Source organism: Podarcis bocagei (assembly GCF_964188305.1).
Source record: "Podarcis bocagei genome assembly, chromosome: 2".
Classification (NCBI taxonomy): domain Eukaryota; kingdom Metazoa; phylum Chordata; class Lepidosauria; order Squamata; family Lacertidae; genus Podarcis; species Podarcis bocagei.
This window is the reverse complement of record NC_138126.1, coordinates 62252006-62370356: the sequence shown is the minus strand read 5'-3', so window position 1 is coordinate 62370356 and position 118351 is coordinate 62252006. Positions and strand designations below refer to the sequence as shown.

Genomic DNA, 118351 nt, shown 5'->3' with positions numbered 1-118351 from the left:
AGAAAGAAGAGATCCCAGCAGACTTCAGAGATGCAAAATAATCTATTTTTTTAAAAGATGATAGAACGGATTGTGGAAACTATTGAGGCATCTCTTTATTAGCTGTGGCTGGAAAAATTATTGCAAAGATCTTGGCAAACTATCTCCTAGCTATATCCAAGGATATTCTTCCTGAATCCCAAAATGGTTTTCGACATTCTAGGGGGACAGTGGATATGATTTTCACTGCTTGGCAAGGAAAATGCAGAGAGCAAAACCAATCCCTGTATGTGGCATTTATTGACCTGATTAAGGCCACCCGGGATGCGGGTGGCGCTGTGGGTAAAACCTCAGTGCCTAGGGCTTGCCGATCGCATGGTTGGTGGTTCGAATCCCCGCAGCGGGGTGAGCTCCCGTCTTTCGGTCCCAGCTCCTACCCACCTAGCAGTTCGAAAGCACCCTTAAGTGCAAGTAGATAAATAGGTATCACTTTACAGCGGGAAGGTAAACGGCGCTTCCGTGTGCTGCGCTGGTGCTGTCTCGCCAGAGCAGCTTCGTCACGCTGGCCACGTGACCCGGAAGTGTCTCCGGACAGCGCTGGCCCCCGGCCTCTTAAGCGAAATGGGAGCGCAACCCCAGAGTCGGTCACGACTGGCCCGTACGGGCAGGGGTACCTTTACCTTTACTAAGGCCTTCAACACTGTAAATTGCACTGTCCTGTGGACTGTCCTTCTGAAAATTGGCTGCCCAGATAAATTTGTGAACATCCTCCATGATAATATGACTGCAACAATTGTGGATAACAATGGCTCTCAAAATGAACCATTCACAGTGGGATCAGGCATTAAACAAGGATGAGTTATCACTCCAAGTCTATTATCTTCATCGCCATGATCCAACACATTGTCTAAGGGAAACTCCCCACCGGAGTAGAAATCATACAACAGATGAAAAATCTTTAAACTGAGTAGGATGAAAGGAAAGAGTAAGGTTACCATAACTTCCATCATAGAGCTTCAGTATGCTGATGACAATGTAGTTTGTGCACACTCAGAGGATGACCTCCAAACAATCTTAAATAGCTTCACATCTTATGGAAAGCTTGGCCTATTGCTCAGTATCCAAAAAACCAAAGTGCTGCACCACAGGCACACAAAAAACCCTATGCAGTGCCACAAATCCAACTTAATGGTGCAGTGTTAGAAAATGTTGACCACTTTTCTTACCTTGACAGTTATCTTTCCACAAGGGCCAACATCGATGCTGAAATCGAGCATCGCCTGAGCTCTGCAAGTGCAGTTTCCTCCTGATTGAAGCACCGAGTGTTTGAGGACCAGGACATTTGCAGGGAAACCAAAATGCTTGTTTACAAAGAGCAACCATTTTGACTCCTAAATTGACCTCAAATGTTTCTCTGCAAGGAGGAAGGAAATGGGAAAGCCTCTCCATTGTCTTTTGCTTACTTGTCTTAAGGCCATATTTGTGTATGAATAGGGTGCGCCTGTGACCAGGATTCAGGCATTGAAGTACTTACCATCACAAAAGAATGAAGTAAGAATTCCCTAAACACACATGCATGTTGAGGAAATCATACACAACTTTAGTAATAATAATAATAATAATAATAATAATAATAATAATAATAATAATTTATTATTTATACCCCGCCCATCTGGCTGGGTTTCCCCAGCCACTCTGGGCGGCTTCCAAAAGAATATTAAAATGCTGTGATACATCAAACATTAAAAGCTTCCCTAAACAGGGCTGCCTTCAGATGTCTTCTAAAAGTCTGGTAGTTGTTGTTCTCTTTGACATCTGGTGGGAGGGCGTTCCACAGGGAGGGCGCCACTACCGAGAAGGCCCTCTGCCTGGTTCCCTGTAACTTGGCTTCTCGCAGTGAGGGAACCGCCAGAAGGCCCTCGGTGCTGGACCTTTAGCTGGTGAAAGCTCCCTCCCGCACTGTGAGTGCGGGCTGAGACCTCGTCAGTACAGTAATATGACTCATAACACCCGAAGAGGGCAGTCCTTCTTGTACCTCAGGTCAACCAAGGCACGGCAGGTGGCCATTCCACTTTCCCCATCAGGTGTGATGTGCCTTGTGGGGCGGGGGGAGGAGGCTTTAAGGTTCTGTGCTGCATGTATCGGGGCCTATGAAATGAGTCCCCTGCAGCGCCCCCTACAGGCAAAACCGAACAACAGGCACCTAGGACAAGAGCGCGACGACTGCGGTGCATGCCGGGAGCGGAGGAGTAAATAAATAAGGGCGCGCGCAGGGCACGCTGGGAACTCGAATCAGGGGCGGGGCCTGCTGGCTGGCCGGCGCGGGGCACGCCGGGATTGGAACGGAGGTTCTGGCGCGGGGCACGCCGGGATCAGGGCGGGCTGGTGTTCGGGGGGCCCAGCGCAGGGCCGTCGCTCACTCGGTGTCTCCGGCGGCGGCTGTTGGGCTCGGAGGCGCGACGGAGGCTGCTTCTGCCCGGCGGGGATGGCGGACACGGCGGCCTCCCCGGTGGGGAAGCGACTTCTGCTGCTGCTGGTCGCGGGGCCGGGCGAGGGCGAGGCGGCGGCGGTGGCGGGGCCGGAGCCTGGGCCTGCACTGCCCTCTCGAGCCTGGAGGAGCGGGACCGTGCGGGCCATGAGCGGGGCCGTGCCTCAGGACTTAGCGGTGAGCGCCTTCCTCGGGGGCGGGGAGCTGGGGTCCGTGTGCAAATGCATGTCCTGCGTACGTGTGTTTATGTATATCTCTCTCTGTGCCTGGGTGGGGGTGGGGTGTGTTGCTGAGCTTCTGCTTGGACTCCGGAGGGGAGGGGGAGGGGTTTATCCGCTTTCCTTCTTCGGCCGAGGTAGCTCAGCCTCCCTGCTCCGCCTCTTCCTTATCTGGTGGCAGCTGCCGCTGCCGCTGAAGGATCTCTTGTTACGCTTGGATCTCGGGTTTCGGTTGCCGCATCTATGGCCGTCCTTGGTGTTTCCCCCCGTCGTGAGACACTGCGCGGTGCTGCACCCGAGCCCATTTACCTCGGGGGTGGGATGTACTGAAGTGGCGGGTGGGAGAAGGAAGTATGCTGTGCGTTCCTGCTAAGGAATGTTTGTTCATGGTAGTTAGGATTAGATCCCTTAACGGTGGGTATCCTGGTCTCTCTCTAGCTGCAGCGCATTTGAAGTCTTGGAGCTTTAAACGTTTCGTGTTTTCCAGCTTGGATCCCGTACTTTCCTTAGTTGTTGGGATCGCTGCTTATGTTTACTTCAGTGCAGTGTTGTGTTTTCCGTATGCCTTGCAGTTTTATTAGGTAGAAAGGATAATCTAAACTTCGAAGATGCTTCCACAAAAGTACAAGGTCGAGGGCTGCCAAGTGTTCCAAATAGGGAAGGTTGAGGCTTGTGCGTTCATTTCTTAATGGCATGCAGCCTTCTGTGGTGTATATATATATATGTGTCACTGGTCAAAAGCCAGCACTGATAATGGGTACCAGTTCAGTGCTGTTGCTATTACGATTATGCTGTTATTGTCTGTGAAGGATAGCTGCCAATGTGATTATTTTTGAAAACCCCATATCCACAGCACTTAGCTCTTGATTTCCAAGATTCAAAGTACTTCAGCTAAAGTACCTGAGGAAGTTGTGTTCCAAACAACTGTGAAGCAACTACTTTTTTGTACCACTTTGTGCTATGCTAGTACTATTGCCTTTTTTACATCTGCCATCATACCTTGGTTGCCTATTCTGGCACTGTAAAATAAAGATAGGATGTTTGGAGAATCCCTTTAGGCCATAAAAGCAGAGTTATTTTTCAGATTACCCCAATTTTTAAAATTTAAGGTGACTTAATTATTCAGAAACGAAGTACATTGAAGACCCGGAGAAGGCTCTTTCCCATCTGGATGATAGAATCAAATTGATTTGTCGTTCTGTTGCTCTCTTATTAAGCAGGGTGCAATACAATTTGGAATAAATTATCCTACAAGTATGAAAACATTGAATTAGTTGCAAATAATTGCCTAGGAAAGAGATCTTGGGAGTTTCTAAAAACCCCTGAAAATATCAGCTGAAACTGTTTAAATAATCGACAAATCATGTGGGCTGTGTTCATATATGAAAATAAGAACTCTGCTGGAACAGATCAAACACTAACCTACGACTCAGCTATACAGCTGCAAATAAAACTATTTAAGTCTGTTTTAAGTACAATATACCATGTGACACTAGATGGCAATGGTGAGCCTTATGGAAAATTCAGTGTATTTTTTAAAATGCTTTTTTAAAAAGCATTTTCAGAACGGTTTTTATATATGTATAGATTCCACCCTTGACTAGCACCCTATGTCTGTAGTGCCCATTACTTATGAGACACCCACAAGCAGGGCATGAGAGCAAAACCCTTATGTTGTGGCTCTTCCCAGCAACAGGTATTCAGAGGTATACTGCCTCTTATTCTGTAGTTGTATATAGCCGCTGATAGCCTTTTTCTCCCATGAATTAGTCTAATCCCCCTTTCAACCCAAATTGGTGACCCATCAACATCTTGTGGAAGTAAATGTTGTAGTTTAACTGTTTGAAGAAGTCTGATTCTTTTTTCTGATCTTATTCTCCCACAGTTCCACTTAGCTGGATTCCCTGGGTTCTAATATTTTAAGAAGGGGGAGAGAAACATTCCCCTCTCTGCTCTATGTCATGCAAATTTTATTCACTTCTGTAATCTGCTCCCTTGCTCAACTTTTTCAAAAACTGAATAGCCCAAATCTTGTTATCTCGTAGGTAATATTCCAGTCTCCTGATATATTTTTCCCTTTTCTGTACTTTTCCCAAGCTCTACAATAACTGGGCTCCTGAGCCCCACAGGGGTGCTGCAGAAAGAAGATAGTTTGTCAAGGGAGCCGTGAGCTCACAGAGCCTCTGCCTTACGAGTACTTTTAATTTAGAGATAAGGCGATTAATTGGTGACATGAAAGAAGTTGATAAAATTAGGCATGGCATGGCAGTTTTTATCCTTTCATAACACAAGAACTCATGGACATCCAGTGAAGCTGAATGTGGGAAGATTCAGGGCATACGTGGTGCCATTTGGTGATTAGCTTATATATTTTGAGCTTATAACACTGCATAGAATCCTCATTAAAAGTCCCAGTATAACTGACTAGATTTTCCACGAAAGGCATGGTCAAATACAGATATGATTGACCTCCCCCTTTCAAGATTTCTGTCCACATTTTTACACTGAACAAACAGGGACATCTGTACATGCTGAAAAAGAAGTAGCAGTAGATCCCTGTAGCAGTTTCTGCCCATATTGGAGCGTTGAACAGGGAATGGCCATAGTTGGTTGTGCACATGCTTAGCATGCAGAAGAACCTAGAGGTTTATTCCCCTTGCTGGGAAAGAAGGAAAGTCAATGTAGACAATATAGGGCTGCTAGATGGACTATACAGATTTCTGTGTTGGCAAGAACTAGGCCCCTGTATGATTTTTATGTGCAAACATGCTATGAGTGATGTTTTGCACTGTGTTTTGCGGATTTGTTTCAGTGGACCTCTGAGGGTTCCTCTTCCTGAGGCGTTCCCAAACTGTGGTTCATGGACCATCAAGCTTCAATCAGGTGGCCTGTGGTGTATCTATGAATTTTTGGTTGAAGACACAAGATGGCAGAACCCTTGCATTAAATATTCATATTGATTTTATTATTGCTGCTTTTATTATATTGCATTTTAATGTATTACAATTTTAATTCTATGGAATTAAAATTGTAATGCAAGGAAATTGAATATAAAAGAAATAAAAGCAGCAATTAAAATGCAATTAAAATCGTATAGCATCTAGCATGTCATAATTGCTGTAACAAATTGAAACATAATTTAAGTGTTGCACCAAACCCTCGGTAATTTTCAAGAGGTCTGTTTTATCATTCTTTCTTAACACTTTTCAGAGTTGTGTTGGCGGGAGTGATAGTCTGAGACAATTGGAACCAGGATGAGAAATTAAGACTTAGATATGTTCAAGTTTTCAGAATACCACGATTTATAATGGGGTGTTGTCTAGGTATTGTTACATAGGGCAAGTTACTTTAGTAAAAATGCTTTCAAAGAGACTTCACATGCTTAGCATGCCTTGTCATTATTTAGTGATAGTGAAAGGCTTACTTAATATGCAGTTGGCAAACAATTTGTTTAATTTCTGTGCATGGTATGTTATAATCTAAAAGAGGATATGTCCCTTTCCAGGGTAACGGTGTGCAATGCAGTTACAGTGTGGAAGATCTGCTGGGGAGACTCTTTTTGTCCCATCAGCAGCTGAAGTGCAAGTGAGGCTGTGGAAGGGTTCAGCTTAGACTGAGGAGCTCCCTACCTAGGGAAGTCAGTCTTGCCTGCTCTCTTTCTGTTTTCTGTCATCTGGTTTTTTGCTGATGCCCTGACTTTGTGTATCTTATCTTCAAATTTTTAAAACTCTTGTTAGGATTACCAGTAGCTGTTTGGCTATTTTGAAGATGCTACCAAGTGCCTTGATTTTTTTCAAGGTGGGATATAAATACATTTAATTATTAAGCAATACTAAATATATAATATAATCAGTATTAAACAGTTAAAAGCCAAAACTTTGCAAACTTTTCATCAAAACTCAGATAATATAGTAATTTAATAACAGCTCAATATAGAGCAGGGCAATATTTTTAAAATAATGTAACATTTGCATTAACAATCCATTACAGACACTTCATGAAATAAAGCTAAACATCAGGAAACTAACCACTAAGGAATCTAAATATAAAAATCCAAGCAGAAAAATAAAATGAAACAAGATTGGGAAATGGCAATATATAAGCAGAAAATGTGAAATTTGAATTACCCTCAAAAGCATTCTGATTAGCCCCAGAGATCATTATTGTACTAAAAACAATAACAAAGTACCCAACTGGCTCCTTATTTGTGTGTTCAACATACACCTATTAATCCCTGCTGTCTTCCGGGGGCAAAAATAGAAGTAAATAATGCTTTATCTCTCACTAGACGTAGCAGGTATTAGAGCACCTCTCCCATTTTTGCTTCTACCAGCTTCTCATTTACTGAAGGCAGAAAATCTTAACCCACCCAACAGAGAGAGGTGAAGACCTTCCAGCTCCCCTTCATCCAAAAATCATAGTATTTGCTGGTGACAATTTGTTGAGATGTGACATGACTCCCAAAGGGGCCGAGTTAATTTTATTTTTATGTTGTGAACTGCCCTGAGATCTGTGGATGAAGGGTGGTATACAAATTTAATAAATCAAATATAATAAATACAAAGTGGAATATCTCTCCTGGTACATCCTGGAGAACAGAATTTCTCCTGGGTGATTGTTTCCCTTCCAGCTTTAATACAACAGGACTGTTATATAGCAGCTCTGGATAAGAGAGGGGTTGGACCAGAGCAGCTGCAAGCCTGCACACAGGTTCAGACACAGATAAAGACGTGGTCAGGAGTGGCCATGGTAGTGTCCAGGGAGGTCTATCAAGAGCTGGAGATGAAAGGCAGCTGAGTAAGAGGAATTATCAACTTGAGTTTTAAAATCACCAGGAAGAAGCATGGAGATGATGTTAGAGAGGAAGAAGGTATGCCAGGCATCAAGTAGACTCTCTTCCAGAGTGAACTTCAAACAGTGTGACAGTGGGCAAACGTTAATGTAGCTTGAGGAACTAAATTACAAATAAATATATGGCATTAAGTTATTGTAATCTAAGATTGGACGGATGAGGTTTCGTTCCTGTGATCACATCAGGTAGATCACATCTGGAATGTTGTGTACAAACATTATTCTTCAAGTGGTTTTGTTTCAGAATTGGGCGTCAACAGTGTCCCTTAACCCCTTGGTCGAAAATGGCACCTCCTTGGTGGAGCAGTTTTGATAAGAAATGATAGGCATCACTGTTTCTGTCTTCTCTTAAGCTTCTTGCAAGTAAAACAAGTGCCTGTCTTCCATAGCACAGAGAGATGGAGCCGAAGATGGGGACTTTTTTTATTTACAGGACGCTTTGGAGAAGGATGAAGACTGTGGGTGCACAGTCAAAGACTTCGCCAGACCCCATCTATATCTTCTTCCAACTCTCCACATTTGCTAGAGGGTTTGATGGAAGAGGGAAAGTATTTACTGTTTTTCAGGAAGCTTTGTTGAAGACAGGCTGTGTTTCCCCCACTTTTTCTGTCCTCCTCCAAAGTTTTCTGCAAGTCAGATATTGGTTGCTTCTCCCTCCAGCCCTTTTAAGAATTACAGGAGTCTGAAGTGAGGTGTAATTTTACTTGCACTGGTATTTGTTTGCATAAGAAAGCCATGCACTTCCCTCACTGTTTCCTACCATGCATACCTCCATGCATGTAGACAAGACTCTGCCTCTCTCCCGAGCCCTGTATGGGAAAGGGGTGAAATCTTGTCACCCTTGCAGCAGAAGAAGAAATGGGTGGGGTGCAGAGGAACCTCTTCTTTTTTCTTCTCTGCACTGCAGCCCAAATTGAAGAGACCCTGACCTCTTCCAAAAGCCCCCTTTGCTTGCGTCAGAGGTTTTACTGGGGATAAGATAAAATTTGTAGTGAGGACACGTAGAGGTTTATCTGGTAAGCCAAGCTGATATTTGTAGACCCCTATTCATGACAAGCATTTTGCTGACTGATTGTTGTGACTTTGCCCACATGTGTTTGAAAGAACCCATTCTGGGATCTGTTGCAGATATTTGTGGAATTTGACCGGTGCAATTGGAAGCAACACGCCTGGGTGAAAGTTCATGCTGAAGAAGTGATCGTTTTGATGCTGGAAGGGTCTCTCGTTTGGGCCCCTCGAAATGACCCAGTTCTGCTTCAGGGAACTAGAGTGTCAGTTGGGCACTGGCCTGCGTTGGTGAGTATCTTCATTTAGCTTGTTGCCCTTGATAAAAAACATCCCTTATGTCAAAGTCTGAATGGTGGATTGTTTTGTTATGTGTCTCAAGGCCTATTTTGTCCAAGTTTCTTTGTTTCTTGTAATTCTTATCTAGGCCATTGTGAAAATGTATTCTAATAAACTGAAACATGTAAGATTAAACCTTAGCTGAGGATTTTTATCCAGCTGAATGAAACGGTTTTGGAAACTTTTTAACTTGAAGAGTTACTTGGTGTGCTGTTGTATCTATAGTAACACCCAAGTTATGAAATAAACTCGAGTTTTTCTAGATAGTTGATTGATTCCTTTCAGCAGATGATGGAGTAAGACTTTTTCTCGGAAGCATCTAAGGAGGGTAAAAAGAGTGAGGAAATACCAGTTATAATAAGCACTTGTCAGGGGTTTAGGAGCAGAGGCAAGGGCAAGGGAGGAAACAGAGAGCGAAGGGGAGGAGGCAGAAGAAAAGATGAGTGATGACGACGACCCGAGATCTCCGAGTCTTTCCAGTGAATCAGAGGATTCACAGAAAGGAGCACCAGTGGCCAGGGCAAGGGGGGAGTTTAGGGGGGCACCCCAGGAAGATAGAGCCAGAGGGGAATCAGAGGAGAGCAGTTGGAAATCGGGACCAGCGTCACTGCTAGGGAGCAGGGAGGAGGAAGGGAGCCAGGGGGCAAGCGCTGGCAGCTCACCACAGGAGGGAGGGCATGAGTCAGGAGTGGCCACACCTCCATCGGGGAGCGAAGAAACGGTTAAGCGGAAAGTGGAAGGTTGGGCGCGCGCGCCAAGTTCAAATGCAGAGGAAGGCGGCGCAGTAAGCAGCCCGGAAAGGGAGCCAGGTCCTAAAGCCCGGCGCAAGGAGGCAGGAGGGTCCGGGTCAGCGTCAGAAGAATCCCGGAAGGAAGAAACCCCGGGGGGCAGAGGGACCCAGAGGAGAACAGTCAGGCGGAAAAGGTGGAGCAGGGCTAGGATATTAAGTTGGTGCACAAGGGGCGGAGAATCAGACGGAGCTTCGCCGATCTAGCTTCTAGACGTAGAGTTGCACGCAGCAGCTGGAAAATGGAGACTGTAACTCAATAAAGACTTTTACTTAATGATCGCTGGCTAGCGTGATCCTCTGTGAGCTAGGATCTTCGAGCAGCTCTGACAGCACTTTTAAGAAATAAGTATGCTACCTTCTGTTTTCATGCAGTCGTGTTTTTTATATTCTCATTCACAGACTTTCACTCCTTTGGTCGATAAGCTTGGCTTAGGTTCTGTGGTTCCAGTAGAGTCTCTTGTAGACCGAGACTTGAGATTCCTGTCTGATGCCACTGGACTACATCTCTTCCAGGTATATTGTTTGTTTGTTTGTTTAGTTATTTTAGTTATTTAAATTTATTACCTGCCCTTCACCCTAAGGTCCAGGGTGGGTTACAACAATTAGCAGTGTTAGAGGTACATGTGGTAGAGGTATCATGACTTCAGCAATATGGTCCTGGAATTCTCTCGCTTTTAGCATTCTCTTCCATGCCAGTTAAGCAGGCAAAAAGGGAAGCAAGGCAATAAGCAGGCAGAACACTTACACAGCTAATTCCATTAGACCAAGAGGACTAAGATCCGACAAAGGTCCGTATAGTTAAAGCTATGGTTTTCCCAGTAGTGATGTGTGGAAGTGAGAGTTGGACTATAAAGAAGGCTGATTGCCGAAGAATTGATGCTTTTGAATTATGGTGCTGGAGGAGACTCTTGGACCCATGGACTGCAAGAAGATCAAACCTATCCACTCTTAAGGAAATCAGCCCTGAGTGCTCACTGGAAGGACAGATCCTGAAGCTGAGGCTCCAATACTTTGGCCATCTCATGAGAAGAGAAGACTCCCTGGAAAAGACCCTGGTGTTGGGAAAGATTGAGGGCACACGGAGAAGGGGACGACAGAGGATGAGATGGTTGGACGGTGTTCTCGAAGCTACAAACATGAGTTTGACCAAGCTGCGGGAGGCAGTGGAATACAGGAGTGTCTGGCATGCTCTGGTCCATGGGGTCACGAAGAGTCACACACGACTAAACGACAACAACAACACATGGTCAATGGCTTTTGATTTCAAAAAGTGGCTTGCAATATGGCACGAGGATCTGCAATGAAAACAAAGGCATGGGAAAATCCCACCTTGTTGTGCCTAAAATAGTTCTTTAGATTACGAATTTAATTTAAAGCACTTTAGTGCTAATGAAATGAAAAACAATTACATGTACCAAGCTTAGCTTTGTAGGCTTTCATAGTTTTTGATGAGGTAACTGACACTCAGGACTACTTCTCACATTATTTTGTGCTGGAAAAGTCTATTATGTGTGATGTGAATTTGAGCAAGTTGCTTTTCTCTGTGATAGGCAAAGTACTTCCAAGATATTTAGTATATGTAAGACAATCTGGCTTTAAAATCTTGCATTATGGAATGTAGTAGTTTTGGGATTTGCACTGGCTGGGGTATAAATAATAAAAATTATAAAATTATAATGCAGTGGTGTGTGCTGTAGAAAAGTAGCCTGAGTACACTATGTTTCCTTAGAATTTAAATGCAGGATAAACATTAAGAAATAAATCCGTACATTTCTGTCACTATGGGGAAGGAACATCAAGAAACGGGGGAAATAAATCATAACAATCTAGGCCATATAAATTATGCTTTTACCCCGTTCTTGAACAGCTATTACATATTTTAAAAAATTGTTTGCAGATGGCAACTGAAAGTCAGAACCAAATTCTCCAACAACAGCCAATATTGAGGGAAGCTGTCAATTCATTGGTCAGTGATCAGAAGCTTCAGGAGATATTTAGCAGAGGTAAGACCAGCTGGTTTTAGTTTTTTAAGGAACCTAATTGGTTCTCCTGGAAATTATATTCAGCTTACAGCTGCTTCTTAAGATCCTAAGACCTGTTCCAGCTTTTTCATAGGTCTGTTACATATGAAGTTTCAAGCTCTTGAAACTGAGGAATTAATTGAGCTTTGCTGTGAAGGAGAAAGCTCAATTTTCCCTAAAATTTCATTTCCTTAACACTGTTTTCTTGTTGGAATCAGTTTTGTTGTTTGAGTATGAACTTTAGCTACCCTTTCCAGGAGAAAAAAATGTTTATAGTCCTTATTGTAATAGTACTCTGGCATGCTAGAGGAATGCAAGAAATCAGTAGGGTAGAACAACTATATTAATCTTAAGTCAAGAGAGAAGAAGAGAATCAGCCATGGAGAACCACTATCATTAGTCAAAAATTAATGGCTAAGACAGTTATTATTAATCAAAGGTTAATAAAGAAAGACATTGAAGAACGACTATATTTAATTATATATTATTAAAATAAGAGTTGGAGAGAGCTATTCAGAGGAGCTTAAAGGTTCCTGACTGGCTTAGATTTGAAGGAGTTGATTTCAATGACTATCAAATGTCATATTGGAGCTATACGATTGACGACTAGTATTACATGTTTGGCACAGAAGGGATCCAGAATACGCTGGCCAGAATATTGACAAGGGGTACTGATCAGAAGTATGTGATCCTCTTGTTGGAGCACCTCTACTAGATTCCAGGTTGTTTTTGGGCACAGTTCAAGGTATTGGTAATGAATTTGAAAGGCTTTGAATACCAGTGCAAAAAGATCTGAAGGAGAGATCCTTCCGGCAACACTGGATTTGTGTTTGGTGGGGATACAAGAGAGTACCTTGCACCAAGGTGGCTGCACCAAGGCCCTGGAACTGCTTTCCTTTCTAGGAACAGCTATCCAGCCTGCTCTCTGGCCATTTTCTGACAGCTGGAGTCCTTGTTCAGACAGACCTGTAGGTTATTGAACTGAGGGTATTTTGCTGTTGCTAGTTTTTAATTTAACTGACTACTCTTACTCGCTTTGCTTCTATTTTTATCTGCTCGTATGTTTGTAACTGTAGATTTACAATGTTAGCCTGCTACATTGGGCCACTTACTGTGGCAAAGGAGGGCTTTCTCCAAGCATTCATGGAGTAGTCACAGATATCAAGCAGCTATTGTGTTTGCACAAATGGTTTGTTAACCTGTAGGTGCAAAAACAAAAGCAAGAAGAATTCATTAAGAAGTTAGCTCTTGAGTTATATGTTTCCAATATGACGTAACTAAATTCAGAATAAACATGTCCACCCTTTACTGGAATTTTAGAAACAGACATGTAAATGAAGACACAGAACTCCACAGTATTGTGGTGATTACTTTTGTTATCCCTTCTCCCAAAACAAATCCTAATAAAGCTTTATTTGTGTGTTACATTAAGAAACCAATGCTTTAAGTCCATGCTCACTTTTAATTCTTGGTGCAGTGGCACTGGTTTGGCTGATAGCATTCTCGCTTGGGGCTCTTTCCCAGGTCCTTGCAGCATCCAAGGTCAAAGAGTGAAGGTGTACCAGCCAGAGGAGGAAAACAGCTGGGTCTCTGCTGTTGTGAGCTGTCAAGATCCTATCACCTGTCTGATGGAGGTGGTTTTGACTGAGGTGTGAAGCTTTTCTTGCGGTTTCTTGATGCCTGATTTCCTTTCTTCATTTAGCTACCAACAGTTATTTACATGGTCTTAGTTATGTTGTGTGGACTGTGACATTTAATACAAGCACACTCAGCATAAGCAGAACTCTGACAGTTTTCAGCATTTAAGCAAATTCTAGTCTTTTATAGTTGCAGCCAAGAAAAGCAGTCGGAGTGGAATATTCTAATGGTTAGGGAATGCATCATTTTCAAAGTACAAACATCACCTCCTGCCTTTCTACCCTCTTACATTTATTTCCAGTCCCCTAAGCTTATAGAGCGAGGCTCTTTTACAAGTCCTCCTTAAAGAAAAGATTGCGTTCCATATTTTGCCAAAATCATTTTTGCAACCATGAAAATGTATGTACTATTAAAATAGAATAAGTTATGTAAAATTACTTCAGTTACATTTATAAGATTGAAGATGATAAGGGATATCGAATGGGAGCACAGCTTGCAGGGAAAAGCCAGGTGAAGAGGGACATTGGGGAAGCTGCTTTTATGATCAGTATCTTGCCAGTCTTTATGATTGACTTTGTCTTCTCTCCCTCTCCCCCTTTGTTGACCACAAAAATCAGACTGGTGAAATCAGGTCAGTGGATCCCCGACTGATTCATGTAGTGATGGACACCTCTGCACTGAACGAGGTACACATACTGTGTTGCACCAGGTCATTATATTAGCAATAATGTTTTAAAGATCTGATCTCAAAAACATATTATGACAGCTGTCTGAAATGTATCTATATTTTCATAGAGCTATTAGTTTGACTTCCCAGTTAAGGCTTCAGTCGTGTTACAGACTTAAGCTGAGTAAATTCCATTGAATTCAAGGGACTTATGAATGCGTAGATATGCATACTATCATGCTATAAATCTTTTAAGTATCCTGGTCCCAAGCTGTATAGGGTTTTGCACACTAGTACCGTCACCTTGCTCCTTGCCTAGTAGCTAATTGGCAACTAGTGCCAATTCAGCCCCAGTGAGCAGTCAAGTCACTGCATTCTGCAGTAGCTGCAGCTTCTGGGCCAACCTTAGGAGCAGCCCTACCCAGAGTGCATAGCAGTACAGCGGTACCTCGGATTACAGACGCTTCAGGTTACAGACTCCGCTAACCCAGAAATAGTACCTCGGGTTAAGAACTTTGCTTCAGGATGAGAACAGAAATCGCACAGCAGTGGCGCGGTGACAGTGGGAGGCCCCATTAGCTAAAGTGGTGCTTCAGGTTAAGAACAGTTTCAGGTTAAGAACGGACCTCCAGAACGAATTAAGTTCATAACCCGAGGTACCACTGTAATAGAGGATAGCACTGTGTGGACAACAGTGATCATCGTATCCTGGTCCAGAAACAGCCATAGCTGTCTTACCAGCCAAAGCTGGTAAAAGGCATTCCTACTCAGTGAGGTCACCTGACTCTCTAGTGACAGAGATGGATCCAGGAGCACCCCAAGACTATGAACCTTCCTCTTAGAGTATACAGCTCCATCCAAAGCAGGCAGCTGTCTTGCTTTGATTCAGCTCATTTTGTTGGCCCTCATCCAGCCCACAACAAAGTCCAGGCAGTGGTCCAGAGCTCTTGCACAGCCTCTGCTGTTTCAGATGTTACAGAGAAATAGAACTATGTGTCATTAACGTACTAGTGACACCTGACCCCTAAGCCCCTGATGTTTAAAGCAATGTATTAATTGTTTCATGGCCAGGCTTATTTAAAACCTTTGGCACTGGATAGATGAAGTTAATTATTTTGGCTTCCTCTTTGTAGTGATATGTGCTTTTATTTGTTATAGGGAGCTTCTCTAAAGGCGAAATCATCAAAAGGAAAAAAGAAGAGAGAAAGTGTGGAAGGGAAAGATGGACGAAGGAGAAAAAATTCTTCCGATACTGTGTGTGATCATGCTACGAAGAAGCTAAAGGAGAGGGGTGAAGTGGATAGCAATGGGAATGATGGAGGTGAGGCAAATAGGGGAGCTTGGAAAGGATGCAGCAGCAGCGACGTGACTCTGGATCCAAGGGCCAAGCAACTTCCTCCATTTGTCCCTCAAGTTAATCGCAGTATTCGTTTTGCCACATACACCAAGGAGAATGGCCGAACTCTTGTGGTTCAGGATGAACCAGTGGGTGGTGAACCACCTATGCCCTTTACTTCCTTGTCTTCAACTGCTTCCCAGGCACTGCTGAGTGGCAGTGGTAACCAAGAAATGGCAAAATCATTAGAGCAGGTCAGCCAAGTCCAGGTGCCTGCCCCTGCCATTATTGCTGCAGCTGGGCCAACGCCAGCTACTGTGCGGATTCCAGAGGCTGGCTTGTCAGCAGCTACTGGACAAGAAAAACAGAAGGCAGGCCATTTGCCTGTTCAGGGAGAGGTAAGCCGTTTACAGTCAGCATAGTAGTGATAATACGTAACACACATATATATAGCACTTTGCATACCTTGTCTTGCTGTAACTCTTAGAATAGCTGTGTTAAGGATATGTACAGTTGGAGCATTATAGTGGACTTGAGATCCTTCCCTGTTACGATAGATGCAGCCATCTAGCAGGATGTGGAATACTACGACTGCAGACTTGTGATCCGGTAGGGTCTTACGTTTTGCTCAGTGTACAGTGTGTTCCTCTCCAAATTTATACATTAGGGAAAGGGTGCTGGGTTTCACAGTAAAGAAAACTTGAATTCATAGCCTCTGGTTTAGTATCTTTATTGTCCATACAAACATCCCCCCCCCCCCAAAAAAAGTGATTTCTATAACTACGGGGGGGAAGCTCATGGGGAAAATATGGGAACTACACTTACAAGAGAGATCAGTGTGTTTATATTTTAATCTTCTATAGATAGGCAAAACAATCCTACTTGGTCAAGGGAGAGAGACTCAAAGGCAAACAAAGCACCAAATCCAAAGCCCTGCTGGGCTTTGTAGGAAAGGGGAAAGTGTCATTCCTCTTTTTTTCCTCTTCCACTAGAGGCTTTTTTAAAAAATGATTTTTCCTGCTATTTGGACCATTGGGAGGCAAAATAACTCCGCTAGCCCCAGGGGTAATGTACTTTCGTCCTGTTTCAGGGGCATGTCGGGATCCAGAGCCTCCCCCAGTCCACCTGCAACACACTCCTCGAATACCCCCTTTTTGCTTTCTCTGCCATCAGAGCAAAAGCAAATGAATGACAGCCATGGAATTTTCGACACTTGCAAGGCAGCCCCACCCATAGCTCTCCCTCTTCCTCACATAAAGGGAGACCTGCAAAGTCCTGGGACACCTAGGGACCATAAGATGGTAGCCTAGAGCAGTGTTTCCCAACCGGTGTTCCGCGGCACACTACTGTGCCGTGAGACATCGGCTGGTGTGCCGTGGGAGGGAGGCGGGTGAGTCGGGCGGCGAGAGGCGGCGGCGGCGAGGATCCGCGTCGAGCCGGGGGCGGCTCCGCGGTGGCGGTGCCGAGCGGCGGGGCAGCGCGCGCAAAAGGGAGGAGCGTGAGACAGCGGAGGAGGAGGAGGCCGGCATGTCCGGGCAGCAACAGCAGCAGCAGCAACTCCCGCCGCCGCCCCCTCCTCCGCCCGCTATCGCCGCCACCACCACAACAGCCGCCGCCGCCTCAGCTGCCGCCGTCCCTCAGTCCCTCGCTCTGCTGCCTCCTCCCACCCCGGCAAGGGGGAGGGAAAAAACTTTCACTTTTGTGCGTCCCTCCCGGCGTGACGCTGCGCGCTGACGTCACGGGGCGGGGCTTTAATGGTGGTGTGCCGCGAGATTTTTTTCCGGTAAACAGGTGTGCCGTTGCCCAAAAACGTTTGGGAAACACTGGCCTAGAGGGAGCAGTCAATAATTTTGGAATGGTTGTTTTGATACACATGTTGCCATTTTAGAGTAACATTTTTGAAATTGAATTAAAAATATTGAATTTCATTTGTTTTTCTTTTCCATTATACCCATTCTTGTTAGCATTTTGAAGCAAGGTTTGCAGAGATACAATAAACTCATTTAAAATTTTGAAAGTTTTAAATTAATTTGGGCAGCCTGCAGAATCTGGGCATTTTGTCTCATGCCTCGACTGTTGTTGTGCAACATGTAGATTTCTGATAAAGAACAAGCTGCCAAGAGATACTGCAAAGGCAGTATATTGGGGGAAATAAAGCAGCCTTCGGGAAAGTGTTTTGTCCTCTCTTGGGAGAGGAGAACAACTGACTGGTTTCCTGTTTTGTTTCAGATTTCCCCCAATTCAATGTTGGCTTCATCAGGGTTTGGAGTGGCACACTCAGCTGGTTCCCAACCTGTGGTGTTTGACAGCGGGCGAAGCCAGTCCAATGGAGTAATAGCTCCAGAGAAGAAGCCTGTTGGATTTCCATTTGGTAGTAGCACTGGTCATGAGGTCCAGAAAGACTCTGATTTATCAAATAACTTGTTTTTTCAGTGCATGTCCCAGAATCTTCCCTCCAGCAACTACTTCACAGCCTTGTCAGAGAACCTGGCTGAAGAGCCCGCTAGTCAGGACTCGTTAAAAAAAAATTCAGAGAGCCTGAGTGCAGGCATCTGCAAAGGTAAAGCTCTTGCAGGAGAAGCTAAAGCTGGGACTCAATTGGGCAGTTCTGTGGACCGGAAACTGCCAGCAGAATCTATGCCCACGCTTACTCCAGCTTTCCCCCGAAACATTATGAGTACTCGACCTCCAGAAAATCACGAGAATCTCTTTTTGCAACCCCCAAAACTCTCACGAGAGGAGCCCTCAAACCCTTTCTTGGCATTTTCAGAAAAATCAGAACTCAGTCCTTTCAGCAGCTTCGCCTCTTCATCTCAGCCAGGAGCAACTGCTACTCCTTCCTCAGTTCTTGGTTCCAAGGCAGCTTCTGGCTGGCCAGATTTGCACACTGGAGCAGACTCTTTAGCTAAAAAGAAAAGCTTGTTTATAACGACTGATTCTTCCAAGATCCTGTCCAGTGCACCTACTTCAACTCGCTTTCCCGGTGTTCAGAGTTCATCTACTGTGGGGAATGGCCGTTCCACCTCACCTATCGGAAGCTTGACACAACCCATTGAAATGCCCACGCTCTCCTCCAGCCCAACAGAAGAAAAGCCATCTGTTGGGCCTGGGCAGCAGGACAATCCTCTTATGAAAACCTTTTCTAATGTGTTTGGCAGACATCCGGCTGGCTTTTTCTCTTCACAGGCAGAGCTGGCACTGGAGAACAAAAACCCCTTTGAAACTGTGAAAAGGTTCTCTCTAGATGAGCGGAGCATGCCGTCTAAGCAGGATTCTGATTCCAGTACCAATAGCGACCTCTCGGATATGAGTGATTCTGAGGAGCAGCTGCACACCAAAGCTTGTCTGAAGGGAATCCCAGAGCATCTGATTGGGAAACTGGGTCCTAATGGCGAGCGGAATGCGGAACTACTAATGGGCAAAGGAAAAGGGAAACAAACCCCTAAGGGCAGGCCTCGCACAGCGCCCCTGAAAGGTGACAGCTTTAAAGGAAGGGTTATTTGAGGAAGGCTGAAGGAGGGCTGCTTTTTGTTCTGTATTATCTGTGTGGTCAGCCGTGTGGTGTGTGACCTTCTGTCAAATATGTCCTCTGTGCATGTAGCCAGAAGCAAGGCATCAGAGGAACACACCACCAACCTGAGAGCCTTACATCTGTCTGCATGTACTTGCAGTTCATTTTTTGGGTGAAAGCATTATCTTGCACTCTTCACAGTATAGAAAAACATTTACTCCCCTATTTTCAGGAAATTATAAATGGATACAATCTGGTTGCTGGCAGAAGTATATGTATGGACTGAATGTTAGAAGGACTGCTTAGGGAGCACAGCAATGTATGTTACTGTACAACTGTGACTAGATGTTTCTGCGTCTTGAAACCCCTAATGAATATTGATACTTTAGAGCAAGTTTAGGAACCCTTGGTATGAATAATTAATTCCCATGCAGACTTTTTTTTATTATGGGAAACGCCTAAATGCAAAGTGGGAGTGGAACCATGCCTGCTCCTGCTTTTGCCTGGCTGAAATTAGGAGTGATAGCCATCTTTACTCAGTTCAAATAGAGCCATTCAAAAATGTGGACAGAGTAGTCGCATTGAATCAATGGATAAGTTACTTGAATTTCACTTAACTGATTACCTTATGTTTGCTGAAAGGCATGTAAATATGTAGGCCTGATTGAAGCACTGTCTTTGATATGTAGAGATTATCTGTATCAGGCTTGCATGCTCAGGCCCCTATGCCGATGCCCAGGTCACAAATGTCAAGTACAGACAAGTCCAGTCCTGCTCTCTATCAAACCTAACATCGGTACAGTGCTACATTCTACAGGAGTCAGCATTAAATAAATACTACTTGGGATTTCTCATCCTTTCCCTCTGTTGTTCTGTTGAATGCCTCTAATTGTTAACTTTGCTTCATAGTTGGCCAGTCTGTACTGAAAGACATGAGTAAGGTGAGGAAGCTGAAGCAGTCAGGGGAAGCATTCCTCCAAGATGGCTCCTGTATCAACGTAGCCCCTCATCTGCACAAGTGCCGGGAGTGTCGGTTGGAACGCTACCGGAAGTTCAAGGAGCAGGAGCAGGACGACTCCACTGTAGCCTGTCGCTTCTTCCACTTCCGCAGGTAATAAAGCTCCCTGAGCATGTCTTGTTGGTATACTATGCTTGTTGCTGGTTAATGTGTCACTTGGCTTTTAAATATTTTAATGGCAAGATAATGCTAAGTAATTTCATCTCTTCGAAATTGTACATCCTTGTTGCGATGACAGTTGCAATTCCTGCTGTAGCTTCTGAGGGCTCATTGCACTCATAGAACTTTCCATTGAGCAGTGATCTCTGAACCCACTGGCACTTCTGTCCACCTGGCGCTTTTTCTTAGGATCATAGAATTGTAGAATTCAATCCCTTCAATGCAGGAATCACAGCTAAATAATCCCCGACAGACCTCTGTTTAAAAACCTCCAGTGGAGAATCCACCACCTTCCAGGTTACTCACTTCCACACATCATCTGGAAACTGGCCTGTAAAATTGCACCAGAATAACAGGATGGCCATTTAAAGCAAGATTTTAAGATTTAAATGCAAAAACAAAGATGGATTTTTAATTTTAATATTGTTTTTTATATTTTTAAAAAACATTTCAGGTACATTGCACTTTAAAAAACACCTTTCATTCATATTTTACTATAAAATCATTTAAACAAACTTGTTGAATTTTACACTTAAAACCCAATCTAATACTCTTGTCAGGCATACTGAATTAAAACCTGCTTTTCTATATCATAGAACAAACCATGAGATGAAATATTGTATTTTTGAGGCAAGCAAGCATTATACTATAGGTACTGCAGTATATTAAAAAATACTGAGTTATTATCTGCTAATGTGAACATTTACTTTCCCTGTTACAGAGAGAGATGGTGTTCTTACAGTGGTGTTAGTGGTATCTAATAGGCCTCCACTGATAGGAGACTCTTTGATCTCATGTAGGTGTCCATCAAGGAACAAGGAGGGGGGTGATTTTTTATTATCCCCCCCCCCGCACTAGCTCTCCTGCACCACCCCCAATCTGTTCTGGAGGATGGGAGGGTGCAGGAGAAAGGGGAAATTGCCTCCCTTCCCTTTCCCCTGGTAGAAGTTCTTGTTGGATCAGAGAGACTCTAGTAGTGATGGGATACTAACTGGATACAATCCATAGTAATTACCCCCCTTACTTTTAAAATGTTCTGAGGAATTGGTCCATGGACCATACCCAGCTGTATTGGATTGTGTCTCTTGTGTTAACAGTTTTGCTTGCATGTGAGCAGAAAACCAAACAGAAACCTATTATTGACAAAATATACCCTCTTCTCTAAACTGAAATAATTGTATGATACCAAAGGCATGTTGGTTGCATGACCAGAGACTTTGAATTATTCTCATAGATAGTACTAAGTACTGTAGTGTTTGAGCTACAAAACAAGATGTGTTGATTATTATAGCAAATAATAGGTGTGTACTCTTATTCTGGAAATGCTTGTATTTAGTTGGGTTGTATCCAGCTAAATTATTGCACACAGAAGCTTCCCCCAACCTGCTGGAGCAGATCTGGGTGTGGTGCAGGAAAGAGGAAAGCTCTGTTGTGGTTGAGGAAGCTGTTCCAGACATGCAATTATTTAGTTGAATGCAGCACCATGATCTACATCCATATTTTTTTCTTGGTGATTTAAGCTGCATATTAAAATCACCTTAATTTAAGAAATCCATTCTGAAAAATAGACATCTGTTTCATAAGAGGGTGGTTATATGCATGCATTTTGGAAACTGTATGAGTCTGGCCTCACAGAGCTTTAGATTTTAGTGTGCATTCATGAAGGATGTTAATTGTATAAGACACTAATATATATAAAGGACTAAGTTGCTTGGCAGGATGTCAATGTTACAGAAATGTGGTTAAACTGGGTTGGAACTAGTTGAAGTGGCAAAAGATCATGAATTCATAAAACCCACAGTGATGCATACCCTCCTTTAAACCATACTTCTCTGTACGTGTGAGTGCATGTTGTGCTGTTGAGTATCTGTTAACTCATTTGTGATCTAATGAAGAAAAGCGTGGGAAAAATAGTTATTATTATTACGAATTTTGCCTTCTAAAAATGGCGGTGTGCAAAATAAAGAAAATAGCTGATTATAATGTTTGTACATCCTAAATAATATTGCCTCTTTTTGTTTTGTTTTTAAGAATCCCTCTGAGGCAGGGGGAAAGCATTGCTCAATAGCAGGACATCAGCTGTACATGCAGAAAGTCCCACGTTAAATTTCCAGTTAAGACTAGCCTAGATTTTGGGGGTAGGAGCTGTTTATGCAGAGCGAGTGAGGTGTTGACCAAGGGCTAACCATTTTAAGGTAGTTTATATGTTCTCTTAAAGAAATAGTGACAATTTGACAATTTGTTTTAAAATTCAGAGTTCCCCACTTTGTAAGGAGTACTTGCTTCCAAGCCCACTGTCCATTTATTCCCTGCTCTTTAACCAGTTACTGGACCATAATACGATCTGTCATTTTAATCCCATTATTGCTTTGGTTCTCAATAGTTGGTGTAGGGCTTTATCAAAAGTTTCTTGAAAGTGAGTGGACACATCCAGCCCCATGTGCTTATTGGCACTGTCAGATAACTCTAAAAGGTTAGTTTGCAGAAGCCATGCTTGTTATTCAGGAAGTCTTGCTCTTTTATATTTTTGGTAATTTTTATCTTTTAGAAATGCTATCTACCAGTTTTTTTCAGAACAGATGTTAAGCCTACCAGCCTCTAATGATAGTTTCTAACAAAGGTTTCTACAGCACCATGTCTTCAGGAACAAATCTATCAATTGTACTAGTTCTAAAGAATAGCCATGGAGGAAACCTCCATTTCATTTGTGTTTTGAAGAGATTGTAGCTAATGTGCTCTTTTAACTAGCTCATAGTTTTGTTTCAGACTGATATTTACTCGGAAGGGTATACTACGAGTGGAGGGATTCTTGAACCCCCAACAGAGTGACACTGACGCTTTGAGCTTGTGGATCCCGTCTACTGCCCCTGCAGAGGGAATTGACCTGGAAACTTCCAAATACATCCTGGCCAATGTTGGAGACCAGTTTTGTCAGTTAGTTATGTCTGAGAAGGAGGCAATGATGATGGTGGAACCACACCGTAAGTTGGTGTTTTCTTTTTAATCCGTGTGTGTAACTGGAACTCGATTATTGAAGAAAAGATACCCAACCCATTACTCTATGGTTTACTCTGCAAGTATAAGTGGATGGTGGCCTCTTTCTCACATATTAGTTTTGTCCAGCCAATGATCTAAAGCAGTGGTTTTCAACCAGTGTGCCCTGGCCCCCTGGGGTGCCGCGGGCAACACTGGCCTCTATCCCTCTTTCCTTCCATCTCTACTCTGATGCCGTCTCGCGTCTCTGCTTCCCAAAGGCTTGCTCAGTTGTTTGTTGCAGCTGTCCTGGCTACAGGCTCTGCAGGTGAATGGTGCCTCTGGGGCTAGTCAGGGGGTGCTGGTTGCCAGAAGTTGAGGTGGCCTTGGAGTAAGCAAGCCAGCCAGTCCACCAGCCCTTACTGTTGGGAATGGACAGACAAGTTCTAGGCCCTTGTGGGGCATTGTGAGGCGGCGCGCCTCTTTCGGGCAGGGGAGGCAGCTCAGACACCAGGGGCAGCAGCTGCTCAGAGGACTCCCAGTGAGAAGGGAGAGGGAAGGAGACTGAGGGAACACTCCACAAGGGAGGGTGTTCAAAAAAGGGTGAGAGGCTGACAGCTCTGCAGGCAATGGATGACATAACTGGGCTCCGGAGCCCCACAGGGCAGGAAGAATGTCAAGGGAGCCGTGCACTGAAAAAGCTTTAAAACCTCTGATCTAAGGGATAGTGATATTCATTTTTCTTTTACATATCACTTCTCTGGAACACATTTATGAAAATGTCTTAATAAAGCAAACCTTGGCCTACTAATCTGTTAGAGGACCAATTTTCTTAAGTCCCATTTTTGCATTATATGCTGTTATGTAACTAGGTGTGAGTAATTTCCTTAAGTCTTCAAAGGAATCTCTTAAAAATTGGCAATAAGAGTATAGGAAGAGCCCTGCAGGATTGGGCCAAAGGTCCATCTAGTCCAGCATCTTGTTCTTACATTAGCTAAACAGATGCCTGTTGGAAGCCCTCAAACCGTACCTGAGTAAAACAACACTTTCTCCACTTGTATGCAATTGGTATTCAGGGATATGTTGTCTCCAACGGTGGAGGTGGAACATAGCCTTTATAACTAGTAGCCGCAGCTAGGCTTACCCTCCATGAATTTGACTAGTCATTTAAAAATATCCAAGTTGGTGGCCATCGCTGCATCTTGGAAACACCTCCCCCCCCAATGTCTCCAGAATTATTGCATGAATTACCGTATCCTGAATCCAGTACTGTAGATGTGTGATCCATGCATTCAAAGAGGCTTTTTCTTGAGTTTCTCAAACTCTTGTCTCTCAATACCACCATCACTTCTTTCTCTCAAACACATGTTTTCATTTTGAATTTGAACAACTTTTAATAAATTATTGTCAAACCAGGAAATTGTTGTAAACCAACATTACAGCATAGTTCTAATGTATAATCTGTTAACATGTGCCTTTTTGATTTTATTTATTTTAATAGAGAAAGTAGCCTGGAAGAGAGCTGTACGCGGAGTGAGGGAGATGTGTGATGTATGTGAAACAACACTGTTCAATATTCACTGGGTTTGTCGCAAATGTGGCTTTGGGGTGTGTCTGGACTGTTACCGTCTCAGAAAAAGCCGTCCACGCAGTGGTGAGTACTTGATATTTGTCCAAGAATGCTGTAAAGTTTAGATGGGCATTCTGCTTTTGGTGGTAGGATTGGGGAGGAATTGTTCTGTGTGAAGGCTAAGTGATCAGTTTGCTGTGTTGCTAGATAAGATAAAGGATGATATGGATTGAGAGTATTGACCTAATTTCCTCGGTGGCTGCTTCATCCTCCTGCTTCCTCATGGCAGCATAATACAGAATTACCTTCTATGTTGAGCTTAGCCATGCCTTCAAGAACAGGGATGGCATGTATAGGATCATCATGTAGGATGAGGACAGTTGGAATAAGGAAGAACATAGGGAATCGCAGGTAAAATTCCTGATCTTGCACTAGGGATAGCTTAAATAATTCACCAATGCGTTCTTAAGGAACTTTCAATGTGACACAGTTCACCTTTGGAGTAAAGCATGTCATCTAATTGCTAAAGTAGGCCTTTAGTTATTTTCCAAGTGTCAGGTATTACCATTAAAAAAAACCAAGGTTTGGGATATTACAGACCCATCAACCAGGAGCTAAGAAGGTCTTGTATTGAAATAACTTTGGGTTCTTCCATTTCATGTTTCTTTAGCGGGTGGGGGAGCAAGGGGGAGGTGTGTGAGTCTCTCTCACCCAACCTCCCTGGAGACAGTTCTGAAGGAAAATAACTTCTGAATAGGTTACAAAAGGCTTTATGGTTGTGATTCATATAACAATCCTTGGCCATGCATAATTTTGCAATACTCTAGGTGTGCTTTTGCTAGTAAAATTGAAGCCCTTGGTGGGGTAGTTTTTACTTCATTAGAGAATGCAAGCCCTTTCAATACTTTGAAACTAAAACAGGAACTGTGTGCTGACTTAGGACAGATGGGAACAAGGGTTTCTGTCTGATTTTTCTATTTTATTCTGTGAACTGTCCCAACCTATCATGTCTTTTGTAAAAAGGAAAATGAATATAATGTTTGAGGCAGGATGTTCCATCTTTAAGAGGTAATGTGATAATCTAGTGGAAAAGCAAGCACAAGGCTGCACAAATACACGTTATTGATACACATATAGATTATTGATGCACAAACACATTACTGAAAGGAGTTGTGGAGAGTTTCAACAGAGCTTGAAAAAACATCTTCCAGTGTGGAAATAGGACAGAATATTGATTCTAGGTTTGTGTGTTCATGTTTTAATCTTGCATACCCAACGGTTGTTGTATTGACACACGTTCCATTAGCACAGCCTTCATTAGCCCTCCAGCTGTTTTGGACTGAAACTCCCATCCAGCTGCGACTGTCTCTGAAGGGTTTTAGTAGCACATTAAGCACCACAACAGACGGCTGTTGCATGTTTTGTTTGACTATGAAGAGAGTGCTCAGCAAAACCTGCCACCTATGAATTTATTAGTTTGAAGCTGTTGTAGTACTGGAACATGCAAGCAAGCATTTGGAAAGTTAAACGATCTAATTGTCTTTCTATTTCAGAGACAGAGGAGATTGGTGATGAAGAGGTTTTTTCATGGTTGAAGTGTGCAAAGGGACAGTCGCATGAACCAGAGAATCTCATGCCAACACAGATAATCCCTGGCACAGGTGAATCTATTTTCCATGTCCTGTCATGTCTCTCTTCTTTGACAGATTTTATCCCACTTTTCAGCCACAAAGGTTCCCAGATCAGCTTGCAAATACCAATAATAAGATGGCCTCTGCTCTCAGGCTTACAATCTAAAAGACAAGGAGAAAGGGTTGGAGGGAGGAGGAGAACAGCAACCTTGGGCATGAGTTCATAGTAACAAATTTCTTATCACAATCAGCAGGAATGGAGAACAGTTTGCTGACAGGAACAAAAAGTTGCTGCTCTCTTAGCTGAGCCAGTGGCATGGCTCTGCTTCCCTCATTGTCCTCCTCTCTGCTACAACAGTTGGTAGAAGCAGCGGCCTAATGGTGCTGTCTTCTCAGCTGAGCTTTATAGGATCCTGCTTCCCTTCACTCCCTCTCTTACAGCCTGAGGTAATGACTGTTGCCACGTCCTTGTTAGGTCGTGGTTCGTTTTTGCCATCAGATCCAGCCAGGTGGATTCATTATTTGAATGCATTTTTGTAACAAGAATGCATCTGCAGTTGCAGAGTTCTCATCGCTTACAAGGATGCTTAATAGGTTATTAAAGCTACTTGAGGCAGTTGTTAAAGAGAGTGTCCTAACAATTAGTGTCATTAATAGTATTGTCAAAACAAAGGTAATGATTTTTATACGGACAGAGGGTCTCCCTTCCCAGCCTAAAAGCCATACTCTTAAACATAGGTTCACGCTTATAAAAAGCTAGAAGATCTACCATTTCAGCCCGTAAGCAGGAAGATACCGGTCCTTGCATTTTAAGACTTTCAGATTTTGTTACAAAATTTGATACTAAGGTTTCTCATTTTTCAGCACTCTATAGTATTGGAGACATGGTTCATGCAGCCCGTGGCAAATGGGGAATTAAAGCCAACTGCCCATGTATTAATCGGCAGAATAAATCTGTGCTGCGACCTGCCGTCACCAATGGAATTTCACAGGTATGTGAACTTTTATTATAGCCGAAATCTGTTATGTGATCCTGATAGATATTGTCCACTTCCTCTAGGCATCCTGATCTGGGCTGTTGTTTTTAAAAAGAGTTGTTGGTGTTTTGTGTGTTCAAATATTTATTTGCTATTGCTTTGTGCAATTTGAAGTGCTATGTTAATGAAAATGCAGATTATAAAGAAAAAGCCATTACTAAAGATGTTGTATTTCATACTTATTTTGCCTTTTTACATGGCCTCAGATAGTGTGTCTACCAGTGGAATACTTATTTTTTTCTGAGTTTGGAATATACACAACCTGTTAGTGTCAAATGTTTTTTGTTTGTTTTTGAAATTTGATAGAATAATAACGTACCCTGGTCTCCTTATCCAATATATTGGCTTGTATCCAGACTAAGCTCATGTAATGGGTTCATGGAAGCTAAGTCCCCCATCCCACTATTCCCCATTGCAGCCCTCCACCCCAATGTTCTACCAAGAGTTAGGGAGACCCTTCTGATCTGGGGGGAAGATGGACTGCCTTAAAATATTTTGAGTTTGTCTCATGCTTGTGTCTAGTCTTAATATTGCTAGTTTTTTTAAAAAAACTTTACATTTGTCTCAGTTGTTTAAAGAAATACTTAAGTTTCAGTTACCACATTTTGACTTCCCCGTGTGTGATCCTCTGTTTCAGCAGCTGCCCAGTATGAATCCCAGTGTATCCACACCTGCAAATGAAAGCGCTTTCTCCAGTGGCACAGGGACAACAGAAGGAGGGCAGACGGACACTAATGTTATTCCTAAGTCTGAAGCTACGGAGGACAAAGCTGAGGAGCCTATAAAGACAGAGGCTCAAGGAATCAGTAACAGTGGGGAGACAAAACCTAATAAGTCACTATGTCCAGAAACAAGTCCCTCTTCAGCGCTGCATTGGCTTGCAGATTTAGCAACACAAAAGGCAAAAGAAGAAACAAAAGGTAAGTTATTGGGGAGCTGAAGATTTTTGCTAGAGAGCAGATTATCACCCTGGAGAGAGAGGGATGTTTTTGAAGATGAGAATTTAGAAGACTGAAAAAACCAGGGACACTCCAAGATGGCTGCTTTTTGCATGTCAAGACACATTGTTTTAATACGCTTGATGTTCATAATCCACACTGGGACTGGCAAATGGATAGTTCTGTGAAGTTTCAAGCATGCTGAGGGATTAATTTTGGGTATTTAGCTATTCAGGGATGTTTAAAAGATTACAGCACTAATAAAACAAATGCAGCATGTCACTTTCACATATGCTGCAACTGTATTGGAAAAAATACTTTTTAACAAGTGCTGACATCATTTATTTGATGTGAGGGGAGTCATATCACATGGAATTCCATGCCTGTCTGAAAATTTGGTAACTATCCAAACAGTAGTATTGCACCTGCATTTCACATAGAATGGTAGAGTTGGAAGGCACCACAAGGGTAATCTAGTTAACCCCCTGCAATGCAGGAATCTTTTGCCCAACATGGGCCCTGAACTCAAAACCTTGAGATTAAAAGTCTAGGTTATTCTGGACTAACCTATCTGTTTTGGTTTTGTAAAACTGATACATAAATACTTGTTTTTGTCCATTTCTTAGGCCATCTTAGTACATCTTAAACTGGTAAAGAACTTGTGTAAAGGTGTGGTTTGGGTTTTATTTTGCTTGGATTTCATACTGAGACCTCCTTACTGCATTTTTTCCCTCATGTGTTTAATCATCAAATGTATGAGTGGCTGGTATCTGGACAGCTACTAGGATTTTTTTGTAAATCTTCTGGAAGATTTGTGTCCTAACAAATTTAAACTGATGCCGGCTGGAGCATAGCTAAACCTTTGAAGGTCACACATAAAACACTGGCCCTTTGACATTAAGACATTCCATTCCATGCTGATTAAAAAAGCAGTCATAAAGTCTCTTGCTTACGATTACAAGAATTGTATCTACAGTTGAAGAATGTCCAAAGATACACATTAGTATTTATGCAATCTTTTATTTTCTCCTTCCTCTCATACTTGCTATCTTTTTCCAATTACAGCTGCTATTTTGGCTTTCTTGTTTTGTCCTCATAAATATTGTAGCGGTAGTTATGATAAGTTTGAAATCTCTTGTTACAATTCATAGTCTCACTTCCCTCCTCTGTGATTGTCAAAATACTTCCTTGGGGGGGGTGCGGAAATATACGTCTTCTCATGGTGCCTTTTTTGCTTTTTTACAGAAGCTGGATCACTGAGGTCAGTGCTCAATAAAGAATCTCAATCACCTTTTGGATTGGATTCCTTCAACACCAATGCAAAGGCCTCCCCTTTAACTCCAAAGCTTTTTAATAGTCTCTTATTGGGCCCAGTTGCCTCAAGCAACAAGACAGAAGGTTCCAGTCTTCGCGATTTGCTTAACTCCGGGCCTGGAAAGCTGCCTCAGGCTTCACTTGATACAGGCATCCCTTTTCCTCCTGTCTTTTCTGGAGCTTCCACTGTAAGTAATACTATTTTTGTTTAGAGGTATAGATAGTTGCTTCTTTAAAGTGGTATGATCTCTTTCTTCAGTAGGAAAACCTATACTGAACTTTTCAAAATAAGATTTATTTAGGCATATTATTGTTTGTCCACGGGCCCAAAGGTGGGTTCATAGGAGTGGTTTGGTTCAAGTATACCAAAGAAAGATTTCGAAAATGCCGGAGTGGTCAATTCTGGTACTTTATTATAAGAAGGAAATGTAGACTTACAGTGGAGCCTTTACAGACACAGTGAGAGGTTGACATGAGTAATCCGCACCCAAGCAAACATTTACGGTATACATTCTTTATTCATCAGCACTTTGGCCAAGACATCCCATAATTTCGCCTGAGCAGATGAGGGCATAAGTGGCAAATATCCAAATCTTACAGGTTGTTCCCCTTTCTGGCCCCAAGCCCACAGATGAACATGCCAATTAGCTTCTATCACAGCAAGTGAATATAAACGTATATGAGCTCATTGTTACAACAACTACCAGTTAATTGTGGTGTTATCTTGACTACCCAGATGGCGTTTGCAGAGCTTCTGGAACAGTTCCCCTTTGGTTCAACACATTGTTATTCTTTCCTTGGCATTGTTTTAGCCACTTTAGAAAGTGTTTAGTTGGTTGAAAGATCAGAATCTGTGGCACAGGCAGTATATTCTAATTCTTTACCCAAGACCTGGGTTGCTATGTGGATTTGTGTCTTCTAGGGTGCTAAGAATAAGGCCAGCTTGCCAAATTTCCTTGATCATATTATTGCCTCAGTGGTGGAAAATAAGAAGACGTCTGATGCTGCCAAGCGAGCAAGCAACGTGGCCGATACTCAGAAAGAAGTGAAAGAGATGGTAATGGGATTAAATGTGCTGGACCCACACACTTCCCATTCTTGGCTCTGTGACGGAAGGCTTTTGTGTCTCCATGACCCCAGCAATAAAAACAACTGGAAGATCTTCAGGGAGTGTTGGAAACAGGGCCAGGTAAATAAAAAGTTTGTGTGGACATCCTCTCTGCCTGTGGCAAGATTTTCATTGTACTTAAAACAAACTAGCAGCTATTTCATGATAATTATGTTGGTGCAGACTTTGTTAGTAGTTTAAGGTTGAAGGACAAAACACAGTTAATGGCACTTGTCTATGTGTGATACAAGCACAAAAATTCATTTCTGGAACAGGATGTGGTATCCTTAGAACCCTGGGATTCAGTTAAATTCCAGCAACAAGTTTTGGGCCCTTATGGTTGGGAAATTGGGCTAGATAGAATACGGATAATGCCTGGTGAACATTCAGAACTTGTCTGGGTTGACCAGGATTTCCAGCAGCCAGAAGCTTAGAATTCAGTGCTTCTGTTAAAAAGGTAAATATATTGGGTATTATCAAAAGATGGTCATCAGCCCATAGATTTCAATTTGTATAAAACTAGAATAGCTTTTCTTAGCACAGAAGTTGGACTTTGATTTTTTAATCCATATATAAATTAACGAAACCTCCCAAAATATTAGAAATACATAATCTATAATAACATATAATAGTCTTAAAATTCATCACTATAAGGTATTACCTACTTAACTTGAATTTACATTATTTAATTTTTCTTTTTTATATTGTATTTATACAAAATGATATCTTAGCAACCAGAGCATATCTGTTATTACCTCTATTTTGTTGTTTCATACAATCAGTAACTTCCATAGTTGCTTCTGTTTCTGTTGGTGCCTGTAATTATTTTTGCTGCTGTTAAAAGGTCTTCTAATTCTGAACGCTCCCTCCTTATAACTTCTTTAAGGCAGCCAAGTAAAATATACAGAGGATTAGTGGAGAATATATGTTTATTTTGTTTATCTGAGTTGCAGCCTTCCTGCAGAAATTGTTGTTGTTTTTCTTCTTAAACAAGTCCATCATTTAGGAATCCATTTTTTAAAAACAAAACGACAACAGCTTGGTCCTTTGCCAACATTTCCATCTCTTACATTTTCAGACCAGAAAATCTTTAACGAATAATACTGGAAACATAGTGGTTTCTTATTTTCATTTTGTCTGGTTATATTTTTATGAAAGATTATACATTAGTAAATAAAAAAATAAAATGCCTTCTGCGAATTGTCATTTTGGAATAATACCTCCTCTTTCTTTTCACAGCCTGTTTTAGTTTCTGGTGTTCATAAGAAGCTGAAGCCTGAGCTCTGGAAACCAGAGGCCTTTAGTCAAGAATTTGGAGATCAGGATGTAGATCTGGTCAATTGTAGGAACTGTGCCATAATCTCAGATGTGAAAGTGCGTGACTTCTGGGATGGTTTTGAGGTCATTTCTAGTAAGTGCCACCTAATTCTGTTGATACTACTTGTGAAAAGTTATCTATCACATCAGTGTAGTCTCTGCCCCAACTTATGACACTGTTAATGTCATAGCTGAACAGGAGATTTAAACCCAGATCTCTCATTATGGATTTAGGTTTCATTCTTCCCTCCTCTACTCCCAAAATATCCTGTAGATTTCATAGGAAAAGCAAACTAATAGCGATAGAACGACATACAAGCCAAGTAAAACTATTTCTTTTCAGAGCGTCTAAGATCTGATGATGGACAGCCCATGGTACTGAAGTTAAAGGACTGGCCTCCGGGAGAAGATTTTAGAGACATGATGCCGACAAGGTAAGATCCCTTGTTGCTCTGGGTCTGGGCCTCTGTGAGAATTGTTGGTGTTCTAGCAATGTATTCTTCTTGCCTTTGCCAGTGTCTAACATGGTACTTGCCCTTTTCAGGTTTGAGGACCTAATGGAGAACCTTCCTCTCCCAGAGTACACTAAGAGGGATGGAAGACTGAATCTGGCATCAAGGTTGCCAAGCTACTTTGTACGACCAGATCTGGGTCCCAAAATGTACAACGCATATGGTATGTAGACCAGGAGAGCATAATTTTGTCCCTACTAATACTTTGTGGCTTATGAAAGTATATGGACTGAGAAGTAAATGAGTGAGATGGATTATTACCCATGTTCGTCATAAAATTAATTTGTTTCCTTTAAATCTGTTTGCTTCCAATTAAAAGTATAATGTCATTAGAAGTGGAAGATAATTTGGTAATTGTAGACTAAATGGAATCAGACAATGTTGTCAGAATCAAAGAGAACTTTGTAAAATGAAATGATGCTGTTCAAATCAGGGAAGAGAACTCAAGGACCCATGCCCATCAGACTGAAGAGCAGATGAGTTTTTACACTAGTTTATGTGGCCATATTCAGTTGCATCCATGTGCTCTTAACCTGTAAAAGGACTGTATTCGTCTTCTCATCCCAACGAGAGAAGCCCCCTGAGATCAGTTTGGAAAATATTTTGCAGATAAAATCACTCACATCTGCTCCAGCTTGGATTCCAGTGTTGGTGCAGATCTGGGTATGGGATTCAGGAGCATCTGCCTGTCCAGGTTTGATGAGCAGCTTTCAACTACTATTTTCCAAACAAATGGATGTGATTCTTGGGAGAAGAATCCTCAACCCTTGCCCATCTTGGCTGTTAAATCTGCCTGGCCCAAGTTCAATAAGCTTTTGCTAGCTGTGGTAAATAGATCACAGCAGAAGGGGCTATTTCCTTAAGGGGCTAAAGGAAGCATTGATCGTCAACTCTGGAAACATGTTTTGATGCCCCCTTGTTCTGTTGGCTTGGGAAAACCTGATGTTTCGGAATAGACTTTGTTATTGGCTGAAGGTGATTGGCCTGGATTTTCCTTTCTGCTGCTGTTTCTAGGACACCTATTAAGAGCTGAGTCCTTAGTGGCTTTTCTGTCTGCATTTTATTTTTATCAGGTTGTGTACCACTTCGAGTGTGGTAGTGGCCGTGTTAAAAAATATTCAATAAAGTGCATTTGTTGATTTGAAGCAGTGGACCATAACATCTGTTTGTACTAAGTGCTGCAATTACAAAGTGATAGGGAGTTTGGACCTTAAGTCTGGCTCCTTTTATAGTTAAACGTGCATAGTAGGTGCCCTTATGATGCCCTCCAGATGTTGCTGGACTACATACCCCCTCATCCTTGACATTTGACCTTAATGTCTGGGACTGGTGGGAGTTAAGAATCCAATAACATCTGAAAGACATCATGTTGGCTACCCTTGATATCTAATCAGCAGAGATCAAGTATCTCTGCTACTGTTCACATTATCATGGCTAATAGCTGAATATTCGCTGTGTGGTGATATACTTTGAATGTAGCATAAAAAAGCATACCTATAACAAGCAGCTTCGAGCTTGCTGTCATCGTCTCTCTTCTTTGCTGCTTTTCGTAGGACTGATAACGGCAGAAGACAGAAGAGTTGGTACAACCAATCTGCATTTGGATGTGTCAGATGCCGTTAACGTCATGGTGTACGTTGGAATTCCCATCGGGGAAGGTTCTCATGATGATGGTAAACTTCTAAGATGATCTTTTTCAAGGTTTAACTTGAAAAACTTCTGAATCTCCCCCTAGATATGCAAACTATTGCTTATATTAGGCCTGCACCATTTAATTTCTTTTTGTTTTGATTTCTTCTCTGTTCTTGTGTTGCTCTTTGCACATTGGTAATACATATGAACAAAGGTAATGGGGGGGGGAGATAGTGCAGCTGCAAACTGGAATGCCTAGTCATGTGAATTTACTCATGAGTAGATGTATCAGTTTCTCTTCAAATAAGATACCTGTCTAATAATCACGCGGAACATTATAATAAGCAGAGTACTTCTTTGAGGCGCTAACTCTGCCAGGATGAAACTTGGATGTGGAGTCCTGATTGAAAGTATCACCTGTGCACAAATGCAAATGTCACCAGTTTGATGTGTTTCTTAGGTTATATATTTGTGATATATGGATAGTGCAAACATAATATATGATTTTTAGGCATACATAAGCACCCTTGCAGGTTTGAACTGATGTGCTCTTGACAAGGGGAACAAATTTAGTGCTTTTTCCAGAATTACTAAAGATAATATGATTTGGTCCTTTCGAATTTCCTAACTGTCCTGTAACATTAAGTAGGATAACTTTCTTAGATAATTTCTTATGGCTGTAGTTTTGTGCTTCCTTGAATTCATTTGATTGTTACACATTACACTAGAAAGCCATGCAACTTACTGATGTGAATTTCAGAGGTGCTGAAAACGATTGATGAGGGAGATGCTGATGATGTTACAAAACAGCGAATCCATGAAGCAAAGGAGAAGCCTGGAGCACTATGGCACATTTATGCTGCTAAGGATGCTGAGAAGATCAGGGAACTTCTTCGCAAGGTGTGATGGTTGGATGTTTCAGGAGTTTAATATTTCACACATTATTCTATACTTTCTGATAAAACTTGTGTCCCAATATTTTAATTGGACTGCCCTAAAAACCTTGTTGAAGGGTGGAGTATTAATGCCCTAAATAGTCTGGGAATGGACTAGGGCAGCTGTAATATCTGCTGTGAGATTTGGATTTTTTCCTGTCATACTTGCTTATTGCATCAAAGTCCACCTTAGCCAAAGCTAAGAATTTCATCATAAAGTAACTTGTGGTTGTTTGCTGAATACAGATTAAGAAGAAATCTGCAAGTAGGGAGCATTAAACTCTGATACATTTGTATTAGGTTGGTGAAGAACAAGGACAAGAAAATCCTCCAGATCATGACCCAATCCATGACCAAAGCTGGTACCTGGACCAGACCCTCCGTAAGCGTCTGTATGAGGAGTATGGAGTACAAGGCTGGGCAATAGTGCAGTTCCTGGGAGATGCTGTATTTATTCCTGCAGGGGCCCCTCACCAGGTGAGTGTGGAGTGCTAGGGCCTGAAAGAGCAGGGTAAAAACTTAAGGGCATAAAACAAGTTGTTCATGGAGCGTTCCAAAAAGAGCACAACTTTAGAATGTGACAGAATTTTCAGAAACACTGTACAATTGGTTAGGTTGGTTTTCCTGAGCTTTTTCTGTTGGGGGCAGGAACAAGTTTAGAGTACTGAAAACCTGCTGACTGTGCTTGGTGAAATTCTAGAAGCTGAAATAAGGAGAACTCTAGTTCTCAGAAGTGTCAAGTTTCAGAACCTTACTATAGAGTTCCATGTCTACTATTCCTGGGTCTCAAGCTCCATATGTTTTTCTCAAAAAATTATTCCAGTTCTTGAAAGGGTTGGGGGGGTCCATATTCCTTGAATACTGGAAACTTGAATAATTAAAAGTAAAATATCAGCATATGCTCTTAGCGTGTTTACTTTAGTGTAAATTCACTATCTGGGATTCTTAGGTGAAGGAATAAAATGTTTGTTGTAGATTCTGGGTGCAGCTGGTTATTTGAGTCTCGCAAGGATTCAATAACTTTGTAGTGCCTAGCACCCAGGTGTGAACCAATAATTTGTTTTCAAACTAAAACTGTTCCCTCATCCCAGCTCTGGATCTTGTCTGCTTGCTGCAGTTGTCTCTTTTTATTACTCTTATACCAGGATTGTGGTACCTATGGTGCTCTGAATATTGTTCAATCCTATCAGCTCCACCTAGCATGACCAATGGTCAGGAATTACTGGAGTTGTAGTCCACAAACGTGGAGAACTGTGGGTTCCTCATTCCTGTTTATACCACTAAACTCTTGCGTATTCTGTGAGCAGAAGAACAGGATATAAATATGTTAAATAAGAATTCAAACTTTATTTACAGTGCAATTCTCCTTGCAAATTTTATCATGCACATCATAAAGCATAGGTGTATGCTAAAGTGGTGATAATTATTTCTGCATGTTTGCCAGTTGTTTCAGGAGGCAGTTAAGCAGCAGATGTCAACTTTGTTTGGCCTAATATGCCAAGATATGCACAGGCCTTCTGCTCTCACACGTAGCCTCCTTTTTCCTTCAGTTTGCAGAACACAGCAATTAAAACTCAGAAATCCGCAGTTAACCAGAGTTTGCTGTTCATCTGAACCTGGAAACTGATTCGTGCAAAGTGGCCCCACTAAATTATTCAAGTTTTTCTATCTTTCTCTCATTCACTTGGCACCAAATCCTATGCTAGTCCAGTGAGTCTGTCCGTTTTCAGGAGCAGCTTATGGAGCAGCAGTGGGTCTTGGGGGTGGGGAGCCATAAAGCCCTGTTCCAAGAGTCCTCCTCTGGATTGAACCCTGTGCCTACCAGTTTCAGAACAGGGCAGGATTTTAAGCCACTATTTAAATATCTTTGTTTCTTCTGAAGCTGGTAACCATAGTTTCTTGGTTTGGATGAAAAAGGAAGTTGGTTAGTTGGAGACTTGCAAGTTGGAGATTGCAGAATGTCATAATGAGAGGAGTGAGGAGGAGTGCGAGCATGGGCAGAAGGTTTCTGTGCATCCTGACTTATTTAGCTGAGAGACGATTGCCTGAGCTTGGGCATCTCACCATTTGGTCACCATTCAAGGGACAGTGAGAAATTTGTTTTCCAGAGTGATCCGTCCCACTCCTAACTTTTCTTACCTAACATGGGTTTTTTATTATTCCTATCTTCATTGTGAAGAACTGTTTTTCTCCACTCTTATTTTCTCAGTTTTCTTGATCTTGGTTATTACTGTCATCTTGGTCTTCCTTTAAAAGTATTAACTTGAAGCCTCATCATTTCTTTAAATATAAAATGACCCTAGAAAAAATAATCACACATTTCCCACACAATCTGGCCTGTATTGATGAAAAACTGTTATTTGACTCACAGTGCGAAGTCATTATTTGAATGGAAGGCAGTTTGGAAAACTTACTTTGAACATCTGATCTCTTTCTACCTGTTAGATGTGGCTCATGAACACATTGAAATAGCATTTACCAATCTTATTTATACTGCAGAAAGCAATATTTTGAATATACATTGGATTGTTGTGTTTTGCTGTTTATCTAGCACCCGGTTCTGCTGCTTATTTTTTCAGGTTCATAATCTGTATAGCTGCATTAAAGTAGCAGAAGATTTTGTATCTCCAGAACATGTGAAACACTGCTTCCGCCTAACCCAGGAGTTCAGGCACCTGTCTAACACTCACACAAACCATGAAGATAAGCTGCAGGTAAGCATCTGTTTTCATGGAACAACCTCTAAAGCACATATCAGATTTGGCAGAAAGTATTTGCAAAACTGCATTGGGTTGTTGTTGTTGTTGTTTAGTCGTTTAGTCGTGTCCGACTCTTTGTGACCCCATGGACCAGAGCACGCCAGGCACGTCTTCCACATGCATTGGGTTAAATTTGACTAAAGTTATAAGCTAGCTGCTGGTCATGTTAGCTAGGGCTGCCATACATTGGAGGGGGGGGGGGATTGACGCATGGGAGGGAATTTCTGAAATGTTGTGCTTTGTCCTGGATCTTAGGCAAGTCAGTCAAAAAATCATGGGGGTTTGGGGCATTTTTTTATTTAAGAAAAGGTCAATGAACATGGGTTTTGTTTACTTTTTGAAATATGGCAACCTTGTGTTAGCTGAATGCTTATAAAGTGGGTTGAACCTAAAGAAGGGCAAGAAGAACTCCACTGGGGCTTTCCTGTTTCCTCTTCACTGTAGCCCCCTGCACCTTCAAAAGACTCCTCTGGATGCTCTGGAATGGCTTGCAGTAGGTCATAAGGAAGGCTGCCTTGTGGGGGTGCTTTTCCACTAACACACTATACTTATAGAGGCAATCCAACTTAAACCAGTATCAAAGGCTTAGCCTGTTGCTAAGAAAAGATCATCATAGTAGATGTGTACATGTTTTGCCAAAAAAGGGGGGGAGGGCAATTAAGGGGTTCTCCTGACTTTGGTTTGAGAGTAGGGAGATCAGCATTCATATTGGAATGTAATATTTTATTGGATGCTTTTCGAGTTTGATCCAGTATCCTTGTAAGAAGTATTAGCAGCTGAGACACCTTCCCATATTCATTTATGAATACAGTGAATTAATAATTGAGAAACTCTGGCATGTCTTACATAGTAGATGGAAATGACTGTTCAGAGTTTTGATTTTCAGTGTCTTCATTTTCTTCTCTTTGCAGGTGAAGAACATTATCTACCATGCAGTGAAAGATGCTGTTGGCACACTAAAGGCTCACGAGTCCAAACTGGCTAGGTCGTAGGAACTGGTGATTCCAAACACCCCCCCTCTGGAGTCATTTTTTTGCTCACAGTATAGAAGGGGAGCGCACATACCTGCCTGTGCAGGAGCCAGATGCTTCTCGCTAAGAGATGCCATGGCATTCATTACACTCTCCAGCCACCGTCTTCTATGCTGCCTCAATACTAAGGAAACTAAAGGAAGGTCACTATAACATGCAAAGTTTCCCACCTAATGAAAGGTGCTGTGTCCCTTTCCTGTGGCCTTTTGCAAATTTAAATTGTATGGAAACCATGTGGTGTTCCTGCCTATTATGAATAGAACGTGTGAACCTTTTTCATGCCTAGTTAGTCTTTCCAAGAAGTTAGAAAGAATGATGTGAAGATGGACATTCTCTTGCAGACTTGAGTAGCCAACTCTGAAAGAGTGCGATCACCAGGAGCCCAGCTGCTGAAGCAGGTCCTCCTGAGTCTGACACAGGCCAAGGAAAGAAAGATGTTCTTCATGCTCCCTTTTTAAGAGTTCGCTATACACTGTAGAAACGCAGAATCGCAGAGAGAAACCACTTTTTCCCTGATGGCTCCAGGATTTAAAAATGTGTATTTAGTGAAAAACTAGGTTTGTAGTGAAACAGTATTTCATGAAAGTAGATATTTTTAGAATTTGAAATACCACAACTGTTCCTGGGTTACAAGGAAAGGCACATTGTGTTTAGTCTTCCTTTCAGTAAAACCTTTCAAGAAATGATTCTTAGAAATAAATCCAAAATAGCACAATTGGCCAGAGGAGAGCTAAAAGAAATTGACTTCCAACACCAGTTTCCACAAATGCAAGGGGGGGGAAAGAACTTTTATGTTTTGGAGATGTTGTACATCTCTCCCTAAACTGGCAAACCAGGTAATAGTTCACCAGTTGTCAGTTCTAGATTGGGACTTATACTTCCCAGAGCTAATTTTCAATATCAGCTTTGTCCAGAAATATTTTCAGTAAAATGTTCCTGCTTGATAGAGTTGTATTCAGAATTGTCACCATTGAACTGATGGATTCCATTGTTTGACTGTACATTGGGACTATATCTACCTTCTATCCAGCTGTACTGTAGTGCCACCTGCAGGCCTGTTAATATGTTCACGGTTATTTCATTTTTTAAAAAATAAAAGTCATTTACTGTAGAATCTTCTTTAAACCTACACTGAATCTGTGCAAGAGGAATTGTGGGTGGGGCTAAAGAAGTGTCTTTGCTTCTGAGCTCCCACTCCTCTCCCATAACTCCTGAGAGCTGCATTCATGCATATTTTTCAGAGGCAACTTCCAAGGTTTGCTGCACCATTTCCCTTCAGTACCTAGTAATAATGATCTTTTTTTCAGGAGGCGGCAAAACTGCAACATGGTTTCAGCAGTGAACCAGTCAAGCAATCCCATGTGTATTTTATTTCTCTTATATGTATGATGTGGTCAAACGTGACCCATGAAACACTCTGGCATAACACAGACTCCACTCCCCAATTCAGAACAGGCTAAACCCTGTAAGAGTTACTATGGGAGAGTTGTAGTCACTTAGAAGAAACCAAGATGTAGCAAACATTGTGTTTTTCCACTTATCGATACCACTCAAACTGGGATAAAGTCTCTGTGTGTGCTTACTCTCAGCTATTTATCTGAATTACAAAGCCCCTTCAAAATGCCTTCAGTTTTCCCTTCACCCACCAGCAAAATGTTCCTCATCCATTTACATCTATACCGTAATTTCGTTGGCAATCTCATTTGAAATCTGCCTCATGCAACCAACATTGGATACCCAGGTTTGGGCAGCTGGAGCATACTTGGGCTCCCATACTTTTGGAGCTGCGTTGGTGCAAGGCCAGAATCAGTGCCATGACATGCAGCTCTGGTCACATCTCTCCACATTTGTTGGGTGACCGAGGGGTAAAATAGCCACCCCCAGAGATCTATTCCCTCATTTCTGCATGCATACTCCCCAACAATTCTAGTTCATCAGCACTGACCATAGGACAGCAGCTGAAATTTCTCAATATATATTCCAGACTGTCAACATGGTCTCATCATTAGAACATAAGAGGCCTGCTGAATCAGACCAAAGGCCTGTCTTGCCCTACATTCTGTGGCTAGCCTAGCCTATGGGAAGCCCACAAGCAGGGCATGAGCAAAACCACACACTCCGGCTCATGATCCCCAGCAGCTGGTATTCATGTCTGTGATAGCTGAAGTTAATACCGCCATCATAACTAGCAATTGGTTTGTCTCATTTGCCCAACATTACTGTACTGGTTATGGTGGGTGACATTAATAGTACTTCCTTTTCTGTATGCTCCAGTAATTCTCTCAGAGCAAGGGAATCATCTTAAGCAGGAGTTGATGCCTTCCAAACTACACATTTTATCATGGCTGCCAAGCATCTAAGCCTCAGGACAAAAAATGCTAGTGGAAATCAGCAACGATTTGAATTGCAAACCCATATTTTATTTGTAGTGGTTTCAAGCTGTCCTGGATTTTAGCTTCTCTCATCTGCGCTCCAGTGACTAAGCATTAAAAATATTGCTATGTTGCACTGTATTTCATAGGATTTTTAATGGGAAATCTCAGCTACTGCTTAGATTCTGAACATTTAGGAAATAAACTTGAGTGTGTATAGTATTTGTATCCTAAGTCATGCAATTGCTACTACTAAAAACATATAGCAGCAATACTAGAGGAGCATGTAACATGCCCTCTCCAAGTTGTAGAAGAAGCCAAAGCAATAAAATTAAGATCCCTGACCTCCTTAGCACTATGTTGAATTCCACCTGTTTGGGTGATAGTCAACCAAATTTTGCTGAGTAGACCTATTAAAATTAATGAATGTTGTTTTATAGTGTGTCTGAACCTTTTGCTGGAGTTGTAATATTTATTTATGAATATGTGTTTAGCCTTAACCTTATGCCCCAAGACGTTCACATGCAAAAGGAATAAAGAAAGATTGATTAACTTGAATATATGTGGCAAAATATATGGATGCAGCTTAAGAAAGCAGGTACAAATACAAGCTGGTTGCAAACTGTACAACACAAACATACCTTGGTCTAAAGAGCAAAGAAGGATCCCTATCAAAAGCTCAAAGAGAAATTAAGTGTGACATTTGTCACAGTACCCACACTAAAGCAAAGGGAGGGAGGGAGGGAGGGAGGAAGAATGGTGTCCTGAAGCAAAGCATAGTGTCAGGCTGGTCCTTGAGAGAGTAGTGTGAAAAGGGGTCCATGAAAGCAAACCAGCCACTGAACATCTGGAGTTTTTTTATTATTCTGAGCCAACGCTAGGCTATGGAGAGGGTCTTTGGGATTAGTGATTTGTCATAACACCTATATTCCATTGTTACATTATTTCCTATTAAGTTCCTGTCTGTTCCTCATTTTGTTTGGTACTGAAATGATGTCCCCTTACTGAGAAATTACTAAACTAGTTTTATTTGTTTCCAGAGTCTTAAGGTTTTCTCAATGTTGTGAAACCCATTCTTTTTACAGGAGATGTTAAAGTTTACTGGTAACACCAGATTACTGTGCTGAACTTTATGTAAAGTATTAGGAGCCCAGGAACATATTTCTGGGACATATTTGAGACAGTAACTCGACCAGGGTCAAGGAAGTTCATTTAGGGGTATATTTTATATCAAGTTTATGCCAACTATTCCAATGCCATGATCTAAAAAGTTCAGACTGGCACACACCATTACAACATAACTTAGTCATGTTCATTAATTCAGTGGGTCTACTCTGAGTAAAACTTAGTTGAATAGCACCCTTTGTCCTCTTTCATTGTTCTTCCTAGATGTGCTGGCCAGCAATTACAATTTTTTTGCTGAATAATCCATTCAGGAGGCATTAAGCAGGCCAGCCATGGGTAACTGTTAATCATTTCATCATGGGAGCACATCAAAATACTGTGGCTTTCAGTTCTCCTTTCACATCCTCATTCTTGTGCAGTGAAATGCTTTAGCCAGCCAACTGGCTGTTGAAATGCTTTGAAGGTTTCAGTGAACTCTCTTTCCCTTTTTGGCCTTTTGATAGGCACTTTCCAGCTCTTCCTTTCCTTCTTTCTTATGGTTTATTCAGCTACTGGGGAGCCAGTTAAAAGTAGTAAAGGTTTCAGTATCATTTTTTAGTACATGGCAAAACAGAGTAATAGACTAAGATATATCTGACACAACCTTACATCTGAGGTTGTGGTAGAACATTTGAAAAGCGCAGACTCCAGTGCGCCTTTTCCTTTTTTACGCTTTCACCACTTATCCATTAAATATATATGCTAAAAACATTTTAAGAAGAATGGCGAGGCCACTGAGAATGCATGTACATTTTAACTTTACTTTCTTGGATGTCAGAAAATTGTAAAACAAAAGAAAACGAAATAGGGTTATCTTTTAAACTTCTGGTATCTTATTCGTTGTAGTGCTTTGTTTATTAAGGGGGTTTAAAAAAGACCCACTAGAACAGTGGGACGTGTCTTAAATACTGGAAACGGAAGAACAAGCCAGTTTTAAGATAATTTGATTTAATTACATGATCTAACAAACTACAAGATGTATTCAATCTCAATTCTGATGGAAACGCTGTGGGGATTGGGTGAGAAAGATGGAGTTTTGCTTGCTTTCTGGAAGGGAACAGGGGTGCAAAAAGACCTTGAGTGCCCCTTTCCAGGGCCTTTGGTTTTGGAGAGAGCCACCTGATAAGCATGGGGTAGCTGCTGCCTGAGACACCGATGAGAGCTGTTGGCAGAGGCCCAGACTGGTGTTTCCTCCGCATCCTCTGCCCGGTCCTGAACAAAACCCCAAGGATTTTAGGGATTCCCAATGGATAACGCGGCAACTCTGTCAAATCGAACAGTACCTGCAAGAGAGCCCCCCGCCCACACCAATATCCATTGTCTACTTCTATGGCGAGGGGGCCTTTCGGTTATTTCCCGGCCTTGCCCTTTAACGGTTTCGACCAATATAATAAATCCGGAGGCTCTTCTTGCGCACGAATATCTGAAAGACGCAACTGGCTGGCTGAGGCTTGAGGCTGCCTATTCCAGGGTTGAGTTGCGGCGTCGGAAACCGGCTTGCCCACCTGAACCCCGTTTCCCCGAGAGTAAGCCGTACTGAACTCAACAGGACTTACTTCTGAGGAGGCGTGGCAAGGACAGCGCTGCGAGCCCTCTAAAGCGCTGGTCCAGAGACGAGCGCTATTGAGGGGCTGGCTCTGCCCTCTAGGGCGGGGAGCGTGTCGCTTGACGCGGGGCCTGGCGGAGGCGCCGGACCTGCTGCTCTGCCACAGAGAGATGACGCGAAGGCCCAGCAGCCGCAGCAGCAGCAACCGCCGCACTGACGCCGAACCCACCGCCACGCGCCCGCTGCTCTTTTTCCCTCCGACAGGCGCCGCTGGCTCCTCCCCTTTAAGGAGCCGGGGCGGGGCCGCGCTTGCTGCAGGAACCTGCCCTTTAACAGCGCTCTCTCCTTTCCTCGCTGGTGCCGCTGCCGAAAGCCAGCTCGCCAGTCCCCGCCGGCCCCCGGAGGAGCCTCGGCCTCGCCATGGTGTCCTGGATCATCTCCCGGCTGGTGGTGTAAGCGCGCGGCGGCGGCGGCGGCGGCGGCGGGAGGAGGGGGACGACGGCGACGGGGAGGCCCTCTTCGCCCGTTGCTAGGCAACGGGAAGAAGATGGGGACGGGGGTCGTCTGGACGGGCGGCTCTCCCGAATCCCACCCCGCCCGGTGGTGCCCGCTGCGCCCAGCCCTTTTCTCGGCTCCTCCGCTCCTCTGCCTCTCGGGGGCTCCTGAGGCGGACGCCCACCCCCCCCCCGGCCCCTGCTGCCACCCCGCCCAGCTTAGCCCTGACCCTGACAGGTGACAAGAGCGAGCCCAGGGGCGTCGCCTGGACACCGCGGTCCTCCCCCCTCCCGCTTATTAAGCTGCTGTCCGTTTAACGGCCTCTGGGCGCCACCACCTGAGGGCTGCAGGTAGGGCGCCCAGCGCCTCTGACGCTCTGCCAGCCTTGCAGCCGCTGCGCTAGGCCTGCTCTGCGCTGGCAGCGGAATGGGGGAAGAGGGTGGATGGGCGGGCTAGCAGGGACCGGGGCTTCTCCGGCCTGGAGCCGACTCTAAGCTGATTGAATAATCTCATGAGGTTTTTCTTCTTCCTTTCTCTTTTCTGTTTAAATAATAATAACAACCTCTTGTTCCAGGCTGGTTTTCGGCACCTTGTACCCAGCATACTCCTCTTACAAAGCTGTGAAGACGAAAAATGTGAAGGAATATGTAAGTGTGAGGCAATTAACCATAAGCTTGGTTTAACATCAACCCTTACTGTAGCTTGTCTCCTAGTGGTGTGAAGATACTAGCGACATAGCTTGTTCAAGCAGGAAATTGGAATTGTACTGCAAAACGATGCTACAGTCCATGTCACCCATGTTACACAACACTGAATAGTTCATCTGACCATTTTCTGCCTTATTTGAGTACCGTATTTTTCGCTCTATAAGACGCACGAGGCCATAAGACGCACCTAGTTTTTGGAGGAGGAAAACAGAAAAAAAAACCATTCTGAATCTCAGAAGCCAGAACAGTAAGAGGGATCGCTGTGCAGTGAAAGCAGCAATCCCTCTTGCTGTTCTGGCTTCTGGGATAGCTGCGCAGCCTGCATTCGCTCCATAAGACGCACACACATTTCCCCTTACTTTTTAGGAGGGAAAAAGTGAGTCTTATAGAGCAAAAAATACGGTAAATAATGGTGGAATAGAGCTGAAATACCTATTCTGCTCAGTTTCGGTTTTAAAATTACATTATAGACCAATTTAAGCACCAAGTGACAGAAACTTCAAATGTGAAAATTCCTGAGGTGTCTTCACAATTGACTTTTTTTTAGCACCTACAAATCCGTGATGTCACTTCACCACAGCTCCAACTAATTTGCATTACCTCTTTGCTTTTTTCTGCAGTAAAGGTTACAGCTATTGCAGCCCACTTGCCTAGTCTGTAGCATGTGCTTCATAAATGGCAAAATCCACTTTCTGCATGGCTTTTAGTCAATTTAAACCAGATGGTTGCACATTTTTGAACATTAAAAACTATGCTTCTATCACTTGCATGTTTGCACAAAGTGTGAAAAGTGTCATTTTCGTGTCATTTGTGAAAATGCAAGTGTTTCTTTTTGTTGCCACTTTCTATTTGCTGCAGTTTCCCTGACATTGCTATCTAGAATACTGTGGCATTTTCAAGAGTAATACTAAGAATTCTTCTTAGTATGGGATGTGCTTCTTCTGAAAGTTATTGTAAAATTGAAAGAAGCAAAGAGGCATTTTTAATCCAGAATGGATTATTTGTTTTTAAAATGTAGGCCCATCCTTTTAAAATGTGGGACCAAAGACCATTCTTACCCATTACTTGTGAAAATCCTGGCATAATTAATTTAGGATACAGTGCAGCTCAAGCAAAATGATGTACGTATGTATAGTTGCTAAATGGGCAAGATATACCGTATATAGTTGAAAAGAATTCGAGAGGGAGTTAATTTAGTCCAAGGGGCAATGCTGCTTCATTTACTTATTTACCACATTTTGTTGCTCTGTGATTCAATTATGAAATGAATAAAATTTCTTTTTTAACTTCTATGACTTTATCACAAAAGTTCAGTTGTGGGGAAATTAACATATTGACTGCATTTAAAAATGCATACTAGGAATGCTTCTGAAGCAGTTTAAGAAAGAAAACCCCTCTTTGGTTTGTGTTCCAGGTTTGCAGAATATTTGAGTTAGATGGCTTTTTAAAGCATTAGACAAATTCCTGAAGGAAAATGAATCAGTGGCTATTAGCAAATGTACAGTGGTGGGGGCCGAGCGGTCTTCAGCCCCCCAGTTTTTCAAGAAGGGGGCTGGGCTCCCTCCAAATCCAGTAGCCTGTTCTGCCGCATCTACCCCACCTATGTCGTGAAACCCTGCTGATGTCATGCGGGGATGAGGAGGCTGAGTGGGGAGCCTGGTGGCCCCACTCTGCCGCCTCCTCCCTGACCAACCTTGTGCAGGGAGAAGGAGGCCAACCACGTTCCCCATTCCTCGCCCAGCACACAAGCGACGACATCACAGCAGGTGGGACACGTCACATGCCATGTAACATGATGCCTCACGAGATGCACCTCCACCATGTGGGGGGCAAGTGAGTGCCCTTGGCTGTTAGCCATGATAACTAAATGTAACATTCATGTGTCTGAATATCAGTTGCTTGGAATCCAATGACATGGAAGGACTATTACCTTCATGTGCTGTTTGTTGGCTTTCCAGTAGCACCTGGCAGAACATTGTTAGAAATGGGGTACTAGACTAGAATGGAGACTGTTGGATCCAGCAACTTATGTTTGCTCCACCACTTTGGCAAAAAAGGGAGGTTTAACATAAGCTTTCTGTTTCAGAGATCCATGGTGAGATTGTTCAGCAGAGATCTCACTATTGATTGTTTTAATGTAGCAGATATTACAGAATCCCATAGTGAGCATAACAAATAGGCTTTGTAACCTTTCTCTACTTCTTACAGCCCCTTGCCTGCCTGCCTGCCTCCAGGGAGTGTGCCGTGTGAACACCGGCCAAACAGTCATTCAGCAAGAGGGCCCAGGACATGGCAGCAAGGCTAGCCTGGGCTCTGGGGCCCAGAAACCCCAGCAGGGCTTTTATTAGTCAGGGAGGGCAAAAGTTGAACATACATGTAGTAGGTCTCACTCCTCCAAGAACTCTTCCCACATCCATGGATTGCAGATGTATCCAAAATAACGAGGTGTGAAAGGTACATCTGGCTCTGCCCTAACTGTGATACCCAATTTGGAATGGATGTGAGTAGTTTTTTTCTGTGAAGTGTTCAGTGAACGGGTCATAGTGAATTAGTTGAGTGGTCCTCCCCCACCTTTAAGGCCAAACATTGATCACTAGAAGAGTTTCATTGGACAACTGAGTAGATTCAATGGTGGCAGAAAAGTCTGACTTATTTGCTGCCATCACCACCAGGGTGATGAAAGTGAGCTCTAGCCTGTGTGATCACATTTGTCATGAGTCTCCCGCTATTGTCATTCCAGTTGTTGCCCATGTTGTTTCATTGCCTTAAGTTTCCTAGACCCATTAGGGAGAAAATTTGGCTCTCTGCTGCGTTCCATGATTCATGCACAGTGATGACCTGCAAATACAAGTTCAGGGATTCGAACAGCCTTGGTCCCAAATAAATAATTTTTGTTGTAACTATTATTATAAGTTGGAAGCCCTTCCCCAACCGCTACTAAATCCCACTCTCCCTTGCTCACCCCTGTTCAAGGCTGCATGGTCAGTTATTGAGGGGCTACACGGAGAGCAAAGAATCTTGACCATTGTCCTGCATGAGTTGTATGTACCCTAAAATACCTCATCACTTCTGTGTAGCTGTGCACTGAAAGGCAAATTTGTTAACAGCAAGCAAGCTGTTTTTTTTACTTTGTCTGCCATTACTGATCATTTTGTTGAGGAACCCCTGATAATAGGAGGAATGCTGAGGAACACAATTCGAAGGAAAGTACTTTAAAATAGCAGCTATACTTGGATTTGGTGTCTCTGGCATTAGTTGGTATTAGCTGAAAATACATGTTAGTGTCAGTGGGAAAAGGCTGTTTGGATATCCTCAAGCTTTAGTAAGAATAATGCAAGAGCATCAAAAAATATTTTTCAAAAGATTAGTAATAGGGATGCCGAATGTCTGGGCTTTCCTGGACACATCTGAGAATTGCTCAGAAAAATGGCATCCAGGCATATTTTTGCTGAATCGGCAAAATGTCCGGGAAAACCTGGACGTATGGTAAATTTGGGCTGTTTTTATTTTTTTTAATGTTCCTAAAAAAGGCTCAAAAACTCCGTCTGGATTTTCACTTTGGGGAATATGGCATGGGCAACCCTAATTAATCAAGGGTAGACGGTATGAAATCTAAAAAGAAATATTGTTCATAACCACAATACAGAGTGAAGTGGCTAAAAATGGACACTTTCAAATTTCATCGTAGTATAGACCTGCGAGTCACCCAGGTATTTGGAAGGAATTGCAAGTTCAAAGTTACTGTTTAAGAACAAGCTGCTTTTCAGGAGCCAATTTCAGTGGCAATATTTTTTTACATAAAGCCTTGTAGTTAAGGAACAGCAGGGGGAGCTAGCTTCTCTTTCTAGCTTGGAACAGGCTCGTTAAATTGTTCAGACAAAGATGAGGGCATAATCTTGGCTGCCAAAATATTCGTACTAGTATTAAACGTTACTGTAGCAAAATTGACATGCTGTGATAAAGGTCAACTCCTCCTTTTTGGTGTGGGGATACATTGCATTGTTTATACTATTATCCTGGTAATCTGCTTTGATATTGGTAGTCCATCTTATAATTAGGTTGTTCTGGTCACCCCCAACTTTTTTTTGCTGAGAATTGTTGATTTGTGGGTAGCAACATTATTTACTCATGAAATGTATCTCTCAGTTTTCTGTGCTGTTTCTCATCCTGGAAATGGTTAAGGCTTCCTAGTGAAGATCAGCACAACCAAAGCAGGAGAACAAGGGATAGGAAAATCAGACATGAAAGACTGCCCCAGGTCACACATTGTGGTAAACTATAGTTAATAATTTACCATGAACATGCCAAGCAGGACTATTTTGCTCCTGCTGGCACACGTTTGGAGGAAACAAACCATTATATTTAGATGAGTGTTTAATCATGGTTTGTTCTATTCTATTAAACCATGATCAGTAAGCCATGAATAAACCTTAGTTACAAACTGTGGCTTGTTGGAGTTAAACAAAGCACAATGTATGGTTCAGACACAATGGAAAGCTAGGAGTTGTTGTTTGTTTCTTGCTTGCATGAGTCAAGAAGAGTGAAGTAGGAGTACTACAATTCTGCATGATAAGCCATCACCACGATGTGCAAACAAGGTCTCTATTCTCAAGCACCAGTTGTAAATAGGATGTGCAAGGTTTTAATTCCTTTGTGAAGTTAGCACAATCTGGTAAAGAGGGATGGTTGTTCAGAATCTGTTACAACTGCCCAGGTTCCTTGATGGTGTTAGAGGAGAAATGTGCATTACACTGTGAACAGGACTGTTGTACTATGTATATCTTAGATCTGCACAAATTGTTCACGAAAGTGCAAAAGTTCCAGGTCATTTGAACTGACAAAAAGGCTGTACACATGCAGGGACGCGGACTTAGAAAAAATATTGGGGGGGGGGCCCGGGAAAGCTCATGAATAATAAATAAGCTCATGAATATGCAAATAAAGTGGCTCCGGTCCTAAATAGGGCAAGCCACGCCCCCCCAGCCAGCCGATTGGCTGGCTGGGAGGTGTGGCCAGTCGGGATTCCCCTGTTCTCGCGGGATTTCCGGCAGTGCCTCCGATTAGGGCGCGCGGCTGGCTGGCTGGCGAAGGAGCAGGTGAGGAGGAGGCGGGGGACGGAGGCGGCGCTCTGCTGAAAGGGCGCCCGCCCGAGATTATTGGGGGGGCTGAGCCCCCCCAAAAATTTTTTTGAGGGGGCTAGAGCCCCCTCAAGCCCCATGGAGTCGGCGCCTATGTACACATGGCCAAGTAATGATAAGACGTAAGTGTGGTGAAAAGCTATAGGTGTCTGAAAATGATTGGCAGGCGAACCTTAAAGCAGAATTTCTGTTTTTGGAACTTTCCTTGATGTCTCTGCTACTAGACACTGTTGAAGAGAGAGACCAACTGTTTGAAACCCAGAATTGCTGACATTTGGACATGGGTATAATTATAATGAACTGCTTCAAAATTACAAGATTTGGCATCAGTCAGGAATTTGTTTTAAGTAGGTTGCAGCTTTCAAATGATATGTAATGGTGCTGGCTGTCTTGCAGGTCAAATGGATGATGTATTGGATTGTGTTTGCTTTCTTCACCACAGCAGAGACACTCACAGACATCATTCTCTCTTGGTAAGTACCCTGCCACACTTAGGAAGTAAGCGGGGGGACTACTGGATACTTCAATTCTTTTACAGTTATCCATCTAGAATTGGTTGCTGTGAGGCAATTTGGTAAGGTATTCAGCTTCCCTGTAGTTATCCTGTACTTGAGAAAAACAAACATGGTGTTGTTCAGGTTTATTATTTGAATGTTCTGTAGTAAACCATATACACAATGAGTGAAAGTTGTGTTGTTGGCAAAAATGTGTAGTTGTTCTGTTTGTCCTCCCAACCTAGAAAAAAAAGATATAGGGTCTTCTAGAGCAGGGGTCGGCAACCTAAGGCCCATGGGCTGGTAGCAGCCCACGAGGCTTGTCTAACCAGCCCATGGCAACCCCTGACGCCCTCCGTACCAGCGTGGTGCGGGGCAGGGACCGACTTCTGGATTGATGGCGCATGCGCACGGGTGCTCCTCTGACCTGCATGTGCACCGGAAATAGCATGTGCGCACTCGTGTGGGATGAAGAAGCGCCTGTGTGCATGCACACACACTATTTCCGGTGCACTTCCGTGTCGGGAGAGCACCGGAAATAGCGTGTGTGTGCACAGGCACTCCTCTGACCCGGAAGAGCGCGTGTGCGCACATGCTCCGGCCCATCCTCCAATTAAGGTTGCCAACCTCTGTTCTAGAGAGCAAAAAGTGAATGAAGAATGGGATTCTAGTTTTACGAATCTGATTTGTGGAGTGTGAGGGAGAGAAGCTGAAACCTAATGGAAACTATAGGGATAGTTGTAGAGTAATCTTTGAATATTGTGATTCTAGTTCTGATTAAATGTTAGGTTCTGACACTATTGCATGTCTTGTGCTTTGCTAACAAATTTCCAAAGATTTGTTCTCAACAATGTAAATCCCTGTTAGGCAAACATTGAGCTGTATTGTGCTGACTTACTTGTCCTGACTAGAACTGAGGACAGAGATGATGTCCTAATCTTGCAGTATCTGTGTTCAAAACTCCTAGCTGCCACTTTGTCCAGAAGTCTAAAATGAAGGGGGTAATTGCTGGGTTGAAAACATCAGTCATTCCCAGGCAGAGGGCCAGTCCTGATGGAACATCCCAATGTTACTCTCTTCCTAATGACTCTCTTCACAAATACTTGAATAGTGCAACTGCTGGGACATAACTCTGTTTGCAGGGTTGAGGATAACTTTGGATATAGACTTATCAAGGCTATGGCGAAAACTTAAAAAGAGACTTCAAGAAGATACATCCCGTAAAGGGTATGTGTGGCCTGTTCAATAGCTGGCCTTGTCATGTTGATTCTGTTCCATCTGTAGCTTCTCTCTTCTTCCTTCTGCTTATCTCATCTTTGCTTCTCTCTGGACTGTCAGTCTTTGTTCATCTCTAACCTGAGCTTGATTCTAGCTTTTCCATTTCTCTCAGGTTTCCCTTTTATTTCGAGCTGAAAATCGCATTTGTGATCTGGCTGCTCTCTCCTTACACCAAGGGCTCCAGCGTGCTCTACAGGAAGTTTGTTCACCCAACGCTCTCCAATAAGGAGAAGGTACTTCCTTCAGATTGCCCTACATATAAATCCTGGAAGTTTAGTGACATGAGATCATGATAGATTGCAGAAAAGATACTGGTATTAGCTCTGTCTGTGCTTGATATTAATCATGTTTATGCCTGCTCGTAATAGATGTGTGGCAACTGCTGCTTTTACAGAGCAATAGTGAATTCCTAGTTTGTAACCTGATGAGAATTTGTTAGCTCTAACCTGAATAAAGTAGCTTTATTCATGGCTCCTAACTGTGAGCCAAAGGGCCATGCATGGAGAGTTTGAGGGACTCTTTGGAACAACATTTGTTGCAGGGCAGGGGACTATAACCAGAAGAGAAACTACAAACTTTTTCTGTGTGTGCAGAACTGCAGTCCATTCATGCATGAGGCAATATGGATTCTGGCTAATGTTTTCAGCATTTGCTGCTGTATTAATTGATCCTTTATTAATTTTTGGGACCTTTACTCTTTGTAGTCTACACTGCGATTAGTAGTAGATGCATAATTACTCCCCTTAATCTCATGTAGTTCTAGCACAGGGCAAAGTATAGACATTGTCATTCATTTAGTTTGAGCCTGCAGATAAGGGGTGACAGTCTCCATCCACTTGTAAGTGCCTTATGCATTTTTACCTTAGGACAGAATTTTTTTGAGTAATATTTCAGCCTTCTGGGAGTAGCATTCACTGGAATATTGAATTTCCTTCCTTTCAAACACTATATGTTAGTGCTGGGCAACACTTTGGGAAACTCAGAGCACTTGCTATACGATCCATTCTGCTGTGCTATCTAATATGTAATGTTTTCCTGAATTTCTGGATTTCATAGTTGGCTTCATGATGTTGGTGCAAGAAGGGGTTAGGATTTCAGGCAGAAGTGTCTCGAGATTCTGAAAAATTATGGATACATGGTCATAATGCTAAAAAAGAAGAATGTACTGCACAAGGAAACAAGTTCCATGTACGGCTTTAAATCACATGAACTATATTTAATCCTTTCTCTGCTAATCCCTCAGTGTTGCAAAAGAGAGCTAGGCAGTCCCTAGGAATTAGCAGGCCAAAGGCTGGCTGGCTCTGTCTGAGGACTGCTTCTTACCATCCTTTTTATAACGATATTAGTATATCTGCCTTGTGTCAGTTATGATAGCACATGTATGTTTAAATGATGACTGTTATTCACAAAATAAACAGGTCTGATAATTGTGAAATGATGAAGCTAATTCTCACTGTATTTGATAGGGATCCCATGGATCCATGTAAGGCAAAGGTATGCTAACACAAACATTCTCCCAGTCTGCATTTCTTGACAAGCACTGTACACCTCTACGTTTTTGGGGAGGGGGCACAAAGCACTGTATTCAATCACAGTGTCTTTATGCATACATTTAGTTAAGCTTCCTCTAGCACTGACTGACTTCTCAGACTGGTGCTGCTTTTTCATGCTGCTTCACATTCCTTCTTGAAATTCAGACTTCTGTATTTCTAAAGAGATCCAGAGCATGAGCATAGCAGGATTTCAAAGTTTTATATTTTCAACTAAATGTTAAATCTGTTCCAAGCATGGGACTGACTAGGACAGTCAGTATCACACATTGGAAAATGTGGATATGGTGAATTTCCCACTAAATAACACTACGCATAAGGACATTTGAAGAGCCTGTAACCACCTGACATTTAGAAGACATCTGAAGGCAGCCCTGTTCAGGGAAGTTTTGAATGTGTGACATTTTAATGTATCTTTAATCTTTGTTGGAAGCCGCCCAGAGAGGCTGGGGAAACCCAGCCAGATGGGCGGGGTACAAATAAGAAATTATTATTATTATTATTATTATTATCAGGCCAATGGGCCATCTAGTCTAGCATCCTGTTCTCATAGTGACTAACAAGATGTCTGTGGGAAACTGAAGCAGGGGCTGAAGAAAAGAGCACTCGCCTCTTGGAGTTTCCAGCAACTTTACTGCCTCTTAACTGTGGAGGCAGAACATAGCCATCATGGCTAGTAGACATTGTTAACTTTATCCTCCATAAATTTAAAAGCCACTCAACTTGGTGGCCATCACTGCCTGCAGTGGGAGTGAGTAACATGGTTTCACTAGGCACTGTGTGAATTAGTACTTTCTTTTATCTGTCCTGAATCTTCCAACATTCAGCTTCACTGGATATGAGTTCTAGTGTTATGAAAGAGGGGGAAAACTTTTCTCTAGCCACTTTCTCTATGGCATGCATAACTTTAAATTTCTAATGTGTCACCTCTTTCTTGCCTTTTCTCGAAACTAAAAAGTTCCAAAAGCTGCAACCTTTGTTTCTCTTTCCCCTTGATCATCCACCTGCTGGAGTCAACAATGACTTTTGCACTCGGCTTGCTAGGTCATCATAGTTGTGATACAGAATGCAAAATCAAGAAAGGATTCAGTTGCTGAGTATAGAATACCACAAGTGGATATTTTTGTCATGTGTGTCTGAAGTGTGGGAGGTCTTCTTGTAGAAGAGATTTAAGAAAATTGACCCCAGGAAGTAGCTTTTTTTCTGTGGCAAAGTTTTGGTATATGTGTAATTTGTTTTCTCCTTGATGCTGCTAATGTTGAGGAAGACTGAAATTGGCACAACGCTGAATTTGGCACAACGAAACACAATACAACAATTACATGAGCCTTGATGTTCATTTCTCATTTAAGAACCAAGGGTACATGCTTCCCATTTTTCTCCTGGGGATCAGATTTCACAATAGCAGGACACAGGGTTTTTTTTGCTGTGAAGAACCTGTGTCTCTTCTCTTGAGTGGCTAATCATTCAAGTTCTCACTGGATATTAGTATGCTCTTGTGCTCTAAAAAAAAGGAGTATGAGCCAAATGGTCATGGTATACTGTATTGGCCTGAATATAAGCCACACTTTCCCCCCAAATTCCAACAGTGAAAAGTTAAAGTGCGGCTTATTTTCGTGACCTCAAGCTGCCAGCAAAGCGGTGCGGCTCCCCCCAGGAAGCGGCCCGGGTATTGTCTCTCCACCCCCCCCCCCCAATTTTAAAGGCGCGGCTTATATTCGGGCCAATACAGTATCTGTATTCTGATAAATAGGAGAGGTCACACTCTCAATACTTCTAACAAACTGATGAGGGTCTTGATTCCACCCAGTCTTGGAAGAGATCCCCCCACTGTTGTTAAAACTAAGAATAATAGTCCTGAAATTTCTCTTATAGTTAATTGGTTAATCTTTCATAAAATTTGGCTATTTTAGAATCAGACTAGACATGACAAGTGCAGCTATTTTTGCTTATTGACCTGCTAGCTATGTTTATGCCTACAGGTGAACGGTGAGTTCCAAAGTCCATACAATTCAATTGTTTCTGTAGATAGAGTGATTTGATAGCAGCCACCTTTAACAATAACTAGCCCATGCATTTAGAGTCTATCAGGGCTACATTCTCTCCAGGTTGGATAGACAAAGCATTCTCTCCATTTCAATAGACTAAAATGCAAATCAATCAGTGACAAAATCTTCACCAGACTCTTAATCCAGATGAGTTTAGCCCAGCCTCTGATGTATGTAAGTCATTGAACCAGTGGTGTAAGAATTTCTTCCTGTGTGTTTTTTGGAATGGCAGTGGAGGAAAAATTTCCATTTTATAAGGTGATTAATATCAGTGAATGAATGTCAACATAGCATTAGACAGACTTAGAAGTTTCCAAGTTTTTAGTTTTGTTTACAAAATGCATATAAAATAAACATGCTAAATTAGATAAATTTTCTGTATGTCCTAGAAAATTTCCAATGCAAACAAGGTTTTCTATTGCTAATTACCCAAAATTGCATAGGAAATTTTCCAAAAAGCTTTCCAGAAAAAAATCCAGAAATGTCCTATTTAACATTTACAGTGGTACCCCGCAAGACGAACGCCTCGCAAGACGGAAAACCCGCTAGACGAAAGGGTTTTCCGTTTTGGAGACGCTTCGCAAAACGAATTTCCCTATGGGCTTCCTTCGCAAGACGAAAGCCCATAGGGAAATCTCTGGGACAGGGCGTCTTGCCCACTGTCCTCGGACCTCCTCCCGCCGCCAGGCTTCGGAAGGCTGCTCCGAAGCCTGGCGGGGGGCGGAGAGGTTTTTTAAAAACCCCGGGACAGCGGAGGACTTCTCCGCTGTCCGGGGCGATTTTAAAATGCTGCCGGGCGGCAGCGAAGGCTTTGCTGCCGCCCGCCAGCATTTTAAATTCGCCCCGGACAGCGGAGAAATCCCCCGCTGTCCCGAGGTTTTTTAAAATGCTGGCGTCTTCCCCTTTCTCCCCGGACCTCTTTTGAAGCAAGGGGCGGCAACGCGGAGAAGCGATCTTCTCCCCGTTGCCGCCCCTTGCTTCAAAAGAGGGGACAGAGGGAAAGGCAGGCGCCTTCCTTTCTCTCCCCCCGGACCCCTTTTGAAGCAAGGGGCGGCAAAGGGGAGAAGCGATCTTCTCCCCGTTGCCGCCCCTTGCTTCAAAAGAGGGGACAGAGGGAAAGGCGGGCGCCTTCCTTTCTCTCCCCCCGGACCCCTTTTGAAGCAAGGGGCGGCAAAGGGGAGAAGCGATCTTCTCCCCGTTGCCGCCCCTTGCTTCAAAAGAGGGGACAGAGGGAAAGGCGGGCGCCTTCCTCTCTCTCCCCGGACCCCTCTTGAAGCAAGGGGCGGCAAAGGGGAGAAGCGATCTTCTCCCCGTTGCCGCCCCTTGCTTCAAAAGAGGGGACAGAGGGAAAGGCGGGCGCCTTCCTCTCTCTCCCCGGACCCCTCTTGAAGCAAGGGGCGGCAAAGGGGAGAAGCGATCTTCTCCCCGTTGCCGCCCCTTGCTTCAAAAGAGGGGACAGAGGGAAAGGCGGGCGCCTTCCTCTCTCTCCCCCCGGACCCCTTTTGAAGCAAGGGGCGGCAAAGGGGAGAAGCGATCTTCTTCCCTCCGCCCCTTGCTTCAAAAGAGGGGAAGGCTGGCGGGGGGCGAAAATCTTTGTCCCCCCTGGCTGCCTTCCCGGGAGGGCTTTTAAATCGCCCCGGACAGCGGAGAAGTCCTCCGCTGTCCGGGGCGATTTTAAAATGCTGCCGTGGGGGGAGCAAAGACTTTCGCCCCCCAGCCTTCAGAAGAGGTCGGGGGACAGATTGTCCCCGGACCTGGTCTGAAGTCGGTTTCCATAGGAACGCATTAATTGATTTTCAATGCATTCCTATGGGAAACCGTGCATCGCAAGACGAAAAACTCGCAAGAAGAAAAAACTTGCGGAACGAATTAATTTCGTCTTGCGAGGCACCACTGTACTGGAAGTCAACATGTTGACATTGATCTTGACATTGAAGTTAACATTTACTGTTATGTCATGATACTTTAAAACTGGCCTTTAGAATTATGCTTCATTGCTGCCAGAACTAGTTTGTGAAATTCCTCTCTTCTGTTCCATAAAGACAAGTTACTGCTTGATCTTAGTCTTACTTAAAGATATATTCTTCCATGTGAATAATTGTTTAAGCATGTTTTTCTTCCCCTCTTACTTGGGTTGCCTGTGTTAAGATGTGATGGGTACTTCTAAGTACATGATTCTCAAAATGAGAGGTGTTGGTTTTTCTGTTACCTTGTCCTGCTGAACTATTTTTGTACTCTGTAATCTAGTGTATTGTTAATTAGTGTGGCTGCATTTGTTCTGTTGTGTGTATAGGCATTGATGATCCATATTGATTCTTTTTCTCATTCCACCATGCAAGCTGTTGATGGATAGTTTATAACCTCTGGAAAGATTTACTTAGTCATTAGAGAAAGTTTGAAAGGTTTTATAATTAACAAAAGTAAAACATTATGATGACTTTGAGAACTTCTGTTCTGTTTTGTTGTTCAAACCCTATGGACTTGGACCTTCTTGCCTTATACCTAGTTGGACTATAAGTCCATCTAGCCAAGTATTGTGTACACTGACTAGCAGCCTTCGCCAGGGTTTCAGACAGGCAACATTCCCAGCCCTTCCTGGAGGTACTGAGAATTAAATCCTAAGCAATTCAGTATTCAAAGCAGATGCTCTACTACTGAGCTTCAGCCCTTCCCCAAAAAACTTCCTCTTAAAAGCTTTTGTGTGAGTATGTATCATTCTTGAGGGCTATAGCTATGCAAATAATTTTTTAATGTGGCCTTCCCCACCAATTAAATCCTAGGAAATCGATGAGTATATCAGCCAGGCCCGTGACAAGAGTTATGAAACTATGATGCGAGTTGGCAAGCGAGGATTAAATTTGGCAGCCAATGCAGCAGTTACTGCAGCTGCAAAGGTAACTCCTTATATACCTATATGCCATATCAACCCTGTTCCCTTCTGTTGGACTTTTGGTGTCATAACTCTATCCCACTTCCCCACCTCCATGCTGTCTGCTAAGCTGTTCTTTCAAGTTAGACATGAGACAAACTCATCTGCAGCTTGCCATCTGATTGGATTTTATTCTGACCCTGATCTGATTTTAGGATGTATTTTAACTGATTGCCTGATTTTATGTTAATGTGTTGTACATTTGATGTTAGCCACTTTGAGCCCGGTTTTGGCCGGGGGGGGGGGGGTTTAAATAAATTGGTTGTTGTTGCTGTTGTTATTACCTGACCCAAGCTGTGTCCCTCTCATCTAACTGCTGTCGTGTGTTCTTTTCCATTGGAAGCTGTTTTAGCATGTCCTCTGATGTGTTCTGAATGGTTCAACTCATGTGAATAGTTACAACTAGAAATTGTGTCTTAAAGGGCCAAGGAGTTTTGTCTGAAAAACTACGGAGTTTCAGCATGCAGGACTTGACTTTGATTCGGGATGATGACACTGTGCATTTACGGAGCCCTGAGCCACGCATGCGTACTTCTGCTACTGGTCATCTTGAAACTGTTGATGATTCAGGTTAACAGCAATCCATTCATATTATTTAATGAGGGCAGATGTCTAAGAGTTGTGGGCTTGGGGCAAATATTGAAGCGTCTAACTTCAGTGGTAGTTAGCTGTGTTTATGTTTTGAACTTTGAGTTCATGCACACCTATATTTCATGCAGTACTCACAATTGCAGTGGACATGCTGCTTAAAGAAAGAATTCACATTTTCCCAGCAGCAAGATATTATAGCTTGGGCCACGCTACTCATGACAGCAGCAGGCCCGTATTTTTAAATGTGGGTATTTTCCAGTAATATATAAAGCAAGGCGTGGAAGCATAAAAGGAGGTTTCTGTGTTCACATACACAAAACAACTTCTTTTATCTTTATCTTCTATACCTCTCTGTAATTTTCATTCAACCAGTGATCCTAGCTAGAAGATAGACTGGGGGAGGGGAGAGGATGTGTGCAAAGGAAGGGTTTGATCTCCTCTACACCTGGGCACCCCTTATCACTTTACACTGCACACCACCAATCCACACTGGTCTGGATTGGGGGAGGAACCAAACTCCTGTTACTTTTGTTAAAAGGGGGGTGGGGAGGTGAATCCCAATAAAGTGATTCAAAGAGTCATTTAAAGACGCTGAGTCTTTTGTCACCTTGACAGTTTGATTCTCCACAACTTTCCATAGACATCTGAAGGCTCCCCTTTTTGGGAAGTTTTTAATGTCTGATGTTTCACTGTGTTCTGTTATATTCTGTTGGAAGCTGCCCACAGTGGCTGGGTCAACCCAGTCAGATGGGTGGGGCACGTGTGTGTGTGTGTGTGTGTGTGTGTGTGTGTGTGTGTGTGATATATTATTAGTCGCCTTAGTATTATTTATTTTCTCCTTTCCTTCAAGAACCTTGGTATCAGAGATGGCATTTTCGTTTTCTGCTCCTCCTCCATATTAAAAAATAAGGGGCATCTCTGTTTTTGGTTTTCTCCTCAGGTGCATCCTGTTATTCCTCATCGGAAGAGATGACTCTGTCTCAAAGACATAATGGGGCCCAGTCTGATGCCAGAACAGACCCATCAGATGACGATACAGGAGACAAAGTTCCCAAACGGACCCAGAGCCTTAAAGCTCCTAAGAAAGTGACAAAGACTGAGGTGAGCTGGATGTAATTGTTTGGAAAGCTTGTCGCTGGATCCTGCCTCATGTACAACTTGTGTGCTTCAGCTTGGCACATAATCCCTTTTAATAGCTGCCCCTCCCTTGCAAGTGTGCTTTGCTTGCCTGCCAGATATCTTTCACTACATTTTGAAGTATTGGACAGGATTCAACTAATGGGTCCCATCAGCAGAAGCCTGCACAAGAACTTGTACAAAAGGGCTTTCTCCCCTGCATCCCCCAAAATTGGCTCAGAGGGGATCAGGAGAACACCCAGAACTGCTCACGAGAAGGAAAGAGGGATCATTCTGTTTGGCAGACTGAAATGTTTGCAGTAACAGAACAATCAGAAGACTGTGATGTTGAATTCCTCCTGTTGTTTCACATTCCTATTCTGTCAATAATTTAAATGCCTCTTTAGTAAGAATTTAAGGCATTACTAAGGGCTGAAAGTAGATGTGATGGCAGTAGCAACTTGTTTGTTCATTTGCACCATTGCTATGCCAAGCAGAGAGTGGATAGTGTCTCATTTTTAAATGAGAATGTGCATGACCAGCTGAATACTTCTTCATTCATTTGCTTACCTTCCCATGCTCTATTGTCCCCACTCCCCTCTTGCAGTACTGGAAGTTGGCTGAGCTTTGAGAAAGGGCTTGGGGTGTTGGAACATGGGAAGGAAAGACAGAGGAGGGGAGATTCAATTTCCTTCTCTTATGTACTCCCTTTTGATGTTAAAGTTGGACTCCCCTGCTTCATTTGTGAATGCATAGGCACATGAATGAATAAACATGAATGTGCTACTGCCGCATCTTATTTGGCACTCAGGATGCATCCAGTTTTATGAGTTTTTGCATGATCTGCTGCTGACATTAGGGGCACAGCCTGCAGACATTCCATCAGCTGTTTTTGTTTGGGCTCCACTTCTTGATTTTTCCAGTGCCGAAATATATTATATAGTATGGTTTTATGTTGCAAACAACTGGCTCAAATAAGATTTTCTGTGTGCGCAGTTTGTGCACATGTCCACGCATCCAGCTTTTAATCTTAGATTTTTCGTAGGAATTCCACTGTATCAGGTCCACGCCACACCTTGAAGAAATGTTTCCATGCTGTGGTTTTCTGGCCTCTCCCTTCAATAATTGCTCCCTTGTCCTTCAGTAACCTTTTCTGCTCTGGGTATATACACAACTATATGGGGATATCAATTTTCATTTTGTTTGTAAAAATCAAAATTAAATTACTATTTTTAGGGGGAAAGGCCCAACCAAAAATGCACTAATGAGCTTCCATATATATTTCACATTAAGAGGGAATTTGGATTAAATGTCAAAAAGCATAGGCTGGCATTTTGATGATGACAGTCTCCTGTGGACTGTGCAAAAATACTTGTGTGCACGGACAGCACCAGTTTCACAATAAACCTTTATCTGGAAGCACCCCTTGTTAAAGAGCTAAAAAGTTTCACATATTTGACATTAATTGAAATTTGGTGGTGGTCTTGCTGGCCACATGCAGCACATCAGGTCATTTAGTGTAGAGTGATTTAGCTGTCCTGGCCCCCAGCTAGATTACAGCTGATGGTATATCATTGGGTGGCAGGAATTGGCTGTGGCTGGCTTCCTTCATGAAGTTTTGGGTTGTATCTGAATCAAAGGTTTCCTATACATCTGGACATGCCTTCAAGAGTAGCTGAAATTGTACTGGTTACTCAGTTTGATTGCTCAGGTTCTGTTTCTGGAAATAATTTTGAAGGAGCTGGTAAAGAGCCAGGAAATGGCTGTGTAGGAGAATAACCTATTTTATTTGAGTGCCCTCTGCTGACTGCTTTATAGGTGTGGGTTTTTTTTTGTTTTTGTCATTTTCTGTTAGTGCTACTGTACCAGAAGTATTTCTTATTCTGAGGTTACTAATTGAATTGATTCATTAATAGAATTACAGAAGTAAGAGGGCTTAAAATTGGATAGCAATCAGTTCCTTTTGTTCTGGAAGCAGGAGTTCAGTGAATGATCTGAGGTCTCAGCAAAAATTTCATCAAAGCTCTTTCTTTTTTAAAACTCCTTGTCCTGCAACTAGTTTCATGTTATTTCTCTCCTCTCTTGCTTTCCAGCCCCCACAAAAGACTGTCAAAGCCCGTCCCAAGAAGAAAGTTACAGGTTCCAGTGCTGCTGGCGAGTCAGCCTAAGGACATCCCAGCCTATCTGTCCTAGGGCTCTTCAGACACTTTGATGAGCACTCTCCAAGGAAAGGGAGCTGAGATCATGTACATAACAGCTACTGCTTTGTAGAGCTCATTCCAAGGCAAGAGGGTGACTGAAATTTGGCACACAGATTAGAGGATGGCCATCCTCAGGAATTATTTAAACTTCATCTCTGTGATGGAGAGAATGCTAATCTGTCTGTACATAGCCTGTGGTTTTGGGATTCCCTCTCTGTGTGTAACCCTAATAGGGAAACTCTTTGCTGGAACAACTCTTCAATTAGGGTTAGAGCCATCTTTGACAGAGAGGCTGGAAGAAAAAAATAAATAAAGACGGGTGCCACTGAAATTCTAATTGGAGGTGGGGAGCTCCCCAATAATATTTCAGCATTTCACTGGTTGTCATGCTGTAGCTGCTGTGGGGAATTGTTAGGAAGTGCCTGGAGCAAAGTGACTGGTACTGAGGGAAAGTGTTATCTAAACTCATTTGGGCAGAAGCAAGAGACAAAAGTGTAGGTTTGCTTGGTGCTTTGCTACATGGGCAACTGCTTGCCTGTGGGATTGGGTAAAGTGGTATTTTTTGCAGGGAGTCTGTAGATGTTTGGGAGAGGGGTGGAAGGTGAGAATGCAAGTGGCTGGCTTCTTTACCACTATCTGGTGCCTATTTCTAAGCAGCCTCTTTTGCTTGGTTGAAAGCGTTTTAACTCTGCTCATGGTAGATGTTGCGATGGTAGAACTATTTGCATGGTTTTTTTCAAGTAGAATAAGGCTGGGAGGAAGGTGACGAAGCTAAGAGGACCATGGTTGGAGCAGGGGGTGTGAGGGTGCCTCGGCACACATCAGTCTCTCCAAAGAGTTGAAATCCTGAATTGCCACTGTCTAAGAACCAAACACTTTGGCCCCCTGCTTCAGAGTTGCCTTTATATTTTACAGGTCAGTCTGTTTTCTGTAAGAATTGTTTGGAAAAGGCATGTGTATGGAAGAAGCTGGAGGAAATATGGATGGTATCTTAAGTTTCTGCTGTGTTCTTAATTATGCTTTATTTGCACTGGGAATATAAGGTTGGAGCTCGATCAGTGTAGCCTGATAAGTAGGCAAAAAGTAGCAACCCTTTTTGGAGCTTTTCTGGCATTTTGTAATGAGGTAAATAAGTGATGGGACATTCCTAAATGATTCCATGGGTGGATAAGGGATAATGTTACTTGGCTCTCAGGAACTACTCATTTCTGCCACCACTGACTTCCATCATTCCCTCTTAACTCTGGTTACATTTTGGAGCCAATATTATTTAGTGTTTGAGGCTATCATAGAATTGTAGCATTGGAAGGGACCCTGAGGATCATCTAGCCCAACTCCTTGCAGTGCAGGAATATGCAGCTGTCCCATACAAAGATCAAACCTGCAACCTTGGCATTATTAGCACCACGCTCTAACCATCTAGCATTCTCTGAAAAACTGAATTCAGTTTTGTATCAAATCAAATGGATAAATAAATAATGATAAACATTTCTGTTCCAGACAGTTTAACATATACAGATATGACTGTCCTGATCTAGGACTATAGTGCAGGGATACTGAGACACATAGTATATAGATAAACCCTGCTGTTCTCTAACCTAGCCCTTTAATAAATTATCCAACTTCTGAATATGTGCCAAAGCCACTAGTCTTTTAAATAGTGGAGCAAATATATGAGATCTAACAGTGCTGGAAACAAATTTCAGTTACCTTCATCTACTATAGGTTAAAGGCAAATCGGGCTGATGTTGGGTATGCAACATGCCCACGCAGCTGCTTCACTATGCAGTTTAAATCCTTTTCACTACAGGCTGACATGTACTGCTTCCTAAATAAGTTTTTTAAGAAGCTAACCTCCATTGAGTTCTGTGAGACTGCTTCCTAATCAGTGTACTTTAGGATTGCACCTTTAGGCACATTTTTTAATTTGTATATTTTCAGAGCAGAGAAGGCTTATCATTAAGATTCCATAGTTGAAGAGACTCCTTTTATCCTCTTCCAAATCAGTTACAAACCTGCACTCGTGTGCTGTACTTCTCTTCTGGACACCTGATAGTTCAGCCTATGCAAGTTTAAAGAAAATGAATCACAACATTTTTGCCATTCTTTTTGGCAGCAGCTGTTTAATGCCAAAAAATTGGCAAGCTATAATTACAAATTACATTTTGTAATTTGTCAAGGATGCAGACCCTAAATCTCAGATTAGGTTTTTACTATTTGGAAGGTACTTTGGTTTGCTGAGTGTGAGAATGTAGAAACATACTGTACTTTTTACACAGCTGATCCCTCTCCCCTAGTACCATGCAATTAATCTTCAGTAGTTTTGTTTGAATCAAGTAGGGGTTTACATGTGAAATGGCTGCACTTCCTTATGCTTGGAATATGTATGGCTGGGGAAAGTGCATTTGAATGCTGGGCTGGCTGTAAATGAGACATTTGTATTGCTGTAGTATATGAAAGACATATACCTTTCTGTTTCACAGAGAAAGCAGCACTACTATTATCAACTTGTTTGCTTTTATCAACTTGTGTTTCAGCAGCACACTGTGGTTGTTGCTTGTAGATACTGCCTTGTGTTTTTTACAGCACATACATCAAACTCTTTCCAGCATCCTTTGTATGAGGCAGTACTTTTGCATAGAAGTTGATAAACTGGGATCAGGGTTAGCACTTCTCCTAGAAGTGTGCACAGTTTTTCAGCAGTTCTTCCAGTGAAGTATAAGGATGGGATGATGCTGAATAACTTGAGCCCATTCCCAGAGATGCTTAAGTCCTGAGGCAGTTTCTACCTTTTCATATTAGCCTGGTTTGCTTCTCAGTCCCCATCTTCTCACCACATCCTGTTGGGTCAGTTTTAATTGTAGTCCAATTGGGTGTTTTACTTTTATTATGCTTATTAAAGTATTTCTAAACCACTGGCTCATAAGAAAATATCAGGATGGTGTGCAATGTGTAAGTATTCAAACAATCTAAAATACAGAACAATTGACCTACACTGAATCAGATTAATCCTCTGAAAACAATTGTCATAAAAGAAACGTTTTCAGCAGGCAACAAAATATCTAAATTGTTAGGCATCTGGTTTTTGTTGGTTTGCTTTTGTGTAACACCATGTGGTCTTTTCATATTTGTGTCCCTTAATTATTTTAAATTTCCTATCAGTTTTATGTTTAAGAACATCATTATCCTGCAGCTGGGCTTCATATTCAGCTTGATGATCAAATATATATGGGAACCTGCCAGAGGCCCAATAAACTTATTTTTGATGCATACTTCAGGCTGCAAAAATTGAGTCAGAGGTTAGATAGCTGGCAGGCCCTCGTATATGGCTGGTGGGCTGCATTTGGTCTGGTGGCCTATGCTGCACACACCTGTCAGGGGACATAATATTCCACATCTTACCCTTCTCGGTTGTTCTTCATAGGATAGTTTCTAAGAGCTTGATCCATTTATTTACTGTTCTGTCATATATGGGAGGAAACAGAGTGACTCAAGATACGGTACTTCACATGACTGCTTTTTCCCCTAGTCCCTTTTTCTACACCATGTATTATTTTATACACCTCTGTAATATTTCCCCACTTTTTCTCCCTTTTTTTGAAACAAAAGTTCCAAATGCTGTAATATTTTCTCATATGGCAGTTTCTCTAGCCCCTTGATCATTTTAGTTGCCCTTTCCTGCACCTTTTTCAACTCCTATGCTACAGTCCCAACAAAAATACCCCCCACTCAGCTGCTGTTTGGCATGGGAGGAAAGCTTCTGTTGGCAGCAGTGAGAACTCCCCTCATATGCCAAATAGCTGTCGTCCCCCCCCCCCCCGTGAGGGCAGGTATCGGAACTGCAGTGTGGAAGGAAAGGGTTAAACCTCCTCCCCATGCACCTGATCCTGACCAGTGGTTGCTATTTACAATCTTTGGAGCAGGAGATATGCAGGATGTTAAACCATGTGATTAACATCATGTGTAGCTGGCCCTTGGGTAGCCTGTTTAACAATTCATGGGGGGAGGGGATGATAGAGCTCCTTGAATGGAGATTTTCCTCTCTATTGGCTGCTCTTATTCTTAAGAGACTTTATCACAATAAGGCCATGATCCTATGTACACTTGCTTGGGACCACTAAGACTTATCTCTATGTAAACATTATAGGGTTGTGCAATTAATGGCTCTGTGATGAAAGAGTCTGATATTGAGACTATCATAGGACAGAACAAACACCATATAAATAACATGGTAATCTGAATTCTTTTCCTTTCTTTAACCTCTCTTTACCTCTTACGTGTTAGGAGGTCCACGATGGAAGAATTCAAAACTTGTTTTTAGTCAGGTGCAAAATGGAATTGCCACTTAATCAGTTTTGCGGTTTTTTTCTACAATCAAGCATTGTATGCATCTTAGGAAATAAATAAATAAACTTCATTGTAGTACAGAGAACCTTGGATTTAGAGTGTGGTAAGAATGTGCTCCTATTTTTGCATCCTTCCCACAGTCTGGCTCTGCTGTTGTGTTTTGGGTTTGTAAGATTAGACGAGTAATAGCAAGAGAACCCATGTAGCTAGCAGAAGGCTCTAATAATGCTGTTATTCAGAGGCAGAATATAGCTGGAAGAGACTTTTATCATGAAATCTGGGCTCTTCCCCATTCTAGGCAACAGTGTCTTTCAACATTGTGTAGCGGTGAAATGTTTCTTGTTTCTCCAGGAATTGGGGGGGGGGCTTTTGTTTTTCTTTTCTTGTGTTGTCATGTTGGACATGGTATTTAGAACCTCTTCGGGATATTATCCTTGCACCAGAACAACAGCTGGTCTTATCCGATGGCCTTCTCTTCAACCAACTTCTGTTGAAGTGCCAACTCCTATTGGTTGAACCCTTCTCTCTCAAATGTAAGCAAATACAAGCCTTGAAGTTTCACAGAGCCTTTCCATTGGGAGCAGCTTGCTTACTGATAAGTCACTCCTCTGCCACTGTTGTTACGTAGATCCAGTTCTCCAGCAGCAGCAGTCTGTGTTTGCCTCCTTTCATCAGGATCCTTTTAATCTAAGCTAGCCTTAGTACTTGCATTCTCTGATTTCTGCTGTGTAAAGGGGACAGTGCTGCTGTCATTCTTTTGCAGACATTCACAGTGACTGATTTGAATTTGCATGGCAGGTCTGGAGGAGAGCCAAGAAACGGAGACTCATTAGGTTGAATGCCAGCCATTTCCCTTGTTTGTTGAACAGGCAGCAGTAGACGTGACAAGGATAGGATGCTATACCAGTGTATTCCCTTCTGCCTGCTAGAGGAACAGCAGTCAGTCAGTAAGAAGTGGACAACAAGATTGGGTAAAGCAAACTTATTTAAAGGTCTTAATCCTGCTGCCCAGTCAGTCAGATCCTTGCCATCATAGTTCAGTTACAGCTGTCATTGGCAGCTCCAGTACCTCTTCGGCCACTGTGTCAAGTCTTCAGTGAGTATACTGGCTGAGGGTAAGCAATAGCTTTTCAGAGAACAGGAGGCAGCATTTTGGAGTGACCATTGCCTATATGACATACTCTCTTCTTCTGATCTCTGGTCAAACTAGTTTTGCAGACTTTGTAGCATTTCAAGTGGTCTAGGGGAAGTTGAAGCAACCTCGTGGCAGAAGAAACACTAAATATGCCCATTTTAATGTGACCTCTGTAGAAACAATGTTCATTATAAGGAAATGACACTCTTTCAGAGCCTCTTCTACCATTAGGCTAAGTGGGGATACGTCATCAGAAAGCAGATTTTGGGTGGCCTGAATTTGCAACTAATTTTTACTTCTAATTTATTATTGTATTTTGACTGCCAAGTAGAGGTGATTGTAGGATTTTGTGTCTCTGGTGGAAAAAAATAACTTGGTCAGCCTTGGGTACTGCACACTTCGTTTGGGTTGGAGGGTATCTGCTGTTCCACCTCAGGCAGCAAAATAGCTTGTGCTGAGAAAAAAAAATATTTTGTTCTTATAAAAAATAAATGTCCCCTTAGGAGTGAAATGGGCTAGAGCAGAAGATCGGGTCTAGTCAGCTTTACTCCTGCTTGGGCTTGTAGGGGACTGTAGGAAGCTGCCTCAGTCAGGAGTTAGACTCCAAATTGAATAAACAACTTTTCCCTTCTCAGCAGGGCTACCTTCCTCCCCACATGTTGTTTTGTGCTGTTGTCAAGCTGCCAGTGTTAGTAGCATTAAAAAAAGGGGGGGGGACTGCTTGCATTGCTCCAGAGAAAGAATAATCCGTACACAGCAGCTATCTATACACTGGTGGAAGGATGAAGAGTATCCTGACTTATGAACAAGGCAGGACAGGACAGGGTGCTGTTAAGCAAATGACTAGAGGAGGTCCTCCCACAGGATTTATGTGACTAAACTGAGAAAAGGAAAGGGGATTTCCAAGGAGATGGGATAATAGCCAGTTATTCTCAGGATCTGGTGAGACTCCAAGGATGAGTCAGCTACATGAACTAATAGAAACATATCGGTAGGCAGTCTGAGTGAAGCCATTTCCTTGTCTTATTGAGAGAGAGGAGCCCAGCTGCTCACCCTCAACCTTATCATGTGTTGCAGTTTAATGGGAAATGAAAAGCTCCTCCACCACATTCTGTCTACCAAGGTATTTCTTATGTATACTGACTATGCTAAGACTGCCTGTTGAGATCAGATAGATGTTCAGGAAACAATTCATCCTGGATGCTGCACCGTTCTTTGTACCCACCTTACTGGCAGCTGCTGTTTTCAGACTTGGATTGTCGCCTGCATCTTTCATCTTGTAGTGAGCTCTTCACGGTACCGCTCTGCCCAGCACAAATTATTTTACTAGCCCTGGAAAGATTGCCCCGTGATCTCTTGCTTCCCTAGGAGTCCATGTTCTGTCTCACTGGAATTTATTCAGAAACATGCATCTCCCCACCACCACCTCATGAATAGAGGATGTTCACAGTCAGGGGCACCTCTTAAGAAGGAAGCTATGTACCTCAGCACACCCCCCCCAAAAAAAAACCTATTTCCTGCTGCCTTGCAGAAAAATCATTGATCTCCTATGGAGAGAACACACAGTTCTCTTTTATCGCTGGAAATGAAGATACTGTATTACAGAAAAAAACTTAGCCCTGCTCTGTGGGAAACCACCCTCTTATCCCTGTTCTCTTTTAAGTGGCAATCTTGTTACCTGGTTGAGCCATAGCATATTGTAGCCATTGTGCAAATGCTCTGGAATCTGTGCTTACACTTCAGGCACCTGCATCAGACTCTGGAAGTCTGGGTGTCTTGTTACGTCTCAGTGTAAGTATCCCAGAGCCTCTGTATACATGCATTCATCAGTATTACTTTGTGAACCCTTAGTAGTATTTTATCTGGGTTTTTCAGGCTCTTGGTGACTGGCAAAGGCTCCTGCTAGATGACCTTGTATAATTTTACTCTACCAGAACAAATTGTTGTTATTCCTACTTGAGCCCTTTATAAAGTTGTGATCTAGTGAGAAGAGGTATCTAACATATATTTGGGAACAGTTTGCATGGTTATTTGAGTGTTTTTACACTTTATGTACTAACTGAAATCATATCACATGAAAGGTTGAGGAGAGCAACACCAATTGCATTAAAGGTTTGTTTGAAGGCCACGGAATGTACTTCAATCAATCAATTGGCCTCCAGCACAGCTTCTGCACCATTTCTCACTAGGTAGATCATGACTATATTCTGTGTCTCTTCCTGTTTTTTCACCCCAAGCAGGCCTTGAATTCTCTTCATTAGAATATTTGTCACTTCAGGACAATGGTGGTTGAATTTCCTCCTTCCTCAAAAGAGTATCGTAGCTGCAGAGAGGTTGCAGCCTGGGACCCAAGTATTGGGACCAGTGGGACCAAATGCAGTAAGATTCCAGAGGAGAAAAAGTTTACAGCAGCCACCTGAGACTGTGAAATTGACCTTTCCTGGAAATTCTCTGGCCTGGAAGAATGAACTTTGATGTTAGACCTTTGAGAATTACAGATATTTGAACAAGTGTTTGTAGCAAAGTCCAGTATCAAAGCTGCTACTGTTTTATTTGCAATGACAAACTGGAATCAGAAATAATATGGAATGTAGACAAATATATATTGGCCTCTTGTCTCTTTAATTTTTTAAGTACAGTAAACACGAATCTTTCCCCGTTCTTGGAAGGGCTGTTCATAACTTGCTTCCTTCCACCAATTATTGTATTGTATTGTGTTGTGATTTCAGAATTTGGGCTTTCTTTCAGGAAGCTACTTCCACACTGGAAATATGCCAAAGCCAAGTTGTTCAAAATGAGTAATCAACATTGATTTATGAATGTTTTTGCTCTTTTACACAGAAAATAGGGATATGTGAGGAGACCATCTTTCCCTGCCACTATTTTCTATTTTCTATGAACAAAATTGTTCATGGGGCTTTCATAAAGATTCCAAGCAAGAGCTCTCTTTTCATGACACTTTTCAAATTCTATAAATCATGTACTAATAAAAAAAATCCAAAGCTTTACATATAGTATGAATTTTATAACTTGTGAGCATTGCCATTGACTATTTTTTATGTCTGTTGATTCAACAGAAAGGCAAGAGGCAATATGTCCCAAGTTTGTTCTTCCCATAGTCCAGTGTTGGCTAACTTTTCTTTGGCTGAGGGCCACATTGAGGATTGACCAAGCTTCAAAAAGCTCCATGCCAGGGGTGGGGGTGGCCAAAGTACTTTAACTGTCTTATGGACATGCACCTTGCACACATATAGTGCACATAGAAAGCACTCATGCACACAGTATATTCCAAAAGGTGTTTCATATGTTGCATATTGCTTTTTACAAATATACACCCCCTATTTACAAGTCTTAAGCTTCACCTCTTAGTCTAGCATCTGAATGTTGCTGTTTCTGCAGCTGCTACAGGCAAAAGATCTGCAGCACCCTAGTGTATGACTGCCATCATTTTCTCTTGTATAGCAACCCTGAGTTGGGGCCCAGTCAAAGTGCTTTTCCATGCTAGGCTAGTGCCTGGAACGAAAACAGTCAAGAAATATCCTGACAAGATGTTCTAGCTGTTCAAATACTTTTGACTATTGAACTTGATTGTTATTCTATTGTACGTCACTTCTAAGCCATTGCCTTAGCATGCAAAAATGGTCATAAGGTCTACTCACAACAGTTCCCAAACATTTCCCCAGAATGCCTAAAGTGGAATTTTCGTAGTGAGTAAGATTGTCTTCCATAAACACGGTTTTAACAGTGAGTCCGTAAGTGACTGTGGAGGCCAATTCTGGATCCACATGCCCTTCCACAGCGGGGACATAGGTTTCTGGGCGGGAGTTGATCACGGTGTGAATTTGCCAAGCGTGCCTTCCTCTTAGCACATTTCTCCCTTGCGTCCTGAGTTCGAGTGTCTTCAAAGCCCATGACACCTTTGGTAAAGGCTGTTCTCCAACTGGAGTGCTTGCAGGCCAGTGTTTCCCAGCTGTCAGTGTTTATACTACATTTTAAAAGATTTGCCTTGAGACAGTCTTTAAACCTGTATTGTTGACCACCAGCATTACGCTTTCCATTTTTAAGTTTGGAATAGAGTAGTTGCTTTGGAAGACAATCATCAGGCATCCGCACAACATGACCAGTCCAACAAAGTTGATGTTGAAGAATCATTGCTTCAACACTGGCGATCTTTGCTTCTTTCAGTCCACTGGCATTAGTTCGCCTGTCTTCCCAAGTGAAGTGTGAAATTTTTCAGAGACACCGTTGATGGAATCTTTCGAGGAAGTGGTCCATGTTTCACAAGTTTACAGCAAGGTTGGTAGTACAATGGCTTTGTAAACAAGCATTTTGGTTTCCCTGTGAATGTCCCGGTCCTCAAACACTCTGAACTTCAATCGGGAGAAAGCTGCACTTGCAGCTTAGGGTGAATAACACTGCCCTAATACCAAATATAGGAATATGGGATTAGAAAATGATCATTACAAGTCAGTCCATCTCTGATCCTTAAGGTAAAACCTCTGCCTATCCCAGGAATCTTTGTGCTTTGCTTAAGGCTTGGGACTGATCAGGGTTACAAGCCTGAGAGTTACTCACAAGTGGGGAAAGCAGCCATTGCTTATTTATTCCAGAATTCTAGGTGTGTAACCTGGAACCTGTCTGCAATCCCTGTCTTGGAACTGAGTCTACAAACTAACTCCATAGCTACAACATCAGTCTAATTTTGGTACTTCTGTTCCCCTGCGCTGCCCCCTGCATTGTGCAACACCTTGCCTGTTGAAGAGTGCTGGAGAACTTGAAAACTTGCTACACCTTTGTGACACTTGGTCCCAACTTGCCCAACTAAGATAAAATTTGTCATCTGTGAGATAAGCAATTGTTTCCTGGCAACAGATTGCAGAGCTTTTATTAGCATAGAAGAAAATAACAGCTTGTAGAACTAGCTTTAAAGGTTTGGAGAACCAGTTCTAAAACATGAGAGCTAGTGTTTTGAAGGAGTCCTTTGTTTACCCTTAGGTTTAACTCTGTCACCAATGAAATATAATAACGGCACTTAAGATAGTATGAGTTTTAGTCAATTGCTGTATTAAATCTGAAGAAATGTACATGAGAAAATAGTTGTAAAGAACATGTACTGGTTTTTAGATTATGCATAAATGTGTTGCAGCAGACATCGTCGCAGAAGATTGCTAAATTGTTATATAAGGCAAGGTTACTTACTTTTCAGGACCAGAACAAGAGGGTATCTATTGATCAACTGCATAGAAAAATGAGCTTTTTTTTAAGCTTGCAACCAAAAACAGCATAAAAAGTAATGACATGAAATATAAAAAAATACATAATGTCCATAATTTGGTTGTAAGTCACTTTGGGTTACCTTGGACAGGATAAAACAATGAACAAATTTAATAAACATTATTATTATTATTATTATTATTATTATTATTATTATTATTATTATTATTATTATTATTCCTCCACTTCAGTATTGGATAGAAGTGAGAACAGCCCTCCTTCCCAGAGAACTCAACAGGCCGGAACCATTTCTATAAGTACTTAAATTTAAATAATTATTTTAAACAGCTGACTGATTTAAGCAGGGACATATTGTAGTCTGCCAAATCTTTTTAATCACATAACTAAGTAATTGACTAAACATTGCAGCTCTGATAATATTTGCTGAGTGCCTATAAGAATTAGGTGGTGTATAGAAATTTGTTTTTAAAAAGACCAAGCTCCACACATTGGCAAGACTTTTATTAGGACTGACAAAAAACGTTGCAAAATGTGCGCATCCGTAAAGTTCTCCAGAATGTTTCGTCAGTGTTATAAGAAAAAAACTGCTCTTTTCCCCTTATGGGGTACCCAAGCGCCCATATAGAGCCCTCTTTTTAGGTTCTCTATCGGGAGGAGAAAATAACATAGGCCAACCAGAGAATATTGAGAAGCAAGGCAGCTAGTAAGCTTGATCTTTATTAAAGCTGCTGCAACATGGTGCTTCACAACCACATGCAGGAGAGAGGAGGGACCCTGAACAATGGCATGCAAGCCCTTATATAGACATTTTAAATTGCCCACCTTCAAACTCCAGACCACCCCCAGAAACATCATACACACATCACAGAAGGGGTGGTCTAAAACAGAATCCTGAGTGTGTTGTTTATCTCCTGTCTGACAAGTTATCCGATTGTATTATCTGGGTTTTGGCCATTCTTTTGTTATTATAACTACTTAATTCCTGAATCTAGGTCACAGGTCACAGGCTCACCCTGTTCATATCTTGAATGTGCTCTTAAGGCAGGATTTGTGAGGAAAGAGACATTGGGGAGGTTTCCCACTTTGACCTTGCAGAGAAATATTTGAGGTCCATTTGTTCAGGACTTTTTTGTGGGGTTTCAGACATGTGGTTTATATATACAGTTATGAACATTTTATATATATATATATATATATATATATATATATATATATATAACCTTAAAATTCTTATAAGTCAGGCTGGATGTTACATGAAGCAAAAGCTTGTGAGGCAGATAAGGGGGCACACCCCCCAAAGTCCCAAAATTGGGCTAACTGTTGAAGTCTTGAAGCCTGAAGATGGAGACCGCAGGCTGGCGGAATTACGGTAGTCCCTGCTAGGCGCTTGCAGGTATCAGGTTTCACCCAATGGCTAATCTCCATTTTGGAAAAACCATAAGGCCTGCCTTTTATTTTTCCCAATTTGAACTATAAAATGGTGATTTTCTTGAGTACCCCTAAACATTTTTTAGGGAAAAAAGCACTAAGTATTTCTATTGTTTTACTTGGTATTGTGGGGCAGGGGGGAGCTGCGCCTCTGCCCTCCCCCTTTAGCTACGCCCATGGCCTGTGTGCTATTTTGTGACATTTTGGTAGTCCTAATAAAAGTATTACCCAAAGGTAGATTCTGGCATTATTTTTTTTTACCAACATGGTTGTCTTGGGATTTGTTTTGATTTGTTTTGTTTCTGATGAACTTGACAAAGGACAGAACGTTCTACAATTTTAGGCAGCATTCTTAAACAAGAGAATCCTGCCTAGAATTGTACAGTGTTCTGTCCTTTGTTACGTATTTTCCCATGGATGTCTGAACACTGAGCTGAAACCGCACTGAGCAAAGCCTGAGTAGGGCAATAATTTGAAGCAAAATAAGAGAGATGCTGCCTCTTCTGAAATTCAGTTAATCCCCAGTGACTGGAAATTGGACAGCTCTAAATTAGAATTTCTGATTACTCTTTATGCTGACATTGAGGAATTAAGGTTTAAATACTGTTTATTATACAGTACCTTAATCACCTGCCTGTTGTGATTTGACATTCACCTAAAATTAAAGCAGGAAAACTTGGGATTGTTATCTTTTGTCCACCAGAGGGAGTAAGTATCACACCTGCTGAAACTTTGCTCAAGTCCCCAACAGCCTGGAAGTAGATGAGAGTGATTTGAATAATGATGCCGGCTGAGAGTCTGAAATAGCTTTTATGTAAAGACTGTATCTTTATGTGTAAAATTACGGGTTTGAAAGTCATGGAGGGACTGTAGAATGAAGTTAGTTTTCGCCTTTGGCTACAAAAAGCCTTTCCAGCTTTATTGGTGCTGTTAATGAAAGGCTCACCAGTTAAGCATACTTAAAGTGTTTTTCATTCCCATTATTCCACATGTTTCATTCCAGCAATATCCAATCAGCCTCTTGGATGCCGTCTCTACAGGGAAGGGCATCCTGCAAGGATTTGTTTGTCTTGTAACCTACTTGTAAATGCCGCTTACACTTGTAACTGTGCTGTCATTGTGTGTGCCCCCGCCCCCCGGCCCCTGCCCAATGTGATTCCCTGGGACAGGGTGGGAGGGCAATGCTGTTAACTGTATCCATCTCCTATGCGAAAGGAACCAATTGTGAAATTCTAAAAATATAGAAAATATCTAATGGTTTCCAGGGTAATAGGTGACCATGGTAACTAAATGCTAGCTTTGTGATCTGATGGAGGACAGTTAAAAAAAGAAAGGAAAAGGCATAGCCAATTAACTGTGCAGAAATGTTTCTGGGGGAAATATTTTTGCATTAACCCTGCAGGTGCCAGGGAGGCAGCATTTATGACATGCTCAGATTGAAATATTGTGATGCGGTGGCTTTAAATTGGCGTCTCGGTGTGTGTGATGGCAGGCTGTTTGCTATGACGTTGGCTGGAGAGATTTCTGCTCTTGGATCATAGCACCCATTTAAAGCTCGCTGTTGCCTCTCAACCTTTTGTTGATGCTGTATACACTATACAGACACAGCTTTCCAAGCAAAATTCAGAATTTTCTTATTGCATTGGAGAGCAATAGAGAGGAACATAAATTCTCTGAACAAGATCACTGTATTGTCGCTGCATTCCTTTCTGACCTAGATATTTATTGAGAACAAGCAAAAGAAAATTCCAAACCACAATTAGGAGATGCAGTTTGCTATAATTTCCTGCACCACTAGAGATACGTGCTTGCATAAATGACACTCTGCTTCTCTGAACACTTCTGAGCAGGGAAGCAAAGATCAGGCTTTTCTGAATAGGAATTTTAAATAAGAATGTTTACTCTCTTGACCCACTTCTCATAAAGCTGCTGTAAAACATGCTGATAAACTACCCCATGAATCTGAAACCAAATGATTTCAGATTTGTGGAGTAGTTTATCAGTTTACAACCGTCCTCTAGCATCTTTGATGTGATGCACCTTAGGGCTGCTTCTGATGTTAGTTTTCTCTTTCTTATACTGAAAAGCAGTGTGTGGGGTCAGATAGAAAATGGTCATAGATGCCCATCTTCAAACAGAATGGGAATGCTGAGATAATGATCTCAAGGGCAATTCTAAGTGACAGCAATGCAAAAGAGGTGCCGGAACTCAGTACCGGTGAGTTCCGACTGGGGAAAATAAGCCTTGCGTGGCGAGTTCCCGCCCCCCACCAGGATAAATAAAGACACGAGACACCATAATTTAAGGTTAAATGGGCGAATTAGGCCACAGCTTTATTGAATTCAGAAATGAGAGGCATTGGCTTAGGCATTGGTCCTATCGACTATCCGGCTCCAGCCCATTTGCTGGAGACACGGGGAAGGGTTAACACTATATCGGGGGAGTCTCCTGCTGAGGCACGACTAGGAGCTCCCCCAGATCACCGCTCGGGGGCGTGCCTTTGGCCCACACCTCCATAGGCTTCGGACAGGGCCACGCCCCCCGGAGTCCTTTAACGGACCACCCTTCTGACATTGTTTAAAACCACAGTTTTCCTCCCAGTTCCCTCCATCCTTTAGTCAGACTTCTGCCATTGTTTTAAACCACTGCTTTCCCCCTCTCAGTGGTGCAACCTTCCTTCACTTTTGCTCCTTTTACCCCGCCGTGACTTCATGCAAATCCAGGACTGTGATGCAGCACTACAAATCCTCCAATAGAGGCTGTGTGATGACATTCTTACATTTTTATTAGATAAAAAGAGATAAAATAATAAATACTATGTGTTTTGCATGAGATGTTAGATTACTAGACCCCTTAGCTATAAGAAACACACCTGTCCATTTAAATATCTGAAATACAGACAGGTATAGTCAGATTTGGCTAAATGCTGTAGTTGTTATATGTAAATATTAGAGATTCACTAGTGTTCACTAATTTAAATGGGGGGGTTGGAAAATCTAGTCCACAATTCCAGAGTTCTTCTGTAGGTCTGAAGAGGAATTCCTATATCCTTCATTAAACATGAATATTCTGTGTACAGGAACAAAAAGGAACACAGAAGTAGAGGACATATTTTAAACTGCTTCCTTTCAGTGTCCATAATGGGGGGGGGGGGGTCTTTGCCATAGCCAGCCAAAGAGGAAGCAAATAGATTTGTGTTTTGTGTGTTGTGTAAGATGGCATGCTGGGCTGCCACACTGCGAGTCAATGGATGGAAGTTACTTAAAGGCATCTTGGGCACTTTCTCTTGATTGAGCTGGAATTCCTTGGCTTTGAAATTCAGTCTAGGATGCTCTCTATGAGCCTGGCTTTCCCCTAGAAACTTGTATAGAAGTGGAGACCCTTTCCCAACCTGCTCTTCTCTGTCACTGACTGTTGCCTCATGTCCTTTCTGTTGGATGTGCCAGCTTCTCCCCTCCACAGATGTTCTCACTGTAAGGAAGCAGGTGTGCAGATGTAAAAAACAGAATTCACAGCAATCACTCCCAACTGAGAGAGGTAACCTGCTTAAGGGAGCAAGCCAATGCTTTGGTGCATTTCCTCCTGGCAAGTGTGTTAAGTGGGTGCATTTTTAATGCATTGCATTCATGGGTGTGTACATTTGGTTCTGCGCGTAGCACAGATGCACACAGCCCCAACCCAAAAGCATATCCTTTTTTTTATGCACACACACATTTACTGGCATACTATAATGGAATATCTTTGGATATTCAACATCCAGGGACAAAACTATCATGACTCTATTGAGCAAGATGAGAAAACTGTAAAAAAAAAACCCCACCCCCATTTGCTGTTGGACTCCAACTCCCATCAGTCTCAGCCAGGGACAGGGGACAAATTTGGTTCTGCTTACATTTTGAAGCCAATTTTATCAGATTTGCACTTTCCAGAACAATATGAGAACCAAAACACAGCCATCCTTCAAAATTAGCACTTATCCAAATTCTGCCATGCACTTCTCCAACCAAGCAATGTTTATAAAAATGCATATACTAGGAGGAAATGCATTTTAAAATATATTTGTGAAAATAGAATACAAAAATGCTTTGTATTTGGATTAAGTTTGGATTAAGTTGCTTTCAAAAATGTGAAAATTGCAGGTACAGATGTGTGTGTGTTTTTAGGAGAGATTCGCACTAAAATACTGAAACATTTTCACGAGGACTTAAAAAAACAAACCCACAAATATGGAGAACTGAATTTAAGATTAGAAAAATGAGACGCCGAGAGAACTGAAAATGACAGATCCTTCCATACTTGGAGAACAGCCTTTACCAAAGGTGTCATGGGCTTTGAAGACACTCGAACTCAGGACACAAGGGAGAAACATGCTAAGAGGAAGGCACACTTGGCAAATCCACACCGTGATCAACTCCTGCCCGGAAACCAATGTCCCCACTGTGGAAGGACGTGTGGATCCAGAATTGGCCTCCACAGTCACTTACGGACTCACTGTTAAAACCATGTTTATGGAAGACAATCTTACTCGGCTACGAGAGATCGCCAAAGAAGGCAGAGGCATACTTAGGGGTTGGCGAAACCAGCCCCCACCGCATGTTTTGTGCCAGAAAATCAAGATGAATGCTCAATAAACAGGTTGTCAGAAGTTGGGAGTCCTTTCCTTATGGTAAATGGTTTGACCAGATAATACATGGCCCTTTCTACTTAAAAGGTTCTACTTATGCTTTATCAGAACATTACAACATCTCTTAACATCTGCATTCAAAGAACATTTGCATGACTGTGGGTGAGTGAATGAGCACATTATACAAGCAATTCTGAGTTACTGAATTTGTTACAGGCCTGTTGAGTGCTTCTGTGGAGAAAATTACTCCTGTTCCTAATACACTTATCATTTATTGCAAATGTCTGGGGCAAGATGTTGGTATTTTCTACTACATTTATTCTTTATTTGACAGATTTGGTATCATATGTGATAGAGCTGCATCTGATTTTTACCTTCCCTATTCACATTCTGAAAATTGCTCCTCCTTAGCCAACCTAGCAGTTCGAAAGCACGTCAAAGTGCAAGTAGATAAATAGGTGCCGCTCCGGCGGGAAGGTAAACGGCATTTCCGTGCGCTGCTCTGGTTCGCCAGAAACAGCTTGGTCATGCTGGCCACATGACCCGGAAGCTGTATGCCGTCTCCCTCAGCCAATAAAGCAAGATGAGCGCTGCAACCCCAGAGTTGGCCACGACTGGACCTAATGGTCAGGGGTCCCTTTACCTTTACCTTTAAGCTTTTCAGAGAAGCACAGAACATGAATGAAGGAATGTAAATTGAGTGAGGTGAGCCCACTGTGTAAGTGCATTTTGAGCATGTGAACAACCTGCTCCCTAAAATCAAGCTAGGAGTAAAGCTTGTTATTATAGGTCTCAGCAGAGGCTGGATTTGCACAATGCTGCTTAGCTGGTCCCTTGTGTCAGTCATGAGACCTTTTCCTTAACTTCTTGGCACATGTCTGTTTTTCACATTATCCATTCCACAGCCAAGTGGCAGCCCACATTCTGCCCCCCTCCATTTAATTTTGATTTTGCCAATAGTGTGTTAAGGAGAGAAGGGAATACAACATAAAATCATGTTACCCAGCTGTGGATGTACTGAAGTGTATTGTGTGGGCCTTTCCCTCCCCCCTGTGTGTGGTGATGTTTTCCTGGGTGTCGTCTATCACCACACCTTCTACTTCCATATGGGAGATACTCCTTGGTGGATTATAGGTGGGTCTAGTCATGACACATGCATTTTTTTTTTTAATAACCCATTCTTTTGTACAAGTCTGGCATGTCAGAAAATTTGTTTCTCAGATTATTATTTTTAATTAAATTGGCCGCCCACCCACGTAAATAATGCTTCTAAAAAACATATCAAATGTCATCTATTTATTTATTAAAGGAATTTGTACACCTGCTTTGCTGGTGTCCTAAATAGGTGCTTAGTCTGCCTACTGGGTAATCCAACACTGGGGAGATGGCATGTATCATCAGCTGTTTATCACCCTCAGGTACGGTTATCAGAATTTTAAGGTCATATATATTTTTTTTAAATGTTCATAACTGTATATATAAACCACATGTCTGAAACCCCATAGACAAGGTCCTGAACAAATTGACCTCAAATATTTCTCTGCAAGGTCAAAGTCAGAAACGTCCCCGTTGTCTCTTTCCTCACAAATCTTGTCCTCACAAATCCTATCTTAAGGGCACATTCAAGATATGAACAGGGTGAGCCTGTGACCTGTGACCTAGATTCAGGAATTAAGTAGTTATAATAACAAAAGAGTAGCCAAAACCCAGATAATGCAATCAGATAACTTGCCAGACAGGAGATAAACAACGCGCTCAGATTTCTGTTATAGACCGCCTTTTCTGTGATGTAGGTATGATGTATCTGGGGGGTGGTCTTGGGCTACTACACCCCTTCTGTGATGTATGTATGATGTTTCTGGGGGTGGTCTGGAGTTTGAGGGTGGGCAATTCCAAAAGTCTATATAAGAGCGGGCACACCTTTGTTCTGGGTCCTCCTCCTGCGTGTGGGGGAGCACCAGTTAATAAAGATCAGGCTTACTAGCTGCTTTGCTTCACAATATTCTCTGGTTGGTCTCTGTTATTTTTTCCTACTGATAGAGAACCTACAAAAGGACTCTATATCTTGGGTACCCCATGAGGGGAAAGGAGCAGTTTTATCACTTATAACAGGTACCTTGACTGTAAATCTTTCTGCTGAGGGAAGAGAAGGCAGCATCTCAGCTTAAGAGAAAAGCTCTTCCTGTAGATTCATTTTGGATCAGTTGGGAAGCCACCACCAGCCCCCCAAAACAAGCTGGCCAATTTTCAAAACATTAACTTCCCCTCTGTTAGCCATAGAAAGCTGTTTAGCAGGCAAGCTAAGTAACTGCAATATTTATAGATTCAATTTCCACATCAATTTCCCTGATAGGCAAATGCAGGCACAACGTCACTCCTATTAGGAATGCAGGCGGCAAACACACTGTTGCTATGGTGATTTTTGCCATCACAGCAAAGGCAGCCCGTGTGCATTGCTTGTGTATGAAGCTTTCTGGCAAAGCAGCTAGTCTTAATTAATCTGAAAAGGCGACACATTTAATAAATGGCGGGAGCAGTGATGGTGTTGGGAGGGAAGTATACTGAGTCAAGCAAACTTCTCTTTTGAAAAGGAATTGACCTTGCTTGGAGCCCAGAATTTCTAGGAATGGACAGGCCTTGGACAAACTCTGTGTACCAAATGTTGAAACCAGTTACATATCCGAGCTTGCCAAGGGGAATCTGTCGTTTGAGTGAGTGGCTCTTTGCAAGATAGAGTAATTGAAATGTGTTTCTTCATTCTTTATTTATTCATTCATAGTACTTCTATGCCACCATACCAATGAGGTTCTCTGAGTGGCAAACTTCATTTTAAACATTCAGTATAAAACAGTAAAAAAAATAATCCAGTTCCAGTCAATATCTTTGTGTGGGGCTAGCTGCACCGTGAGAGAGAAAGGAGGCATGCAAACCAACCAAATCAACCGTTTCTTCTTATGGCCACCAAATGGATATCTCCCTGGCCAGGGGACCAACTCCTGGGGGCTGAGCCCTTTTGGGTACCTCAATATTTTTGCGGGGCAGGAGCCCCAATGTTCAAAAGGGGCAGAGAAGTCCAAACATGGAGCTGAGCGCAGCACAACTTCTCCTTCTCTTCGTCTTCCTGCCATGGTAAGAAAGGAGCAAGTAAGCAGCAAGGAAGAGCAGCCGACCATTGAAGCCATGCTGCCCCCCTGATTGGCTCCGCCCCTGGCTCCTCCCAATGTCCTCATATCACATGCATGACATTGTCCCGCCCCTTCTCCCTCAGAAGTTGCCGCCTCTGTCTCTGGCATGCACCCACACCCACTCCTAAGGGATGTTTCCAGCTTTCTAGAAAACTGTTCCAGCTCTTCTAGCTGTTAGATTCACCAGTTCCAGCTTTTCCAGCTAACTGCTCTCTTTTACATCCTGACTTATGTATCATATTTTCACTCCCCTTCCCACTCATTAGCCAATCGGTAGAGTCCTGGATAAGTTTATATTTCTCCTCAATTGCCATATTCCGAGGATGACTCTTCAACCTTCCAATGCAAAACCTCCTCCAGTGAGCATTTCTGACTGTGGTACAAAATAGAACTTACGTGCATTTTTAACCTTCCTGTGAACATTTGACCCTCCTGCCCATTATATCATCCTGTGCTGAATAACCTTTAAAGCAAAGTCAACAATTTCATAAGAACCAAGCAGAATGCAAAACAGTGGAACAATTTCATTCCTGAACACCATATTTTGGACTAGCTGGAATTTCTGAAGCACTTTCAAATACATATACAGTGTATTGCCTTCATCAAAATGGGGTACTTGAACAAGGATTATGGTAGCCAAGTTATCTCTGTCTGGGTAGAGTCACAGTTGGTTTGTAAGCCAAAGCTGATATAAAGTCATCTGTGTCTCCAGTGACAACACTGGGTCAATTAGTACTATTCTCTATTTCACAGTGATGTCCAATGAGCCTCACCAACTTGGGAGAAATCCAAAAACACTCCTGCAAATGATCTCAGTGACTGAGCAGGGATATTTAGGTGGGCAGTAAGGTAGACAGGACCTAAGTTGTTCTAGGCTTTGCAAATCAGTACATGGACCTGGAACCTGGCTCAGTAGTAGATGGGCATTGGCCTAATATTCATGACATCCTTCCCATGCCATTTTAGTTGAGTGAATTAGTAGTGACTGACACTTCATGGTGTCTCACCTCCTAACAGACTCCATTCTGATGGTCTAAGGAACAATGCACAATGGATGTAGTACCAAGGGAGATGTCTCCCCTGAGTATCCTACACAGTGTCGCCAAAGCCATCTCTAAGGAAGATCTATATCTTTCCGAAAAGATGCCTAAAAAGAAAAAGAGAGAGCAATAATTCCACCAAATACTGAACAAGTGTTGATGCCTTTGTTGATAGGCGATGAACTGGTAGTCTTCGGTACAGTGTACCTTGTTTTCTCATGTGTTCTGCTTTAAGGCACATGAGATGTTCATATAGCCCAAATTATTTTGACTAGTCTGTAGGAAGTGTTAGATTTGGAAGATTAGTATTGTTCTAGTTTGTTCCCCAGCAACACTGCAGTTGCAGCAATTCTATGAATAGGAAAGAAAGCAAAGGTCATATCGTGTGATTGTTTGACTCTAAATATAAGATCTTACCCTTCATGCCTTTGAGTTCTCATTTTTGTTGCCAATACAATGACACCTTCAAAAGATGAATGCACTATGGTGATTTGTAGGTTGATCTGTCACATGAGCTGTTTGTTTCATGCTCTATGTACAGCATTTATACTGCTATCTTGTTGAGCTAGTAAGCAGTTTCTATTTTGGTCTCCTGGTCTCTTGACATCACCATCTCTTAGCCTTTCGCTTCCTGTGTAACTCTCTCACAATGAGATTATTTTGCTAATCCCCCAGATAGCAGCATATTCCCCACCCTTTATTCCCTAAAACTTTCCAATGTACCTTGAGTGCAGATCCTGAAATCAAGGAGATTCCGGCCAGCCACAGGATCTGCTTCCCCCCACTCCTTTGCTTTGCCTTTCTGTGCTCCAAATTAGCATATATATTCCATTAATTGAATTCCAAATTGATTTCCATTCTTTTTTAAGCATTACATAAAAGAATGTGGAAGACAGGAGTGCCTGGCGTGCTCTGGTCCATGGGGTAACAAAGAGCCGGACACGGCAAAACGACTAAACAACAACAACAAACATAAAAGAATAAACAGTTTATTCTGAACGCAACACTTTGCTGCATTTATCTTCACTTGCCAGGGCTGGTGTGTGCCCATCGGAGAGATGGACACAATAGGAGTATAGCATCTAGATCAAGGGAAGTAATAGTGCCACTGTATTCTGCTCTGGTCAGACCTCACCTGGAGTACTGTGTCCAGTTCTGGGCACCACAGTTCAAGAAGGACACTGATAAACTGGAACGTGTCCAGAGGAGGGCAACCAAAATGGTCAAAGGCCTGGAAACGATGCCTTATGAGGAACGGCTAAGGGAGCTGGGCATGTTTAGCCTGGAGAAGAGGAGGTTAAGGGGTGATATGATAGCCATGTTCAAATATATAAAAGGATGTCACATAGAGGAGGGAGAAAGGTTGTTTTCTGCTGCTCCAGAGAAGCGGACAGGGAGCAATGGATCCAAACTACAAGAAAGAAGATTCCACCTAAACATTAGGAAGAACTTCCTGACAATAAGAGCTGTTCAACAGTGGAATTTGCTGCCAAAGAGTGTGGTGGAGTCTCCTGCTTTGGAGGTCTTTAAGCAGAGGCTTGACAACCATATGTCAGGAGTGCTCTGATGGTGTTTCCTGCTTGGCAGGGGGTTGGACTCGATGGCCCTTGTGGTCTATTCCAACTCTATGATTCTATGATTCTATGAGGACCATCTCTGGAATGAATATACCTAGCTCACAGGGCAGGGACGCGGACTTAGAAAAAATATTGGGGGGGCCCGGGAAAGCTCATGAATAATAAATAAGCTCATGAATATGCAAATAAAGTGGCTCCGGCCCTAAATAGGGCAAGCCACGCCCCCCCAGCCAGCCGATTGGCTGGCTGGGAGGTGTGGCCAGTCGGGATTCCCCTGTTCTCGCGGGATTTCCGGCAGTGCCTCCGATTAGGGCGCACGGCTGGCTGGCTGGCGAAGGAGCAGGTGAGGAGGAGGCGGCGGGGGACGGCGGCGGCGCTCTGCTGGAAGGGCGCCCGCCCGAGATTATTGGGGGGGCTGAGCCCCCCCCAAAATTTTTTTGAGGGGGCTCGAGCCCCCTCAAGCCCCATGGAGTCGGCGCCTATGTCACAGGGGTTGCAGCAACAATGAGGTTCTCAGAATCTTAGGCAGGAGCTGATACTCTGAATGCAACAGGTGGTAGGTTCTGCTCTAGCGATCAGGTGGTCAGGCTCTTGGCAGTTAGTCCAATCTAAAGACCTAATACAGTGGCTATTGTTGGCATCTCTAGTTGCTCTGAGATGAAGCTGTAGGCTTGAATCCTGAGCACTTCACTAGCCTGAAGGGCTCAAGACAAGCCTTTATTCAAGGAAGCCCAAGACATTTTGGCCCTTGAGGCAAACCACAAAATGGTGCCCCACACCAACTTCCAGGGAAGAAGGGGTGTATGAAGATCCAAATCAGGAAGAAAGATCTGCATTGGGATCTGTTTTCGATTGACTTGTCTAAGATCCAGGACAAAGCGCCGCCTTTCAGAAATTCCCCCGGACGTCAATTCCACCTTTGAAATCCCAGTGATGTCTGGGAAAATCCGGACGTATGGCAGCCCTGTTATTGGTATTCTTTTATGGAAAAACTCACTGTAAATACACCACCTCAACAGTTGTGTGATTTATTTTTGGGAAGCTGGGATACTTATTTCCAGTGCTTTGGGCCTTCTTGGTCAACTGCTACCTTGTAGCTGAATGCCTGAGGTTTGCAAGCAGAAAGTGGATCCTCAGCTCTTGCCTTGCTGAATCTGCAGTGACATCTAGAAAGGTCTGAGGGTCTCCTACCACAGACTGGGAGACAATAATGAGTGGTGGCAGACAACTGTTTTTGGTAGAGCTTTGTTGGAGGGCTTGTGGGGGTGTGTGTGAAGGCATCGGCCCCAAACAAGATTTTTCCTGATTTCCAGAGCTTGGGGACCAGGTTCAGATATTGACAAAGGGTCACAATCTTTGAGATTCATAGTTCCAAGCCCAGGATTTCCTGGTATTAATGAACTTTTCAGCAGCTGACTGTAGATGGTTCATTTTAGAATTAATAAAATGTGCCTGAAATTCTGCAAAGGGCGGAGGGGATGATTTTATTAAAACTGGGGGGGGGGGGGAGATACTAGATCACGTTGACTTCACTCTTCCCACATCTAAACACAAGAAGCCATAAATATGCATCTACATGGAGTAAAGCAGAAAGGACAAACCAATTCAGGGTAATTTATGAGAATGCTCCAGAGATGCCTCATCTCTGGTAACTCATTTTTAGTGCTAAAGCATTTATGATTCTCCTCATCTTTAGTGACATGTTGTGGCTACTGTTTTGTGCCTGAAACCAAAGTAAACTGCAACAAACTCTTTATGGTCATGTCACCAAGACAACACTCAAGTCAACTAAATCAAATGCCTCCCAGCTGGTCTTCTCTGTCCCTGTGAGTACGATCACACTCTTCTGCTTCATTTCACTGTGTCCTCTAAGGCTGCAGACATTTGTCTCTAGCCAGGTTGTGAATACCTTAGCATAGGGTAAAAACATCCCCACCCTGCGAACAGCCCCTGGTGTGCACACAATTTCCGCCTTCCCTTCCCCACAGGTGGGCGGGGTTTGTGGCACTGGGCAGGGGCTCACCTGGGCGGGTGCCTCCCACTTGCTTGGCCGGGCCTTTGACCCACCCTTGGCCAGGGAGAACAATGGACGGCCGGCCAGGGGTAGGGCTAAGGCCAAAGAAAAGAGGCTTACCTCCTTGTCCAAGCCTCTTTTGGTTTTCTTCCTTCCAGGATCAGGATCATCAGGAGCATGTCCTGGCAGCCAGATTAAGGTAAATTCTGGCCTGATTGGAAGAAAACAAAAATGGATCTGACACAAATGAAGCTGTGCTGATGTGAATAGCTGGGCGGGAGGTGGAATGCTGTTTATACACACCAGAAAAACAACAACAACTTTGCTGCATCCTAAGGCAGTCATGGAAATACACCCATAATCTAGGAGCTAGGCTAAAATCAAGTACTATATGGGTTCTGGAAATGCTCTGCTTCATGTAACTCCCACAGTCCTGTGTCAATCTTGGATCATTATTATTTTTCAGATCAAAGAGAAACGATTAACTGGCTGTGGCAGTTGGACTTTAGCTTGATTTAAAAGGTAGATTTACCTGCGTGCCAGTGCCCTTTGAATCCATTGCTACACACAACTGTGAATTGTACATTCTCCCTTTTTGTTGTTGTAGCCAAAGTGGAGGAAATACTGCTGTTTGACAGGCTGATAAAAGGCGCCGCAGCAAATGTGGAAGGCTGATGCTTTGCAGAAATCCTAGGCAGCCTGCACTGAATCATCAAATCCCAGGAGCACAGAGACATTTTATAGAAATGTCACACAGGCCTCCTAGCATATTAATCAGGAAGCAGTGGGGAGCTCCCATGCTTTTTCAGTAAGGCCTCTGCTTAGTTGAGCGATCAACTTCTATCTTTGTGCAAGAGGTTTTTTGCTGCTTGGCTCTTACAAGTTGTCTCCATCCTCCAATACATGTTCCCTTGTAGGTGGACATGCCTTCAGGACACCGACCCATAGGAAAGATCAGGCAACTAGTTATCGAACAACTGCCTAGCCCTATTCAGAGTGTAGAATTGGGTTGATAGCTGCCTGCTTTCTCTAGAGGCTATGGGCAGGGTGGGAACTCCTCATTCATCATGTCTGGCACAAAACAACTTCTTCACAGAGTCTAGTGCAGTGTTTCCCAACCTTTTTTGGGCAAAGGCACACTTGTTTCATGAAAAAAATCTCGAGGCACACCACCATTACAGCCCCGTGACGTCAGCGCGCAGCGTCACGCCGGGAGGGACATGAATTGCTAGCAAATTACATAATCACCTCCTTGAGGGCTGGCTCATATTCTCCGAAGGCAGAACCCCATTAATTAACAGGACAGACTCACACCATAGCCAAGACGAGGGGGGGAAACCTCAGTCATGCACAGTCATGCACATGTGGGGGCTAAATGAGGACGAAGACCGGGCAGAGAGCAGGGTTCAAATCACCCCACCTGGCCAGGACAATCCCTGGGTGCTCCCTTGGGCCACTCGCCTGACCCACCTCGCAGGGCTGTTGTTGCGAGGATAACACGGGGAGAACCACGCGCGCCCCCGGGAGCTCCTTGGAGGAGAAAGCGGGCGATGAATGCAATGCACGAAATATATGAGAGGCGACCAGGTTTTGCAGGTGAGGGGCCCCCGCCAGCCTCCGCTTCCAACACCCGGCGCAACGACGCCGAAGTTTCCCCCCGGGCTCAGCTCGGGGAGCAGCGCTGCTCCCCCCGGCTCCCCTTCGCCCTCCCGGCTCTCTCTGCCGCCCACTGGGGACCCCCCTCACCTGCCAAGTCCGGAGCGCCGGTGGAAGTTGCATGCATGCCGCATTGCCATTGCATTGCACTGCACTCCATGCAACGCCTGCACGCATGCATTGCCTTGCACGCCCGCCAAGGGGTCTCCCCGCGGTCCGATGCGTCCCCTCCGGCGCGGATGCAGCATTGCAAAAATAAACCACCCCCCCCCGACGCAGCCCTACCTGGGGGGCAGCCTCCGCCTCCGCCGCTCCGCCTCCGCGGGGATCCCCGGGCTCCATCCTGCCGCCCGATCTCCGCGGGGGCGCAGGCAGGCTGCGCGGGGTCTGCGCGGAAGAGCCCCTGCCCGCCCGGCCGCCGCCGCTGCGCTCATTCCATGGCCGGGAGAAGAGCGCTTCAAACAAAACGCCCGGCCCGCCAGGCCACGCTGGGAAACGTAGTTCGCGGAGCCCAAGGGCGAGGGGACTACGGATCCCGGCAGCCCCCGCGCCGGGGACGGAGGGGGAGAGGCCGGGTGCAGGGATGGAGGGATGGGTGGGTGAGCGAGTGAGTGAGTGGCAGCCGCCAAGCCTTGGCCGAGAGCCAGGAAGGGCCTCCCCGGAGGAGGAGGAGGAGGAGGGAGGCGCAGAGCGGGAGGGAGGGAGGGAACCCCAGGGGTCATCTAGTGACGGCGCCCCAATCGAAAATTTGACTTTAAAAAAAAAAATATTTCGAATTTTTTAATTTTTCCCGCGGCACACCAGGCAACATCTCGCGGCACACTAGTGTGCCGCGGAACAGTGGTTGGGAAACACTGGTCTAGTGGGGGTCCTATGTAAGCTTGGGCGGTGGGACAGTGTTGGCTTGTTGTGTTGTGTTCTCAGAGTAGGTCTGTGGATGCAGTATCAGCTTAAAGTGCAATGAGGTTGTTCCCCTGTGCCATGTGCTTCAAGTCAAATTTGCACATCATCGCGCATATCATAGAACTGTAGAGTTGGAAGGGACCCCGAGGATCATGTAGTCCAGCCTCATGCAATCGCTGGTCTTTGATGTGCTTCCATGTTCTCTGTCCACACTAGGGGGGGGAGAGGGCATGTCTTCACCTGATGCAGATTGCTCAATTGGCTTCCCTGCCCCAGCTCTGTGCAGCTGTCGTCTTACTTCCAAGTAAATGGGAAAGCATAAGACGGCAGCCTGACAGTGCAACCATGTGCATGGCCACTCAGAATTAAGTTGCACTGTGCTTACTAGGGCTTACTCTCAAGGACAGGGAGGGGTAGGATTTCAATTTAAGGTGGCACGCTTAACTCTTCTTACCAGAGGGTAAGCCCAACTGAATTAAACAGAGCATATATCTGAGCAGACATAGCTAGGATTGTGTTGCTGGCTATGCAGGAAAATTCATTGTTGCCTGTACTGCAAGGCAGTCCTAGAATGCTAATGAACTGGAATGTCTGTTTTTAATGGGAAGCCATCTTTTACACATGGGGGAGGCAGGGGAAGTCAATGGGCCATGCTGCCAGCAGCCACAGCAACCATTTGGCTCACTCTCCCTTGAGGTGCCAGGGGCAAGCAAGGAGGGTAGAGCATGAGACTCTTAATCTCAGGGTTGTGTGTTCGAGCCCCACAATAGGCAAAAGATTCCTGCATTGCAGGGGGTTAGTCTGGATGACTCTCATGGTCCCTTCCAGCTCTACAGTTCTATGTTTCCAAAGGATGCTCCTTGCTTGTGCCCCTAGCATGGAATGGTAGGGGAACCAATTTGGATGTTTGGGGGGCAGGGAGGTAGTCCAGTGCAGGGGTAGAAATATTATTATCACTGTTAGTGTCATCATTTCCTCAGATACCCCTAATTTTGACATAAGGTGCAGGTGGTGAACAGGTGGGAAGTGGCAGGCTCCTCCACAGGAAACACCCACACTGATGTCAGGCATGTAAAACCACCCACCTGCAGGAAACCTGCAGAATCAATGCAGGTACCATTTTCAAGTTGGATTGAAGCTGACTTGAGGTAAGGCACATAAAACTACGTGTTTAACAAGAAACGATGAGCTGCCTCTCGATCATTAGTAACATTGTGTGAACACAGATCCAAATATCTGTGGTGGGAGCGCACTGGAGTCAGAGTAAACAACATTGTGTACACAGGCTGGTTCTTAGTAGAACCAAGGAAGTGTCACTCAATATGGTAGATAGTTGGTTGCTAGGTAACCACAAAGTGCTTCCTTCTTCCCCTGGGACAAAATGGACGTGATTATGGACATATTCTGACTTCTAGAAAGAAGGATTATGGTGATGGAGTATTTAGTCCTTGAACCAGGACAAAAATTATTACCATATGTGATGAATAATACTGCACGTGATCTTTTTTTTGTAAGTTCTACACACCAAGAGATGGAAACTAGGTGGTAGGCCTGCAGCAACCACAGAGTTTTGGGTATAATAACAATTTATGTAACTCTTACTCAGAGTCAGTGCAGCCATGCAGCAAGGAGAAGCCAGCTGCTCAGGCCAGAGCCCCAGAGTGATTTGCGTGACCATCCAGTGTCCACTATGAGATGCTACATCATTGCTTCTGGCCCAGCCAGAACTTCCTTTGGGTAGCAGGCTGACACTGATAAGCAACCTGCCACACCAATAATAGCTAAATACAGATACACATAGATAATGAATTGGGGGCTGCTCCTCAAACTAAGCTATGTGCCACCCCAAATGATAAAGTACAACTCCATCAAAGCCACATTGGAGGGTCAAGCAACCCACTTGAATGATGCCTTGTGCAAGTTCAGGTGCCTTCAGCTTGTGTAATGAGCTCTCTGGATCCTGCCACATCTCTTTAATGCATGTAAGCATGTTTATACTGGAGCCTTCAGAAGTCATTCATGGGACTGTTTCATTGTTTATGGAATGGGTCTGTTTGCATAGCAGCAGTTGTGATGCAAGCTGAACTTTTTGTACCTGGTACAGATCTGGTGCCATGAAAGCTGATTTTGTTGCACATCACACACACACAAAGTACATCTAGTCTTTCCAGAATGTCTCCCAGCTGGTCATAGATGAACACTGTGGTAATTTCCCATTAATTGTCATGCCACAATATTTCCAAAATCAGAAGGTTAATCTGAACATTGTTGCTGTGAGATCCACATAACTTTAGATAACACATATATAACATATATAGAGCCATGAAAGTTTTTTTTGGGGGGGGGAACCAATCATTTTGTTTTTTCCAATCTATTTAAATCATAGAACATCTGTCGGAAGCAGAAGCATGATGAAAGGGAGCAAGGGGAAGAAAGATAAATCTTTTCTTGCTAAATCAGGGGCCGACAGCCAGCTCACAGCAGCAGTGACTGAACTATGCTGTACTCCTTGAAAAACAACAAGTTGGATGTCCTTCTCATTTGTGACTTTTGACTTCTGAGTCATTTATTTCCATGGTGACCTGGTGTCCTGTCTTTCCCCCCTTTTATTTGCTGAAACTGGATGTTGCCCCATATTGACTGTCTTAAACAAGACTCTGGCAATCTAAAAATAAGAGTAGTGTCACAGGAAAGATTGAAATTGTCAGCCTTTGCTGCAAAAGTGGAATTTACCTAGTAGGTGACTGCAGAAAACATGCGGACTTGCCACTCTTTTAATTGTTGGTTTTTAACATTGCTCTGTTCTAGGCACAGGCAAACTCCGGCCCTCCAGATGTTTGGGACTACAATTCCCATCATCCCTGACCACTGGCCCTGTTAGCTAGGGATGATGGGAATTGTAGTCCCAAACATCTGGAGGGCTGGGGTTTGCCTATGCCTGCTCTATTCCATGTCCCCTAAATCCAACATCAGGCTTGATTTTCTTTTCTGGCAAGGAATTTAGGCTCTTGGCTTTCAGCTGGTGCCCATAATGGGCTGAGGCCTGACCAGGAGCTCTTCTCACAGTTCCCTGCAAAGGGGACCTGTAGAAGGTCTTCTCTGTGATGGGGCCTCAACTCTGAAACAATCTCCAGCACTTCTATTGCCCTCATTGTTGGTCTTCAGATGTCAACTGAAGACATTGTTGTTTACCCAGGATTTTGCAGTTTGATAATAGGCAGCAATGTTTGATTCAGTGTTGTAATGCGAAGTTTATTCTTCTTTTTAGCTTTGTGCTAATATTAATGGGTGATAGTCAATGCCAGTCCTACTCAGAGCGAAAACACTGAAGTTAATAGACATGACTAAATTAGGTTCATTAATTACAATGGATCTACTCTGAGTAGGAATATGATTGTTGTACATTGCTTTGAGCTCCTTTGGAGCAAAGATGATTTGGAAACGGTATGTATAAACTAACTAACTAACTAACTAACTAACTAACTAACTAACTATCTAACTTACTAACTAACTGTTGTCCCATCAAAAACAGCAAAAGCATATTGTGGCACGTTAAAAGATGAATGTATTTTCATGGACCATAATCCACTTTGTCATATGCTGCAGTCCGCAAAAGCTTGCTCCAGAATACATACATTTGTCTTCAAAGTGCTGTAACATTCCTCACTGTTTTGGACAAAAAAATGTTAGTATTCATTAGTGCCTCAGGAATCCATGACAGTGGTTCAGATTTGAACCAGGCACTTCCTACATTCCAGCTCCTAGAGGGAATAGAAGTACAGTCATACCTTGGTTTTTAAACAGCTTACCGTATTTTTCCGTGTATAACACACACACCCCGTGTATAAGACGCCCCTTATTTTGGGGGACTCAAAATTAAGCAAATGGGGGGAGATTTCCCCCATGTATAAAACTACCCCCCTTTAACATTATTTTAAAGTAAAAAAACCTAGTCCTATACATGGAAAAGTACAATAGTTCTCAGACGTTTTGGCTCCTGAATGCTGCAAACCCAGAAGTGACTGTTCTGGTTTGCAAACTATTTTTGGAAGCCGAACAGGGCTTCCACAGCTTCCGATTGGCTGCAGGAGCTTCCTTCAGCCAATCAGAAGCCGTGCTTTGGTTTCTGTACGTTTTGGAAGTCCATTTGACTTTCAGAACAGATTCCGTTCGACTTCCAAGGTACAAGTGTAGTGCTAAGCAGATCGCTCTGTCAGCACAAGCATGTCTGCTTCCTTGATGGAATTATCTGCCCTCTCCTACCCCCATGGGCTGTCCTGATGGTTCTCCTGATTCCCCCAAGAGCCAGTTCCAGGGGGCATGCAGGGAGGAGAGGGAGGAGAGCTCTATTGCACCAATGGAAGTCACTGCGCAGACGTCTGCTGGGGCGGCTCAATAGACAAATCCCCCCTTAGTCTGTTTTTAGTCCCTCTGCCAGTTCTAAACTTTAATTTAAACTAAACTCTGAACTGCCCTTTTAGGAGGGCTGTGCAAACAGAATAAAAAATGCTGGGCTTCTCAAAATAGAAAACATAATCTTCCTGGCTCAGTGACTTTTGATGTAAAAGTACTGTGGAAAGGACAAGTGTCAGAGGGAGGAGGAAGCAGCAGCCTCCAAATCCTTTGCATCTTACCTGCTATGGAGTCCAACTCAGCCCTAGTTCTTTGGGCAACTCTTCACCTCCATCGGTCTTAAGCAGGACAAGCATTAGAAAGTGATCAGTCAGTGACCTGGAAAATCATCCTGTGTCAGTCAGCCTTTACCAAAACACGACCAAGTAAGGTTGGCAGGAGGACACTAGACTGGGGCAAGACATCTTAGTTGTTTGGTGGCATGGTACTTACGCCATCTACTTCTTGATGAGGAGGACCTGGACTGTGGAGAAAGGTAATGTTGCCATGGCTACTACACATTAAGCTTGCAACTCTTGGCTCAGTTTAGGGCCACTGCCTGCCATACATTTTGATTCACAGGGAAAATCTTGGAAAATCAGCCATGTTCCATAGGGCAGCATTATCCAATGACAGGTCATGACAGAGCAAGGTTTTCTGCCTGTGTAGCGTGGGGCTTTGACCTTCCTTTCATGCACGTTCTCGCCAAACCTGCTTCAGAGGGTTGAGGGAAACCTTAAAACATATTTAGGAGGTACGGGGGGGGGGAGAGAGCTGTGCGTCCCATAGCACAAATGGAAATCTTTCAGCTGACAGGACGTCATACTCAGCAGCACTATTTTGGAAACACCCCATTAAGTTTCCTAGAGTGGGCAACTGTACAAGTTCTGTGGCTCCACATATGCAGAAAGTAGTCCAAGGAACACCACCAGCTGAGAAGGAGACCACTGCTACCCCTTTGGGTCACTGCCCTGTACACACTCTACCTTTAAAGCACATTGAAAGCATGATTCCCCCCTCTGGGTTGCTGGGAATATTAACTCATGGAATCTTTTCTTCCTCAGAAGCTTTCAAGATTAGCCTCTTCATGGTGCCTTGCAATAGTTCAGACTTTTGATCGCTCTAGCCCAGTGTGATTATCTAACTGACTTGGACTTGGGTAAAGGTCTTTCCCATCACCTTTTACCTGGATTGGCCAGGGAATCAAAACCAAAGCCTTCTGAACCTAAAGCAGCTGCTCCACCATTGAGCCACAGTCCTGCTTCTAAGTGTCGAGAGAAGAGTTGGTGAACACTGCAGATAGGGACCAACGGGATTTTAATAAGTGCTGATGGCATTCCATCTGTGCATACATTTCTTGATTCATGCAAATAACTTCAAAAATGCTTCCTCTAATGCTAAGTGATAGATCTGTTGCGTCATACGTAACACTTTGAGTTTTGCTTTCTTGGTTGCCATGAATGGGCTTATCACTATGGTTTCAGCTGACAAACCAATGGGTAATCAGACAAGAGAACCTTATTGCTCCTTAATAACTGGGGATGTTTTCCTTAATGACCTGGAAATCTCTCTCCTCTGCCTTCAGAATGTGACACTGATCAGTAGAAGTCTGAAACCAAAGAGCACAGTAAGCAGAGCGCTGAATTTAGATGGAATGGTAATAGCAAAGGAAGGATCTGTAGGGGCTGTTACAAAAATGTACCAGCATTTTTGCTGTCTGTTGTAGGATATATTCATTATATAAAAATTATTAAACCAATCAGACAATTTGGCTATCTACATACATACATACATACATGCATACACACACTGCCCAGGCTTAGATCACTTTGGTCCTCCTCACACAATGGTTTGACTTCACCCCAGAGGCACACACCATTGACTCTTGAGACAGACGGATGGCAACGACAACACAGGTGCTCTATCTGTTGTTGTTGGCATCCGTCTGTCTTGGGAGACAATGGAAGAGTGTGCCTTCAGGGGGTGGAGAGTTACAATGCCTGCTGTGGCTATAGAGACTGATAGAGAGACATGTTTTGTTGCAGCTGGGGCAAATGTTGGTGGGGCAATATAAAGTGTGATGTTTTTAAAAGTCAGAGTTTTGCACCTGTGGAATAGCACCCGGTTTATCATATCTGTGGAATTACTTACAGACAAGGGTTATAATACATACAGAACGGTGTGCTATAATTCTCATTTAAAGAATGTCTCTCTTTTTCAGCCATGCAATTCTTGATCATTCACACAGTTCTGTGCTCTGCTCTTTTCCAAAGCCTTCATCATGGGGAAGGGGAGAGAGAGCACTCTTACCTGATCACAGTTATTACTGTCAGGAAAACTGTTGTAAACTCTGATCACAGGGGTGCACATGGCAATATAGCTACAGTTGTGTTCAGCTATAACAGTATTATTTAGTAGGAAGATACGTGGAGCCAAGTCTGATACAATAAGAAAGCAAACAGGCAAGTGAGTCTTAGTTTGCACAAACCCCTGGAGTCATAAATCTTCAGAAATAGGCTTCTGGGTTTTTGTAATTTTTTGTATTTTTTGGTTTTTTACAAACAAGGGCAACCTATTCTGATGTCTGCCTCCAATATAAAATTGCAGCTCCTCTCCAGCTCTGAAAGTACAAACAAAAATCAGAAGCGATGGTATAGTTAAAATGAATCTGCTTCCCCAGAGCAATTAGACAAGATTTCACTCTCATTCTGTTCTTCAGAAGGGACACATAAAATCAACAAACCTGATTAAAATGGGATTTCCAGACTCTGACGTCAGAGGGAAGTGCAGCCGTGCTTCCTGAGACCCTGCTGCTCTGGCTGCTTTGAATAAGAGCCTCTGCGTGGCTTTATTGAGCACAGCAGTAAGAAACTGCCTGGGAGGAGGCATAAATATGTATAAGGCAGAAATAAATTGCATCAGTGTGTGTGCATTGAAGCTAAAGGAGGATTGAACAGTGTTCTTGAGGCTGCAAGGACATTTATGTGGTTTTGCTACTGAATAGAAATATGGGCCTTATCATCATACTAGAGCTGCAAATCAGTATTACTAAAGGATGCGCTCGTTGGCTGTGAGGCTGGAAATTGCAGGTGGGGGTTTGCACATATCATGCTGAAGATATGAGGAAACTGCAGGGTCAGGTGGGAGGAAGGGGGCATGGGAATCTGCAGAGCCACTGCACTTCCTCAGGCGACCCCATGCCTTCCTTTGCAGAGGACAGTCCTCTGTTTACAAAGCTGTCATGTCCAAGTCTCAGAAGGGAGAGCAAGAGGGGCCTGGAAGATGCCCACCAGCTTCTGGAAAGCAGTTCCCCCCACTATGCTGAGATCATGTACTGCATTTCTGTTTAAATTATGCACTTATTTCTATATTTACATCTGTACCTATAAAGTAGCATATGCAAATCTGTGCCTTTGAAGTTTTGGTTTTTTTTACATCTCCCCTTTGTTGGGGCTTGCTTTGGGTTGGTTGCTGAAACTACGCAAAAGGAAGGTTGACAGAGAGATCCAGAAACCAGCCTTCTGGTCTTATCCTCTTGGACCATATAAAAAGCACACAGCTGCACAAGTCAGCCTGGAGAGGAAGCATGCTTCTTTACTCTGAAATGCATGTCACCCAGTTTAATGGGGCTTTACTGCTGAGTAAGTGTGATTAGGGCTGCACCTCACTTTGTTCCAGTTCCTGTGCAGCAAGGCAACACCAGAACTTTTCTCAAGCTTTTTCTTGGGATATGGAGGAATCTGCTCAGTTTAAAGCTGTCTGCCTCCACCTTTCTTTCTACCGGCTGCTCCGAGACACTGCAATCTCTTGCAGAGTCCCTAGAATGGGACCCCCTATGGAGCAGAGGAAGGGAGCCGACAGCCTTATTCAGTGCCAGATTTCCGTATAAGCTAAACATGCTCTAGCAGGGGTAGGCAACCTAAGGCCCGTGGGCCAGATGCGGCCCAATCGCCTTCTCTATCCAGCTCACGGACCATCTGAGAATTAGCATGTTTTTACATGAGTAGAATGTGTCCTTTTATTTAAAATGCATCTCTGGGTTATTTGTGGGACATAGGAATTCGTTCATTTCCCCTCCCCCAAAATATAGTCTGGCCCACCACATGGTCTGAGGGACAGTGGACCGGCCCATGGCTGAAACAGGTTGCTGACCCCTGTGCCCCACTCTCTTGGGGGCCCCAAAAAATTTAAAGGAAAAAAACCTGGATGTACATTTCCAAAATATAAGATAAAAAACAAATAAAATAAAACCTACATACAGCAACAGTGTTTTGTGTTGCGTAGGCTCCTATGCCTACACATAGGAGGTAAGTAAGTAATACATATTTTGTTATGTGCAAATGGCTTTAGATACCTATTAGGTCCATAAATTACCATATAGCATACATTCAACACAAAAACAGCGACAATTTGTTGTTGACAAAGGGCAGCTGGACATATAAAGGGCCCCATTACCTTCAGTAGCTGAGGGTCTCATCAAACCTAAATCCGGCTCTGGCCTTATTGGATCAATTCAACCGTTCATATTTAGCCCCCTCACATTGCCAGACTCAGGCGTTTCAAAGGAAGAGTCCACGAGTGCCAAGGTCACAGTGGAATTCTCCACCCATCCCAGAGCTCCTTAGTGCACACAGACAGACACTCTGAACAGCAGCAGCTGTGCCTTGGCCAATTTGACTAATATGGGTTGATACTTCAATCCACCGATCTAATTTGTCTAGGTTTTTTAATATATATTTTAAAAATCCAATTATATTGTCGCAACTTGGAAATGGCTTGTTAGCAAGATTGAGTGTGAGAGGATGATAAGAGCTGTGACAAATGGGAAATGGACACAAATGGCGGCAGAAGAGAAAGCAACCCACTCCCGTCCTCTGATGCCTGCATGGAAACCTTTTCTGGAAATAGGTGAGCTCATTCTCTTGCCCCCAAGAAATCAGCTAATAAAGAAAAGCAAACTGTTGCAGTCATGCTAGTGCCTTTAGTGTAGGGGTGTGGAAGGAGTCCCAAAGTGCACCCACTGCATAACCAGCTATCCCTGCATAGATTTGGAGAAGCTGCTGGAGCATCAGCCTAAAAAGTGTTTTGGTGTGAATTAAAAGCTGCAAAAAAATGGTGCGCGGGGGAGATTAACATTGTGCTAAAGGTAAAGGGATCCCTGAGCATTAGGTCCAACGATGACCAACTCTGGGATTGTGGTGCTCATCTCGCTTTATTAGCCAAGGGAGCCGGCGTACAGCTTCCGCGTCATGTGGCCAGCATGACTAAGCCGCTTCTGGCGAACCAGAGCAGCACACGGAAACACCGTTTACCTTCCCACCGGAGCGGTACCTATTTATCTACTTTCGCTTTGACGTGCTTTAGAACTGCTAGGTTGTCAGGAGCAGGGACCGAGCAACGAGAGCTCACCACGTTGCGGGGATTCGAACCGCCGACCTTCCGATCGGCAAGTCCTAGGCTCAGTGGTTTAACCCTCAGCGCCACCCACGTCCCAACATTGTGCTAAAAGGGGGTAAAATACCAATTTCCTTTAAGTGCTAGTGCATTAATATTTAAAAAAAATAAAATATAGGCAAAAGGGCATTCTAGCACAAATTTAAATTTTTTTAAAATACAGTATAATGCTGATAAAAAGATGTCCCTGGGAGAGGAGTGCTGTAGGCTCACCACTTTCCCTACTCCCAACAGATCACTGCAAAATTCACATCCTTAACTGCTCCTTATCCAGAGAATTATCGGTGTCACCTAGTAGGGCTTCTTAGCTATCCTTTTATGAGGTTTAACTTCCCCTCCCCCTTTTTTTACTGGATATGTGGAATCCAAATGCAACTCCTACATATTGTATAAAATGTGCGTTGAGCTTAGTTAACACCTCCCACTTTCGCTCCCATGTTTACTGCACATGCTTCCAAACAGTGTGTGAAAACGCCGCCCGCCTTTGTGCATATATGTAGTATAACACACACCCCCGAGGGACACCAGTGGATCATTTCCTTGGCCTGTGAAGGGAGTATTAAACTGCAGTTTAAAAGGGATCACGGGCATTAATGAGATCTGACTCCACAGAGTAGTGGTGGGACCTTTTGCTGATGTCATCACGGAGTTGTCATGGTTACAGAAGAATCAGCTGTTCAGAGTAAAAGCTCCAGGTACTGAGGGAAATGAAAGGAGGGAAAACAGTAACTAAGCAGAAAGAGGAATTGGGTGGGTGGGGTGGGGGACAGACACACAGACACACAGACACACACACACACACACACACACACACACACACACACACACGAAAAGGATTTTCTCTCTCAGAGAGAAAGGAAACTGAAGGTAGATTTGTAAGACCAGATTTGATAGGCTTCTGCCAGATGCTCCCAAACTGCAAAGGGCAAGAATAAACTGTGTTTTTAATTGCCATTCATTAGTTACAATCTTCCAAGGAGTATAAATCAGGAAATAAAAGCTTGGTGATGTAAATAATGTTATATAATCTGGAATACTACAAGATTCTCCATTATAGGAATGTAAAACCAACAAGTGATGTACATACAGTATTTATCAGTAAGCAAAACTTGGCCTAGTCTGGGTTGCCAAGTCTACCTAGAGATTGTACAGTGGTGGATTTATAGATATGCACAGAATTAGGCCTCTCGGCAGTTGGGGGTGGCCCCCAAGTTATTAGCATGCATTGTTAAATGAGAGGATACCTTTGGAACATGACTACAAACAATGAACTGGCATTGTTGAATTCTAACATTTTCATTTGTTGCCTTGCTCACACTTCTCCTACACCCCAATTAAAGTCAGTGGAGGGTGGGGCTCACCAGCCCAGCCCCCATGAAGGCCTTCACTGGCAGCCCTGAAAACCAATGATTTCAGCTTCAGACTAAGGGTATATTCACATGTTAGTGATATATATCAATACAGAAAATAGAAGTTGAGCATTCTATATTTTCACCTTGAAAAATGTTTTTCTATGCAACCTATCCCCAGGTATAATTTTCACTGGCCTAGAGATGCCATTTTTTTCTGGAAGATGCTCAACAGGTGAAGCTTTCCTCCCTCACTGAACCCAATACTGGGAAATGCAATACCTGCCGAATTGCTGCCTGTTAAACGCACAGGAGTCCTCCTGGGAGCAAAAGGTGACAACTGTAGACAGGTGTGAATTGATTTCAGGAGAGATTCTTTTGAGCTGCAAAGGTAGAAATTGCCAATTATTTCTAAGCAGGGGTATTGGAGAGTGTGTTTCCATGGCTACCTGGCAAGCAGAAGCACTGACAGGCCTCTGCGATACATACTAGAGCTGCTTCAGCTACTGTTCCTTTTACTAAGGTTGTTTTTAATACACTCAGCTTTCTTCTCTGTTCCCTCAAAAAGTAATGGAAAACTGAGGAGAAGGAGATTTCCACCCCCCAAAAAAAGTAGTAGTGAAGGGGTATGTTCGCATTAGTGGCTTGAAACACAGTGAAGTCATCCTACCAACCCCCTGTGTTTCATGACGCATTTTCATGGAGTTTTTCATATGAAAGAGGGGGCAGGGATGTCTTCACCCCACACAAATGGCCTCCTTGGTTGCCCTGCCCCTGCAGAACCCCTGGAACCCAGTATAATTCATAGCCAAAGCAGCTTTTAAAGCACTGAGAGGGGTGCGGCTGCCAGGACAGCCTTGGAGCAGCCAGCCTTTTTGCCACCCGGACCCTGTTCTGTGGGAGAGGATGTGTTCTCCATTCACAATGGAGTCAAGGTTGTGGTGGCTGACCTTGCATATAAGCAAGACCTGGATGGGCGAATACGAGGGTGTTAGTCTCACCCAACTGAGCCCACCCAGGTTCCACTTTAGCATCAAGGCCTCAGGGGTGAGGAGGGTGGGCTGCTGATGTGGTGTTGAGGACCCCTGTCCCAAACTGTAGGTTCTCTGGAGCACCTCAGGACTTCATGGGACTCTTCTGCCTTAGGCAACTATGCAGGAGCAGAAATTCAGCAGGTGAAATCTCTCGTGATGTCTCTTTGTACCAGGAAAAGCTTCAAATATGAATTTCTGCTATTACAGGAATTCTGCAAAAAGAAAAGGGAAAAAGGGCAGGTTGTGGGGGGACATGGCATCTAGTTCAACCTACTGCAGCAAAAGGATTCCCTAACAGAAGGTGTTTCAGTCTCAGCCTTAAAATGTCTGGGGAAAGGAGTTCCACATCTTCTCAGTCCAACTGGTACTCATGGTCCTTTTGAGGGCTGAAATGAGTGCATTAGTCCTTGCTAAGGTTCCAGTTCTTGACTGGCAGTAGGCAGCAGGGAGGGTTGAATAAGACTCCCAGATTATAGCAGATATCTTTTTCTTTTCCCCCCATATCCATAATCAAAGCCCGGTCCAATTTCAGATGGGATCAACTGATTAACTGCTTTATCTCAAGTGCCAGAGTAGACTGTATTAAATATTCCTCTGCACGACTCTAATACCTGTGATATAAACACTGATGGAAGTAGAATCTTAGTTTTTGTAAATATTACATCTTAAGAAATTGTTGAGAAAATTTAACCCCAACCTTTGACAGAAAGAAGGCAGCAGAGATTCCGCCATGAGATCAAAACAGAAGCACGCAGACACAGGAATCAACTTTGCAAAAGGCTACAAATCATCTCTTTAGGCTTCTCACCTCTACATCCAACATCAGGCCCTATTGGATGTTTGTTGTGCTGGAACAAGGAGCTTTTCTTAACATTAAAAAATAATACTAAATGGAGCCAATCTTACAGGGGATCCATACAATGATTACAGTGACTTAAAATACTGCACTGCAATGGCTGAATCTGTGATACGTGGGTGTCATAACCTGGGAACCAGGTGGATGTCATGGCCTAGGAAGTATATCAGAACCCATCGCAAACACACCTACGCTCACACCTTCTGTCACAGAACACATTTCTAATAGACAACTGACCTCAGCCTGCTAAGTGTTGAGTCTGCATAAACACATTATCACGGTCACAACCACAACCACAATGTAGCTGTGCCCTTGTCCTGTAGTGGAAATGTATTGGAAATAGCTATCTCTCTCCTGCCTACTTATTTTGCAAATAGTTCAGTGGTACCTTGGCTTTGAACTCCTGACAGCTCATTAGTTTGAAGTTGCTTTCTGGTTTAAACTACTCTTCTCCCTGCACCCCCACCTAGGAACAGAAGCTGAATTTCTTTCTTTTTTTGCTAGCATAGCACCCACTATAGACCTCTTGCTTCACCTTATCAGGATAGTAAAGGATGCCAAGAACTCACTGGCCTTCTGCAGAAGATGGAGGGCTAGCATCAAAGTCAGGAGAGCAATAAGTTTTCTTGACCCAAAATAGGCTTCCTGTAACAGATAGAAGAAAAGCAACATTTTGTATGAGCTTGCTTAAAGATACCTGTTGCCATAGTAATTAGGGGCAGGCTGTTCTGAACAATGAAATTAGTTTTAGCGGTCCACAAGCTGTCCATGCTTTCAGTTATCCAATCATATTGCTGAAAAGGATCGTGCGCAAGGTGAGATCACACATGTAATTGTCATAAAAGTGTCTTGATTTTTCTATTCGGGGTCCCATCTTTTCGGAGATAACCACTGGGGCCTCTAGATTAATGCTTCAGCAATAAAGATAAACACTGAGTTTGTCTTCTTTTGGCTGAAGGGTCAGCGTTTTTATTCCACCCTCCCTTGTAGGGTAACATGTGTAGGTTGAATCTATAAGGTGGTGGAGAAGTTGATTAATTTCCTCTGCAGATAGAGACAGATCTTGCCTTTAGCACTGTTCACTCAGTGAATTCATCAGACAATATTGTTCATGCAGAAGTTCCCAAGATCTCAAGACTAAGGGAGCAGTGAAAGGTTGAACCACTGTCGTGATATAAGAAAAACAAACTGATCTTTTCCCCTTATGGAGTACCCAAGAGCCCATATGGAGTCCTTTCGTAGGTTCTCTATCGGTAGGAGAAAATAACAGAGGCCAACCGGAGAATATTGAGAAGCAAAGCAGCTAGTAAGCCTGATCTTTATTAACTGTTGCAACAGGGTGCTCCCCCACACACAGGAGAGAGGAGGAGGACCCAGAACAAAGGTTTGCCCGCCCTTATATAGACATTTTAAATTGCCCGCCCCGGAGTCCAAGACCACCCCATACATACATTACAGAAGGGTTGTAGCCCAAGACCACCCCCCAGATACATCATACCTACATCACAGAAAAGGCGGTCTACAACAGAAATCTGAGTGTGTTGTTAATCTCCTGTCTGGCAAGTTACTTGGTTGTATTATCTGGGTTTTGGCCACTCTTTTGTTATTATAACTACTTAATTCCTGAATCTGGGTCACAGGTCACAGGCTCACACCCTGTTCATATCTTGAATGTGCCCTTAAGACAGGATTTGTGAGGACAGGATTTGTGAGGAAAGAGACAATGGGAAGGTTTCCCACTTTGACCTTATATTTCTAAGAGGTGTTGAATACCACCTTGGAGCTCAGTGCAAATAAATATTTTCCAAAACGGCACTAATCAAAAGTTGAGTGCAAAGTCTAATTTAAAACAAACAAAAACAAAACAAAACCAGGAAGTAAAAGTTCCCCTTGCAGTTTCAATTCTGCCAGCTAGATTTGCAGACATTTCAAATCTTTGTGTTGTGTTATTTCTAAGCTTTATAGTCACTGCACAGAGAAAGAGAGGATGTCGAGAACAAGGCAAGGATTGATGCATAGCAATAAGCACAAACCAGCACTCAGGCACAGAGTGATGCTCACAAGGTATAACACATTCCTGTTTTTGTCCTTTCCCCATTTAGCATGCATGAACCTACAGCTTGCCAGGCCCTTATGGGCAATGGGTGGTCTGGCACACATTCCCCCAACCAGCTTTCTTCATCTGCTCATCCTGGGAACATAAGGCTGGAGTTTGTTTTTTATGTGATATATCTTTATTGTTTTAAAATATGCCAGGAAAGCAAACCAACCAACAGACATACAATCAAATAAACTATAAATTGGCAAACAGACAATAGCAATATAAGGCTGGAGTTTGTGTTCTGTAAAGAAGCAGGCTGGGCAGGTGTGTAATTCCTAGTGATGGCCCTAGCCTGCACAGCAATGTGGAAGAGAAAAAACTTTGCTATGACTTCTTATTTTTGTTTGTACCTCTTACTTTTATAAATTAAATCAGGCATAGGCAAACTCTGGCCCTCTAGGTTTTTGGGACTACAATTCCCATCATCCCTGACCACTGGTCCTGTTAGCTAAGGATGATGGGAATTGTATTCTCAAACATCTGGAGGGCCAGAGTTTGCCTATGCCTGAACTAAATGCTGTCCAGAAATGTCAATACATCTCCATTCACACTCTCAAACCACGGAGGAACACCTCAGATGCTGGGGTAGGTGTTGATTGCGTCTCTGGCCTGTTTCAGTTGTACACACGTGGAAGTTAAAGGAAAAACAGACAGAGGACTTGATCTTTTGACTATTTCCAGGTTTGCTATTTGTAGAGACCTGTCGTTCCTAATTTTCTTGGGATTCTTATCTATTTATTTTATTTAATCAAACCAATCAACAATTAGCTGTGGACTGGGGGCAATGTCCCACTTTAACTGTCTGTGAAACATTGTGTAGTTCATTGTGTTGATGTCACAGATTATTGAGAAGTTTAGGAATTAGAGGAAATTTCCAAAATTTTGACCTTTTGTTAGATCCCAATACACAAGTTTCCTTCTTGCAATCCTTCCTCTTCTTTGGTTCCTGAATAAGCACTCAGCATTGACCTTTGTTTCACACCAGTCTGATGAAGCATAGGCCACTGTGTCAGTTTCTCAGGCAGTTCAATTGCTTGGTTAAAAATTCAACAGTGTCATTTGACCCAAGGGCATTCTGAATCACCTACAGAAAGCACATCCACACCACACACTTAAAGCCTTCTTATACCACTTTAACAGTCATGGCTTCCCCCCAAAGAATTCTGGGAACTGCAGTTTGTTAAGATTTTTCCTAACAACTCACAGCACCTTTAACAAACCTCTGTTCCCAGAATTCTTTGGAGGAAGCTATGACTGTTAAAGTGGTATAAGATGTAAAGAGCATGCTTTGGATGTGACCAGTATCTCACCCCGCATCCTTCCCATAGGTCTTTTAGGCTGACAGCAGTAAGAGTCCTGCTCTTCCATAGGTGGCAGCAGCTAACAATCCATTGAGCCATTCTATTGTGGGTTTAACCCCAAGTATCCAAGGTGAAGCATTTATATGCCCAGCAAAATCAGTCTTTCTTGTGACCCTGCTCCTACAGGGGGTGCCAAGGTAAAGGGAGAGCTATATATCACACTTGTGTTAAATCTGTGAAACACCTTTAATCTTCTCAGAGCAAGACAATTCCTTTAAAAACAAATCTGTGTGGTTGATGGTTTAAATAATGCAAGTCGGATATATTTTTAAAGCCAATATTTTTCAAAAGGTTAGTTTTCAAACCTTAGATGTGCTATTGAACTCGAGGAGATCAAATGCCTTTGACAAGTTGAAAGACATTTGGATGAAAAAGAATGCCAAGTAATTAGATTCAGCGGCGCTGACCTACCATGTCAGGGTGTCGTAAGGCTTAATTAATTTGTTTATGCCAAGATCTCAGAGTGCTTGACAGAGGCTCCAAAACGTGGAGGAAATATCTCAATACCCACATTAAGGAGAGGAAGGAAACAGAAAATAAAGTGGCAGCTCGGCTTACCAGGGCATGTCATTAAGAAAAACAAGTGTTCCATTAATGTTGAAAAAGGCAATAAAATGGCAGCTCTGATACTTATTGTAAGTCTGAAGACACAAAGTCTTGAACCAAAGCCTGAAGGTCAATTCTTGCGAGCTTTCTCTGTTTGCCTATGAGTGTTCGACCTCAGAGCCCTTCAGGCATATAAAGAGCCATGGTCTAGCTCTTTGGTCTGTGCAACTGACAGCACTCAAAAGCTTCTGGATTGGCCCAGCCTAGTATGGCCAGTAGGAGCCTGGCTTCCTTCCTTCCTTAATCAGCACAGCACTTCCTGTTGTACAAAACCAAACCTTTCTTCCTCCAAATGAACAAACACTGACTAGCACTCCTGAAACCTGTTGCAGGTTTTCCCCCCGACCCTCCGGGGCAGACTTAGGGGCAAGCGAGGGGAGAGCCCTGTTGCATGAGTGGACTAGGGTTGCCATATTTCAAACAGTGAAAATCTGGATCTGACTGGGAGTTGGGAGTCCAAGAAGATCTGGAGGTTCATGGGGGCTCACCAACCATTCACCAGATAGTCCGTGTAGATCCAGAGCAGCTGCTTCTCATTGATCTGTACTTGCCATGTAAACATTGATGGGATGGAGTTACTACAGTTTGTTTGGTGGCAGTTGTTTTAAGTTGGAAACAAGACACTTTTCATGGCAGAAAAAACTGGCCATTTAATGTCTTCAGTCCTGCTGGTAAAGGGTAAGACAGAGTGTTGGGGAGGTTTGGCTAACCCTTCTCTGTGGTGTGTGTTAGAGTGTGTCTATTCATAGCTAAGCAAAATGTAATTGCCCTACCCATTAATAGGAACTTCATCAAAATCAGATCAGCAGGGGTTGGGAACTTCTGGCCCACAGGCCTCATTTGGCCCATGAGGCGACTTTGGGCCAAGCCATGCCCACCTGCCCACGTGGACAGGTAAAACCTGGCTCAGCCAAAATGCGGCTTGCAGGCACTGCCAATCAGCTGATTGGCAGAAGTCCCGTTCAAAGCTCTGCTCAAGTTAGTACTTTGAGAAGGTCTGCCAAAGACCCCTGTAGGCAAAAAAGCTCATGTGATGTCAGGTGAGACTCAGCCTGCATGTCATACTTGGCCTGCGAGAGGTAGGAGAGAAAATGATTTGCCGCCGCCGCCCCCCAGCCAGATCCACTGTCCTACCCCCAAGATAACAGATGCAGCGTAGTTGTTGTTCTTTTTAATGCTGTTTCTGTAGTTTATGAGGTGGTGAGGAGGGCTAGAACACAAAGCTATGGCCTCTTTTTTTCAACATATTGAGCAATTTGTGTCAAGAGGGAAATCTGGCCAGAGTATGAATGAGAAGAATAGCACTTCAGACCATGAGTTCTGCAGAAATGGTCTTTGTCAAATTATGGCATCAGGCAGCTAGCCAGAGAGCCAGTGTGGTGTAGTGAATGAAGTGATGGAATGGGGAGACCTGAGTTCAAATCCCCATGTGGCCATGAAGCCAATAGGAGGGCTCTGAGTAAGTCACTATCTAACCCAAGGGTAGCTAATGTGTTACCCTCCAGATGTTGTTGGACTACAGCATCCATCAGCCCCAGCCAGCGTAGCCAATGGTCAGGGCTGATGGGAGTTATAACCCAACAACATCTGGAGGGCACCACACTGTCCATCCCTGATCTAACCTGTATACAGACACACCTTTACATTGTGTAGACAGGAGCTGGCTATCTTTTGGTTGGTTGGTTGGTTGTGTTGCTTCTCAACCCGAGCTCTTTGAATAGCCTTGGCTACAAATCAGAGGGAACAAATAATAAATAAATCACAGACATCTACCAGCCCAAGGCACAACTGTCAAATGTTGAGTGTCTCCAAGGCCACAGATCAGAGCTGGCAGCACAAATCTTACGTCTTGTCCCAGTTTGATTGCAATTGGCTCGTTACGTAATTTGCAGAAAAGCAGCGGAGATCTTGGCAGCTCAGCCAGTCTGCACTGTAGTGCTTCAGACCATCTGCTCCTGAGTACATCGAAATGTGACTGGCATTCAGGGATGCTACTGAAAACAACTATTACCACCAGTTCCTTATGACAACAGTGTACGTGCCATGACCCCCCAAGGGTAGAGAGAAGTCCACATGGCCAATGAGAAAATGTGATCTGATTGAGTAATCAGACCCAAGAAGATACAAAAGGCAGGTTGCTGGCCAGCAGTGATTTAGGGGGCAGACAATAGGAAGGACTCTTCTTTTTTCCTTTCCTTTTGGTATGTCAGTCTGTGTCCTGTGAGTGATGTTTTCCTTTTGTTTTCTTTCTCCTTAAGCTGATCACATTGAATCTTGATTCCCCCCCCCCCCCTCAGACTTGTGGAAAATGTGACAGAAGCAGAGAGCAGCATTTCCTGTGTCAGGGTGACTGAGATGTAGCAAGAAACCACAATGCTTATTTCTGGTGGTGATGCAGCAGTCTGGAAACAAATGTACTGCAGAAGCATCGCTCTTCCTCTTCTTTTTAAAGACCGAACTATTTACGATAACCTCGAGTGGAAACATTTACAGCCCGGCGGAACAGGGCGTGTTGTCCCTTGTACAGACAAAGCATTCAGCCTCATTTCTTTCCTTTGCCATATTAATAGTAAGTTCCAATGCCGCATTTGAGATAAAGGAACAGGTGCCACAAACAGCCACTTACAAATCTAATTTTGAAAGGGTGGGGAGACATTGGACTGTACCCAGCTCTTCAGAGGCCAATCCTCCAGTGCAGCATCAAGGCTAAGACGACTTACAGGGTCAAACTCCTCCAGACAACTTATTTATTCTGTACTCATCCTGCTTTGCTTCCACAAAACTTATGCAGTGATCACACTATGTCCGGTCTCTATTGAGCACTCATTCTGACTGGTTTTCAAGGCAGTTTGTTATGTACTGAAGTTCTCACCCTGGGCCAGCAGGGGGATACTGTAGATAGTTATGCAAATGAAGGATCGAAAGTGACGTTCAGTGATTGGATAGTTTGTATGCAAATGAAGGATCGAAAGTGACGTTCAGTGATTGGATAGTTTTAGAAAGTTGCTACAGTTACGTTGTTCTGGAGCTCTATATAAGCAGGCTGACTGAGCTCCTCAGTTCAGTTCTGTTCCAGCTTACAAATAAAGAGCTGCTTTGGAAGAATCACTGTGTCGTCTGATATGTTCACCCACAACTTAACACAGTTATACGACAATGAGCATTCATCCTGATTTGCTTACAGGGGTGTTTTTACTCCTTCACATTAATCATTGGTTCATCCCACTCTTCACTACATTTCCTTGTCACTTTCCAAATTGCAAACAAAAAACATTAGGGTGGTGGTGGTGCTTTTTAAAGTGGATTTGCTGTGCTAGGACAACAAAGTGCTTTTATCCGCTTTAACTGCACAAACCTAAAGTTCCAGCATGCACTTGAACCCCTCCTGCAAAACTCTGGCTGCCTGAAGGCCCCCTGTGGTATCAGAGGTCATCTACTTGTCACAGAAGGCGAATGGTCAGTTGCGCAGGCAGCTAACATGCCTTGCCTGCTGAGTTAGCATCCACCCAGCCAAAACGGCTTCTTTTCATGCTAATATCAGCAAGGTGAGAAAGTGCTTTCAAATGATGCTGGATGGATATGTTTACTGGCTGCTAATGGCCTTGCGGTATTATACGCACCAGTGCTACACGAAACCAGTAACAGTCCATTTGTGTGTCAAAATACATGCCTTAAACGTACTGCAAGGAATTCACAATTGACTGCAGCTTCCTGAGATGCAGACTCATAAGGGAAAGGAAAACAACAAAACCACAGTCAGAAACCAGAGACAGAAAGAGAATAGGAGTAGATAGAAAGTACTGTAGTGTGTCAAACTGAAGAAGCACAAGGGAAGTGTTTATGTAGTTTATAATACGAGCTTCTCAGTTCTGTGATTCATGTTTTATTGTATACTTGCCAGAAATAACAATGATTATGCTGCTTTTATTGTTTTGAATGGTATTTTTCCATATTGTTTTTTATTCTTTTAATTTTTGGGCAGCCATACATGTACAGTAGATCGATAAATAATATTTTCAAAAAACAGATTGCTCTCTTAGTGGACTGTGGAAATGCAGCAGACATAATGTTATGACAAGTTTCAGGGCTCCCAGTGCCTGCACTGGGCTTGGTTTCCTTGAAATGAAGATCACTGAAGACTGGTGATGTTTTCTGTGATGTTTTCTCACAGAGAAATAGACAGGTATAGAGGCTGAGAGTAAAATGGAAGCATCCCATCATTATCCCTCCAAGAGAAACTGTTCCCACATTATATTTTTTGGGGGAGGGGGGGAACAGTGGCACCAAAGCCATTGCTTTGGTTTGTCCCAGACAGCAATCCAGGCTTCTCTGTCGAGATTGCTTTACTGTTGCTTTTCTTCAAGCTGCAGTACCATCACCTTCAGCCAGGGGAGGAGAGAGAGAGAGACATGCCCCCTTCAGCTTACCTTCCAGAAGCATCTACAGCTAATTAGCTTCTATCACGCCACTTCCGCTAAAACTTACATAACCAAGCAGTACTCAACAGACCTGGCTAGGCTGCTTACTTACCAAAGAAACTGGTCATAATTTTTGCAGTTCCCTTCCAGGAGTGGGTGACCCATCTAGTGGGGCAAAGCCACAGCAACAACATTGCTGCTGTTTACCCTGTGGTGAGAGGTGAAACCTGACACTCACATAGCCCTAACCTTGTTGCCTCTTCCATCCCTTCCTCTCCTAGTGACTGTGATGCTACTTCTAGGAAGCTATTGCTGGACAAAGTGTTCCTGTCCCCTTTTGTGCAGAAATCTTGCAGCTATAGCTATAAAATCACAGGCTTAGAGGGGAGCCCCCCCAAAGCCATTTAATCCAACCCCAAACATATTATATTCCTCCCTTCCAAAGAAGTCTGCCTCCCATTATCTCTAAAGACAGATGAATGCCAACTCAACTCCCCCCCCCCAAAAAAAAACCCCCACGTACTGTAAAGCAACAATTAAACCTATAGCAGAAGAAACATTTCTCCTCTAAGGCACAACGAAATAGATCAATAAATGATAGAAGCATATATGATTAAATACACACAGTCATTGCACAGTTGCATTTCCTAGCACCAACAAAAATCCCTTTCAGGCAAATCTTTTCCTATTCAGACCTCAAGTTCACAATACCAAAAAAACCCGGCTAAAGTCAATTAGCCTTCATCATCTCTCCTAGTGCTCAAACACAAAGGTTAGATTGCTCATTCTGAAGAGCTCACCCAGTCCCCATCACCACTAACAAGGGTAATAATAATAAAAACAGTGTTACAGTAGGTGTCAGATGCTGATGGTGGTTGCTCGTGAGTAACCAGGCAGAACTCCGACCTGTCTTTTACAGGTTTTATTGTGCAAACTATTTACAGTGCAGATCTACAAAGTTCATATCTGTCTTAGTCACTTGCAGAATCCGGGAATGGCCCTTTCCGGCTTCTCCCCCAACATAAGAACTTCGGCACCCCAAGCCTCCTCCTCCCCTCCTTGTGTTTCACCCCTCTGCACGAGCTGGGCTATGGAAGTGGCGTGCATCCCTTCTGGCCAGCCGGGCGAGGTGAGGCGCTGGGGCTCTCAGCAGCATCCTTGAGCCATTTCCTCGCTTGACTGGACCCTTCCCTCTCTTCTCCACTGGAGGTGCGGCTTTTCCCACTGCTGGAAGAGGAACTGCTCCTCAGGAGTTTCGGAGGCTCTCTGTATCCCAACGGCCCCCCTGCCTCCCTCCCCTGTTCCGATGGCAGTCCCCTGACAGTAGGCAATGGGTATGCCCACATTAGGACCTGCTCCGCATCCAGTGTACTCCCACTACCAGTATTTGAAGCCATATTCATCTTAGCTACAATTCTTGGTAGATACTGCTGTTTGATATTTTTTAAACCAAACCAGTGTCAATCCAGCTAGAAAACTGGATGCAAAGTAAACAGTAATGTGAACATACCCTAACAGCTATCGTGCATGCACAGATGAGCACACATACGCAGATTAACAGCTTCATGAATAGGAGTTGGGGGGGAAGTTGCAGGAACAGGGAAACCAAAAAAGGTAATGTAGGGTGCAGTGAAGATCCCTTCCCCATTCTCTGATGAAACACAGCAAGGGGAAATGACCTTTCTTCAAGTTGTGGATCAGTACCGTAATTTATCATCTTATCATGATCTCAGCAAAGCATTTAACGAAGTGCCCCCATGACATTTAGCTTATGAGCTAGCTGTTTAAAAGGCCTGGGGTGGATGCTAAAAAGACTGTAAGATGGCACCAGACCAGTCTCTCCAGGAAGGCTCTTCCATAACTGGTGTGACACCACCAAAAAGGCCTCCTCTGCCTTGCTTCATCTGGTGGAAGCACCCTCAGAGCAGGGCCTCCAATGAGGATCTTCAAAGATCAGGTAGAGAAGATTATTCTGGCAAGCTTTATTCTTGACAAACCCATGCTGGCTGATACTAATCATTATATAGTTATGAAGATGGTTGCTCTGCTCCCCAGCTGAATTTCAGCAAGAAAAAGGGGCTTTCTTTCAATGCAGGAAACCAAGAAGCTGTGTCCCTGTTAATTCTTCTGGATCACTCAGCAGCTTCCATTCTCATCAGCCATCATATCCTTAAGGACCATGTGTCTGAGATGGAGATTGAGGCCATAGTGTTCAGTGGTCCGTTCCCATTGGGATAGCCATTTCCAGAAGGTGGTGCTGAGGGACAGTCGCCTTGGCCTAAGGCATTTTTGCTGTGGTGTGCCAGAATGTCAGGCCTGGACAGGGAATCAAATGTGGCCCTCCAGGCCTCTTTACCTGGCCTTCTGGACTCTCCTCAGGCCATACCCCCTCCCCAGCCACACCCCTTCTCCAACCCCCATGAGTGTTTTTGCCTGACGATGTTCTCTCTCCAGTGCTGGAGGCAGTATGTCTCTGAATACGGGTTGCTTGGAAACACAGATGGGCAGACTGTTGATGCTCTCATGCCCTGCTTGTAGGCCTCCCACAGACATGTGATTGGCTACTGTGACTAGATGGACCTCTGGCCTGATCCGGCACTCTTCTTATCATCTTGTGTGTCCTTTAACTCTTGACAGTACCACTTCCTTCTCTGGTTGGAGAATAGAGAGGGGTGTGCAAGTGGGTGTGTAGAAAGAAGTCTGTGGTACGAAGGGTAAATGAACCTTGGTTGCCCTGCCTGCTTTTCCTTCTGGGCCCACCCACCACTGGCATTGACCCCTGGAAGGCTGCTGCCTGGAAGGAAATGTGTCCCTCAATCTACATGAATCTGTTGAGTGAGGTCATCTGAGGATATGCAGTGCCGTGTTATCAGTATGCTGATAACACCCAACCCGTCTCCCTTTCATCAAATTCAGGTGAAACTCTGCAAGTACTGGACCAGTGCCTGGAATCAGTAATAGATTGGATAAGGGCCAATAAACAGAAGTTCAATCCAGACAAGACAGAACTACTGTCAATGGTAGATCATCTGACCTGGAAGGTGGATGGTGGCATTCAACCTGTTCTGGATGGGATTATGACTCCCTCTGAAGGATCAGGTTCACAGTCTGGGGGTATTATTATTAGATCCAACCTTGTATTGGGAGGCCCAAGTGGTTCTCAGGCTATGAAGCATCTCTCAACAGCTTAGGCTGGTACACCAGCTGTGGCTACTTCTGACTAGATAGAAATAGCTTGGTCACAGTTATCCATGCTCTGGTCCTGCTGGGGCTATTGCAATGTTCTGTACACACAGCTGCCTTTGAAGACTGTCTGGAAACCTTAGGTGGTTCAAAACATCGTGTCTGCATTTCTGACTGGGACTGGGAATATGGATCATATATCATCAGTTTTGAAACAACCACTTTGGCTCCCAGTCTGGTTTTGAGCACATATCCTTATTGATTGGTTTTAACATTTGATGTCATTTAAAGTCTGCGACTAGGGTATCTTAAGGGCCAAAGTTTCCCACTTGAATCTGCCTAGGTATTATGATCACCTCCAGAGGCCCTTCTCTGGCTCCATCCACTACCAGAGATGAGGCAGGTGGTGACCTGAGACAGGGCCTTTTTGGTTGTGGTGTCCCATCTCTAACATTTGCTCCCCTGAGAGGTTTGCCTGGAGCTGAGTCTCTTCCCTTTTCGTGTGTGTTAGGTGAAAACTGTTGTTCTCCTGGGAACCCTTGTGAGCTTGAGTCACATGCCTTAAATAAGCAAGATAAAACAAGGCAGTGTTGTTATTCCTATATTAGGAAATGAAGAACAGAAACTGAGAGATGGTAGGCTGCCTAAAACCACCTCATGCTGAAATGAGCTTTGAACTGAGAACTTCATGGTTTGCTCTTAAACTGAACTATGATGCACACAGTTGATGCAGGCAGTCCCCACAAGACTGGAAATCATCAGAGGCCTACACTTACCCCTTTATTTCAGAGGCAGCATGGTAAGTATGCTACTCCAGAGTAGATAGATAATATTTATTGCGGCCATAGGCCCATACAGGTAAAAACAACACATAAGTGACAGCTTGTGCCGTGGGGGAAAAGAAAAAAAAGAAAGGAAAAAAAAAACAGTCGCTAAAACACCGCTATAACAATAAAATACTATAAGATGGAAAGGCATGCTACGCCTTAATTAGCTTGTAGCGCTCCTTGGCGTCGCTTTTGGGAGAGGACAGCGACCAGGAACCTAGCCACTTTCAGGGTCGTGTGGGAATCCTTATCCTGCAAGATTTGGGCAAGATGGAATTTTGGTGGGGTACCCTCTAGTTTCTGTATGATTGATCCCAACAAATTTGCCCGTGGCACATTGAACAAGGGGCAAGTGAACATAATGTGCTGGAGCGACTCCGGCGTCACCTTATCACATTCGCACGTGGCGGGGTCTTGGCCCTTTGAGAATCTATGTCTCAGGACATTGGAGGGGAAAACGTTGAACCTCGCTTTGGTGAAGGCCAGTCTATGGGCAACAGTCGAAAGGGAGGAGAGGTATGATGGAACGCAATAAGTTAAAGTGATACCAATGTTCTGGGGCGAACAAACACCTCCCCCCAGCATATAATTTTGCTGTAAGTCGATGTCATCCAGTCTTTGACGGATCAGTCTTTGAGCAGTGATTTGGTCTAGTTTTAGGGAATCTGAGGGAGAGATTCCATAGCTCAGGAGTTTGGCATGGATTTTACTAGTCCAAAGGCTGGAGAATTCATCTCGCCATAAGCATTGGACAAGGTAATGGTTTGGTAATCTATGCCACAATGATAACCAGTAATTGAAGACTTGCTTCCACAGGCAAGTTTCTAAGGATGCGATCTTCAATTCTAGTCGCATGGCTGCGTTGCTTACGCACAGGGGGAGCATTAGGAGCCGACGTAGGAATTGGCTTTGCAGAGTCTCAAGGGGAGCAAGGTCTGTCATCATGGCCCAGAGCGGGGCAGCATAAGCAAGCACTGCAACCACTTTTAATCTCCAGAGTAGGAGATCGGGCCACTCTGCTTATCTCTCCCCGAATATAACCAAAGCATGCATAACAATGGTCAGATTCCGTTTTCTAGTTCAGCTAGCACAGGGATGTCCAACCGGTCAATCGCAATCTACAGGTCATTTGTTCCTGGTCAACTTTGGGTTTGACTTCCCAATAAAAGCTGAACAACTTTGGTTAATCCAATGAGTAGATCATTGCCAGTGTTTTTATAGTGGGAGTAGATCACATTCTCTTGGAAGTTGGACATCCCTGAACTAGCACATCATCTGAATGGGGTTTCTCCCCATCCGAAACTGGGCAGAAACACAGATGTCACCTGAGTAATGCTGAATCCAGCAGTATTCCCAAGCCCCTCTCATACAGTCCCATGCAATGTAGGTCATGCACTCAGCTCTGAATTAGCTGTTCCACTGAACAAAAGTATCTCTGTGTTGACTTGATTCAGTTTCCATTGAGCAATGTAGAACTTGCTTCTGAGTAGACATGCAGAGAATCAAGCATTAGTCATTATGCAACAGTTCTCAGGAAAGGATTCAATGAGGAAGGGACAATAAATCTGAAACACATCAAAAACTGTATTAGAGAAATGCTATTTGTAGGAAGAGCTCAGTCCTATGCTTGCTAATTAACATTAGCAACAAATTAGATGATTAGCAAATGCGTTAGAAATCAACAGAGGAAATGGATAAAAGGTTCTGGTCTGCTCTTAAACATGGCATTACAAACAGCCTTAATGGGGGTTTTTTCTCCTCATACCTTTGGGATTTATTATGATTATTTATTAAACTTATTAGAATGTGACCTGAATTAGGCCAAAAAAATACCTGGCCTAGTTTTATCCTTTTTGTTTTCAGCACAGGGCAGGAAACAGGGATTTCTTGGAAGGGGAGAGAGGGGAGGCTCCTGAATCTACCTCTGACAGATGTTGCAATGTTGGCAGATGAGGATTTCTTTCAATCCCCCTACAGAGAGATGTAGATGGAAGTGCAACCTACAGCCTACATAGACATCTTTACAACCAAAGGTAGAATAACAGCCTACTCCCCTCCCTGCCACACTACAGGAAGCTGCATCCCCAGCCCCTTGCCCAAGAGCGAATGCGTAATCTGCAATTCTCCTGCTCTCCAAGTCTCCTGTCTCAACGACACAAAAGCAGGTTTGGGGCCCTGAGAACCCTTCCCTTCCTTCATTTCCTTTGAGCTACTTCTGGAAAACAGTATGCATGTTCAAGCCTGTCTTTGCATGTTCTCTGTGTTACACACATGTGGCAACTTCCACATCTCAGTGATGTCAGCGACAAAATTTCTTGTTGATTTTAGAAGCTTGTAAGCTTATTGATTTATTTCCCTTGTATCCAGCTCCAACTCAGATCAACTTGCACCTGGTTGCCAGGGCACTCTCCCATCCCAGCAGCTTACAAAGCTAGACCTGTTCAGTTTTCAACAGTGGAATTGCAACTGATGCTTTCAGACCATCGTCTGCACTGTCTGGTTCCATGGGTTAATTTCATGGGTTGCTCACCTGCTTTAGGTAACAAAATGTAAATCTCAGCCATGTGATTGGTCCAGTGGTTGCAGCAGTATGGTCATTCTTCGCCCCCTTTTGACCTTTGACTAGGAAGTCTAGAACAAAAAATATTAGCTCTGTGTGTGTGTGTGTGTGCTCTAATTTACAGCAAATGCAATCTGTTTTAACTGTCCTGCTACACAGCATTTCCCTGTCCCCCAATCACAGAGAAGAGTGCCCTCTTCTGGATGGATAGTATCACAGCATTTGACATCTTTATTTCGACTGCATTTGTTTTTGTCTTTGCTTTGTGGTTTATGGGCCATTAAATTAATAAAACACTTTAAAATTTAGTATAAGAATATAGGTTTCCTGTAGTATCAAACAATGGAAAAATGATGAATAAATAATCAGACAGAGTGATATAGCTTTTCTGATATAACTGAAAAATGAATTTAAAATGCAGTGGGTTGGATTCAGAATTCAGCATGCCTGGTGCAAACTGACTTCCTCACCTTCTGGTTCCCACAACAGCCTTCCTAGCACCTAGCATTGTTCCACCAAGGGTTGGGGAGCCCCGCTGAATGGGGTCGGCTGTTGTGCAGATAGGAGGGCTGAGAGGACGGGTCACACACACACAAAAAAGCTGAGTGGAAGCGCCTTCTATGAGCAGAACCCCCATTCTCATAAGTTTCCTCTGCCCCA

At 43.4% G+C, this 118351-nt stretch overlaps 2 protein-coding genes across 13 annotated transcripts; both read left to right on the top strand.

Annotated features, from left to right (window-relative positions):
- The first annotated feature begins 2345 nt into the window (after nt 1–2345).
- KDM3B (lysine demethylase 3B) lies at nt 2346–39891 on the top strand. 6 transcript variants are annotated; one of them, XM_081185806.1, is made up of 24 exons: nt 2346–2644; nt 8665–8832; nt 10070–10183; nt 11568–11673; nt 13216–13340; nt 13947–14015; nt 15155–15730; nt 17562–18807; nt 19753–19954; nt 22787–23001; nt 24495–24647; nt 26117–26224; nt 27059–27186; nt 27872–28151; nt 29415–29671; nt 30406–30672; nt 31831–32002; nt 32252–32342; nt 32453–32583; nt 33974–34093; nt 34813–34952; nt 35288–35464; nt 37567–37701; nt 38658–39891. In XM_081185806.1, exons 1-24 carry the CDS (start codon nt 2465–2467, stop codon nt 38736–38738), a joined length of 5241 nt encoding a protein of 1746 aa, XP_081041932.1. In that variant the 5' UTR covers nt 2346–2464; the 3' UTR covers nt 38739–39891. The 6 variants fall into 6 exon arrangements, with proteins under 6 accessions (XP_081041932.1, XP_081041930.1, XP_081041931.1 ...); XM_081185804.1 differs by having other exon boundaries at nt 8641–8832; nt 27869–28151; XM_081185805.1 differs by having other exon boundaries at nt 2347–2644; nt 27869–28151.
- Nucleotides 39892–43879: 3988 nt separating this feature from the next.
- REEP2 (receptor accessory protein 2) lies at nt 43880–70491 on the top strand. 7 transcript variants are annotated; one of them, XR_014005750.1, is made up of 8 exons: nt 43880–44311; nt 44929–45001; nt 50596–50672; nt 58350–58463; nt 58921–59068; nt 60030–60190; nt 62299–62451; nt 70129–70491. XR_014005750.1 is itself a non-coding variant. In XM_081185903.1 (8 exons), the coding sequence occupies exons 1-8, from the start codon at nt 44280–44282 to the stop codon at nt 62371–62373; spliced, it is 801 nt and encodes a 266-aa protein (XP_081042029.1). In that variant the 5' UTR covers nt 44157–44279; the 3' UTR covers nt 62374–70491. The 7 variants fall into 7 exon arrangements, 2 of the variants coding, with proteins under 2 accessions (XP_081042028.1, XP_081042029.1); XR_014005751.1 differs by having other exon boundaries at nt 63322–70491; XR_014005752.1 differs by having other exon boundaries at nt 62299–62489.
- Nucleotides 70492–118351: the final 47860 nt, after the last annotated feature.

Bases quoted from the DNA above. Each gene is read 5' to 3' on its own strand.
- KDM3B (XM_081185802.1), top strand. From the start codon at position 2,714: ATGTATATCTCTCTCTGTGCCTGGGTGGGGGTGGGGTGTGTTGCTGAG. The intron at 19,955-22,786 runs GTAATAAAGCTC...GTTTTGTTTCAG, and splicing joins CGCTTCTTCCACTTCCGCAG to ACTGATATTTACTCGGAAGG. The intron at 34,953-35,287 runs GTGTGATGGTTG...CATTTGTATTAG, and splicing joins TCAGGGAACTTCTTCGCAAG to GTTGGTGAAGAACAAGGACA.
- REEP2 (XM_081185902.1), top strand. From the start codon at position 44,030: ATGACGCGAAGGCCCAGCAGCCGCAGCAGCAGCAACCGCCGCACTGAC. The intron at 44,312-44,928 runs GTAAGCGCGCGG...CTCTTGTTCCAG, and splicing joins ATCATCTCCCGGCTGGTGGT to GCTGGTTTTCGGCACCTTGT. The intron at 50,673-58,349 runs GTAAGTACCCTG...ATTAAATCCTAG, and splicing joins ACAGACATCATTCTCTCTTG to GAAATCGATGAGTATATCAG.